We start from the raw sequence: 144,179 nt of genomic DNA on the forward strand, positions 1-144,179 counted from the left end.
GCTCAATTTGCGATTACAGTAGTCAAAATAACTCCGAAAGGAGTTGCGAACTGGAGCTGGAATAATGCAGGCTTCAGACCCGTCCTTATGATAACTCCAGCCCGATTTCCTTCGCTTCTCAACTTTCATTTGTTGATGTCTGCCGTCAGAAGGTCAGAATCTGAAGGATTTGGCAATGGATGGACCAATAAACATATATTGGGGAAGTGTGATGAGGGTGTTTGCGGAGTATATAAGGAGGCATCTGACATTAGAAAGGAGACGAATAAGGGGTTCCCACAATCCGATCGAATTAGATGAAGACCATTTTCGAATGTTTTTCAGAGTGTCGAAAAACATTTTTCAATATCTCTGCCGGTCTCTGGGACCCACACTAAGGAAACTCAGAATATCTGGACTTAGCGTGGAAAAACAGATAAATATTATTAAAGAATTTTCATTATATCATTATGGGCATGTGTAATGTTGAATCTTCTTATTCTGCGTCTTAGATATTCTGCGTTTCCTTAGTGTGGGTCCCAGAGACCGGCAGAGATATTGAAATATGTTAAACCAGTCTGCTCAGAAGCATTTACTATCGGATACTTAAGCTCCTATTGGTTGACTCATTTCTGGAGATTTGCTTTCCGAATTTTCCATAGCCACTGTAGCTCCGCATTCTTTCAGAGACTTCTCGTAACTCCTGCCGGTACGTAATAGGGTTGGAGCTACAAATCAAAACAAATCCGGGCGGAGTTACAGATAGCTCTAGCTCCGAGTCAAAGTTACGTAATAGGCCCCATTGGGGGTTTGGGTAATTTTTGGCTCATCTTTTTGGAATAAATATTTCCCTTAGTTATTTTTCCTTGAAGTAGTTCATTTTGGACTTCGCATTCAATTTGATTCGGTAATAATCTTTTCTTTACTGTAACTTTATTTCAAGAAAATTTGCTTTTTATTTCAAATTTGTCCATAACTATCTCATTTTTTGTTCAGTTTTAACACTTGTAACTCATCACGTTTCCATTATCGTGCTATATTCATGTCCTGTGGAGTGCATGAATTACAGGGACATGCTCTAGGAAACCCTTTGATAGTTAATAAATTAAGTCTACATTTTCTGTTTCCCACCTTATATTTCAAAGGAAAGCAATAAGCAATGTTTAGTAAACAAAATCTAGTAAGGTATAAAACACAGATGAACGTAAATGTTTCTGTAATGTTTTGCAGCTCAAAAACGGGCTCAAAATGACCCCTTCCACGAGGTCCTTCCTCGTTAAAATGCAAGTTGTACCTTAAGTTATTAAAATAATGTGGAAATATTTTGGAAGAAATTGCCCACATTGATGTAGTATAGTCACCTATTTCTGGGAAAATTCATTCATAAAAATAATGTAATGCAAAAATGGAAAAGGGTAAAAAATTACATCCTTGAATCCTTCAGTGCTAAACCCTAGCTACATAATTAGGTCTGGAGCCCCACCAAAGTTATAAGCTATATTTGTAGCAACATAGAAAAAAACATGAGTATGCCACACAGATTTATCGTAGGGTTTAGATCACCTCCCAGAGAGGCATTCATTCTCCCCTTCCTCTAAGGTAAACTGTTCCTCTGAGAGACAGTTGGGAAGAGCAAGGGATCAACCCAAAGTCCTCAGAAATACAAAACTTAGTGAGAAAAATATGACTTCTCCCAATGATATTGGAAATTAGGTAGTGTTTGAAACAGTTTTAATTAGTGTCATTTGTTTTTCTTTTCCCCCTCTGTTTTGGTGGCCTGGGCCCTCTTGAGCTATTCCCTGATATATACCCATGGTGCTGTCAAGTTTTCAATGCATTTATTGATGTGATATTACACATAAGTACTAACTTATTGTGAATGTAGCGTTGTGTGATAATTCAAATTTTTATGTTAATTTTGATGATTTATAAAGCGAACACAAAAAACATAATGATTAGCTTTAAAACACTAATTTCCAATATCATTGGGATAAGTCAGAAGGAGGCTTAACAGAGTTGAAAAGAGGGTAGTTGCTGAGGTTTAAAGATTTCTAGTAACTTTGCCGTCTGCAGAAAACAATGGAGGGGGGAAACTAATGCCCTAAACACTATATTCTCAGCAGGAAACCACATATAGAGTCATTACCCAAAACAATACACACACACTCCAGAAAAACTACAATGATTCTTAACAAATCGCTCATTTAATAACAATTCGTACAACATGAGCACCCACTGAGCCAATGTCTCACCACATCTCAACCAAAAAGCTCACAGCCATAGATAAGGCCAATACCTCAAAAGAAATTAGCAGTGAAAGAAGAACCCAATGCCTACCCTTAATTCTGTCATTCTGACACAGGGTTCCCACTCTAACTACATCACAAAATTCACGGTTTTTTCGGGGTTTTCACGGTCTAAATGTCATCAAATTCACGGTTTGCAGATCAGGCATTTTAGGCAGAAATATTGATCACGTAACAATCATCGGCCGCACACTAACTAAAAATGTAACAAACACAACTGATGCCTTGAATGCAAACGCAGCAATGAAAGTGCTATCTCTTATGATGTCACCTATCGTTAGCAAAATTCAGCTCCGGCTCAAGGGTGTGAGTGGGAAAATGGAGAGAGCAGGGTGGCAGGGAAGTGAATAAGCGCCTGATTTTTTTGCCAGGGTTAATGTCTTCCAATCGCACGCTTAAGGTCAATGTGCTGTCATCGCACACGGACCAATTAATAATTGCGCTTTGAATACACGGGTGTAGATAAATGTGTGGACTGTATCTGCACGTGACTCCGCTTTGAAACATGATCGAAAGATAGATTTTTCTTTTAATCCGCCAATCGTAGCTCTACAAATAGGTTTGAAAGATTTCTAAGGTTCCATGGCAAAATTCACGGCTATTTCCAGGTTTTTTCACGGTAGACGAAATTCACGGCTTATTCACGGTTCTAAGGTTTTCACGGTTGAGTGGGAACCCTGTAACAGTTTTTTCTAATCCCAGCATCAACAGTACTTGTATGACATAGGTTATTATTGCTGAAAAATAAAGGAAGACACACGTTCAACAACATTCCTATTTCTTGACATAAACCCAGGGCTATGACCTGTCAAACTGCCAAACGAGATCTCCACTCATGGCAACATACACCAAACAATGCATATCTTTCATTTCATAAGGGATCAACCTCAGTATGGCTGGCACTGGCAGAAAAAATTAGGTTAAGGGAATATAAAATTGGCAAAATTTGACAAAACACTTCAAAAAATGTCCACCACAAGCATTTCACAAAAAGTAGCCAAAATCCAAAATATTCAAATCAAAAGTGTTACCCTCAAGGATGTAATACATATACAAACAAAAACTTCTTAATATTTAATAAAAACCTGGAACATAAAAAGGTGATACTTTATTACCTATAAGCAGGCAATAAGTATATATATTCCCCTTAGAAATTTATACCTGACAAGAATCATTATTATCACTCAAATGCACACAAAATTAATGAGGTATTTTCATCGTTTCCTTGGTAACATTTTATACAATGATAGACACATTTATTGCTAATGGTAACATTCTTGGTGTTTTATAAAACAACACAGTCATTTCTCCTTAATGCATGATTCACATATGCACAAATACACCTCATTTACATAATAAAATAACATACAATACAGCACAGAAGGAACTTCCAAAATCAACCATCAAAATGGCAATTTTATTGCTTTTCATGATTCAGTAGCCATATACATATGCATATTTTGTGGAACAGGTTTTTTCCCTATTTTTAAAATAACACTCTGAAAAAATAGACTACTGGAAATGATAATGATAGCCATGCAAGTATCTCCATAAAATTCACCAAAAATAAGAGTAGCAATGATATTCAACATAAATAATATCCATGAAGACTTCACAATCCATTATTTCAATGAAGTTGAAGATCATAACTATGTACTAAAATTACTCAAGCACCACTGAATTCATTCTGAATGCCACAGCCTCTCATATCAATGGCCTTTGCATTAAAAAAAATTATGCCAACTGATACCCATAATCAGTTCAACTAATGTAAAACAATGGATCTAAAAATAAGTAATCAAAAGCAAGTTGTAAATAACAGCACAAGGCAATTAATATTATTATAAAAAATTGGCACATATATTTCAGACAACATAAAACTGTGTCCAACTTCAGGAATCACCATGTACTATTTACAAGCCATCGTGGCTTATGACTACCACCCACAGAACCTAAAACTAACCGTATACAGCTCTGAGAAATAAATATCACTTCTTGAAGTAGTGGATACAAAACTTCTGCCCTCCCATGCTCTCATTATAGGGGGGCTCTAGAGAAAGCCTGCCACATGTCCCACACATCCAAATCTTGCCCATGCATATTCAGGACAGACAGAGGACATCCAGAGATTCAGTTAACAGACATAACCTGATTCCAGCTCAGATAAGAAACAGAATAGGAAGGGTATCATTTCCTATTAATGCTCAAGTAACACTCTGAAATTGCCTTCGTTGGAAATTGAGGAGTAACTTAGTGTGGGTAAACTTTGAGGTTACCCAGTCCCTGGAAAGATTAACTTATAGACTATTCATTCTAACCGTAAAAGAGGCAAGTCAAAAATATATTGAGAGTCAAGGATATTAGAAGGGAATAAGTAGCCTGATGCAAAACCATAGGGAAAATACTTTCAGAATTTTCAGCAGGCAATCACATACATAGGGAATTCAAAGAAAATAAATTGAGAGGATATTTGTATATTATAAAAGGATTATGCGAACCATTTGAGGAACATTTTCAATAGTTTCCAAGCAATAAACAGAGAAATAAATGAGAAAGTACGGTAAAGCTTGTCTTGAGCTTCATGAATCTAAGGAAAAGCCTTAAGATTTTAAAATTTGTGTCTGAATTTTGGTAGTTACAAAGGTATGTTACCATTGAAGATTATCTGGTTTGTGGTTGATTTCACAAATTCATTATTTTTCATAGACCTTTATTCATGGAAATTGAAAGTGATAATATCTCTAGCAATCTATGAATGACCAAGTATGCAAGATGACTGGAAATTTACCTCTACCTGGGTCATCAGATTCAAGTTGTTTCTCTAATGGATACAGATTTTGGACCAGAAATTTGAGATAGTATCACAGATATCAATATTCCTGTTTTACACCAAAACACTTCATCAGAAAAAGCAGAGGACACTAAGAGTGACTCACCCGCAAAACAACAGACCAGACAAAACCCACAATAAAATGGACAGATATGAGTACCTAATGAAAAATATGAATTTTTGAAAGGAGACAGGTACATATATAAATCCCAGCATTATAATATCCTTTCCCCCACAGTAAACCGCATTTCAATATAATTTAAGCCCTTTCTGAGAGCAAGTACTTATTCCTTCAAGTTGCGGATGAATTCCATTCGCTTAGCTCAATATTTCATCATTATTTCAAGAAGTTACATGAAAACATATGAAACTGCTCCTATATCTGGGCAATCAAATATCCTTTAATACACTTCTCCAATATTCTTTGCAAGTAAGAAGGAATGAAAATTTCAGTATCATGGTGGACTTCCAGAATGGAATCATATTAAAGAGGAAGGAAATGAGCATTTATCTTTCACTACACCATTTATTAATAAATAGGGAACATTTCTTATGCATGCATAGAGCATTTGTGTGGATGTATGAGATAAGAGAAACTGTAGTCAGAACAATTGGAACAGAGGATTTGGTTAAAAGAAAGTTCAGCAAAAGGAAAGGCAGTCTATTGTCATGTAGAAGTCAACTACGAAATACCCTATATTAGATTACTCTCACATTTCTTTAAGAAACTGGAAATTTGACTTAAGGTAGTGATAAATGCTTCTAATTATATTCATAAAAAGTTTTGAATAAGTTAAGTAATTGAAGGGTGTATTAAAAAGGCATATGAAAACTAAATGGTAACTGACGCCAAAGTAAAATATAAATACAGATTGCAGTAAAACAAGAATACAACAGCAACTCACCATCAGATGATACAACACTACTTTATTAAGGGTAAAGTAGCCACAAACATGCAATTATTCAACCCTTTGACCCGGGCAATGTCTTATTCTCTTGCTATAATGGGACTCCCTATCAAAAAAAACATTATTTGCTCAAAGGGAATTGACTGAAGCTTTTTAAACACCATGTTGAGCACAACATGGAATTCTCATCCAGGAAGAAAAAAAGCTGGGAAGTAAAATTTCTACCGTGTTTCAAATGCTAAACTCTTTCCTGCAAAATACACATCATCTAACTGTGATTGAAAAAATATCTAAGCATAATTGAAATTTTTCGAGTATTGATTTTTAACATACTTATTCCTCCCTACAAAGATTTAATTAGCAGGTATCCAGTAACGCCAAAGCCTTAAAAGTTACCCCAGCAGATAAATATCAACCAGCAGCTACTTTTAATGCCATAAAGAGTAAATGTGAGCAATTTCTGGACATCTGCAGCATGTTTTTCAGGAGTCAACTGGATGTTCTTTGGCTGTCCTCATGCTGTGTGGGCAATGCTTTAGGCAACTTGACTAAAAGAATACACAATTTAATTGAAGCAGTTCCCGCATTATCTAATCCAAATGCATGCCATTGTTTCACTTGAGATACTATAACCTCTAATATTATATCTACCTCCATCCCACTACCAGTATTACTCTGCATTTTTCATCCATATCTTTCTTCCCAACAATGGAATATCTTCAATTCTAACACTGCAAGGCATATGTGGGTCCCCCTTGGTCCATTCATCATTATTATGCCCTAGAAAAAAATTATCATGAGAACAAAAAAATGGTAGCAATGAGAGGTAAAATACATAAGATTTTCAATCATCTTTCAGTATTTGGAGATGATTCTATTCTCTAGGGGTAGAGTAATACAAAAGAATTTAATGAGCAATAATATAATAGAATATGTATAACCCATTGCATAAATGCCATGCTTATGACAGAAATATTAGACTAACATGAATTCAATATTGGCCACAACTATCTCCCTTAAATTAAAGGCAATCCAAGGTTGCAAAGATGTCCCACCAACATGTACCCAGTTAACTATATAATAAAATTCGCCTATCAAGTCTATTCTTTTCAGCCTTTCATATGCATAAAATAAGATGAATAAGTACCAATTATCTTGTCGTTATCATCTAAAAACTTTATAAATTAATTTCTTTTTATTTATTTAAAAAAATTCATTTGCTATTTCCAATCTATTTTCTCTTTTTCCCACACCAATTTATTCCTTTAAGTGCCAGACACCAATCTTTCAGGCCAATGGGTATGTGTGAAGAATGTCACAGGCCATCCTATTGTCTGAGTGCTTTTCAAAAGCATTAGAAATAAAATATTATTCCCAAGTTATGCAGAAGAAATAATAAAATAGGTGAACATTTTTATTGATATCATGCGTATTAAAGATCGAAATAAAAAATATAGCTGAAACTCATGCATACTCAAATTTTTATAAAACTATGATTAAAATCATACAAAGTACTCAAAAAATCCCTGGCGTTCTTTCTGAATATCAATTTACAGAGGAAAACAACAAAAGGGTTCAACTTTAATTTTTCATATTTAAGGTTAAAATACAGCCCGAAAAACGACAAATTCCCGTTAATGTAAACAAAAAGGATCATGTAATCTCCTGATGATGCTACAAGGTAGTGGAATTCACAGTGAAACAAAAAAATTAGAAGGCTATAAAATATATTTTTAAATAAATGTTGTCTACACCTGAAGCCGTTTGAAATATACATGAGGAAAAGTTAGTCCATGTTCATTTGAATCCTGCCGAAGAACACATCCATCGTCATCATGATGAATGCACCATAATCCCAAATTTCATCCAGCAAACCCGGGACCCCGCGATACATACTTGTTTTAGGGGTCGCATACCTTCACGGCGTACCCAAGCTTACTCTTTCCAATGACAGTGGTCCCTAATCGAAAATCTCCGGACTTAATAGCTTCAGTCCAAAATAGCTTCTTCGAGATAGCTTCTTGAAACTTTTGAAAATACGCACAAATGATTGGTGATCAAGAAATGGTAAGTAACTTCTCATAGGTGTCACAGTATTCTCCGAGAATCTCCAACTTTCTCGAGAGTTGAAAGACTTCATAATTTGCAGTATGATTCCGACAATAATCCATAGAAAAAACAAAATTACTGCAGATACGAGAGTGCTGATGTACCTTCACAATCAAAAACTCTAAAAAAAATCTTTCAACTGCGATAGGAAAATGGATTTAATTCTCGGCGTCGCAATTTTTTTTTCAAATATTTTCACTCAATAAAATAGAAAGTCTAGTTAATACTAGAAAAAACTAGACAAACTAGTTAATACTGTAAGTATCCCACTTTCCTTTTTCCGAATAAGGATTATATTGCCTACTTTATGTAAATTTTGCACGAATAAAAGGTCCGACATTCTGTGAGTTCTTCCACAACCGAAGAAAGGAACCCTCGCCACCTCATACAATAAATATTTGGGCGTGAATTGTCAGAAATACCGGGAAATGCTCTTCCTTTCGTTATCTCTCTTTAAGGCTTATAAAACCTATTCTGTGCTAAAGCTTTTCGTTCACATATGACCGCAAGCGTAATCATTTATGACGTGAAAACTATGGTCCCTACCCCTTTTTTGACCCTTTACCTGTCATGAGGAAACTCTCGCCAGTTCGACTGAAGGATGGATCGGATGATTTACTTTTTTCCGGGAAATTTGTCTCATTGAAAAAAATTGTACAACTGACCCCATATAAGACCCAAACATTAAAGATCTCTAGATCCACTTAAATCTAGCAGTCACAACCATAAATTCCACGCTTAAATATTCTTGTCCATTTGCACGTAGTTGGTCACATATTATTAATTAAGCTGTTGCTTTCTGGGTAGGCAAAAATAACAACATTGACTATCATTTGGCCTCTGCTACCATTATTTTCTCTACTTCCTTTTCTACCATATTCACCGTAATGTCTGTCGTCTTCAACATTAGCAATGCCCAAACCATTGCACTCCCGTTAACTTAGTGAAAGTCTCTTCGATGGAATGAGTGACGATCTTAAATATCAGAGAAAGAAAAAGGAATATATTAATATCAGAGTAGTTATCCTGGAGATTACGTTTACTTGAAAGCAGGTGCGTAAACCCTCGCGCCGGGACTTTTTATCAGGAAGGTTGTTGAAAATTTAAAAATTCATCGACCCTTGAGATAAAAATTTCACCCTTTTTGTCGTATCTGCGGCCGCTGCGACACAATCTGACTATTCCGAGTGCGGGGTGGGGTACACAGGGCAACCTAGACGCAGCGCGGCGCCGAGGGCCGGGGGGACGGCCGCTGGCGATTCCTAACCCATTATAACCAAATGTTGCTTCTAAGCAACATCAAAAATGTATAAATTTTCAATTCTATTTAAGTTATATCTACACTACGTATTATTTTTTTGTATAAATTTGAATGGCGAAATATTTATCTGCCACGATAATAATGATTGAGTGAAAAATTTTCAAGTTTCCAAAATGAGAAATTTTGAAATTTGATTTCTCCCGGAAGCAGCTCTGGGTTAGAAAGGGTTAACCGCTAGTCGCAAACGGAACGAACTCCTTTCGTCGAGTATCTAGCGAATACGCGATCACTAAATACAATAAGTCCTCCACCAGGGTTCCCACTCTACCTAAATAATGAAATTCACGGTTTCTTCCAGGTTTTCACGGTTTTTATTCCAAGTTTTCACGTTTTTTTTCAGGTTTTCACGGTCTCAATGTCGTCAAATTCATGCTCCGTTTATAAGTCAACAATAGGACAATCACCGGCCTAAATTAACTAAAAATTAACGTACGCGACATACGCCGTGAATGTAAACGCAGCAATGAAAAGTGATATCTGTTATGACGTCAACGTTTGGAAAATTCAGGGCCAACTAAAGGCCCAACCCAACCGCGCTCTTACCCGGACGCCAAATACCATGGCCTCCTTTACTATGCGAATGCCCTTAGGACCTTCTTCCGTCTGAACACCGGAAGTCCTTTTTTAATTCCTCGCCGAGAGATTGTTTTTCGCGCACGTTGTTATTACCGCACAGTAACCAAATTTCCCTTACCCAATCTTTCTGAGAACGCGGAAAACATTTAATACAATTGTTAATGGAATGAAATAAATCTAAAAATCAATTTCATATAATTACAGCGGAACCTCGATCTATCGTTTTTCAGGGTTATGGGCGAAATAAACGATGAATGCGGGAAAACGATCGATGCGGGAATGTTTGGATAGGTTGCCTATGTCCCAGGAAACGCAGGATTTTGGCGCGTAATTATGACATTTGTCAAAGGATTCAAAGAAGATTTTAGCCAATTACAGGAATACTAGTACTTTATCGAGACACATAGGTCATGTAGTTGATTCGAATAATATCTCTTTCAAGTATCCTAAAGGAACACGCCACCTCACTAAAAATATAATTTTCGTAAATGGTTCATTCTGGATCCGTTAGAAATGCAAGTTATTTCATTCGTCCTTTTTCGAATACAAGTCCATCCCAAGCTATCACTGAAATTGAAAAGCTTAAACAAAATAACAGACTTCCGCCATTAAAATGGAAAATATCGGTCAATGTATCGTCATATGCTACGGACCAATTACTACACTTCGAATATTCGTGTGTAGAGAAATGCGTCGACTAAGAGTCTGCGCGTGCCTGACCATGAAACATGATTAAAATATCGAATTTGATCAGGCAATCGTGGTATTATTATCAATATTGAGATATTTTTAAGGTTTCATGGCGAAATTCTCGGCTTTTCCAGGTTTTTTCACGGTAGACGAAATTCACGGCTTATTCACGGTTTTAAGGTTTTCACGGTTGAGTGGGAACCCTGTCCACTTCAGGGATACGAACATTGAAATTGAAAAATAGATGCATACCCTAAATTTTGGGCCTTATAGGTTGGCCGAGGCAACGCGGTGTGGAACTCGCATTTTGGGCCCAGACTAAACGAATTATTAATGAAAACGTGGTGAAGTCGGGAACTGTTCAGCGTTCCGCGGGATTTTCCTTCCCGCGGACGGCGTCGCACGCGCCGCAAGATCAGTTCGTCACCATCGCAAACATCGCTGTAGTCTTGTGTGTAGCAAGATTTATGAAAATTTTCGCATATTGTGTATTTTAAAGATGCAATAAAACTTATTTAGTCCACAATATTTTTGGTAAGGCGATGAAAATAAAAAAAATAAGTTAAAGTAATGCGGGAAGCATAGTTGGCAGAGGGCATGACAAACTACTTTTTTTCATACGGGAATATCAAGGGAAAGATAGAATTTCTTCAAATGATAACAACGTTCAAGCTATCGATTAGCTGTGAAAAGGGTATATGATGATTAAAAATTGATATTCGGTCTTTAATTAACTTGAAATTTTTGTCATTACTGAATAATTACATAAAAAGTTCCATAAATAAATATTTTTATTGATAATTGCTCAAAAACAAAGGCTTTAACTCCTATTCTGAGTCAAAGGATGAAGACTCCTCACATTCCAAAATATTTTATTCTATCGCCAGAAGATTTTTCACGTCCTCTGCAAATTTTTTACTTAACGGTGAACCCCCGCAGAACAAGAAATAAAAAATATCTGATGTAAACAGACGCCTATGGAAAATATTATGGTTTGAGGCAATCCTAGACACTTTTCTGGTATGTTTTTCACGATATCTTCTTATATCCTTGTGGTGGGCTTCTAATGCATCTTCCCAAGAGAAATAATGGCATTTTTCACCATTCCATCTCCATGAGTTAAACATTTGTGAATAGTTGGTGGCATATAATGCCCTGGATAAAATTTATCGTACAATTTAGCTGTTTTAAGATAGTGAGCTGGGAAAACCGTTTCATTACTTGAAGTCCAGCCGATACAATTCACAAAATTCCAGAAAAGCGGGTAATTAGGACGTCCGAAATTCCTTGAAAAGGATTTATCATTGCACCCTATTAGGATTCTCGATTAATAATTATAACCACTCTAAGATATTTGGGAAATATTTTAATACAGCTGCAGGAAGTGCTAATGACTATTTTAAACCGCAGAATCTATTATTCACTCTGGACAACTCATCCCAATTTTGAAAACGTAGATAAAAAAACATTTTTTGAATCAAGCCGCAATCAAAGTTTATAATTTCTCTTCTCCTTCCAAAAAAATGTTTTTGGGTAAAACCTCTAACAGGAATGATTAATTCAGCTTCATGGGCCATTTGCCAAGACCATAATACGTAAATCTTGGCGAGTCATTTTCTTTTTGTCCATTACTTGGCAACTACACTGTGAATGTCCTTCCGCACAAACTTCGACAAGTAAAACGTACGGGAGACTGATATTGAGCACACGGTAGGAAATGAGCAAGCCAATAGCTTATACGGCATATTATGGGAAAACCCAATTTGTAGAATAGAAAAATTCCCACCTGTTCAAAGTAAAAGAATAAACCTGGGGACAAACAGGGGTAGCCGCAGAGAACAAAGAGCCTTGTGAGCGCGAGGACCGTTAGGTTTATTGCCGTCCGAACGTGGCTTCCGCGCAAAGACCTGAGGGTCAAATCCTCCGAAGAGGGTATATGCCATAAAGGCACCGAATATGATAAGTAGTGGAGTGCAATGCACTCAAAATTTAGGGAAAATCCAATCTCTCTATCGGACAGCAACGCATTTCACGCAAAGTTCCCGAGTGCCTACCCGGTGTATTGCGGGTCACTGGGCGCGAGAACCGCCCGACACCAATTTGCTTTAGCACGAAAAATCTGAAAGTTGCAATTTTGCGCAATATTTTATAGTTCCGTTACATGGAATAAATATCACTCTAACTGTTGAAGAAAATATCTCCGCAGAGATAACTGAATATAAGTAAGTTTATCTCTGATTTAATTAAAATTCAAGCGAAGAACAGTTAATTTTTAATTAATGTATAATGGTCATTAGAAAAGTGATATTTTCCAATAATCATAGCTTAATAATATCTAATAGATATATATTACTGTTATATATTCGCCAATAGAACAATATTTATGCTTTGTTCGCACACCAGGGCAACAAACATTGAGGTATTTTGCAAAAAAATGGATCATAAGTTGACACGAAATTGTAATGCAGTGTTGCATTATAAGGATAACCACAGTTTTCGTTGCCTTGCTTAGGTTTTTCAACCTACGAACAAGGTCTCGGAATGCATCTTGTTCGTATGTAGAGGACATTCTGTATTCCTAGGAAGTGATACTCAGAAATTTGGCACATATGTTCAAGTCTACATAATCTCCAGGATAACTACATTGACGTAGGTACATTCCTTTCTCTTTATCTGATATTTAACCTCGTCATCTATTCAGTCAAAGAAGCTTTCACTAAGCCAACCAGAGTGCAATGGTTTGGGCATTGTTAACGTTGAAGACGACAAATATTACGGTGAATATCACAGAAAAGGAAATAAATAAAATAATTTGGGGAGTAGCAAGATGATAGTCAATGCAGCTATTTTTGCACTCCCAGAAAGCAACAGATTAATTAATAGTCACTGACAAACTACGTACAAATGGTAGAGAATAGAATTTATGGTCATGGCTGCTAGAGGAAGGTGGACACCATAAACGGCACTATATACGGAGTGGCACATGAATCTTTCTTCACCGTTGAGTGACCCAGTAGAGCTCTGGATTCACGGCATCCTCATTAAATATGTTACGAGAAAATTTTCAATTTTAACATCTCTGTTGATAGATATTCCTTTAGGTCCTAGCAGGAAAGTCTTCAACAGTAGATGTACGAATACATTTTGCTAAAGTTTCATGCAATGACATTATACTGAGTTAATAAGTGACAATAACGATAACAAATTTGTTGTAATAATAATCCCCATTAATAATAATAACGCTGTAATAATAATCCCCTCTCTCATATAACTTTTTAACCATTAACCATTTCTCAAAACTGGCCTGAAACTCATCCACAGCACCCACAACTCTTCCATCAACTGTCCTGAACTAATTGGCAATATTAATATACATACATAAAATCACAAAACACTCGATGCCCGACTGACACACTGACAGCGTTTGGCATTTATTCAACGAAATAATCTCTGGATTATTGTCATCATAGAAAAATCTTCCAATTTTGTCGGCACATTAAATTATGGCTTCGCTATAGTAGTGGTCCCCGGACGACGCGTCGCACAGTGGCCCGGATCGCGGAAAAGTTGGGCAAAAATCAGATTTTTGTCGGATTACTTTGAAAATTGCACCTTCTATGTTTTTTGGCGTGCTTAATTCAGTACCTAATATGAGGATCCGATATTAGGATCACTCTCAAGAAAACATCCCCATTCGGGTAAAGTCGAAATATTTTTTCTAGCGTGCTGCTTGCGTTATTTTCTTACAAGGGGACCCTATATTACCATTAGAATACTAGGAAAGTACAAACCTTAGGTGTTTGGTAGGTTGCGAAAGGCAACATCACGGAAATCTACAATTATATCCAACCAAGTTTCATTCTTCTCTAAAAAAAGGTAATTTTATCACGAACAAGCTCGCCACCTTCTCTCATCATAATAAACAAATTTCATTTTCACAAAATTGACAAGTTTTGCTTCCTCATCTCCGATTAAAGAAAAATAACTCTCGAAATACGTTCAAATTCCTTTTTCGTGCGTCCACGTTTTTCCTTTGTATCTCCTGCATTTTTTCCTGCAGTTCTGTCCGCGCGAATGTCATCGACATTATTGATAGTTAACAATTAAAACGCTTGTTCACAAAACGCTACAAAACAGTCTACACGCTAGAAAGTTTATATTTTACGCTGAAGGGAAAACTTAAAACAATTTAGAGTGGCACCTCCTCTTAGACCTATTTTTGAAAACGGAAACTAGAAAAAGAAATAAATGAAGCCAGTTGAATAATACTTGTTTCTGCGGTCGTCAGGAATTAATGAATCACTGAATCACAAGATTCATAGTTATGAAAACAAAGAAATTCCTTGCGAGATCACTAAAAATCACGAAAACTATAGCCAATAGAGGATTTTTCAACTAGTGGTGGGCATCGATAGAAAATGAGCAACCGAGGAGTACCAAAAAGTTTCCACCGAAATTTGGAAGGGTTAAAAAACAGGAGTAATCGTTACCTATGGGAATCTGGGTCTTACCCAGGATAACTTGGAGGGGTATGGTTGGACCGCATAGTAAGAAATGTGATATGTTTGAATTTAGTGCGAAAATGCATTCTAGCGGCGGACCTGCAATCAAACCTATCGAACTGGACGTAGATGGAGGGTAAAAACCAAAGAGCAGGTTCAGTTTCACTTGCAGTCAAACCGCCTCAAGGATAGCAATAAAATTAAGTTGGGTGGTGCACCATTGTGATCGAGCAAAACGTCCTGAACCCTTTCCACTTCCCTTAGGTCCATCACGTGTTCGGGAAACGGGTCTCCTGGCACTTCGGATTGGAAGACTAGGAACCAGTGGTGGGTACACCTACCAGTGGTGGGTATTCCCAATAGCAGTGCAAGCAGCCTGTTGTCTTTACATCAAAAGATTACCAAAACGCGCTTCATGTCTTGCTGAGAAGTGATCGAAGAAAATCTTTTCCTTCTCCTCTCCCATTGCCATAACTGCGCTTATCATCGAACACTGAAACTATTTTATCATTCCATATAGTAAATTTGGACTGTGATAAAATAGAAAATAATTTTCAAAATGTTTAATTTCTTTTTTGTAACCCTTGTCAATGAAACGTAGGATTATACATTTTACCTGGTACCTACATTGCGCTAATGCGCGCGTGTTGACGCTCACGTGTACGGCGGATTGGCACAAAAATCGTTTTTATTCGGTTACTTGCAAAAACTTGCGTATGATTTTTTTCTAATGTCTTTATAATACTGTAATGTCTTGTAGCCAATTTAGGTTTCCGCGAAAATCGACGTCACTTCTTTTATAAATCAACATTTATGCGAAATTCTGCGAAAAAATTGACTCCTCTTCAGTTAATTCTACAGCAATCATCAACATCGCCAATAGGTTAAAATGTAGATTTTATGATATTAGTGTCTATATTGATATATATTGATATAGTATGAAGTTATTTTTCCAAAATAATTGCAGACGTAAAGCCAAAAATAAATCTAAAATGCGTAATTTTCGAACAAAAAACGGAAAAAGCACGTTTCCATTAGAAATAACGCAACATTGACGCAATATATCTAAGTTAACATTTTTTTACATAGGTATGAAGTGTGATGCCCCAGGCATATTACTGATTAGCCTACATAGTTAAAGCGGGTTTCAAAAAAGACGAAAAAAATTATTTTTGTCCACCTTTTTCCAGATCCGGACCACTGAGCGTCGTCCCCATGGCGGCAAGGGTTTTTTCGCTATCCTCTACCTTCCATCCCTATCCTTCGCTTTTCAAGTTTCAATTTCCTCACTCAAAAAAATCGATTTTGAGTTTTTGTCCAGCTTTTTTCGATTTCAGCCCACTGTGCGGCGCTTCCTTCCTTGGACTATGAAGAGGAAAAATGACAGAAGTTTCTTAATTCATCGGTCAATTATTTTCCATCGCTCACCATTCCGCATTTCAAAATGGCTTTTCGACGGTTTTATCTTCATTTTCGGAATGGTGGCTAACGCGACCGTCGGCATTTTTACCGTAAAACAAGCGCCCTCAGTTCCTTGGGCTTTTATGAGTTTATCATAGTGTATGAAGACTATTCATAAAGTCTTATATACAAAACGGAATTTACACGAACAAAAGGGTATTTCCTTTCATAATGAATTATGACAGTGGCTGCCTAGGCATCAAATTACATTCCAACTAAATTCCTTTCCTAAAACCTGATTAAAGTTTTTTTTCTTCATTTTTTGAGCCGGGTATGATCGCTTTACTCCAAATCGCGTGACCTACAAATGTGTCAGCAAGTGTAATTACCCTCTTGAGGAATTAAAATGTTTATAGACTCGCCAGTATTGAAGTCCCACGTGAACCCAATTGCACGCAGCCGATAATTCAATTGTCCACCTCCAGATTGACCAAGTGCCCCTTCATCTCTCCCCAAATAACCTCACTCCCGCACACCTTTACCAGCCCAGCTCTTTTTACATTGACGGCGATTACAAATTGCTACTTTCCTTTTTTGCTGTTATTATTGCTATTCATTATTAATGATTTATTTTTTGAGTGACATAAATCCCGCTCACAAAATACCTACGCCGAAATAAGCAGAGCGCACACAAACTGTCTGTAAGTGTTTGTTTTGAAAAAAGTGTACATCACTGAAAACTAGAGACGGAATTGGCGGAGTAAAAAACAACGAGCGACATGTATGCATAGCAGAGGCAGGCGCCCGGATGAAGGGTAAATTGATTAATGGTCACAATTCTCATTGTTTCGGAGCAACTAGATATCGCCTCAGGTGATGCTTCAAAACCGAGTATCTCTCTCCTTGATGAGAGGTAAAGTTTTCTCCCGTGCTACCAAGTCCATTTTCGACTGCCGCCACACCAGTTCATCGAATTCAAAATCTCGTAATATTTCGGAAAATTTAGTTTCTTTTCAGCACTTCCAAGATTTTTATTAGGTCATGATTTAGACGTGAACTATCACCGCAGACTTGTTCAGAGCGCGCAAAAATTACATGAGCACTTATCATGTCCCTGGTGCACACTGCACAGGTGACAATGTTACATTGTGTGTAATCTAATCCATAAACTTTAACTCGGGTCATCTCGAGTTTCGTTGAAAAAAAATTCCAAATTAACCCTGGATGGCAGATAACACGATATAAGACCAGTTCTTTTGGTGGCTATGGTAACCCTTACAACATTGCGACCCCTGCGGCAGTGGCGTATTTAAATCCCCATTTCGGGGGGGACCGTGCCCCCTACCTCATAGGGGACTTTCATTAGCGACTCGAAACGTAGCTTCGGCCAAAATGTAGGGCTTACCTCGACGACGAGAGGCGATCGCACCTTTCAGGACAATTCAGCCGGTCAATTATTTAAATGTCAAAGGCGCCAGTCAATTAAGGGCTGTATTATTTCAATCATCAATTTATTTGATGGCCGAGTCAATAAAACAATAGCTTTGACTCCATTTACATTCACATAATTGACCAACAGGAATATTTCTCAAATTCAGTGAAGGGATTTCGACCCTCAACTTTTGTGCGTACTCGATCTAATACCGCTTAGGAATAACGTAAGATGAAGAATCGATGATGGTAGGAGGACAAAGAATACAGTGGGGAAAACTGGTTAACTATTTTAAATAAGGGCACCCTATAATATTTCAGAATAGTAAAATGTAATGGAATTATAATACATATGACGGGGTATTACAGCATACCGCGGCTATAAGTAATTCATAAACTGCTTCAGACTAGCGAACGAGGTATTATCCTTATTTCGAGGGGGCCTGCGGCATGGACGAGCTGACAATTTCAGACTTACGTAACTTTTGTGCGATATGAAAAATTCTGTGGAGATATTTTAAGTTTCAATCGTCCATTTGGCTCGTTTTATGATATAAATTAATGGCAATACTATGAGGGCGTACCGGAATTTCCGAAAATTTTCTGTTAGAACCGGTATAATTTTTTCCCTCAGAAAATTCATTGCATAAATATAAATACCCCAAAACATTTTGAAGCTGCACCCGTGGCCAGTGCATTGGCTCATGAGGACCAACGGAGGTCCCCTACGAGGACCAACAAAATCGGATTACATATTTGACATGAGATCAAAATTCCAAAAATGTAAGAGAGAGTCGACAGTAGCCTTCAATTCCTGTCGAAAATCGTCGCATTATAAAGGGAAATTTTCTGAGATTAAAAATAAGGCCGACAACTTTTGGGTCAAACAGAGAAATTTTCCTCAAGTCAATCGGTGATTCAACAGTGGGATTGGTTTGAATAGGAGGAGGTAGATCTCACGCTAAAATGAATTTCAAATTCTCGCGGTAGAGAGAAGAGTGCCTTCCTTGACCATATGGCACAGCAAGGGTCAGTGGCAAAGCGTGACATTCAAGCTGCCATCGCTTGCGTGGCGGGTGGCGCGTTCCAGGATTCCCTTTTTTCATTAAATTTAACTTGCGTGGATGAAACAACTCTTAAAAATCGTGAGATACATAGGCGGATCTAGGGGGGGCACGGGGGCACGTGCCCCCCCCCCCCCCAGACCCATTAAAAATATGCAAGATTTTCAATACGGTCCCACTATCATTGCGTTCGTTTTGTATTACGAGGTATCTTTGTGCCCCCTCCAGAACAAAATCCTGGATACGGCCTTGCTTGTCCCCCCCAGAAAGAAATCCTGGATCCGCCCCTGGTGAGATATACGCCCAACGGCCTCGGGAAACACTCTCGAGGCTCTTTCTGCACGTCTGACAGCACATGCGTCGAAGATACTGATAAGGATTATCTTTAGAAGAATAGAACAAAGAGCAGATAAGTACTTGGATGAGGAGCAATTCGGATTAAGAAACAGCAAAGGCACAAGGGAAACGATGTTGGCCTTTAGGCTGCTCATAGAGAAGGGAATGGAAAAAAACAAGCCAACGTTCGTGGACTTAAAGAAGGCGTTTGTCCACGTGGATTGGAACACAATGCTGGGAATCCTGAAAGAAAAAGGAGCTCTTTACAATGACAGGAGAATCATCCACAGTTTATATAAAAACCAAGTAGCGGTGATAAAATCAGGGCCCACCTGTGAAGAAGCAAGAATTAGGAAAAAATATTCAACGTTTAAATCGAGAAAGCCACTAATGAAATCAAAGACAAGTTCTCGGAAATGAATATACATGGAGAAAAAGTTAGCATGCTAAGATTTGCCGGTGAAATAGTCGTCATATCAGAGACAGAGAAGGAATTGAAAAATATTCTAGTATGGGTATGGTAATGGGTATATATTTGCTGATAAATCTAGGGTAAAGGCCTTCGAAATATGATGCTGCAGAGAAATGAAAATAATCAAAGGGATCGACCGAGAAAGTAATGAAATCCTAATAAAAGTAGGAAAGGAGAGAAGCGCCATGAAAACCTTGAAGGCCTTGACTGAAGACGGAACAAACTTATAGGCCATATCTTGAGACATTATGGTCTGATGAATAAAATCGTCGAGGGATAAGTAGATGGCAAGAACGGAATAGGAAGACCACGAATGAAGTATACATAACAGGTACAGAAGGATGTTAAAGAGAAGAAATACGTAGGTGTGAAAAGATTAGCTAATAGGAGAATTGAGTGGAGAGCTGTGTCAAACCAGGATCTTAGGATTTTTAATTAGTGATGATGACTTGATTTAGAAGGAAGCAAAAATACTCGCTCTACACAAATATCCAACCAGACATCAGGAAACTGACATAATTTCTATATTATATTGTTCTTTTGTGCTTTAAATATTGCGGGATTCCCGACTTCGACTTACACGATTTTTAATTAATATTATTGCGAAGGATTATTGCTCAGTACCGAAATTCCAACCATAGTCTCGATGATTCACGGGATAGCAGAAACAATGTTTGAACACCGAAAAATACATTTGGAATTTTATTTATTTTTTTCATTTAAGAAGGGTAAATTGACACATATTATTCGGATTATAGAAGTATGATATAGTTAATTTTGATTATTAAAAGCCATGCTATATTATAATCCATGCAATATATTTATAGAAGCAACGGAATGAACATAATGGCATGATTATAAACAAGAGGTGCTTTCAGTGGCTTAACAAGAAATATGCTTTGGAGGGGGGATGGGGAAGGGCGATCTTTTAGGAAAATTTTGGAAAAATGACGTGCCTGCAAATACATTTTACATAATTTTAGCACTTAAAATTTGGCTTTCATTGAAAGGTTACGCTAAAATCTACTAAAAGGCAAAACTAGACAATAGTTTTGAATATATTTTTTATTTCTCTGAGGCTTTGGGGGGATCTATCTCCCTCATCCCACTAGTTAGCCTCCCCCATCTCCCCATCCTCATTGTTACGCCACTGGGTGCTTTAAAAGAATATTGGATACAGAGATGCAGCGGAATTAACACTCTAGGTAAACATATGCTGGCTTTGTTGATACCAGCTGACACGATGAACCACAAATGGTTCTCAGGTGAAATCGTGAGATAGAGGAAGGTATAACTCGCGCACAATCGTAGTCATGAATGCTATACCCAGGGGTGCCGACTTAGAAAAAATATTGGGGGGGCCAAAACCAGGACTCCTGGTAATTTTATAAGTATTGAGTTTTAAGTTTTTAAACATTTTAGAAGAGTCATATGATCAACATTAGAACCCTGAAACTTTAATATCGATATCTGGACACTGCGGGGAAAATCGGCAAGCCTGACACATTTATTTCTCACACCCATAACGAATTTTTGAGGGGGCTCGGGCCCCCTCAGGCCCCATGGAGTCTACGCCACTGGCTATATGTTACCAAAACATTCTACTGCTAATCATAAAGTTTCCAATGAAAACTCGAAAATGAGCTTCTCTCACCAGATTCGACACAGTGCCATTTGATCCACCCGAGAGGGGTGCAGATCTGAATTGCCCTCGTGCCTATCTCTATCCCTCAGCGCCGCGTGGAGCCGACGTCGTTCTCCGGCTAGCCGTCAGGCGTCGCCTCGCTACTGGGAGGCAAGTGTTGAACCGTAGCCTACGTTATATACAAGGCCGTCCAACGTCGGGAAAAGGCTGGGACAGCGCACGTAGTTGAGTCTTCGGCCGGTAGAGGCGCTCTTTTGAGAACATGAATTACATGAGATCTTACGGGAAATAGCAACGGAACTGATGAAATTACGTTATTTTTATCTTAAGAGAGGCTCTAAATTCTTTCTAATACTTGTAAATCTACATAATACCCAGCAAGCCACCTTTAGGGTGTTTGGCAGGGGAAAATAATGAAGAATGAGAAAAAGCGAGGATATTTATTTTAAGGAGGTCTCGAGAAAATTAGTCCTAAGGCGATTGATTTTGGACCCTATTGCAAAACATTTTTCGATGGAAATGATTACTCACTAACCAAAACTTACCAAATATACAAGAATTGCCATGAGAAAAAAATCTCCTGAACCGGGAATCGAACTGCGGTCATACCGCCATGCGCGTCTTTAGGGCAGGGTTGAGACTCTTAACCGGTCGTGAAGGGGCCATAACTAGGACTTTTTTCAGGGGGTGCAACGATCAGTTTGCCACTATCCCTCCCGTGATCCCCTTTTCTCTTCCACCCCTAAAATATAATACCTCTGTAATCCATTTTTTTATTGTGCGTTAGTTGAAATTACTCGCCGTATGTATGCTGTGAAGAACTTTTATTAATATTAGTTTAAAATGATTTTTAATTATTTTGGCTAACTAATTTAATTATGAAAGTTAAATAACTTTTCTAATAAATGTTTCAAAATTTTCTGCTCCCCTCTCTGAAATCTTCGCCAGAGGCACACGCCCCCCTGCAACGCCCTAGCTCCAGTCTTGGGTTGCGGCTTCATTGAAGTCCTTTTTTCCCGCGTTGACATCCTTGACGAACCACAAGGGTTTAAAATCTAGCAATGACGGATATAGATCTGCACCAACTAGGTGGGGGGCCTATCTTCGTGAATTACTACACAACCAGGGGAATTTCCCCCTAGCCGAAGGGGGGTTCGGGGATTTTGAAAGTTAGGATTTTCCAGACTCAAAAACGGCTGTTTTAGACTAATTCATTGATAAAAAAGACACTATATTATGCAGGCGTGGTAGATCGTTTTACAAATGCCAAAGCGTTAAAATAGGCCCTAAAAGGTTAAAAATAATTTGTATTTTGACTCGTTATAGTTGGTAAATTTGCCGGAAAATTTTGCTATCTGCTTTACGTCAAAGTAGTGACATATGAAAATTTCAATTTTTATCTATAGCGTATGTTACGACTCCTAAGCATCTCCCCTCCCCATGGATCCGCCACTCTCATCTTGTACCATGAGCCTCGGAACAATTGCCATGGGAATCAAAGAAAGTCTGCTCAGTGGGCTGGAAATCCAAGATCACAGCCTCGATTCCCGGTTCAGGGGAATATTTTCTCATGGGAAATTCATGGATATATCACCGCCGTTCACGCAGCAGGTTGATTGCGTGAATCGTTCAGGGGCAAGGGGGTCGAACCGATTCTCACCCAATCTCACGTGGAGGGGAGGGGGGTCCTGGCAAGTATCACGTCTTTTTTTCCGCAAGAAACAGCGTAAAATTGTAAGAAAACTGGGTGGAATTGAGCAAAACGTGTTCCTCTATTAAACTAGTTAAATTATATTTTTTGTGGGAATTTTCACCGATGGCCAACGTTCATTCAGAAGACAGTATTCCATTGCGCGCCTTGTGACCCCATTTCAGCCTCTATTCCTTAGCTACAATTCTAGTCACACCCTTGAGAACATGAGAAATCAGTTTCTTGACCGTAGACTGACATCTGACGGAGTAAACGTTTCCAGTGACTTCGTCAAGTTACTCTACCGACAGCAGGAAAACAGTGAAAACATGTCAAGAACTTGAATTTCAAAACTTTCTACCTCTCTGCGATAGAGTAAATGACTCTGAAGATTGCAAATCACTGTTGCTTATCAGGAAACTCAATGACATTTCTAAGGGCCATGAAACTCCTGCAACGCAACCGGAAGATCTTCTCGAGATATGAAGTAGACCTATTCCAGGTATGGTTACTGAAAAAGTGTTTGTCGACTGATTAATTATTTGATAGTTAATTAATCATTATTAACAGATTTCCCCAAGTGACCATCGCTTATATATTTGAAATATATATGAGAGAAGCTGCAGTAGCTTTCGTGGCGGGTTACCTTATCCGAATCGCAGAGGAGAGAACTGAATGTATAGGGCGTCTGGAACCTCTCGCCGCATGTCAAAAAAGTGCTCCCTCACTGTTATTAGTGAATCATTTGAATAGATCATAGATAGATTGTTATCCTAGCAAAAACTTTACATATTTCTCAGTGTAAGCAGTGCGCAAACTTGACAGCAAAATTTTATATTCGGGCAGTACTGTTTCTGCAACGCCAGCTACTTGAAGAGCAATTACTGACATTCATTTTACCAAGATTTCTGAAGGAATTTGCTTGTAAGCAATGCACAAACCCGGTATTGCTTCGTGTAATATTACAAAAAATTTTTAGGCCACTTCTGGACAACTATGCTAAAATGAAACGGACACTGTAACATGGAAGAAGTAACAGCACCTGCGTTTAGGAAAATATCACTTAGTCGGAAATTCCTATAATTTTGAAAACATTATTCCGTGAAAAACACCAAAAAATAAAGGCCAAAATTAAATAAATATGGTAAATGTTAGCATAATCACGAAAAGAGAACTAATTTTGACAAAAATCGCATCTGTTTCAAATGTTCGCCATTCATTCCCATACGAATTTTGTTCTCAAAACAGCGCCAGCGGCGACAACTGGAACTAACTCCAGACATGCTCATTCTGCCCGTTTACAGCCCACGTTGGACGGCCTTATGAATAACGTAGGCTACGGTTGAACACTATGCGCTTGATTACGCGGCACCATGTGTTCAAGCGTTCCCTGTTCTAACGAGAGCTGCCGAGCATGACCGAAAGAAGCCTAATGAGCAGGGATTCGCTAGACTCGGCGATGACTAGCATACCCAAACGACATATCTGCACTCAGTGGAGGGGACTGGCAAGGGTGGACGCGGGGATCTGAAAAATCGCCGAAAAATATTCTCCAAAATGAGCTGATCCTTGGCTAGTTCTTGATATTTTTACGTCGTTTATCGCGGCAAACGGTACAAAAGCCATTCTACCTCTACTTTAAATCGTTTTCTGACCTTGTATAAAGTCATCAGAATTCTAAATAATATTTTTCATTTTGGTTTAGTCATCAGAGAATCCAGAGATGACTGGACGCTTCGCCACTGGCGAGGGTTATTGTCGCAAGTGTCCAATAGCTTCATATAAGATATGAGCCTGGTACCATTCGCTCAGTAGCTAAATTCTCTACCTATAAGGCTAGCATGATACGTTCCTTGTGTCTTACAGTGGCGCAGCGAGGGGGGGGGGGGTTTGAGGGATAACCCCCCCACCAGAGCTCAGAGAAATTTTTAAGTTCAACCCATATTACTTAATTTGATTGATTTTAAAAATAGAATATTGTAAGGATTAATAAAATATCCCTCAGAAAGCCGTTAACCTCACCATTTTGAACAATTTATCTATAAAATTCCGCAATATATTAATCTCGTACCTACCGATTATCCTGGTGGATATACCATACCCCACACACCCCGTCGTTAGTTGCACCTAAACCCCCCCAGACTTAATTCCTAGCTGCGCCCCTGGTGTCTTATACCCATCGAATAACTTGGATTTTATTTCTTCATGGACAATCAAACTGATAAAATGATTCAAATACATGAAAAGGATAATTGGAGTTTGCAATAACTAAGTTTGAGAATCAATCTACTTTTCTTAGGTGAAACCAAATTTGAATAACTCCAGTGATTTAGATTTTAATAAATCTAAGGTATAAGTCTCAAATTACAGCACGAGCAGGGCTAAGCAGTTCACTCAGAGACAGGTTAGGTAGATACTTGATGGTTAGGGTAAATATGACTAGGTATTGACCCAGCTATAGACTCATGGTCTCAGTAAAAAAGAGGAGATTATTTATGATTTTTAGAGGTTTGGCAATAGGCAGTGAATTTCAAAGCTATGGAGATACATTGCAAGCATACATTGATCACAAAATGAATTTTAAAAGACCCTACATTGATGGCAAAACATTTTTCCGACAGTTTCAAATGAAATATTGCAATTTATAAATAATATCCATTCCTCCAAATATCCAATTATGCAACCAGCAAAAGGAATTTACTTCTCGAAGCATGGGGCATGGGTGTACCCAATGCAGCTGTGAAACTAAATTTAGTTCAAAACAAAAGTTATGAACGAATATTCCTTTAGAAGAAAAATGATATTAGTATAAAGGCCTGGTTACGCGATACATTAACACGTACGGGTTAATGTCTAAATGTATGAACGCGAGAATGAACGCCAAAATGCACCGTGTAACCACCCAACTTGTGCGAATGCATGAACGGAAAATAGAACCTGTTCTAATTTGGTTCATGCATTCGTACATGTTCCGTTCCGGTCCACCAAAATCATTCACGCAAACGTACATCAACTTTTACGTGTTTATGTACCGTGTAACCAGGCCTTAAGACATCGAACTAAAATAAAAATCATTACTTTTTTCAAGCAAATAAGTTATAAAAACTGATAAATTTCTGTCATAATTTTCTTAAAATTTTGGTTTTATTAGCCTTTTCTGAGCAAAAAAGTTACAACTTTAATGAACACCGCTAGTTTTGACCCCCCCCCCTAGTTTTGATTCTGGGTACACCCATGCTAAGGGTTAGTCTTAGACACGTTTTAATTATCGCGCTATTGACACAGTGTAATTAAATTTTGGGTATTAGCCCAGGTAAATTTATTAAGTACATCTACAAGCTCCATCTGTGCTGGTGGAGCAACACAAAAGCCATCAGTTTCCACCAACCTACTCCTATTGATTTTTTTAATAAAAAAATTAACCCTGAAGCAGTGGAGACAGCAAAACACTGAGGAGCCTTATGAAAGCATGGGATCATGTCAAATTGGTGGAGTCATACAGACAATAATTGAAACTTTTGAGCAATACAAAAATCATTAGAGTAATTTAAAAACTGAGAGGCCATTTAAAAACTGAAAGCCATATTTCCCTCCAATTAACTTCTGAACTCAAGGTTTTGCACAGGCTTCAGCAGTTATTAGTCCATATTATCATTTTTTCTCAACTCACAGTGTTTTTTGATGTCTCATTTCTCTGTACTTTACCTACACTCACTCAAATAATCCGGTGGAGACACAGAGAAAATAACCACATCCTAACTTCTTGATCATGTTCATTTCTGAGATATTTCATTGGCGACACACCCAGGGAGGAGGACTCACTAATGAACAACAGCTGTCTATCGTAACACTCCAGGCGGTAAATGTGAACTCAGTGAGGAGTAAATGGAAGGGTTGCAACCTTCTTGCATTCCTAAAATTATTTTCTTACTGCATCAATAATTTAGACACCTTTACCACTATCGATTAAAACTTAGTAAAGACGGGTTAGTTCGACTATTTTGTCAGTTCCACTTCCTGTTCTGTTCCCAGCATCAGTTTTCAATCCCAGTTCCCTGTTCTGGTTCTTACAACAATTTCAATGCTTAATTTTCAAAACCTATTAATGCTTTTCATTTGGGTATGATCACTGCCAAAAATAACACATCACGTCATCTCATGTGAGATTGGATCTATAACATCTTTCTATTCTATAACAAATTGTGCTGAAGAAAAGTTTTTCATTTGGGTTTCATGAGAATTATTTTTTCACAGATTCCTTTTGACTTCGGATTATGGTTCCAAGCACTGATGGACCAAGAATCAAACTGGCCCATTATTATTTGAAGGGCATGAATTTTCTTTCCATGTCTTTGTGTGTATGGAGAATGATTTACATTTGTCCCATTCACAACTCTAAAAATGTAGTATTTACAACTGAAATTTTGTCAATTCCATGACCAAATTTCTTCAAAATTAAGTCGTCAACCCTACACGAGAGAGAGGTTTGAGTCAACCCAAGACAGAGGATATTAAAAACGTTTTGAAGCAGTATGCATCGCACTCATCAGCTAATAAATACAATTAAGTTGTTCAGACAAAAATAGCCACCCAGCATTTTCATTTATGGAATCCCCACACATTCCAAAAAGAACTGCTGATGAGGATCTTGGGAGCTGATGGGATGCCATGGGAGATAAATATCAGAGAAGAACAGATTTTGGGAACATATGTAGACTAGTGGAGTATAATTAGGAGTAAAGAGGAGCAACTTGTTAGAAGTGACAGCATAGAGCAGGTAAAAGCAAAATTCGGGACATACCTAAAATGGAGGTGGATCCTGCAAACACACCTATACATAACACACAAAATTTGTGACGAGAAATTGCTTGTTAGGGTGGAAAAGCATGCAACAAAGGTACTGAAGAGATTATAGTTAGGTTGCAATAATTTTATGATGTACAGTGGAACCTCGTTAAAGCGAGTACGGGCTATAGCGACACCCCCGCTATTACGAGAGATAGCCGATGCACCGTCAATTGACCCTATAATAAGCGTGTTAAAAAATTCGTTTTTACGAGACCCTTTCGGTGTTGGCTCTCGCCATAGCGAGGGTTTCACCGCCGGAAGACTTTCATGAAGACTCCTTAACCTCTGTAATTGCTGGCGATCTGTTAGAAATGAAGTTAATGGAGTGCTCAGTCTCAAATTTATGTGGTAAACTGTCATTCGATAAATATAATGATGACGAAACAATGCTTTGCATGATTTTTATTCAGTGCGGCGCTTATAAATTGTTTGAATAGTTAGTCGTTATTTGAGTACGAAAATTTAGTGATGCAAAAAAACATCGCCTTTTGTCTGGATTTATGCTTACGTTTATCGGATAGATGTTTATCTGTCGCCGCACCACTCCTGTTCCTGTATATCTGTTCGCAACAAGTATATTGGCTATCATTTGCTACACCTCCGGTAAAGCGACAATTCGCTATAGCGAGTGTTTGTTAGTGCACCGTGGGGTGTCGTTATATCGAGGTTTCACTGTACTTGTGACCAAAAATATCAAGTAAATATAATTTTAAGATAATGTAAAGGCATACTTGAGACAATAATTTTGACTCACTCATTATTTCATCCAAAAGGTTCTTATGGCTGAAGATAGACTTCACCCCATACCACACACTTGGATAAGAACTGGACTCTAATGGAATGGCATTTCCCCATTGTTTCCTCTGCAACTATCGTCTGCTAAATGGCAGCCAAGACTGCCTTTGGAAAAGATTGTGTCCACGGGGATTTCAACAGAAAAATGCATATTTTTCCAATTTATTTTTCATTTTCAAAGGCAAAACTGATCCTCCATGTGCACTTATTTATGCTTTGCCTTGCTACGATTTTAATGGCAAAGGGAGAAGATAATGAAAGTTATTCTGCTAACTCTGTGAACCAGAAGTCATAAAAATGGTGCCAGCCTTGGCTGTTTTGGCAAGCACAGACTTTAATGCTTCTCATCATATTACTGTATTATACCGTACATGGACTAAATTGTTTTCCTGCTGTGGCATATTGTCGCACTAATTGTACTGCTGATCGCAATATATGCTCAGTAGTTGAGACATCTTGTTTGATATAGTCCACTAATTTCCACATGGGAGATTGACGGTTCAGTAGCTAAACTGGCTAAAGCACTCGGCCAGAAATCGAGGGATCCGGATTTGAATGTTGGTCAAGGTGAATGATTTTTCTTCTGTGGAATTTCACATATTTGTGCGTTACGGGTGACTCCGTAACGTTATCACTGTGGCTAATCCTGGTATACTAGAACAAAATATGTTACTTTTCACGCTAGAAAATCGTGGGTACTCAGTGTAAACCAAATTGGTCTATTCAATGTTTTAAATTTTCATTGAGAGAAATAAAAGTTATGATCAAATCACTTTTTTCCTCATTCTGCCAGTCCCTCTATGTTAAGAATAAGGTAATGCAAAAATTAACGCCCACTTTACCAGTTGGTGATGTAATTACAGTTCCCTCAGTTAACTTGTTTGAGGAGCACCGCACATTGAGGAAAGGAAGAGCTCACTCAATCCCTAAAGTAGTGTCGACCACAACAATTTATGTGAGGCTGTTGCATAAGGTTGAGGAGTAACTGACAATCAATGACCCAAATGACAGGAGTTTGTGACATCATCAAATTATATGCATAGGGGGTTAAGGCAGTCAACTTTTTTCCTCAAAATGGCTCTGAAAGTAGGCGGCAGATCAAAAACTTGAAAAATGCAGCTCTTTTACTTTTCAGACTGTATCATAATCAGGAATTAAAACAAAATGGTGAATAATCCCATCACTCATTGACATCTTGGTTATAAATTGGCTAACAGAAGTTTTCAACAAAAGATAACAGAGATGCACTCAGAGACTCAAAAAGCAAAGGAGAACCTTATTATGGAAGCCAGCCATGTCTTAAGGCCGTTTTACACGGTACACGGAATTGTGCAGTCTGACTTACGTGTGAAGGCGCAATCAAAATTGCGTCGTGTAAAGCGGTGAATTGCTAGAGCACATGCGAGAATGCGTGGATGCGAGACGGCAAGATAGCCCCGGTTCTAATTTCGTTCATGCATTCGCGCAATTCCACGCCATTTTAGACATTAATGCAGCTCTAACCTGCGCAATTCCGTGTACCGTGTAAAACGGCCTTTATTTATTGCATGCAGGGGTGAATGATTGTCGATGGCTGACTCCTACAGCATGTTCTGCTCCTGTGGTTTTCAAATCAATGTGTATCACAGAGCATTGTGGAAGAGGCACAACACATCAAATGTCATTGCAAAGCATAAAAAGCTATCGGGACTCTTATTGGATCAGGAATTGAAAAGCTGCCAACGCTTTCACAACCAACTCAGCCATCACCTTCAGGGCTGATAGTCTGATATCAGGCGTGAAGGCAACGGCAGATTTGATCATCAAAGATTAGGCAGCTTTCCAGTACTTGATCTGAGGGCAGTCCCTAGAGCTCCTTTGGAGTCTGGTAGCTTGAAATGTACCCAATCATATTACAGTGGCAGATACAGATGGGGGTGCGTGCCCCCCCTTGTGGGGCCGCCTGTATTGCCAAACATTGCAGAACCACAATTTTAACTTTTTTACATCATAAGATGGCATTTTGTTGTATTTTTACATAATCACTCTAATTAAAACCTTCTTAATCTTTGAACGTGACTTCATTATTTTTTATTATGATATAAGTAAACGTAACTCAAAGTATCTTTTGTGCCCCCCCTTGAGTTTTTTCTGTATCCGCTACTGTCATATTACCTTTCAGTAAGCTATGGTAGGGTTCCTTATAAATGCAGACATTTAATAAAAGCTCTGCCACACACTCATAACTAGCATTGATCAGAAGCTCATTGATTCACCTTCACTTTTCATCAACAAGAATAATTACAATCTCTAACCAGTCAGAATAGGCCAATGCAGGCATTGGGTGATCACATCTGGCATTCATGGTGAAATAAAAACACAGTACTATTCCACAACCTTATATTTTTGCAGTCAATTTATCTGATTGTATACAATCAGATAAATTGACTGCAAAAATATAAGGTTGTGGAATAGTACTGTGTTTTTATTTCACCATGAATATCTCATCGTTCCACCAAGTAACGCCTAAATCTGTTGATTTTATTCAATCTGGCATATCATAAATATATATACACTCCCTTACACCTTGCATGGAACAGAAAATATATATTAAAGGACTATAATTGGTGCAGCCCTGTCCTAAGGTTGCCTTTTCAGGTGACACTTCTGCCATAATTACAGATACTCATTAAAATTGCATAAACTTTTACGATACTAAAATTTATAACGAACAACAACCACAACATGAACGGCAATATTCAACAACCCCGGAATCCCTAGAAAACATTGTGAGCGCCTATCAACACCAAAAAAACCTTGCCGAAGATGACATACAAACCAAATAGAATCGATATTCGCGTCAAATATTATTCTCCGTGTCTCCACGAGTCGACCAAAAAAGAGCCATTCATATAGGTAAATGTGATAATTTTATATGTATTACTGAAGAAATGATTGGGAAGCAAGAAGACGCTGGAGTGGTTCAATGTTGAAATCCATCCTCCTCAATATTCATAGATACCACTGAATCGATGGTTTAAGAAGTGCTGTACATACCTGATGGACGGGCAAATTTCATGAATAAATTCTTTCTCCTTCAGTTTCACTTGGCATGACTGAAAATAGCACTCTTCATTAGAGCGCCAGTTGTCGATGTCAAAATTAGGAAAGAAGAAGTGTATTTCCCTAAGTGCAGATTGCTCTGAATCTGAAAAACGGCAAAACCAACAGGAACAAAAAATGCAGTATTCGGAAAAATGGTACAGCATGCATAAAAACCTGTATTGACAGGGACGCACCTGAACCATGGGCAGAATTTCTGGTGTCAGTAACTCCATATAACGCTCTGATGGAATTAGGATACTCAGCTTTAGCTTGATATACTCTTGCAGGCCCCAAGATACGTCTCCACAAAATTATTGAATTTACGCCCGCCAGAATGTGAACATGTACAGGGCCACTGTCATAGGTAAATAGATTAATAACACTCTATCACATACGGAGGCGTTTAAAGAAAATCTCCAAATCTAACCTTGCCAAAAACGACGACAACCGCTCATAAAAAAATTTTCCCTTATGCTCCTTATAGAACTCCTCCGCTTCTTTTATTGAAAGTTGCACTTCAGACGTCCTTACCACAAAGAATCCGCATCGTAAAATTCGATCCCTAATAGCCTAGAAAACCGTAAAATTATGAGGTACTCCGAAGTCAATAAAGAGAAAAGAAAAAGTTTAAAAAGTAATAACCTTCACAACATGTGGGACCTTAGTAGCATTCGGCTTAATTATGGCTAAAGTTAAATCTAAACACTTCATTTCAAGATAAGAAGAAACAGCCCAGTTTAAGCAACGGCCCGTGTCATACTGACGTATCCCGAAATAGCATGCACGCACCTAAATTAACCTAAAACCAGAGAAGAGGAAATACTTTCTTTAAAAAATACGAAACATGATTCAACATCCAATGTTGATTTAATTGATATTTTATCTTACTACTAATCCATTTTTTGGAAATATAACAACAATTATTAAGAATAAACACTGGAAAGTCAAAGGTAGATTCGGTTGAGCCAAAGGTGAAGGTTTAAAAGGTCAGTGTACACATTGAACCTCGAACTCTTAGATATATTTAAATTGATACTGATGATGTTAACATTGACTGCGACTTCTGTGACTTTGACGGTTCTCCTCCAATGATAGACAGCTGTATGGACGTTAGTCTATTTTTTTTAAGCGGAGAAGCAATGTTGTCAGATTGACTACGACTTTTCATTTGTGGCTGTTAGGTTATTCGGGTTTTTTTAAATACCAGCATGTACGACAAGTGATTGTGGAATCACTTGCTTATATGGCATATGCTGTATGTGGTTATATTTCTTTAAATAAATAAACGTTTTAAACAGTGTCTTTCGTTTATTTTTATTTCTTCGCCTGTAATTCATTTAGATGAAATAATCTTAACAAAGTAAATTAATTTGCATAAGGCACTCCATATACTCATTCTATTGGAAAGTTTAGGGCCAGCAGGGATGAGGATTGATTTCTCGAGTGTGTAATCTTTGATTGATTGCATTTAGGCCGTGTAATGCTCACATGCTATATTCAGATTTACTAATGGGTCTGAAGAGGAAGCATACTCCAAAGAATATGTCGGTGTATAACACATTACGTGAACCTAATGCACGACTGATCAGGCAATTTGATATGCACAATTCGTACGGATATTATAATTAGGATTTACGAGTACCTATCGTTCGTTGTTTAGTTAGAACATATGTCTCCGTTGAATGTGTGACAATTGAACGCAATTTAACTCAGTAAAAAAATCAGTTTTCGTAGGATGATTTGAATGAAATTTGTTTTGGTCTCCGTTTCAAGAACACGCTGTAATCTCAAATGTATAGCACTGGAATGGGCTATGGGTTTATGGCCCACCCGCGAAAGTTGACATACGTTGACCGATTGTCTTACAATCCACAAGAAGTTGCCCTTGGAAAATGAAATTTGACCAGAATAAAACATCGAATCAAGAAAATCGAACGCTATTTACAGCACAGAGTATGAATGATGAAGTTTGAGATAGTAGTAGCATGAATTAAGGTCGTCATTTCAGGGATAGCGGCAAATGCAGTTTAAGCCATACATGGGACACTCAATACTAAAAAACGGGACCAGCGTTTGTAGCGCCACTGTGGGCGGAAGGGAACTATCAGCAGTAGAGCGATTTAGCCCCGCCCCCTTTCGTAGTGCAAGATGCCTACTTTATAGGATACCTCAATTGCCGCGTATTTCGAAAGGGAAAATGAGAACACAAAATAACATGTACTTGTTTTATTGCTCAAAAATCACATATCATGTAGTTACAAGCAGGATATCAGAAATAAACCACAAAACATGAAAGCAAACATCCAAATCATGTCGTAACACATGCAAAGTTAAAATGCGGTACAATGAAATCGAGTTAAATTTTAAGAATAACAGTAGTTCATTATACATCCCATAAAGCACAATACTAAGTTTTATCTTAGCGCATCATGAATTTAAGCGCTAATATGAATAAGACTTCTACACCAAATACAAGTAACAGTTAGTAACATTCTTTAGGAAAGTTACATATTACAATACCACCCATAAAATATCACGTATTAAAGTCAGTTATAATTATGGAAGGCCATAAAAGCATATGGATGTTTAAATACAAGGAGGTTTCAGTGTTGGAAAGTCACATCATAACACTCATTACCATTCATAAAAAATACTTTTGAATTAGGCTTATCATGAAAGCCATCAAAGCGTGGATATTTAAATACAAGAAGATTTCAGTTTTGCAAAGTGGTATTTTGATAACACTTTAAACTTACAAGGTAAGTAGCATTCGAAGGAAGGCTTATAACAATAGCATCACAAAGTGGTTGTGAAAACACAACATGCAGGCTTCAGTGTTATCAGCACCAATACTAACTCCTAACATTATAAATCACCAAGTGAACCAGGGATGGCCAACCTATATGACAAATGTAACTGTTGTAAGCCATTTAATTACAAAAATTTAATTATAAATACTGGCAAAATCCGTCAGTACTCGTCAATTACCACGAGTAAATGGTGAATTATATTGGTTATCGATCATTTTCACCAGTAATAGGTGTATGTTAAAAGATAACTGATTATCTGTACAAGTTTTTTTAAAATTAGTTAATTCTTCTGTATTGATCAGTTTTTAGGTTCAATTTAGTACCACCACTAAAAATAGATTTATTAATGATATTAGATTGGCCACCCATGTTCAAAATTTATAATCCTAAGGAATGTGTCGATGCCTAAAGTTATTGATTCTCGATACCGATACCAAGTATAGGAATCAATGGTATTGAGAATCGACACATCCCTAATCGTAATCCTATGAAACATTTACTTGGGGTAGGACTTGTGAACTACATCTATGACCCACTTGTTTTACATTAGAAATTTAAATTAAATGAAACACAGATATACTCATGATACAAATGATAATAGAAAACCACTATTTTATGAAAAATGAAATATATTGAAAACAAATAACCTTTCAATGAAATTGAAATCAAAGTGGAAGCAGAAGCACGACTTGGAAGCACGTTCGAGCATCATATCGAAACCCATAGCTTCGAATGCTCCCACACTTATTTTCAAGTGGATCTGGATTTAAATTCCTTGGGGTAAGGTTCTTAAATCCAATGCTGTGTAAAGTTTGCCAAAGGGCCTTAATATTACTTCCTAGTCCTACCCCAATTAATTAAAGAGGGAGTCCTACTCTCCTTCTGCCCATGAATGAACACTATTGACTGCAGGAGTTTCTGAGCCTCACCCCAAAATTGCACATGCTGAGATGAAGGAGACACTGCACACCGTAATGGCTTCCCAGCAGGTGGCTTCAGGGAATCACCATTTATGCTATCAAAAAGCCTGTCGAAGAAGTATAGGAGCTCAGCTGTCTCCCCGGCTTCGACTCCCAGATCTCCATTTGCAGCTGGAAAAATAGCATGGAAATTGCCATAAAAATAAGGGACATTGTTGTCTATCAAATAGATATGAGGAGAAAAGGTCTTATTTAGAGGCAGAGTTCAATTGCTACTTCATCATTACAATCCTGAATGCATGTGTGTGATAAAAATTTAATTTTATGGATTTTAAGAACATTTTGTAATTTAGCAGGCTTCCCCACTTTTTAACACAAACTAAAAACAAAACAGACTCAATAATAAACATATGTATTCAAATATCTGAATAATACTCACGCAAGAGAGAAGGTATATATCCCACTGGAGGTGGAAGGGACTTCTTTCATTATAACCTCTCTAGCGGCATCCAATGGGGAATCTAAGAGAAAAGGCAAATGGAAATTTAGCAGGCCTCCCCACTTTTTAAAACAGACTAAAAACCAAACAGACTAAATAATTAACTGATGTATTCAAATCACTGAATAATACTCACGCCAATGCCCGAGTAATATTAATAAAGGTTTCTTCTTGTGAGAGCTGGGGAGTAGTTTCACTAAATCAAGCCCGATATTAAAAATTGCATTCTTCACTTGATCTTGACGACATTTTTGAAAACTGTCTGCCTTTTCGTCAATTCCATATACTCCCGGCAGCCATGTAACTGCTCCAAATCGGATGGCGAATGTGATAGTCTGAAACGGTATAATGAATAATAAAGATTTCAATGACAATATTTTAGGTTCACGCTTAGTGAAAAGTACGGCCGAATTTCAACGAACCTAACATTGAAACAATACACTGGATCACTTACCTTGTTCACAAATATCTGGCCTCCTGAGATGCTCTCCCTGCTTGAATCCGCCGGCGACCGTTAACAACCGTTAACGCCGGTTCCACCACCCTCCTTCTCGGCCTCCCAAATTTGAACTGCCTGTTTGTATTACTGCGCATGCGCGAAATTTCCTTCCAAATTCCAAGAGAGCTCATGTAGTACCCTTCCATACGTGCCTACTGCCCTGGCGCTAGCGTCGCGGGGGCAACTTCGGGAAGGGGAGTGCGCCCTGTATGGTTTAAGCCAACGAAGGATAACTCTCACATAAGTCAATTCACGCCCCTCCGAAAGACATGAACAGAAAACTCACGGATGAATGTAAAAAAAATCATAAAAGGCCTTCCCAATAGAACACATTCTCTTATAGTGTCAGAAATAATCACAGAATGACCGACAGACCTCGCGTTGTGAAGGTTGTGAATATCTGGCAACAGGGCGACAGATTTCTTCGGATTCATTTTCGTCTTCTCTCATTGGGCGATACAAAAAGCGCCTTCAAAGTTAGTAGCGTCACTGTCAACTTACGAAGAACGGAGTATCGTATGCATCAGTCGAGATGAGCATAGCGCATGCGTTTTTCGCTGAATCGTTCAATAAATTTTTTTCTCAGCTATCCAAAACATTGTGCGTTTCTCGGTGATGTGATGTTTTTATTTATATATGTAATATGGTACATTAAGACTCTTGTTGTGAATCAATGCAATGATAATTACTCTTTCTAGGGATCCAATTTTTAATGCCACGGTCGCCTACCTTCCATCAGCTGGAACATAAGGCAACATTCAAGTTGTCTAGCTTCCGTGTAGGATATTGGGAGATAATTTCTAAGAACGTTGCTATTGGTGTAAAAAAGTGCTACATTGTATACGGTCTCGTGTGGATGTGATTTACCGTAGTTACGTAGGTGTATCGTAGTGATGGGGCAAAAGTGTTCACTCCAAGGCTACTTGAAGGGCATTGATGTGATCTTAGTGAAGGAGATGTTTTAAGTCCTAAGGACATCATTTCTTGGTGTGAAACGTGGGAAGTTAGTTAGTTTGTAACAGTTTTTTCAAATTATACCTGATCTTGATTAGTTGTCTCCTCACTGGCGTTAGTAGGTACACAGTAGGATTGAACTTATTTATGTAATACATAATGAACGAGTTTTAACTTTTTCACATAAATGTGATCGCAGCAGTGTCCGCCACTTAGTTTCCGGTCATCAAGTGAAAGCCGTTTGAAGGTCGCGAGCACCACAAGGTGCACTTGTACACCTCATTTAAATCTGCTGGAAACTTGTGTTTTGGTTCTTAAGTTAACACTGGCCCCGATTGTAAGGAACTTAGGTGTAGGTGGTGGCATGAGGCCTGATCTGCAGTCTTTCATACGCCACACCTCCTCCGACCACTTCTCTGAAGGAAAACGAGTTAGAAGTGCTTGGCTGTAGCAGTTTATTTAGGGTTTATTCATTATTTCGATGTCAGTCCAGTATTGTCCTTAATTTCGATGTCAAGCAAAAGAAATAAGCCTTAGTTTACACTAGGGTGGTGTAAGGATCAAGCGTTTTTAAGTTTCGCCATTCTTTTAACCACTATATTTATCAAGCGACTTGTTGGTTGCATGGGTATTTCATGGTGTAACAGCATTTCACCCCAGTTTTCATGAGTTCATCGGAATCTTCTCTCCAGAGAACTATCTCAAAGTCTTCGGGTTTGATTATATTATAGGTCATCATCACTGTCGCTTAATACTGCTTTTAAAGTAGATTTATGTATTAAATGTCAACGCATGATTTTTCTCCAAGGAGGGAATCCGTTGCAGTAATTAAAGTGTTATAAGCCTTTGCCTTACATTTGTTTTATCCTTTTATTATAGACAGTTTTACTGTGGAAGGTTTTTTATTTTATAATTGTCAAACAAAGATTTGTGTTGGCTCATATGTAGGAAGCTACTCAGTCATTATCAGTGATAACAAGTAGGGAAAGATCTTATTTGAAATTAATTTATAGACTCAAGTAGCTAATTTGGTACTTAGTAGCAGAGGAAGCCATTATTTGTGTCACTTGAAACCCTACAGCGAGAGAGTAATATAGTTTGTCGAAGAAAAAATTGTGAGGACACAATTAGGATGGCTGGTGACGTTGGCGATGGGAGGAAAGGCTCCTCTTGTAGAAGTGAACAGCACGTGGGAACCATCCAGCAGCCATTGAAGGAGTCTGGTGAGTTGATTGAATGGATTGCTAACTGTATTGTTATTTGGTAGCCTTGAGTCCTCTTTTCGGTAATAATGTTTTTTCCTGAGTATAATTTAAATAGGTTGGTAGTTTTGTATGAAGTTGTTGAATGTGTGACAAGGTTTATGTAAGAGGGAGGCAGAACAACACAGACCAGAGTAAAGGAGCATGGAGCTGCTGTTTGAATGGGACACACTGCGTGAGGCCATAATATCAATGTGACCTGTTCAGAAGTCTTGCTGGAAAAAAGTATTTAAGAACAAGAACAATTAGGAAGTCGCTTATCATGAGAAAGCACTAAAACAATTTTAACAGAGACGAAGGACATGTTGTTAGTTCATCCAGGCTTCAAATCATTTCGAGAAGAAAAAGACACTCTCCCTTACTCACACCCTCAGCCCCTCTAACACCTCCGACCTTATGACGATGCAAAACGTTGACGTCCAAAAACCAACTTTTTATTACCCTGGGTAAGTCTCAAGTAGTGGAGACAAGGCTGTTGGTACATTTAATTAAACTGGGACGTGGGTTTACCCAAAAGAGTATCACTGGAAATTATAATTATTATTGAAGTATTCTACCGATGAAGTTAGGTTTCCATAGAGTTCTTAGAAAGCATTCTGGGAGCCTCCCTTTCCTTCGAGCACTTCCCTATGCAATTCACTAGAAGGCCTACTCCAATTTGTTCTATCTAAAAATCTTGCTCTATTATTTCCTCTCCCTTGTTTATCTAACACCCTCAATTTTAATCTTTTTTCGAATAATTTTGTATTGATTGTCTTTCACTCTTCGGAAATGTTATGCAACTATAAAAAAAATAAAATAGAGAGTAGGAAAACAAGGGAAATGAGAATATTTTGTTAGGGATTTTGAATTCAGGAATCTGATAACAATCCTGATACAATTAAGCCTTCATTATCCATCGTTTGGTCAACGATTTGTTGTATAATCTACCCACCATGTCCTTAGCAAGTCTCTCCAACTCTCTCTTTGTTGCATTTGTGCATTTGCACAATTTTGGGTGTTCACACGGTGTAATTTTGATGGTGAATGTGTTCACTCATCTACCTGCATTGTGTAAATACGCCTTTTTGAAAATGACTGTGAATGAATTATCTATCTCTCTCTTAATTGTCTGTTTATCCTCTCCGTGCAGGTGGATTATCGTAGCTCAGCTTTACTTATTTTGCTTCTCATGCAAGATGTACACCTCTGGTAAATTGGGCAAACAGTGGTAGTGCGTACTGCTGTCTCTTGAAAATTCATAGAATATAATTAGTTCATTTATTAGGTCAATGAGAACAAATGAACTAACTTATCAGATACGGCAGTATACTTTACCAATGTCTGTCCAAACGAATATGCCGACCCATAGCTATAACCTCATTTTTATTACAAAGGACAAAGAGACAACTAAAAGAGATAGATAAAATCCATTCGCAATCATTTTCTAAAGGCATGTTTACACTTTACAGTTTACCAATGCTGGTTGATCTGTAAGCACATTCACTACTTAAATTGCACCATGAGAACACCCAAAATTGTGGAAATGCAACAAAGGGAGTGCTGGAGAGACTTGCAACCACTGGATGTGATTCTCAAGGCTCCATACTCTCTGTTTTAATGGTAGGATTTGAAGAAATAAAAGCTTTGTTTTTTTCCACATGGTAATATTTTTTTCGATCATGGTTTCTTTACAGCATAGCATTTTCAAAGTGAAGAGTACTGGAAATTGAGCAGTAAAACTAGGGATGACATCACCTTTGTGGCCCATGTCTATGACACGTTTGGCAAATAAGGTAGTTTTCCTTCATCAAAGAAAGCAAAAGTTATTGATTGCGATTCGTTATCCACCATTAGTGTATTCATTATATACAAATTATTTGGTTTTAGAAATCCCAGTTTAGACAAATGCTAATGGTCAATTTGAACCTCATTTGAAAAAGGCCAGATTGGCGCCCATGCGATGCCACTCCACGTGAATTCACAGGGGCTTAGATGCTATACAAGTAGTCAGGAGTTTTACATCGTCTGAGATTACCAGTGCATGCATGAGGCGCAGAACTCTGGGAAACATCTCTTAATAATTACCTATTAAAGTTGCCTATGGTCGTTTCCTTAGTGTGTTAGGGTATTAATAATCCTTATTTAAGCCAAGCGCTACCTGCTAGCAGCCTGCATCGTAGCGGCGCTCATAGCCTCGCACCAAGGTGGCCTCACGCAGTGGCAGGCAGAACCAGAATGGCATCACACGGGCTTTTCCCAGCATTCATACTTAGCCATTTTCATGCGCTTGAAATTTTTCACTTTTTTAATTTAATGCAAAAAATAGATATTGCTAATAACTTCAGGCTTTACTTTGTGAAACCTCTCCATATTGGAAGTAAGGAAATAAAACTTTGTAAGGTTCACTGTTATTTAATTATGGGCACGACCCGGGTTTCGTAACTTGGTTACATCGTCAGGTGACTGATCTTGCTTGCATCATACATTTATACACAAAGTACACAAGTGACAGTGAGGACATCTATCGGAAAGAAAAAGGACTGGTTGAAAGAGCAGGGGTGAGGGTTAAACTCGGAATGGAATAGTGAGAGGGGGGGGGAAAGTAAGGGGGAAAGGGGCAGCCTTGATTTGGGACGAGGGTTTTTCCTGTGAGGATAGGTATCTGAGCAGCCAGGGGAGGGCGGGGTTAAAGTGGGTGAGGAGACGAGAGCTAAAGAAGGTGGCGGTGTTGGGGAAGAAAGAGAGGATTAGCGGGGTACATTGAGTTTTCTAAATCACTATAGTCTATGGAAGGTCGTTGAGTCTGGCTGTGGAAGGTGCTGGTATGGGTTAATGATTTCCCCGAAGGACATGGGTCACTGGGGGAATTTTGGTAAAAGCACTGCATAGCATTCGTTCTTGGAAATTTTAACGGCACACAGGTGGATGGGCACTTGAAAATTTAAAGGTTGTCACTGTAGGAGATCATTGATGGGGATGGAAAAGAGAGGGGAGTGGGAGGGGAGCACTTGTTCGTTGGCAAGGGGGGTGTTGTTCTTTAAATGTTGTATAATCTCCAACGTTTCCAGGGCATCGAGTCTCCTCCTGTTTCCTTCTGAGTGTAGGATGTCCAGCTTGAAATCACTTTTGTGTTTGCCATGTAATAGATGATTGGCGAAGTTGGATTGATCTTTCTTCTTTTTGAAGCAGTTGCGATGCTCACTCACTCTGATCTTAACACTTCTCTCCGTTCTGCCGATGTATTTCATACCACAATCGTCGCACTCTAGGCAGTAAATTCCACTTGTGTGCAACTTTATACAAGCTTGTGTGGTTGTGGGGCTCAGTGCTGTTGTCATTTGAGCATCAGCTCCACACTCTGGCCATGTCATGAGGCATGCATCAATTATATGGGGAACTTAATAGAGGGAAATATTGAAATTAGTATCCCACAAGCAAAACCAAGGGGTATTTGGGACAGGTTATGAAGGATTTAGGGAAGTACATAAAAAAACTGCCATGGGATAGAGAGATAAGGAAGGTCAAAGTAAACCAATCCTGGGGTTGTAATTGTATGTAATGTCGACCTCTTTTGGGATAATTTGGGCAAGTAGTTGCTTGTGTGTTGCAATTTAGACTTAGGTTGTAATTTTGCTGATTGGTAGCACCATTGCCTTAAGCTCACCCTGGATAATGTATATTTGCAAACTTCCAGTTGCCTGCATGTTTTACCCCTTCTCAGGGTATGACGTACGTGATTCATTTTCTGCAGAGAGGTGAGAAGTTTTACAGTTCAGGAAAGATTCATTGATTTTTCCGGTATATTGATTTTTTTTTTAAATCATTTTTTATTGGAAAAATCTCTTCGGAGTATTGCAATGGATTGAAAATTTTGCAGGGTCAACTACGAAACAGTTTGTGCCCCTGCTTGTTGCCCTGGTTGGTCTTCCAGCTCGAAATAAAACAGCTATTGCTCACAGCCTTGCCAGGTACCTGAGCTGGATAGGACATTCTGCTAGAGGTAATGTGTGCACAGTTTTTGTAACTTTCATGTCATAGTTCTTGAAAATGCTAACTACTTCTGGAATGTGTATGAAGCTAATTATGATGAGCAAATTGAATATTTAGTCACCCTTCATTGTTTAATTGAGAGTAAGTGGAAACTACGAATTCCCATGCACATATTGTAGTCTTATATGTATATATATTTATATATATATCCTGTGAAAGGGAATGATGTCATGATCAATCACCTAATGAGTTGCGCATAGTTAGTGCCAACCATAATACCAGTGCAGCTGTGAAAACTTGCTAGAGTGGGAATATGAAAAAGCACTTAGATATTCATGGAGAATATTTTTTTATTTTTTGCTGTAGTGGATTTGTGCTTAAGATAATTTTAGAATAGAAATGAAGTAGAATAATTGCTTACTAATCACTATTTTATCAATATGCCTGTACATCTAAAACTAATGATTTTTCATAAAATTATATATTTCTCATGGTTTGAGAACCTGCGCATAGAGCAGGAGTCGGCAACACTCACTCCACAGTTGGGCATATGGCCCACAGAGTACATATTTTCATGCAGCTTGCACAACTTATAGTTATCAACAATCTCATACTTAAAATTGTAAGGTTACATTTTGAGTGCATATTTCTGAATTCAAGTAAACTCACTTAAATTTAATTAAAATATCCAGGGAAATACTAGGATGTAAATATTTCTGACCCAGGCAAACGTGCTGATTTAAGCCATTTCCACCCACCGTAGCCATGTGGCTGCACATTACCATGCTGGGAAAATGAGGCTCTTAATGAAAAACTGTGCACTATTTTCTTTTCAAATCGTCACAAATATGGTGTGCCTAAGGTTTGGACAGCCTAATCCATCTTTTAGTGTATTTTTGAATCTGGTAGAAATAATACCACTAGATGAAAGATGCAGGTGCCAATCCATTATGGATACCAATTGTCTGTAAATAAGATGCTAGTATGATAGAAGTAAATATAGACGGTCATTGAAAAAGTGATTGTAACTTTCCCTCATCCAAAACTATACTTTAACATAGATTTAATCCTTTTTTATGCAGGCATAAAATTTATCACATAAGATTTTAACACGTTACTGCCCTTAGTATAGCCATTTGGTCACAGATCATTCTGGAAAATCATGATGTTTGATGAATGCTGTGAATCATCAAAGAAATTCCTTTTTTCATTGATTTGAAAGCAAACCTTGAAAGAGATTTGCATATTTATTATCAAATAGAGCAATGTAAATGGATTTTTCACTTAGTTACTGCGGAAAGTATTTCATTCTGTATAAATAGGATTTGAATTTAGTTATGCACTCTTCTTTTAGGAGAAATGTGAGTTCTCATCTCCATAACTCTATAATTCTTAGTTTAAGTCAGTCATCACCCATAAATGTTACCTAAGTCTCTAATTTTGGTCGTCATAGTTTTCAGTGTAAGTGAATATCGCCGGAAGTGGATGGAGCAATATGACAACCATGACTTTTTTTGTCCTGAAAATGAAGAAGCTATGGAATTACGTAAAAAATGTGCTCTAGAAGCGATGAGAGATGCTGCCAACTGGGTAACATCGCAGCATGGTGAAGTTGCGGTAAGAGCATCATATATGACAGCTACATTTTCAGGTTTCCTCTCACCCACTTGTGCTGTGGTTAGAAAGAGTTGTAAAATATCTTTTGCATTTGCTTTACAGATAATTGATGGGACAAATTCAACCAGATCACGGAGGCAAAGTATTAATCAGATGTTCCATGATCAAATGGGCTGGAAAGTTCTGTTCGTTGAATCAACGGTGGATGATGAAACCATTCTGGCCAGAAATATGGAGGTAATTCGACTATTTATTTTCTACATATATTAAATTATATGAGGTGAAAACTGTGAACAGGAATACTTATTTTCTACTCTTGTACTCTGTATACAATTTCCGTATTTTTTCATGGCAAGGGTAATGCAATAGTGGCTGAGGCAAGCGTGAATGAATTTGGTGGCCAAATTTTTACACTTTAAGGACTTATTAACTGAAATTAGAATGTATCAAGTTAAATATATGACCAATGAGTATGTAATCCTTGAAAAATGGGTATCTATGAGCCATCCTGTTCATAGTTTGCTTTTTCTTGATTTCTGGAAATCTCTTGTTACCTACCTCATTCTTATACAAATTCTTCCATTATATTACATATATGTATATCCCCAATGAAGGTGGAATGACCCCCATTTTCATGCACACAGACGTAAAAGATTTATATTGTGATATTAACCTCTCCTGAAACCTTGAATGTTGTGTTAACTATGTATCTTAAAGAGATGAGGGTGAAGCCTTCTTAAAATGTACTTGCTATATTTCAGTGCAGGACTTTTTATTAGTGTTCGTTCGTGTGCAATTTTTGGAAGTGAACAGTGAAAATATGTTCCTTTTTTGTATTGCCAGTCCAGTAAATAAGGACTAATAGTTGATTATTAAGTGCATTCTGCTGGGGTTGAAAGACTCATTGAAACATCCTTACTTTTGACGATGCTTTTTTATGCCTGTTTAATTAAATATAGGTATTTAATTCAAAATGTTTTAGAACTTAATTATTGGAATTTTATACGTACGAAGCCAGGGTATTTGGGACTTAAATGACGAATACTTAAGAATGTTATTTTGTTTGTATATTTTAATTTTCATACGATTTTTAGGTTTTGGGGTGTTGAAGTCCAACCTCAAAAAGTGGGTGTTTTCCAGTCAGTCTTGGATTCTCAATTTTATCTGATATTGATCCTTTTAAAGTTTGGGGCCTAAAACCATAACGAATCATAACCACAGGTATCTCACTGATTTTCAGAGATAACTTTCCATTTCACCACATGCATGCATGTTGTGGTAATGATGATTTCTATTTTCAATGTTTAAACTTGCAGAAATGATGTTTATCCACAATTATGAATAATATATGTGGTATTATAAGCTCTCGATTGTTCTTGTTAACGGAACAACAATATATTATGAAAGGCATGATAGCTTTAGCATAGCCACAATCCACACCAAGTTAAAGTTTAAGGACAATTAAATACATGGGCATGTAAATCACTGTCATCTGTATCAATTTAAGAGCATTAAGTGAAATTATGAGATTAATTATGAGCAACCTAGTAATGAAGAGAAATAAATTGCTAGTAATGCAGTGATAGAATTTAATTTGATTGATTGGAAGATAGTAAATCCAACATTTTTAGACCATACTCAATCATAACTCTTAACTTTTTTGAACTCTTGGATTTAAAGGGCCAAATTTTAATGATGCATAAATTGTTGGAAAATGGATTTTTGAATGACATTGAAATTCTGATCATCACAACTTCACTTTTCGAGTTATTCACAAGTTGTATATGATTAAGCAATGATTTTTTTCTAAACATTGAATGACCAATTGACAGTTGGTGTATTAAAATTACTTTACTGTCACCATGGTTGAACTCTACCTTCCACTGGTATTTACTGGCATAGGTATACATTCAGAAATGAATTCATGTCTAAAATTGTACTAATTTTTATTGTTGGAAGAAATCAGAGTGAATGCCATTGGCTGGCCATGTGCCTCACTGAGGGAGCTTAGAATGCAGGCATGCACAGGAAGGCTTCTGGCTGCAGAGCTTCATTCTTCTAAACCAAGGTTACAGCTGATGTAAGGCAGGCATACTCAACAGATCACCACCCCTGACTCATCAGGCCTATGTTCTTCATTGCCACGTTCAGTCCTCCCCACTCATTGAATATAAACTACTCTTCAATCTATGAAATGATGGGAATATCTCAGTTGAGAACTGCAGTGCAACCTCGATAAAACAAGACCAGATGCTCCAATAAACACTCGCTATGGCGAATTGTTGCTTTACCGGAAGTGGAGCCTGAGTGCTTCCAATGGTGTATGTTTATTGTTCCTGTATGTTAAGCGGCAGTTATGTGAAAAAACGTATTGCATTTGTTTCTGCAGACGAAAACGGTGGAAGGTTGTAGAACAATCCTGCCTCGGAAGACTTTTTCTATCATCAAATGTAATATCTTCATTATCCATATTAAGAATCTCGAGGAAATTTTGATAACTGTCGAAAGTTGAGGCATACGTCTGCAACACCACGCGATAGGATTAAAAAAATGCTGCAAAAATTTTTTTCTTTAGCTTCGATGCTCAAAATAGGGGTGCATCTCTTACACGTGTGCAGCTCTTACACACGCTTATACGGTATGCAACCAAGAAACATAAAGGCTTACGCATCTGATGGACCCTAAGGCCAACAAAGCTTACGAGTATGAATTTATTGATTTAACATTCTCAATAATGACTGCAAAACATGAAAAAGGTATGCAGAATTTATCTAATTAAAGAAACTAAAAGTGCAGCATCAGCTCTTCACATATGCTATCGGGAAGGCGCACTACCTACCTATAGAAGTATCATTGCAAGAAATACCTCGTACTGCCTGGACTTTGTTGGGGAGTAGGTTATAAAAAGAGTTCCGTATCATCTACATTATACATCAAGGGGAATACTTCTTAAGATACTTAGGATCGGAGTCGTTTCTTCCACGACTTTGAGTTTACACTGCAGGCATCACCAGCAATTATGAAGGGAGATAATGCTTTCGTGCTTTGAATTAGTATAACCAACCTTCCGAACTCTGGAAGTTCTCAATTCTCAATCTATCCCTGAAATACTCCGCTTTCGCCTTAGGCATAGCCCCTTTCTCAGAAGTTCCCCAAGGTTGAAGTGGGCTAAACCACCCAAACAAAGCTCCTAACTCTTCATGATCAGCATTCCATGGGCGCTTTAGTGTTTTTTTTTTTTTTAAATTGTGAAGAGCGAATAGGAAGATAAATTAATTACGCCACTCTCGTATTACTCTATCATTTTTATTTTCTTGCTTAGGAGTTATTTTGGCCATGGTGTCTACCTTCAAATGCTCTCTATTCATGCAACTCACGGACGTGCGGGTATACTGCCGACTGCTTTCTGCCGCCTGAGGAACAAAAGAAGATCTAGGATTCCCGAATGTTAATTCCACAATATTTTCATCTAAATGAACTACTTATTTATCGAACAACAGTTTACTACATGAATTTGAGACTAAGCACTCCATGTTAACTTTATTTCTAACAATCGCCAGAAGTTACAGAGATTAGGGGCTTTTGGTTAAGATCTTCCGGCGATGGAAACTCTCGCTATGGCAAATGCCAACACCAAAAGGACCTCGTAAAAACGAATTTTTTTATGTGCCAATTATAGGGTCAATTGATGGTGCCTCTGCTATCTCTCATAATGGAGGGGGTCTCGTAATAGTCCGTACTCGCTTTAACTAGGTTCCACTGTACTTTTGATACCAATGGAAGCTCCAGGTTGCATTGATAATATAATTCAGTAATTTCATTTTGCTAAAATTGCTTCAGCTGTCTGTGAAAATTTTACATTCACACCACCATCTGATCTCAGGATTGCATCATAAGTGCATCTACTATCAAATGCATAAAATAAGTAATAATGACACTTTCCTACTTTTTAGAATCCTCCCCAATCATGCCAAAAGCTCAACAAAAGACATTAAAACTGAAACACACGAGGACCATGATTGTGCACACCTTGTGCTTCATTTGTTATCAGGAAAATTTTATTTGTTCTCCATCATATTTCCAAGTATTTTAATGAAGGATACATACTTTTCTACCAAAAGATGCTGGTAGAGTCATCTTGAGTTTTCAAATGGGTGAGGAAAATAACTGCTGTCCTCGGGCATTTTCAGTTATTTTTTGTTTGTAACCTGTTGGTTGCTTACAAGTCTTGCATTAAGTGCTGGACTGATACAATTATTACAGGGAGGCATCAGAAATGGTTTCCTGGGATCAATCCATGCAAGCCAAGTGGTCAGGGCTCAGCTAATCTTTTTACTGAATAGAATTTCCAAGGAGGCTTCCTTAAATACTTTGTGAAGTATGTATGATGGACAAATTAGTAGTATAACTTTTAGCATCATGAACCTAATCTCCCATTTCATGTTATCCACTACCTCACCTGTTAGTACAACATTCTCTTGAAAATGTGTGGTGTCATTGATGGTCATGACTGTACTCTTAATGCAAGTCTGGTATTTCTCTCATAAAGGAAACAAGACTCAACAGTCCTGACTATAAAGAGATGAGTAGAGAAAAGGCCATTAATGATTTCCAGATGAGAATAAAGCATTATTACAACTTATTTGAGACAATAAATAACAAGAATGAAGGTGATTTGAGTTACATCAAAATTACTAATGCCGGTAAGAACCTTACTTGCATGTTATTAGTACATTTTCATTGATATTTACTTGTATCGTGGTAGTCAACTCTATAGGCTAGGTGATGGTTGATAAAGAATACAGCGTGTTGTAGAGGGTATTTCTTTGTGAAAACTGTATGAAATGGGAGGAGTAGGGCTAGTCTTGCTGATAGGCCACATAAACATGACCCTTGGTTCTCTCTTTGTACTAATAGCCAGTGAAAATATACAAGTCTTTGCATATCCCAGCCACTTCTGTTGTAACTAATGTTTTCTACAATTCCCAAGTAATTTGGTGTTATGCGTGTTTAATGGATTTGTATTTGCTAGAGCATAAATATAAAATTAATTATTCCAAAATAATTCATTGGCAATAATTGCATGAATGGTTGCTCATACTCTTTGGTATATACATATGAACCTAGCGCAAGCAGCAAATATTTCTAGGGATGGGACATTCAAATATTCAAATCTCCAAATACCTCAAATAATGAGCTTTTTACACTATTCTATATTCAAGGACACGAATATATTAACAATTGGAACATCGAATGCACAGCACATATCATCCATGATTCTCCTTATCTCCTTTTGGAGGAAAAGTGCCTGTACAGTATTCGATAGTTGAATGAGGTATTCGAAAAAATTTGGTGTGTGAATCTGATGTTCAAATTCCTGAAAAATGCTACTCAACCCATCTCTTAAGGTTACATGTAAATGGTAACTGTGAAGTGTTGATTCATCCAAACAAATAATTGTGAATACTCTTTGTAGGTACATAGTAACCATGTAGGCCTTTGCTTAAAGAGTCTCCAATTTCTCCTGTATATTCAATTGAGTTCCTTGTGTTTCAGTGGAGAAATATTAAACACCTTAAACATGAAAATAATGAATATTAAACTGTATCTTCCATTTTATACTGATATTCCTTAACCTACAGTTATTTTAGGGTCACGCTTTTTGTTTGGTAATCAGTTTCATTAATTATATTTTTTAGCTGTCTTCCTGGCTTCATTGTTATAGAATTGGGCTTTATTAAACGTTATTCATGTGTAATAATTTATAAGTGTTTCCATTTTCATTGCTCTACCTTGCTGGATTGATGAACATAATTTTCACTTTGATTTCTGTAATTTCAATTTATATTTTCAATATTTTAATAATTATTTTCTATTGCACAGGTGAGAGCATCCTTGCCCACAAACTGAAAGGGCATCTTCAGAGTAGAATCTTGTCATTCTTGTCAAGCTACCAGCCCACTCCTAAGACGATGTATTTTTCAAGGGTAAGTTTTGCTGGCATTAACATCAATTATTAGTGATTCATTTAAATATATCGAGTTTTACATTGTTTTCTATGATTGGCCTCAGCATGGAGAGAGTGAGTTCAATGTTTTGGGGCGCATTGGAGGGGATGCTGATTTGTCGCCCCGAGGCCGACAGTATGCCGCTTCATTGGCTCGCCACATCAATGCTTCTCCCCCTCCTGGTCTTCACATCTGGACGAGTGAGAAACGCCGAACTCATCAAACAGTTGCTGGAATTACTGCCTCTGTGGAGCATTGGGCTGCTCTGAATGAGCTGAATGCTGTAAGTGCATTGAATATGCTATGCAGTATTACATATTTGGCATTAATTAGATTTGGTTGAAATCATATAATTTGATGGCAGTAAGCCCTACCAGCCTTGAACTTTGCAAATCATTGGTGGGTCAGTTGTTTTAAGTGTTTTTCTCCATGAAAGGCATTCATTTTAACTGCTACATGAAACTTATTTAGATGACATATGTTTCTATTCCTCGAAACAAAAAACATTTGGATTTCTGTCATATTTTTTGCCATTTTTTTATTCCTTAGTTGGTATTTCTTGCAAAATACAGTATGTTACATACTTAATGTGTAGGAGTCGTTAATTGAAAATCACAGATCTCTACATCATGCATGAAGTTCAAAGTTAATGCATGCATGTAACAGTTAAGGCCCTTTTCTTTAATTTACCTCAATCCATAATGTGCTCCATCCTGTGATGATAGAAGCATTGGCATATGTTGCTAGAATTCAAATTCAAAGATAACTGATTTTGCCAATCTGTGTAATTTTCCATGTCATTGTTAAGAAAACTGCACTGCTAAGAGTTTTTGATAATTTAGATGGTTTTCATGTATTGACATGAGAAATTCTCCAGAGGTCCCTGAAAAATGTTTATGATCAATGTGGAATGTGAGTATTTTTGCTGTTTTCATACTGACCAGGAAATCTAAATGTCTTTTGCTCTGATCTTGTAGCTGAAGAGCCTTTTCTCGTAATGAAATCGGAATTACTAATCTTAACATTGCAGATTTGATGCCTACTTCTTGTATTTTCATTATGTAGGGAATAGATGTTAACCATCACTTCAATTAATAAAAGAAATTTTAGTAAGTACTTAATAGGCCCTATGTTGATTGTAAATACAATTATGACAGTTATATGGACTCTGGAAACATTTCATCTCTCTTAATAGCATTCCAATCATCTTCATATCTTTGTGAATAAAAGAAAGTTCATGAGGTGTTACTCTTCTCACTATTCATTCTCCTCCCTAAACTTCCTTTGCCTTGAATGAAATGAGTTTTTCAATAGCTAAGTGGGAAAGTTACAAATTTGGCAATCTCCTTTGAATTGAAAGAGATTAACCAAAGCCCCTTACTTGGCCATTATATGTATAGTATGGCCATGGGGAGCTGATTTATTCATGGCCATGGAAGGATTATTAATTGATATCCTTTTCCGTTCTTATTTTCCCATCCTCGTCTTGTATCTCATTTCTTTACATCAGTTGATTGGGTAATGCACTGATGTGTACAAGTTGAATCAAGGCAGATAACTCAGGTGGTTGATGTGTTATATTTGTGACAGGGGGTGTGTGAGGGAATGAGTTATGAAGAGATGCAAGAGCAATACCCACGTGAGTTTGCATGGAGGGATGAGGATAAACTCCACTACCGTTACCCATGGGGTGAATCTTATGCAGACATCATGGCTCGAGTGGAACCACTCTTGCTGGAGCTCGAGCAGAGTGGTGATGGTGTGTTGGTTGTGAGTCATCAAGCAGTTCTGCGGGTTGTTCTGGGATATTTTCTCAACAAATCTCCTGGTGAGCCACTTTTTTTTTTTACTTTGAAGTGAGTGCACATGTGAATTTTTATCAGGCTTACTTTATGAAAGGATATACAGTGGATAAAGTAAATTTGCAAAGGGTACATGTAGTGAGTTGGGATAAGCATTTTGGGCTTATAAAGAAAATCCAAAATGAGTTTGCACCATCAATTTTACACATTGAATGAGGTTTAGTGCTAGCTTTTTTGTGTTGGAAAATAATTTGTTGGGGAATTTATCATGCACTTGCATAATTGGTTGTTTGTGGAATGGGCATTTTTGTAATACAAAAAAATTGGTTTTTTGTGGAATGGGCATTTTTGTAATACAAAAATTGCATTTTTTCTAATTTACAGAAGAGGTACCATATTTGGATGTCCCACTACATACCATTGTTAAGCTGTCCAGCAAAGGTTACGACTATCAAGTGGAATTTACAAAGTTACCAGTTGAGTGTGTTGATACCTACAGAAAAAAACCAAAGGTAAATAGTGTTACAGACCAAAGTCTGTCAAGATAAAAAAAATTATACCATTCAATTCATGTATAAGGATTGCCTGTATGAGTGTTTGTAAATAAAAATGTAATTGAGTTAGTATATGATCATAGGAAAATGAGATTTTTGTTCAATTTCTAGTATCACTGCTTCATTACTGCCTAACGCATCTTTTCGTGCATTTTCAGAACTGCTCACCTGGGCGCACAGCAGATGATGCCCTGCTAACTGTCCCTGCTCACTATGATACTCATGACTACTGGCAAATAGAAGTCAGTAATGAAGAAATGATCAAATGAATGTTGATTAGCATGCAAAAATCCTCTAATTTAACATTTTTCTAAGCTAATTTCACATGTTTAATAATCTCTTCCATTTACTTTCACTCTGGAGATGGTTTTAGAATATCTTACTCTGTCGCATTAGGTCACTATGTATTTAATATGAATGAATATTTTGAAGAATAGGTGATCATTGACAAGTGTTAATGAGTAATCTCTGCTGTTAGATTTTTGAAATAGGTTGTTTTTAGTACCTTAGGTACCTCTTAAATAGGGTTGCCATGCATCCTCATTTATGTGGACATGTACTCAATTTTAGTTTTTAATTATGGACCAGAAATGGTTTTCAATTTATGGTCCAGAAATTGCTCTCAATTTATGTTCCAGATAGTGTTCTCAATTTTAGCTCTCAATTTATGGCCCAGAAATGATTTTAAAGCATTAAAGAAAATCATGAATGTGATGATCAAGTGTGCTATTTCAGTTTGTATAACACTAAGAAGTCTCTTTTTGAAGAAAGAGTAGTGGTGATGGAGGAGTGCTAATATCATGGCATTTTGAATAACTAAGTCCTTTTTACAATTTTAACCCAATTGTCTTAATTTTGAACTGAGCGGATTTGGCAACCCTACTCTTAGATATAAATTAATCAGGGGTGCTGCCATGAAAAAATTTATTTTGCTGTAACATGTATTATCCTTCTCCATTTGAGGAAAATGCAAGTCAGAACTTTTAATTGGGTACTTTCTACTGTGTAAGTTAGTGACAGTGCAGGGATTACACATGCATAGAATTTAAATGTTAATTAACCATTCAGGTCTCAGGCATATTTTACTGGTAGAGCTGTATGGCCTGTCAGTTGTAATTGAAAAGTCACACTTTTGAATGAGAACACCTCTCAGTATTTAGTAAAGGCTGACATTACAGTAGTCACTCTTTTACTGGATTAAGACTTAGTTTTGATCCATTTGCTTTTGTTTTGGAGTGCAGGTATTCAATAATGGGTTGAGCTTTCAAAAACATTTGCTCTCAAGTAACATTTATACTCTCATTAGCCACTTTTCAATGGCGTTTATTAATAATAATCGGTAGTCGTATGTAATATAGTGTGTGGCCAAGTGTTTGCATGTGCTTGTAACCCAAGGAATTGATTTGAAGAGTAAAGGATGTTAAAATCACAATGCACTGCCATGTCTCTACTGGATTTGCAATAGAAGAAGAGGGGTATGAATCGAGGGTAATCACTTCAATTTTATTGATTTTCTCTGGTAAAGAGTGATCTGCATGTAAAAGTATTGTGCTGTGTGCAAAATATTATTTTGGAACGATATATTTTTTGCAAAGTAATTTTTATGTGATACTGTTCTTATAATATGTAAATTTAAATGTTTTATGTAATAAAACTTCTGGTGAAATTGAGGAATGATTGTTCTGCAGTAATGATTCTTTATTATAGTGATAGTTGCATTAAGAGAATGTGCTGCACCCACAAATTTTACCACCATTTGCTTACCATTAACATTGTACAGTATATTGTCAGCTTCTTCCTCCTCAAGTGTTCTTTACTTCAAATGAAAGGTATGGATATTTTGTCAATATGCTGTTGGATTTTAGTCCCTGTTAAGTTCATGAAAAGATGGAGAACTAATTTTCTCACTATTTGACTGAGATGGTTTCAATGGGTGCTTTCCATTCATGCGACTCGCCCTTGGACTCGTGTCGACTCGCGGTAACTGTTTATAACTCTCCAATTCCGGCGTGTAATCATTTGTTGACTTGTGTCACAACAGTCGGCGACACACAGAATGGAACACGAAAACCGCGACGCAAGTTGACTAGTGTCGACGTGTGTCGATGAATGGAAAGCACCCAATGTAATTCACATATTTTCTCTCTGAATGAATAGGAGTGGAAAATTACTAAGTTGTCTCTCATGATATTAGGATGTCTTTTCACCATGTGGATTGTCTACCAATGAACTGATGCAGAAATTTAATCCAAATTCTATTTGTCCAAAAGCAAACTATAACTTGTATCCATACTCCTACAAATGTTCACTCTCTACCATCTGGTAACCATTTCGTGAATTATGAATGTCATTTTCTTCTTTTTAGACAAAGAAAAAAGTATGAAGAGAAGATACCATAACAGCATTTCCTATGACTTTTTGTTATCCGTCTTTCACTGATAATCCGTGTCTTAGTCTGCACTCCTTGGTACGGATAATGGAGAGTTGATAGTATATCCGCACCTCTGATTTTGTGCGATTAGTCTCTCATGTTTGTGCATATAGTGATAACTGTGAAGATGTTGAGATTTTTCTCCATTTTTTGATCATTAAAATGCAAATAATCCTTATTGATTGGTTTACCAACCTCCTAGTACTTAATACAATACGAAATCAAATACCTCAGATGAGGCTTTCAAATTATACACGTGTAGTTATATCAATTATGTATCATCTAATGGCATTGAGTATGCATTTTCTGTTTGTTAAGCTCAAATACTTGCCATTGCCATGAAATGAGTACCAATTTGATCAATGACAAGTACAAAATGGCCTGAGTGGGGGAGCTTCAAATTCAAAGCTCAACCATTAGGGTCCACCAGTTAGCTGTCATTGCAGCCTGGCTTGGTTGCCAAGGTATGGAAAAACCTTGGCACCAGGGGAATAGCACCACCCGTACACAGAGACTGCAGAAACTGGTTTTCCTGGCAATCAAGTGACAGCCATATGTGTGAGAGACTTCAACCAGCCTCGGGTGCTTTGCAGTTAATCATACCAACATGCATAGTACATATATTAGCTGACGACATAATGAACATGGTATGCTCTATTCCATTGTCTTCCTTGCAGGGTGATGAAATATCATCTGCATCACCCCCTTCAAGCACTGAGTTGCACCTTAACAGACATACCCTTACCTACATTGCTCTCCTCAAATCACCCCAGCCCCTCCGGCCTCTATACTAACACCTCAAATTTTACCATGGTAGTGGTACTATAGCAGCTGGCAGACTCCTGTTGGAAATCGTTTGGTATCTTCACTCAATTTCCTTTCAAAGTTTAGGCTATATGAAGCACAGTTCACCTCTTCCAAATGTATTAGATGGCTTAACTTCTCAATTTTTACTGAATATAAAATCGCATTCAATATTCACCTTCAGGAAAAAATCTAATAAGATTACCTCCTCCAAATTCTACCACCTTGACTTCATAGACGAGCATTCAACGGATATCCATCACGGAGCATGGGCCAAGAATTTTGTGACTGGCACCTTGTCTGTTTTGTGGAGGCTACACAAGCCGTAGACTATGAGGAACTATGCCATTCCCAGGGGATTGATGGGGAACTGCCCTCCCTTCTCAAGTCATAAACATTCCTCATTCTAAAGAAAGTGCCTATCCCTGGATACAGTGCCTAATTAATGGGTGGCACATCCACACCGAATTTGCCACTATGCCCTATGCCAACCTTCCCTCACCAAACTTGTTCCACTCCATCGACAACTTGCCGACCCTGAAGTGAGAGCCACCATCATATTAGTGGCATCCTATTTTGTGTAGCCATAAATAAGTAAAGATTGCTCGCAGTGGGCTCATTCCATCATCCTATGCCAGCAATACAAAATTTCATTGATCATCCCCTCACCAATCACCCTGCTGAAAAGAAGACTCAACTACTTATGTCCACAAATAAAATCAATCTTGTTATTGCCTTCCCCGTCTACCTGGCTACCACTAAGGCTGCACCCGAGTGGATTTCTTTACTCCCTCATCCCACCCTCAGGCCTCTATACTGACACCTACAAAATTCGTCAACTGCCAGCAATACATTACAAACCCCTGAGATAGCATGCATTTTTCCCCAGATGTTAGCCCACTAGCACAAAAGGAAGGAATTTATAAAGCATATACAAAAGTTTTAATGAGAAAAAATATCTTTGAATGCATACCTACTATCTTTTAAGACATTCTAGACTATAAAATTTTTATTAATATGTTTTTCCAAGACTATTAATAAGAATATATATGATTCATAAGAAATTCAATACCAACACCTATGCTATCTTCCACTGTTAAAGTGGTTTCTTAACCCTCTTAGTGCTATCCTTCTTCCTGGGGTACTAGCGAGAAATTTGGAGGGTATTTTCATAAAATGTGGCAACAAGGAAAAAAACAACTCAAAGCTATTTTATTGCATATCCACAAGCATTTTTTAAATTATAAAGGTTAAACTGGTTAATATTGACAAAATATTTTTACGTTTACTGAATTAAAATATATCAATGTAATAAGTTATAGCAAATTAAACAATGGACTATGTAAGAGCCAATACATCAGCCCGCCACACTTTTCGCCCAAGCGGCAAAAGCTGAAATATCAGCCCACTGCACTAAAAGGGTTAATGATGCAAATTTGATTAGGACTAAGACCCCAAGGAACACATCCCTTGCATGAAACAAGGCATGAGAGTATTTTTTTTGGCCAGGGACTTCATATTATTTATTTATTTAATTTTCTGTTTAAAATAAAGATAATTCCATTTTCTTTCTATTTTTCCATACTTCTTTCGTGCTACCAGCAAAGACTGTCATATCTTGCAAAAAATCCTCAGAGGAAAAATCATTTGCCTTGACCGGGATTCGAACCCGGATCCCTCGATTTCCGACCACCTAGTCCGGTATAGTCCACAAATTTCCACAGCGAACGATTTTTCCTCTGTGGATTTTTCGCACTATTTGTGCATTGCGGGTGACTCCGTAAAAAGTTATCACCGTGGCTAGTCCCGCTATACTTTAATACTGTCATATCTAACCAAATCTACCTACTCCCTTTTCTAATCAATCAAAAATAATAGCCAGCAACACAGGTGTTTGAATTTAAGGATTACCAACTATGCATATATGTTTCGTTAACTATTGTTGGGAAGATGTTTCAGGCAATAGACTTGAGTCACAAATCAAAATAAATGAACCAAGGAATGAAAATACAAATCTCATCAGTCACCAAATAAATATTATCTCCCCAGTATGCTTTTCATTTGCAGCAATAATTAGTGATCAATATGTCTCATTGCCTTCAATCTAGGAGGTACATAGTTGTATACCAGCGGATATGCTTTGAGGAGGGTAAAACAAAGAAAGAGCGATTGTTGCAGACCACTGACTATGCAAGCCTTCTTTCGTGTTTATGTTTACATCTCATCTCATGTTTACATCTCTTCATCAAAAGTAGGTATGCATAGTTGGCCATGGGCACACACTTGTGCTTTCGATGTCTCACTGTGGCTGATTTGAACCAAGAGCAAACTGAAAGTAAGTAAAGGAGGTATAAAAAATGATGGGAGGCAGTAAGAGTTATGAGAATTGGATCCCAGCTAAGTCCTTGACCTTGGATTCAAACGTGGCAGGAAAACCAGTGCCGCGGAAAGTTAGATCAGCCATAATTTGACCAAAAATATACACGTTACTCAATTTCTCTCCCAAAATTATGGTGCCATTTCATCCATTCCTGTATTCATTTTCGCAACTCTGGTGATAAAAGAATCTTTGTAGCAAGCATAAATTAAATTCCACTTCCATCTCACCAAAATTTTCAAAGTTAGAAGCATCTCTTGATATATTAGAATCAACAGAATGTAAAATTGGAATATAAAAATATATAAAAGTCATAACTAAATAAAATAACGGTGCAATAACATTTTATATCACTCAACAGCTGATGCAGAAACAAGATCATAAAAAGGTCGGATATTGTCAGAGAAAAAAAACTATTTTAGCTATTTAAAAAAATTCTTCTTTTAATGATAAGATTAGCATCTTATGCACTCATAAATAGTATCAAGTCCTTATACACATCACAAATTAGTGATTTAAAAGCCATGATGGTTCTTTCATTTTTACCTCAAAGAAGCACATTAGTTCCAAATAACAATCAATCTTCATTTACTGATGGGTCGCTTTGATTTCTTCATTTTAGGGGCATTTTCCAAACCTCTTATGTATCTCTTGTGAATCTGGTACTCCCCTGAAAACAAATATTGCTAATGAAAACTCAACATGAGACACATCACAATACTATACTTTCAATTACAGAGAGCAGGGCCAGTATGGTGTAACACTAAAACCAATCATTCACACAGACACTAAATCACAATAACTGATTAAAGTACCCCCAAATTTGGGGGGGACTATATCCCAATGCATTTTTTTAAATTTGGAAGCCTCAAAATTAGGGGGGGTTATACTTGGAGAAATATAGTAATTGAAATGATTCCACAGATGGGAGGGAAAGATAAGTTACAATGAGAAAAAAAATCTTTCTCATTCAGTCATTCTCTCATTATTTAAAATAAAGAAGCAAAAGTTGATGCCCACTTTTCATGCATTGGTGACATCATTTGAGTAAAAATTCTTGTTTGAAGGGGAACCATTCACAGAGGGAAGGAATCACTCACAAGAATGTGAACAACAACACATCCTACAAGACTGCTACAAGAAACTTGTGAGTATCAGAGGAGTGGTGACCCACATGGCAGGAATGTGCAACCTCAACTTACAGCAACTTACTCATAAAAGGGTCTAGACTGTTGATTTTTCTCTGTGCAAAGCTCGAGAAATAGATAACAGATTGAAAAATGCAAAAATATGGATTTCTAGCATATTCAAACCTTATCACAGTCAGCAATAAAAAATTAGTATTTGAGGTATTAAATCATTAATTTCCTAGAGTACGACACCACATGAGTTAAAATTATGTAAAATTTGACATAATTTGTTCATACTATTCCTTCAATAAAAAAGCCTATTTACAACAAATGCCCATGCGGGAGATGGCTAACATATCAGAGTTTTCATTTGAGGGTTAAAAGATCAATTAAAATTGACAATACTATCTAGAAGAAGGACAAATAGGAACTGTAGCAAGTACATAAATGGCCTTTGTATATATAATCATTCGCCTTGACCGGGATTCGAACCCGGATCCCCCAATTTCCGGTCGAGTGCTTTAGCCATTTAAGCTACCGAGGCGTCAGTCTTCCCAGTGGATTTTTTCGGACACTACCGGACAAGATGTTGCTGGACTGCTGAGCATATGATGCCACAAGCAGTCCAAATCGTGTGCACAGCACCACAGCCGGAGAGCAGGCCCAGACATAGAACACAAAGAGGTGTTCCCTCTAGACTAGTTTAAAGTATACCGGGACTAGCCGCGGTGATAACGTTTACAGGAGTCACCCGCAATGCACAATCGTGCGAATGACGCTTCGATAGCTTAACTGGCTAAAGCACTCGACCGGAAATCGGGGGATCCGGGTTCGAATCCCGGTCAAGGCGAATGATTTTTTCTCTGTGGATGTTTCGCATGATTGTGCAATGCGGGTGACTCCCGCAAAAGTTATCACCGCGGCTAGTCCCGGTATACTTTAAACTACCTGAAATAAAATTTAATTGAATATCTGATCAAATTCATAATTTCGAATGCCATATTTATGAACCATCGCCTACTTTCTCGAGCTATTGTATTGCATATTGAGGATAATTCAAAATCTGAAATTATGGCTCCCAGTGGAGTTGCCAGGAATTTCGTTTGGAGAGGGGTTCAAAACCAGGTAAGAAAATTTTTGAAAAATAGGATACTAAGAAGAAGGTTTCAAACTAATTTTAACACTTTTCATAATGGAAAAAACTTCATTTGCCATAGAAATCTTTTGAAAATTAATGATTTTTCAGTATTTTATTTTCCTTTAAGAAGGAAAGTAATTGTGTTCTTATATTTTGGGGGGGGGGCTGGACCACCTAAATCTCCCTCCTAGCTACACCACTCATGGCTCCTTATTTTTATATTAGCACAACAAAGAGAACTTCTAACATACCAAGTGTGAAACTATGGTTATTAAATTTCAATTTAATTTTTTTTAAAGTGTGCAGCAGCCCATTTTGCCAAACCCTACTTTCAGTGCATGTCTTTTCGTGAAAAATATCAATGAAATATACTTGTTTATCATTCATATTCACCTGTTAATAGCTTCTCTAAAAAGATGACTTGGTTTCCTTGTACCATCACTTGCGATGACTTGGACCCTGGTACTTGTGTGATTGTGGCACTAGCAGCAACACCATGCTGGCACTTCTTTGCGAATTCAGTGCAGTCAATTCCATAGGCCTCAAGATTCCCAATTAAAGTGACCTGTATGGATAGAATAGCTGAGCATTAATGAGCATGTGCATCTCCCAACTGAAGCAGCCTAGGTGAAGAACATGTGGCAATACACCTAAAATGGTTCTCTTTTCCATTCATATCAGAAAATTAAAGTTTAGGAATGAACTACCAGCTGGTACCACATGGTACTTCTAGGTATTAAAATTTTAAAAAACTTGGCAAATAAGATATTTTACCTTCTTATTTCCAGTCCTCGTAGCCACTGTTATTTCAATGGGCTTCAATTTCCCTTTGCTAACCGAGCCTGACTGACCAATACTATATGAGTTCCCCATTTGCTCTATACATGTTGTCATCAATTCCTTCCATGTAATCTGATCATTTTCTTTCAGACGAAGACAACTACTCAACAAGTGGTCCAGTTTCACAAACCTGCAAAGAGTTTATAATATTTGTAATAAAATAACACTGTGTAGACCAATGCTTTCTTAATTACAGTCAAGTCTCTCCACCCTATAAAATAACACCTAAAACTTGGAAAAGTTCCAGTATCACTTGCTTCCAGCAAAATTTATTTACATCCATCCACTTTAAGCTTAATTCAATTTTGATATCCAGAAAACTGAAGAAAAATAGTCGTCTTCAACAGCTCCTTACATTTCCTGAGGGATGTGTATTGCATGCATGAAGTTAAAGGTTGGTATAATGTGGTGGATTTTTAGTTTCACTACATTCGCTGACATAATTCTTTGCAAAAAATAATTTTTGATTTAGAGCCGAGGGAGTTTTAATTAAATTTTTTTTAATGTTGGCCACTCCCTCCCTCAAGATGTAGTATGACCTCCCAGAGCTTATGGTTGCTGGAGAATCAAGCACACAAAATAAGTGTCCTAGTGGCACGCAGAAAACATCTTTCTCTGGCCAAGAGAATGAAGGTGAGGGTCATTTAGATGTCATGAATTTAACTAAATATCACCTCCTTCATGGTTGAGAGCTTCCACTAGCCCAATGTACCACTGCTTGCTGTAAATAAAAGCTCAATATGAACCAACAGCCAAATTATCTGGGAAATCCACTTTTTCAGAACAAAAATCAAACATAATGCTTGCTTATGTGCTTCCTACTCTACTAGCTAGTAGCATACACTATAACGAGATAATTGATGCTCCATAATAGTTTAATCACATAAGTAAACGCTTATCTCTCCCCCACATCATAAAATTTCTATGTGCCTTGAAAAAGATGCCATTTTTTTCCGGTGACCAAGAACGAGTACTTTTTTTACTAAAAGGAATGCCGGACTCGTGTATGATTTTTTTCCTCAGGATCTTTGCTCATACATTAATGATTACTTAAAACTGAACCATGTGTCTGTATTCACATGGCCTTTCCCAGTGAATGCTGACGATGAAAAATGGTACAAGCGAGATTTTTTGTCAACTTCATTTTTCTGCAGGTGAATTACCACATGCAGCTAGTATTTAATGATAATATTGGGATCATTATGGAGTACTTAGCTCTAGAAAAAAAATCAAGACTTTTCATCACATAGGAATGGAGTTATGGATGAAAATAAAAATAACCAGGTGTTCTATGTTGCGGCACTTTAGGGGTCCAGCCCAAATTTCAATTGCTCATATTTCACAAACAACCGACAGTTGGAGGCTAAAAAACAGTTGTACACAATCTCTAATCATACCAGAATATATGACCATGGCATGTTTCATAAAAATCCGAGACAGTGGGTGTCAGGGCCTGGTTGATTTGAAATTGAATGACCCTATTCTCATTTGTCATTCCTTTGCTCCCACAAATGACAAACAGCTGTTGTCTAAACTGCTAGCAAAAATTGACCATCAAGTTGGACCAAGCAGAATTTAACTTTCTATGTATGTAAAGAGCAATTTACGTGAGAATGATTGCTCCTTCATATTTTAGAAGGGTATTTCGTATTCCTGCCTAGTTTGCAATTTTCGTGACATTAAAGGACAACTGAGCAACAGGATGTATTGGATTCATTTGATCTAACAATTTTACTTTTTCTTTCTTCAATTTTGCCCATAAATGCATAACTTAGCATAGGACCTCATAATTAGTAAGAGTGGTTCTCTTCATAAAGTTTAAATTTTATTAAGAAAGGTGACCCTGGAAATCGGTCACCCACCATACACATGACTAAGCTTGATTGTTACACTTCACCACTGAGCAAAACTATTAATAACAACACTTTATTTGTCCATTTTCTAACCATATCTTGAGGGTGCAAGACTGGAAGATGAAAATTATATGGAATGACTGGTGTTGGAATGAGGACGAACATGGTGGAAGGAGATAGCATTCATAAAATTTTCATACCTTAAGTAGCACTCTGACTACATCAACACCTCTCTTTAGTAGGTCATATACGGCACAATTTTCAGGTGTTCCATAGGTCGACATTATGAAGCACAACTGTTTGAATATCATACTGGGGAAAGGGATGCCCCATTATCTATGGTGGTCAATAGGGTGCCTCGTTTTGCCACTTTTTTTTAGGAGCGAATCGTAATACCCGGCAAAAGTTGCGTACCCGAGTGGGTATTACCGATATGATTTTTTTTCACAATAGGGAAGTACACTAGTGTTTCAAATGCACCAAACACATTTAAAAAAATAGAGTTCAGAATAACATAATGTCGTAAAACCACAGTTTAAATCCTAATAGTGAATACTTGATTCGAGATAACCGTCCGAAATATGGAAAAATTCAAAGGCCGCTAAAACGGGTGTCCATGATGAATATTGGCCATGACGTCACAAGGCAGTAGCAGAAGGCAGCTTCTACGCCGTGCCGTTTAGTTCTACCAATATTATTGCATAGAAAAATTACTGAATTTGAGGGTATCCGTTTTTTGCTGTCATAAAATATCTTCAGAATATATATGTGGCTGCTTCTCTTTTGAGTTCATGACTTCATCATTGCGTAATATATTAATATTCATTTACGTGTCAACTTCAAGTTTGGAAAGAGTAGTGCGAATAGCACATTGAATCTTTAATAAATAGATGATGGATTTTATTCTTCGCTGGGTATATTTTGGCACAATGCCGTTTATCATTCCAAAACTTTTTTTTGTAAGAACTGAGTCAAACTAATAAACCTATTTCAAACGTTTGCTGCAAGACTTATTCGTTGCGTCTGTATTCACGCCGGCCGGAACGTTCGCCCTTCGCAACTAGAATCATGGGATGTTAGCCATATTTCCGTGCTGGCTGGTTGTTGCAATGGTTCGCTGTTCAGGATGGGTTCAAGAAAAGTTAATCTTGGTTGGGAGAAGGAAAATTCCAACGATTTATAAATGGTATACCAGACTTTGATGTATTTATGGTCACTGAACTTTTGAAAAAGGAGGACAGGTTCAATGCTCCATAGAAATGCGAGGCGTTAAGGCTAACAAGGGGAAACCACGGACCTTGCTCCGTCTTTTTCAATTAGGGCCTTAGTTAGGCTGTAATCAATTTATTTTCATGCGGTACTTTTCACAAGTCATATATCAATCCAAAATATCACCGTATCTAAAAGAGTTTGATGGGGTAGCGTGTACGTCTCCCACCCTGAGGACCAGGGTTAAAGTCTTCGGTATGGCAGTACATTTTGTTGTCTTCATTGTGATCATACGGCGTCAAGTTTATCATTAATTTTTATTGCAGCAATAATAGACATGAGACAATTTTTTTTATCATCATAATGGCGTTTAGGTATTTTAGCAGTGTCATTACAAACGCAGAGATACGACGACTACAAGAGTTGGTGTGCGCTAAAATGTTAATTTTTTATTTGCTTATACTGACCAACTTCCACATTAAAAATGAAAAACACTCTTACAAGAGCACATATCACTAAAGGCTCGCGGCAAGCAACAATATGCGTACAGACATAATTAATAAGAACACAAGACGAATATGAAATGTCATATATCTCGAACACTTGTAATTCACATTACTCCAAAGGGAGTTTACTTACTCAGTACCTACCTCAGTACCTAGTACTCAGTACCTACCAGTTTATCTCAGTAGCAGTGCTAAAAGAACCATTCCGAAATATAATTTCAATTAACAAATAGGATGAAATAAAAGTTGATAACCCTGGACCGGGCGCGCTGGCGTATAAAATACGTCAATCTTTGAAAACCAAGGATCTCAACATCGTACGTACATTCTGGGCTAAAATGGTCTCGTGTATTCCTACAATGTACTTTGACTGCCTATATTGCGAGTTTTCAACGTTCGAGGTATTGTAGCTAATTTTTTAGATCAGCAAGATGAACCCGTCCCCAGTGGAGTATAAATTACGCCGCGCGACCTGCCGTGTACTTTTATATCTGTATCACCTATAAATGTACTAATTTCAACAAATAAAGATCAAATTTAACAAAAATAGTTTTTTATCATATATGCACATATCATGGGCAAAGTACGCATTTTGCCCGGTCGTGTAAAATAACAGTCGCGCCATAATTCTTTAACCAAACTACTTTCAGTTTATACATTACATAGGTCTACGCGGAAGATGCTATATTTTGACTCAACACACTTTCTGATATGACTGAGGTACCTATTAAGTAAATTATTATAATATAAATATCAAATTGATCTTACAATACCTTCAAATGATCTTCAAAACAGAATATCATCGATAGGTAAGAGTCAGGAGAAGCCTTGAACCATTTATTCCGTATGGCTTGTGCTTAAGGCACGGGAATGAATATCTTCTCCAGGCTTTTGTTTCGACGTCGAGATGAAATTTGGAACAAAAAATTATTTATAATTCTTTTTTGAATTCATGTTTTCCGTACTAGCCGACAGTTTTAGGAAGCAAACTCCACCGATTCCCGGAAACTCTCGCCGCGCTAAAGAAGGCGACGGAATACAGCGATCTCCACTGGTGACTACTGCCTTGTGACGTCACATTTCAATCAAGATGGAGGCACTGTGTTTCAGCGCAACATGAAATTTTCCGACTTTCAAAACGTTTTAAAGTGCATACCCCAGATGCAGGAAATAAAAGTGACTATACCAATGTTTCTTTTTTAGGCTAAACTTTCAAATTCAGCAATAAAAAAAAATTAGTGCACTTCCCTATTGGTTAATATCTTCTGTTTGCCATTTTGTCCTGAAATTTCGAAATTTTTCACGAAAAACGTTAAAAATTTAAATAATTTAAATTTGGTTTACGCAAGCACTCATTTTTTCCATTGGTGTATAACATTGGTCTTTCATTGATATTTTAGACCAAATACGTCAGCTCTATTCCTTTTAGTTATCGAGAAAATAACCTTCTATCGTGTCCCGGAAAGCTGTTTTTATGGGTAGGCAACCCGCAATACACATTCTCATTCTACGCTATGCATGCGATAAATGACGCGAAATAGAGATGTTTTTCAGCCAAAAACGTGTAAATCATGTCTGAAGTTGTCAAGGGTAGTCAGTCGGATAAGTGTATGCTCTTTTATGCCATCGCCGACTACATATATTGACCATATTTTCGAGTAAGGAGATATCACTGAAGATGGAAATTATAATTCGGGATTCACTATGACGGTTTTATGTCCCTCAATGGGTCAAATTCACCTCCCCTGCGGTCAGAAAAGGGATTTATTTTAGTATGATCAAGCAAATGTAGAGCTCCTCGCTCACCTATCCAGAGGATTTAGCCATGTGACCCAAAGCCCATCACGTGGAAGTGTCTGCACCTTGGGCTCCTCCGCTTCCTCTACCCAAGCATCCAACCAACGTTATGCAGGCCAGTTTATTTGTTCTGAATCCTCACCGTCCGGAAATATTGCGAAAAATTGAGATTTCGATAGAAATTTTGGCAGAACTTGCCGTTCAGAAATTCTCATTCTACGCTATGCATGCGATAAATGACGCGAAATAGAGATGTTTTTCAGTCAAAAACGTGTAAATCATGTCTGAAGTTGTCAAGGGTAGTCAGTCAGATGAGTGTATGCTCTTTTATGCCATCGCCGACTATATTGACCATATTTTTGTGTAAGAAGATATATATCACTGAAGTTTCACTTCACCCATTTGTTTACAGCTGGAAGTGAACCATAATGAGGTATTTTTGGAGGGTGAATATTCTTTAAGCATGAGCCACTGGTTTGATGTGAGATGCAACAATACTCCCATATGGCCAAGGGTTGAAAAAAAAGATTAGACTCAAAGGAGAGAATTCTTAATTAGGTCAGCAGTCAGCATTTGGTGCCAGCATTATTCAAAATATCATTCATGAATGAAAAATTCAAGGAAATTAATATTTATCCATAATTTTAAAATAAATAACACCAACAGAATAACAGCCTATTTTGGTGGCAAAAGTGCTAATGAGAACGCATGAAGCGGGATGGGAATGAAACTTCATCACCAATGTGTACGCAACTCGTTGTATGTCAATTGATATCTTCAATAATATTTGCATTGATTTGAGATGAAAAGTTCATATTCATAGTCCCACTGCTCTTTTCTGAGACTTTTTTTTGTAATAACTGTATATTAACACAGAATTGACTCGCGATGGTCTTAAGAAGACCCAAATCCCACGAAGACTAACTAATTTAGTTCATTGAGAAATTTTATTGATTATAAAAAATTACACAAATAAAAAGTGGCTGCTTGTAGTTTTAACCATGAGCCACTTCTTGGCCAAATCAATCTGTCTTCAAACTTCTTTATATCATCAATCATCCTCCATCAATAAACAGATGCACCATAGCTCCAGCTATGGATGCCAAGCTATATCAAAATACAAAAAGCTGATTATCCAAAAAACAAACATAAAAAATTTGAGAGGCAGTGAATAAAATCAACAAGGACACAATGTTAGAAAACAAACAGTCAAGAATCATGCATACAAATTCTGCCCCAAATAACTTTAAATGAAGAAATAGCTAAAGATGTGGCAATAAATGAACCAGAATGAAGACTGTTATTTTTATGATTGCAAAAATCAATATCAAGTTAAATACCATTAACGATATTTACATATCTTTATCAGCTAAAACTATATCGGTACCTCTTGTCATCTGAGCTTTGAAGACTTTTCTTCGTCACATAATCCGTCAGGTGCTGTCTTATTGATGTTGCCATCAAACTCTCTCCTTTCCTGTAGAAAATAAGTAACAAGCAAAATTTAATGCTAGCCCTCAGTGGCTCACTTAAATTTTATGCAACTTACTTTACCTAACTTTCTACGCAACTTACTTGTATCCAAATACTCTGAACAGAGGCAACGTAGTCGCATTGATGACAAACATTTCATTGACTTCCGGAGCCTTTGAGACAGGGTGTTCAAATGACCCTTCCTCATCATCTGAATCTTCCACAAATTGCTTCAACAACGGATTATCATAATTCACGCTCACAATACTTTCCACTCCTTTCGTAAGTTCTCTAACTTCAATTACCTTTTTCCCTTCCATTTCCTTCAGAAATTTCGAGAGCTTTTTGTAGCTTGATCTCTTAACGTCCAACGTATCACTTTTGGGACAAGCTGGAATCATGTGTAATTTGAAGAAATTGCTGGTTAAAAGTGGCAAAGACAATTTCCTGGCGGTCGTTTTTAGGGCTTTTAAAAAGCAATATTCCATCAATTTGTCCATTAACTCTTGGCTAGATAAACCAGTGCCTTCAGTCTCGAACGGAGTTGCAATAATAGGTTCACTACTAATTTCGAGGTCATTCCTGATTATCTCAGCATCAGAACTATCAACACCCTGTGTACAATCACAGTCCACAATTTTCTCTGTATCCACCAATTCCTTTTCCACACCACAATCTGCAGCTGCCACAACCCTTTCATTCACAGGAATAGGCTCATCGCATTCTTCAGCATGGTCAATTATTTCAGCTACTTTTTCTAGAATATTACCCTCCACATAAAGTTCATCAATCTTTGGCATATCACTTTGGCTTATAGTATTGGAATCCACGAACAGATCACCTTTTTCTAAATAATCCGACGATTCGTCCACAATTAACTTATTCTCACAATTTAAATCTTCCAAGCTCACTAGCTTCGGTGGTCCAAGGTTAGGTGGGCCCAATTTAATATTAGAGCAAAGTAAATCTCCATTATAGTGGACAATGTGAACACCTTTGCCACGTTTGGCAGACATATACATGTCAAAACTAGACAATGCCGCAGTGCCCACAGCTACTGGTGCCATGTTGTCAGTCAGATTGATAGACACTAGATCCCCTTTCTTGAGGTTTCCGAAGGATTTAATAGTGAATGGCTCTTCCAACACCACACCAGGAAGCATTAAGTCTGCGCCACCGACAATTTTAGAAAAAACCACAGGATGAGTAGTAAAGCTATAAATTAAACTTGGAAATTTCCATAACATAAAAACTGTTGGATACATAACCTTTTCAACCACAAACACAACTGGGATTTTTTCCGCACAGTAAATCATCACAGACTCTCCACTGTGTGTTACTACCTTCATTGTTGTGATACTCTCCTTATTGGGTAACAGGTTGAGCAAATCGTCGTCAGTAAGCTGAGGGAAATTATTCCCTATCTCTGAGCGAATCTTCTTCCTGAATAAGTAACATGGTAAGATTTAGCAAAACATTTTCCAAATTATAAGACTTGAACATCTGATCTGACATACAACGAAGTCAATTCTTACCTCTCCGATCCTTTGACTTGGGTGTTGCTCTTCACTTTATACGGTTTCCGGAACATTTTTGGCAGTATCTGACTGTATCAAAATGAAAATGATGGAGGAAGGAAACTAAATCGAACGATGGGTATTTACGCTCTTGATCAAACGACGAATGGTTCACGCAATAACGACGCGATGTAAAACGGCAAAGATTTCCAACTGACACCAATGAAAACTGTATCACATACTTAAAATAATTTCCCCCGCATAATCTAGCGGGTGAAAGAAAATTAAAGGTGCTAATATCTTTAGCACTATCGAAGCTCTTAGGCCATCGCCTACAAACTTCACTCGTACGGAGACTACAGCACAGTCGTGACACACAATGTTAAAAAGTGTAGACAGCGTAGCGTAGCGGACGACGCGGCTGGGGCCATCACAGCGCATTCTGCGGGCGTTTTCCGTAAACTAGCACCCTCCCCTACCGTACCCCCTCCCCTTACTCTCCCCTCCAGTCCCCATTCCACTTTTATTCTTGCTTTGCGTGTTGCATGCGGTAGGGATACTATGCGGGATATCATTTAAATAAAATCACAACATGTGCAAAGCAAATACCCATTTATTTCATAAAAGTTCACATAAAAAGTCACTCACCTGCCAAATACAATGAATTGAATTAGTAAATAAATAAACACTATACACAGGATGGCGAAAGCCTGACAAGAATCTCTCTATGCCTCACTTGTGTACGCATAAGTCCTCGTACCCACACACACAGCGAACTATAATTCCTCAGTGTCATCACAAATTACGGGATAAGAACACCACAAAGAAAATTCCTTTACCAGTGGCCACCTCACTGCACTGAATATGAGATTGTTGAAAAACAAAAATTCGTAAGCAAAATCAAGATCACTATAGAAGCGTTAATGGGCGGAATATACGTGACTTTTTCGAAAATATAACGTTGTCAACCACTTCACACACCACACGCAGGCTTGAAAACTTGATGTAGAGAGAATTAAATTAAAATAGAATCAACAACTATGCACAAACAACGCCTAAAACCGTACATCGCGAGAACACAAGATCTAACCGGTCCACAGTAAGTAGATGTTTTCCTAACGATCAAAACTTTCGAAATGAGGAGACGAAATTTCATTGGCCGATTCATGATTGGTCAATGGGTGAGACAGAGGAAGCACACATATTTCATATTTCCTATTTATTATTAAAGGTACCAACTGAGTGACATTACACAAGTTATGAAATAATTTTTTACGCATTAATATTTATTAATCAAAACTATCTTACGAAACGATAGCGTTAGTTCAGGAAAACTTCCGTCGGACTGTTGTGTCGCACGCTGTCAACAGTTCGCCCGCCTTGTGCCAAGGCCCTGGACTACAGAGTCAATTGTTATCACAAAAGAACAAAAGAAGAACGAATAAAGTGAGTCGTTCTTTGGATTTCGGGACGAATGAATCATGCTAATGAATGCCTTCGCCCATTCATATTTTTCATCTAGAACCAAAACAAATATTGCCGATGTTGGTATTTCGGTGTTCAATCAAGGAGGCTTGCGAACGAAATTACTTTACATAAGGCGCAACAACTCAAACTTATGTATATTTTCTTCATTTTACATTAAGAATTGTGGAGAGCCCTGCGTAATGAAACCACGATTGCTGGCTGGTATTATACCATGAATTGCATGGTGCAATACCAGCCGTACATTACATACATAAATAAATATATTGTGTATGTTCATTTATTAAACCATTGGCCAAAGGGGTTGCGTTGTTTCGTGGACGGTTCTTTGTGCAATTTTGCCCTGCTTATATGTTTCCTCTTGATAGTTCCATTGTGTAGGCATTTATAAATGTATGCATAGAATGAAATCTTATTTGAAAGACTGGTACACGATAGGTCATCACAACATGCCATTTCCAAAGCGATTTGACGAGATAGATGCTCTTCAGGGATGATGTTATTATAATTAAAATAGTTGGATTGATAGCTTTCTCATACAATAGAATTTGCTGCGAACAAATACAGTCAGTACCTATGTTTAAAATTCATCCATACTATGTTAATGTGAAATTTACACATCCTGAAGAAAGCCTTATACACGGGGAAATACATTCCTCCATTAATCATATTTGTGCTGATACTGACTTACGAAATGCCATATGACCATCGCAACAATATCGCTCAAGCATTTATAAGACCTTGTGTGTTCTTCAAGAACCAAGTGTCATCATTTGGTATGAAGCTTGTTGCGCTTTATTTAACTGATCAGGAATACTGCATAAATTTCCATAATTGATAGAATTGTTTCCTCAGTTTCATGGATAAGAGCTCGTAAAAAGTTACTACTTCACGTGGAAAGCGCAACGCGCAGCATCGTTAAGGCCTTGGGAAGGGGTGTGGGGAGCCGCATGTTTTCTCAGGATAATTTTAGGAAGAGATGGGAGTTCGTTCCGAATTGCATTCATTCTTTTCCCCCAGAAAGTCCAAATATCTTGAGGATCATTACTTTATAAGCTAAATTTTTTTATTAAAGCTCACTAAAGCCGTTTTTAGCATTACGGCTCCATTTGTTGTTGGGAGTGAACAAGAGTATGCTACACAAATGAAAAGAATTCTACAAATATCTTCATCAATATTTTAAATCCCAGATGACGTATTTGATCTGAATCGAAAACCTCGTTGCTAACGCAATATTTTTAAAACAAAGACATTATTATTTTCCTACGCACATATGCGTCAGATAACCTTGACCATCTTGGATAACATATTATCCTAAACATATTTGCTGCGTAGCACCCGAGCTGGGACAGTGAAGGTATTCTCGCAACAAATAAATTGGCAATTGGAGCTCACTTAGCCATTTTCTGACTTGGGAATATATATTTCGAATTTTAGTATCTCAATATCAAGGTCAGCACTGACCTCCGTCGAAATTGGATTTTTTAGTAGCTCATTTGATTTTTGGTATGCGGAGTGGCTCGAGTGATTTTAAGTGAGTGTGGTGTGTGGGAAACTTGTCGGGCTGTGCGAGTCGGTCGTTTTAGGGACTAATAAGTGGATCTATTATTAAATATAGGTTTTAACTAGCTTTAAAATGTCTGCATCCCCTGTTGCGCGACAAGCCTCAAGAAGTCAGGCTATTCCGCAAAGAAAAGTTGTTATTAACGACGCATCTCAGCTCCCAGTTGATTATTCAACAACACCAGGCGGAACTTTGTACTCTACAACACCAGGAGGTACATAAATTATATTTTGAAGTTCTCGTGGTATGACTTAAACGATGGCAGCACTCCTCACCCACTGAATGTTAACTGTTTACACCAACAGCATGGCTTGTTGGACATGTGTTTTCTGCTGTTGGATGGATTTCCTCAAGCGCACTTAGCTCGAAAACACCTGGAAATGCCCTTTTCATATTTTAGTATAATTTCTTAACTTCTAAGTAAAAATTTCCATTCCTATTGCCTTTATTTTTTCGTAGGCACGAGGATAGTGTACGAGCGGGCTTTCCTGATGCATCTCCGAAATTCGCCCCTCGCTCGAACTCCCCCAAAAAATTTGCCAAATATACCTGGAATACTGTTAAACAGTAGCCTCGCCAAAGAAAATGTTACCGAGAGCCCCAGTCCCGTGAAAGAAAAAGGTAACATACTTCTTATCGGGATGCTAATTGCGTGTTTTATTTATTTTTTTGTCTTACATCAACCTTTTTTACAGAGCACAAAGATGAGACCCAAGAACAATTCGAGTTGGATATGTAAACTGGACTGTCTTCCTCATGAAATCCTGGAGACAGTTGATCAAATGATGATCGGAATTAAAGGTATATTTGGGATGTTTACCAAATGTTATTGATCAAAAGAATAATTGTTTGTTTGTACTGCTGTATTATATGAAATCATTTTTTGATTTCTATAGCCACGCATCCTCCCTTCGAGCACAACTCATCTTTCAGGGCATTCACTTGTTTACATTGGTCTATTGGTTCTTGTTGTACTTGCCACACTCAAAACTTGCATTTCACATAATGGTTGTGCAATGTTTACCTTGTTAAAAAGCCAACGGAAGGCCTTAAGTTTTTTGATAAGAAACGTTATTGATGTCGGATTCCCTAGTTAGTGTTACTCCTCAGCGTTTAGGTCACGTTGTGGTGATTTCCTTCACATTTAGTCTTATCAAGCGGCCGCATGCGCCTGCATTTACGTACTAATGGATATGTGAATGGTATTTTCTTATTTTCTGCCGATGTTCCTACTTGTGCGTCGTAGTTAACCATTTGGTGACACTCATTGCGTTCATAGGGACAATTTTTTACGAGCATAACGTGTTAATGATTACGTGTTGAAAGGTGGCTCATGTTTATAAGAACCATGATGTATTTTGTCCTTTCATCAGAAGCATTAATGGTGACTCCTTACAGCTATTTGTATTAGCCATCTCATTTTTATTGATACTGAATATTTGTATGATTCCTCAAACTCATGTGAATGTCAAATGTAATATTGTATCAATTTCAACACGTTTGAAATTAAGTACCTTATAGACCTTTGTATGATGTCCTTTGCATAAACATATGATAATGTATTTTAATATAGAGCATTATCAGAGAATTTTGTCGCATTGAAGTTCCCTATAATAGGGTTTACATTTTAATTTTGTTAACGGTGAATTTACAAAATGTGCCATTGAAGGTTTTCATTTTTTATGCTGCCATGGTGAGTTATGTGCCAAGAGAAAATAAAAGCTATTTTGCGTTTTAATGATTTCTTATTGATTTAATTATTTCCGATTTTTCTTTTTGATTCAAATTGTTTGCATGCCCTTAATAATTTGAGTTATAGCCTATCCCTTCAGATTTGCCCATTATGGTCAGATCGCTGTTATAAACATGTTACTTCATTGGTGTTCGGTGATTTGGAAAACTTATTTATGTGGGATAGTTTGGAGGTGGATATTTTGGTTTGGTGCTCTTTATTCTCAAGATGTCATTGATTGGTTTGTAATTCTGAGAACTGTCTGCTCTGTATGTTCTGTCTTCATTCATGTAGAGATTCATCTGAGGGATTAAGGGAGGGCAGGGAAATAAATGAGCAATTTTTTAATGATCCGAAGTGTACTTATAGACTATCCAGAAACATAGTTCATCTAATTGGAGTAAAATGTGAGCAATAACATTTTGAATTCTTTTTTAATCAAGAATACCATGGAAAAGTGTCATACCAGTTGTATAATCAGGCCAAGGTAATATTTAGCTTGCTCAGTTCCATATATTCATTGTGAAACAAGTTCTATGTCACTTGTTTACCAAGTATTCAGACAAAGCTTCACATGACATGAAGAATGTTTATGTAATTATGAATTAATATGCACATGGGTACAATATTTTACACTAATTTAAGCAATGACCCCTTGTAACATCTTGTTATGGTAATTGAAAGAACTTTCATGAGGCAAATTTATATTGTGTAGGGACTACAAATAGAGGAAAATTGCTTAAAATTAAATGGTGAACTTTCATGTTACATATTCAAGGATCACAAGATTAGACTTTGCACTCTTATTTCATAATTGTGGTAATGTATCTAGCATTATGACATTGTGTTTCCTCTATACTCAGAATATCATGTGAGATTGTTGAAAATAAAAAATAATTTAGAATTGGGGCTTCGAGATTGGGGAAAGGGGGTCTTTGGCCAGGAGTGTGGGTACTGTTAGGACAAGGAATATTCATGGAGGTAAGTGGGAAAATCAGGAATTACATTCAAGGACTAGGAAAGAGAAGGACTTCAATTATTTAGTTAACAAAGTCACCTCCATATCGTAGACTTGCTTACGAAGTCCATATCTACAAATTCCTATTCATTGTTCAGGAAACAGAAAAGTTACAAAAAATTAACAATTCACTTTCTCTTGAATGTTTTCCACACTCAATGGCTGCATTGAAGAGATTTTTTCTTCCTTGACCAAAAATTATCTTTTCCCTTGGGACTGGTGCATATTTTGTACTGCGTTAAAAAAGGTTCTGGTGGGAAGAAAAAATAAGGGAACATTAGGCTAATGAGTTAATATTTTTCTAAAGTTTTAAATGATAATTTTATAGTCAGCCACTATTACAATGCAAACCCCAATAAGCAAACTGAGGGAATTCTTCTGCCTGGGACTTGTAAGCCAGGAAAGATGAAGACAGTATAATGTGCTCAAACGATTAGTACCGAGGTTGGCAAGTCACTCAAAAGGATTTTCTCTCAGACGAATGGGAGCAGCACTTACTTTGAAGACAATTTTTCTCCGGCAGTACATGAGCCTTTTCCTAAAATACCCCTTGCTATATGGCTTTTATTCTAAAACATATCAACTATCTTTCCTTTGATCTAAAAAAAGTGACAAAATTTAGTTAGGATGGCTTTTAGCGTGGAAGGAAATCGTTTATAACAGATAAAAATATATTGTTTTTTATGGAAACGTCACTTAGAAAGCATTACTTAATGGTTTTAATACTCTTAATTTGGTAAGTAAAGGAGAGGTGACATGTTGAAGTTGTCCTGGTTTCACATTTATTCCTGGAGCATTTGTATAGAAATGTGTCAAGATAGTATCATATGATCTCATCCAAAAGCATTGTTGACATTTTAATACCTTTAATAAAATGTATCAGTGTTGTTTTTGGTATTTAGCAATGTAATAAGTATATTCCAAATCAGTATATTAACCTCTGATATATTATTTGTAAAACTATTCGTGAATGTGTTTGTATATTTAGAATGAGTAATTTTTGTTTCTGGTGTTGCATTCATTCCGAGTGCTAGATGAATTTTGTGAAGCGGGGACAATTGGTGTGTCTGCAAATGATCAAAATTGGGTTCAAGCATTGGGGATACAGACCTCTTCAACATGTGAGTGAAAGGTTTTCAGGACATTAGAACTGCTGCATAATGAAACTCAAGAGATTGTAGTAATACGTGGCTTGGGTTGTGAATAGGTTGTCAGGCCAAGGTTGTGTTCTCACCGAGGTGGTCAATGTTTGCATGAGATGGCTCTTCCAGGGAATTGACTGGAACGAGTTGGAAATGGAGCTGTTCATAAATGAGGTTTGTTATCACACATCAGGTGTATTTAAACATTGTCATAGAATGTTATGATTGTGCGATACAAAAGGAACACTTTCTTTTGTGAGTACTATGAGGAGTTAATTTTTTTGGTATCCTTGTGATATGATGTGATATACTTCTTGCATTTGTTACTCTTGCAGTACCATGAAAAGGAAGATCAGCATGAAATACTTAAGTACTGGACTTCCTTTTAATGCTAAAAATATTTAATTCAGAAGCATGCTTCTCATGGAGAACTTACTATAATTAAGTTGATGTAAAATTTGTTAACGCTGAAGTGACGAACTCTAACCAAGGATCATTTATGATGACTGTCTGCTCCATTGATAGCCATTCTCAGAGGGAAAAAATCAGTATGCAATGATCTTGATATTAATTGAATTATGTGCTCAACACAATTATCTGGTGATAAGGATGACTTAGAATCTCCAGATGAACTGTGTATTTGTGCTTACTAGGAAGGGTCAGAATTTGAGACCAGAACTGGGGGTATATCCTTGTTTAAATATAAAATGTCCATACTATTTAACCTTTTTAACCGCTACGGTGAGTGGGGACCTTGTATGAGAATAGTTCTTGTTCTTGAATTATTTACCTTCCCTATCTTCTGGCAACCATTTAGCATTGTTAAACGTAATTGGCATACCCCTACTTCATAACCTGATGCAATCTTGGATCTTCAATTTACCTCATCTCAAAAAAGTTCAGTTTGAGTCAGCATTTTAGAAACTAGCTTCAACTCGACTCACTCTGGCTAGATTGTGGTAGAGTTGACAAATTTACCTAAACTATTTTCATTCATAGCCTCTAGGTCATTAAAAACTAGCATTACTGACATCTTGCAATTTGGTGACTCAATTTGAGTGGTGGGGACCCAAGTAAGTTCTTTTAATAACAACATGGCAACTGAGTCAAGTTCGAGTCAGGATCAAGATTTGATTAATGGTGAGTACAGCCCACAGTGTTGTCAGTTGAATGAAACTTTCAATTCAAGAATATCCTCAATTATTGGGTTAATTTTTATTACCTAGGGGTGCCAGAAAGACTAGAGTGCCTTTGTGAAAACTCCCCTTGTATTGTTGACTAATAATTAATGCAAACAGACACACTTTATGTTACTTTGAGTGGAGTTCCTTGTTTATCTTTTTTTATCCTTAACATATTTTCCGGCTACCCCCCCTACTTCATTACTTTACTTTGTCACTAGGTTGAGCAACTACAAACTTTTTCAGCTATCTATGGCATTAAACTGGCTATGATGAGTGATTCCCAATTTATCAGATAAGGCTGGATAAATATCGGAATCGTACCATTTCATTAGTCAAAATGGTCATTTATGAAGCAAGTTAGGTACAGGAAAATAACTACAGTCAACTCACAATTATCCAGTTCCCAATTATCTGGGCTAATTTTCTCATTCATCTAAATGTATATTAAACGTTAATATCCTAAATATATTTGTATTACAGAGTAAAAAGTCCATATTCTGGTTGAATTAAATATGTTTTAGATATTCCATGCTTTTTGATTATCCAGACCTCAGCTTACATTCATAAGGACAGATAATAGAGAGGTGACAGCATGTTAGAAAATAGGGTGGACAGCTAGAATTCCTCGACCTTTGAGAAACAATTTGTTGTAATTATGTAGAAATTAATAAAGAAACAGTAATTTTCTGCAACTCCAAGCATTTATTAGCTACGTATTCTTTTCTTCTACTATATCCTAATTGTTTCGCGTAGCCATTTCATTGAAGAAGTGGTGGAGCAACTGCGGCAGCATCAAGGGCATACCCAGGATCAAAACTAGGGGGGGGGGGGCAAGCCATGGTTGTAGTTGTTGGTAAGATTTAAGCATGGAAAAGGTGAATGAAACCAACATTATAAGGAAACTGTAACAGCTCTTCATTAACTTTTAAAATTATTTGCTTGTAAACTATTATTTTCCTAAAAAGTCATTTGCGATTTTTGCTTCTAGGGGGGGGGGGGGGCAGCTACCCCTCCTTCCCCTAGCTGGGTACGCCCATGGGCAGCATCCCGTTGCTGGCTCTTCATCACCTAATAGCTCCATGTGACCATGCTCTCAAGTTTAATGACAGTAATGAAAACTGTTCTCTCATCATTACAGTTTACATTCTCTCTTAAAATTACAGTCTATGCCTGTTAAAGCGCATGAGTAATTAGGGGTATATTGTGTATTTACACATTTCAAGTTTTGTTTGGCTCCAGGGCCTGAAGAATTTTCTTATAAAAAACACCAGGCATCGGAAACCATAATTAATAACAACAAAATTACCTTTTACAGTGGAGAGTTTGGTTAAAAATATATTCTAAATGTTACTTTGAATTTTGATCAGTAATGCAGTCTTTGCAGAGGATATTACTTTTGCATGAAATCGTGAATTGAAAAAGTTTTTGTTTTAAAATGCAAGTAGATGATGAGGAAATATCACCATTTGACTTCAAAAATCATTGAACACATACTTGCACAAGTTCATGTGCAGTCCCAGTCAATAAAAATGCAACATTCCCAAGCAAGCTTCACAGCAACTCCTAGGTAAACATTCAAAAGCCAGCCTCCCTTGGTGGTTTGACAACCATGAGCTGAGGATGAGAGATACCGCATGTGAAATGGGAGAAATGACTGTTTAACCTCCAAGTAAGAATCCTGTTTCCAAGGTTGAATGGAAATGCCCTCATCCTTCCTCAGCACCCTTCCAGCCCATGGTACATAATACTGTGCTTTTGACGAACAGTCACACATGAAAAATTCCTTTTGGCGGCTGAGGATTAAACATGCCACGGTCAGGTGAATTATAAATTTTTAGATTCTCAAGTTTCATATTAAGATGCTATTTCCCAATTTTCCCCAATGCATCAACCACCTTTTACTATTTAATAATTTGACAAAACATGACTTTCAGAATAAATTTCATTGATTTTACTAGCATCCATACATTAAATCACACCCAAGATGAATATACGTTACATTTACATATATTTCAGTCTTTTTTTTAAACCAGCAGCCCTTCCTATCCTACTGCAAACAGTTTTCAGGGCAGTCAACGTTTTATTTTTAAATCTAAATGTTTATTCATGTCATTGTCTGATCAATATGGGAAGAAAGACAGGCTCTTGAAGTTGTGTGCAAGAGTTACTCGGAAGCGGCAACTGTGGATGTCACAATTATTTTGGCAACACATTCATTTGCGTTAGCAGTTTCAATTGAATCAAGCATGAACGACTGCATGACCCAAATTTAGAGGAAGCTTGGTTTAATGAGTGCTCATGATCCCTGGTAAATCATTCTCTATATTGGGTGCTCATACCCGATGGTGAAGTGTGAAGCTCCTAAATTTCCATATTCACCTTCACGCTTTTCTTTTGCGTAGGTGCCATTTCATAGAAGTTTGAGATCTGCATTTGCCTTAATTCGTGTATCGGTATAATTTTGCAAATGAAATATCACAAAACAATTATTGGCCCTCATTTCCATAAACCACTTGCATGGCAGGATGTAAAACGATGAATAGTGACAAAATCAGATGTCCAGGATTGGTTGGATGTGTTAAATCATTGCACAATGGCAGGAACCATATTCTAGACACTGAGCCAAACATTCACATCGCATAAGAGGCAGTCATAGTGAGAAGTGATGCCTTGAGCATATGGTGCAATAGGGTAGTTTCCTTCATCAAAGAAACCGAAAGGCATTGATTGCTATTTGTTACCCAAAATTACTGTATTCATAATATACTAATTATTTCGTTTTAGAAATACCGGTTTAGACGAATGGCAATGGTCCATTTTTATCCTCATTTGAAAAGGGCCAGATTGGCGCCCATGCGATGCCACTCCACGTGACGTCACAGGGACCTAGTTTCTATAGGAGAAAATAGGAGTTAGTATACATCGTCTGAGATTACCAATGCATGCATGAGGCGCATAGCTCAGGGAAACATGTCTTAATAATCACCTATTAAAACTGGCTAAGGTCGGAAAGTTTTCTTCGTTTGATAAGGTATTAATAAACCTTTTTTAAGCCAAGCGCTACCAGCCAGCAAGGCACTCAGCTACCCTCTAGCATCCTGCGTCCTATCAGCGCTCAGAGCCTCGATCAAGGTCACCTCACAAGGCGGGAGGGGGAACCAGAAATGCGTCACACGGAGAGATTTCCTTACCCATCGCGTTTTCGCGCTCTTGAAAATTTTCACTTTTCATTTAATCGCGAAAAATAGATATCGTCATTTAAAAATCTAAAAGCATGAAATACGTACTCCAGGAGTAATAATCTTCCGATATAGGCAATAAAAAAATAATAGGAAACCACCCTATTGCACCATCTGTAACACTGAGGCATGGGCTTCACACAAGATTTTTACTTATGTATTGAAGGCCTTGGTCATACTCGCATATCCCCAACAATTGATTCATTATGGCATTTCGCTCCTATTTTTGTATAATATTTCCACAAAGGTTTTCAATAGGATTTAAAAACCCGGAAATCTTACGGACTTGAATATCCTGATGTCGACAGAAAAATTCCAGTGCAACAAGAGAGGTCGCTTACGGACAAAGCGATAAGAGTGTCTCTTGGAAAAAAGTTATAATTAGGGGTGTTAACACATTCTACGCGGGCCCGATTTTCATGGAACTCGTCAGAATCGGCCAATAAAATAAGAAAGAAAAATAGAGGTTTTCGCACCATAACTTCCGTTCAAATACTGCTATTTACAAACGGCGCACACGGGTCGAAAGAGGGAAGCTTGCTGAAGGCCATGCACACAATCGGAAGACTCGGAAGTGGATATTAGTCACATACGGAGGCAGAGAAAGGGCTCCCAGCCCGACTGGCAGAACACGTCAATTGCCGTGCTCTGCGCTGAATGTGATAACTGAAATTTATGTGCACAATGATGTGGTCTCTCAAATTCATAACTTCTCAATGCTATTCCTTGCAATTGCAAATACTATACTTCAAACTATTGGAAAAAAGTGGATTGCATTGCACTCATCACCTTGCCATGGACGTTCTTGAAAACCAATTAAAAGCGACTTATGTGGCAACAGAAATCAACCTTCCATGGGATGAAATTGGGCCTCATCTATGCAGTCCCCTTGGTTGCAAGACTGAAGATATTCAAAGGGTTATGAGAATTAAAAATTCTGCCACCCAAAAAATGAAAAAATGCCACCCAGGCATGAAATTTTAAATTACTATCTACTGCGTCCTTCGATTCCAAATAATATGGACACTATGGATGAACAATAAAATTTATTTTAGAGGTACATTTATTGATTTTAAGTATCTCACATGAAAACAACAGAATCACAAGGAGAGGGGATGAAATGAATTGGCATGTGCGTGCATTCCACTGAAGTACTTAGAATACCAGTCAAAACAAAACAATTACATAATATTCACACAGCAATGAAAGTTGTTTGCTAAGTAGAATAAATTATATTAAAAATGCAGGTATTATCACTAAATAAATTAAATTCCCTTTCTCAATTGCTTGGGTCCACATTAAGTTTCAACGTCCCTGCTAAAATATTAAAAGGAAAATTTCACGCCCCCCCCCCTCTGAACTTAAAATCAGCAAGGCTTCCGTCAAATTATTTTTAGTGCAGACTTCATGTCAAAAGTCTGCATCATATTAATGCTGTGTATCCGAGCATAATACATAAGCTAATCAGCTAAAACTTTTGACCAAAGAGTTCTTTAGTTTCAAACTTTTGGCGAACATAAGAAAGACAACAAAAGGGGCACAAACAGAAAAACAATGAAATCACAGAAACTGATTTTAAACATAATAATATAAACTATGCAATCTGTAGCACCTGACATGGTGTGATGGCAACTCAAATATAAGCCAAATCAGGTAAACAATTCTTATTGTATGAATCTAAACATAAGCAGTCTCATCGGTTTTTTCAGCAACATAATGACTGCATGAGTGCTCACACAGTCATTATTTAAAGTAGAATTTTTTGTCATTGACATACATGGACCACTGGCAGAAAGTCTTCAAAATATGACATGGGTCACAGAAGAGGAGGAACATGTTGATGTTACAGCTTCTTCTAAATTACTGTCCAGCTTTTTGTAGCTAGATGTATTGGGCCGTCGACGGGAACCCTGCATTCTTCTTCCTTCCAAGGCAAGGGCAATTATCTAATAAAAGAGAAAAAAATCAAATAAGCAATTCGCCCATGATGAACCAAACTAGTCCCTCCATAGACAATCTATTATTATTTCATTGATTTGAACCGATTCCAAAGCACGCATTTAGGTAAGTCAAGCTTCCTTAAAAGACAAATCCAGCCAATTTCTTGCTTTTTGCAAATATTGAGATGAACACTATTGAAAAGGGTTTTTCAATTAAATTTGAGTCTAAATAACACAAAACTAAAGAATATTATGCGTAGCTAACTTCATTGAGTCCCTCCCTGTTGTTTAGTTATTCGTATCCAAAATAAAGTGCACATAATTTCTATGATAACAGAAAGACTGTTTGCATTTATTTACTCTCGACTCCCAATCCTTCTCTAAAAACAATCTCTGACACTCCTTCCAACTTATATACAAAATATTTAGCTCCACACCGGCACTAAAATAATGCATACATGTATGTATTAACAGAAATATTAAGATTTAAAATATATGAATTGCTTTATAAAATAATAACTAAAAAATTTTATACTTTAAAATAGTTCTGAGTAACGAACCTTTTGCTTATTGTGAAATAAAAGGTATCCAACAATGCAGATGACCACCATTGTGAGGAAGTATGCAAAGAAGTGTGAGTCTTGGGCATCAACAAATGCATCTTGAAATCCTCTTTCCATCGTAGGCTCATTAGCAACTGAAAAATTTCAATTATTACTCCATAGAATATTGTAATGCTCAATTTCTACAGTAACAAATGCCAAAGCACAATGATTTAAGCTAAGGTTTGCAGGTTAAGCTTAAATGGAACAGATTACACACTAACCCCAGAAAAAAATACAGTATCCATAAAAGAAAGAGTAACAAAGTACATAATTGACCTTACACAACCAATTGAAATACTGTGTTACAAAGAGATACTCATTTAGGACGGCGTAAACATACTAGAGTGTGACAAAATCTCTGGTTCCCTTTGGCTGTATTCAACCACATGCAAGGCCATAGCAATAATTATGCTATTGTGTTATGAAAAATTAATTGAAAATTTCTGGTTAAAATTTTCTTGATAATGATTTGTTATTGAAGATATCTTCTAAAACTATGCAAGAATTTTTTCTGCTACTTGACATCGTATTCTACAATGCCAAAGCAGATGTCTTAGTAAACTTGAATCATTCCTCGTCAGCAAATAATTATGTTTTATGAATGATTTTATTTCTGTTGGCTAGCAAGTAACATAGAAATCGTTAAAAACAAAAATGATACATAATAATAATGGTACATAATGGCAAAGAGCATATGTTAAGTAGCAAAAAATATATATAATATAAAAATATATGAGTACATATATAAATTCACAACCACACAAGTTATATATAAAAGCACAACAGGACTCAATAAAAAAACAAATACAATAAGTTCAAGTATGACAGCAGTCACACTTTGATACCATGAATTCAGAGACACAATAATACACTTTTATAAGAAGTATTTGTAAAGATAGTGGAAAACATCGAATAATGGTGGAAAACATCGAATGATGGTGAAACACATGCATGGATAATCTGCGCACAGATAATCGGGAGGATAATCCAAGAGACACGTTTTCCTTGATACCATGGACAATACTACCTGACCTGTAACAACCCTGCAATAATCTCCTTTACCCACCCCTCTCCTGCCACCCTCCCCATCCCTGGCCCATTTATTGGCACTGTGACCTACCTCGATCAGCCAAGTCCATTCAGGCGAGAACCAAAAGTCGTGTGAAAATTTCACAAGAAAAAAAATCATTCCCCTTGACTGGGATTCGAATGCGGATCCTCTGGTTCCCAGTCGAGAACTTTAGCCAGCGAAGCTGCCACAGTGTCATTCCTCTCTGTGGAAATTTGCGGACAATACCGGACAAGATGATCTAGACCGCTGACATTTTATGCGACTAGCAGCCCAAGTTGTGCACACCGCACCACAGCCAGGAAGTACAGAGGGGAATGATGCCTAGGTAACACAACTGGCTAAAGCACTTGACCGGAATTCAAGGGACTTCGGTTCAAATCCTGGTCACAGCAAATGATTTCTTCCCTAAGGAATTTTTGCACAATTTGTATTGTGGGTGACTCCTTAAAGTTATCACCATGGCTAGTCCTGGTTAACCCTCTCGCTACTAATGACGAAAATATGCAGCAGAATGTTTCTTGACCCGGGAGACGAAAGCAGCAAATTTTCATCAGAGATTGTACTACGCAGGCAAAGAAATGCCGAAAATATAAGTTTCCTTGCTCTCCCGCTTTTACGGCAGTCATGGGTTTGGGATGTCTTAGTACCCCTCTTTGTGGTAAGGGACCACGGTTATACAATTGCTCATTCAGTTAGTTTGCGAAATAAATATTTGTTCCTTTCTAAAACAATATGAACTAATAATTGAATTCTTTGCCTTTTGAGCAGCGTTTACAATTTTAAAACAAAATTCTACCATAAATATTAAATTATATCTCGATTTCAGCATAAGCATCTACATGGAAATAGCTGATGCATAAAATCCATTAATATTCATCGTAGACATTTGTTCAAAATTTGACAACTCTCAAAATAAACCAAGAAATTGAATTCGAAGTCTGCAAATTACGAGTGCTGTCATTGCCGTTGAGGGTAAAAGAAACCAGGGATGCATACTCACATAATCTGTGAGAATGGATGGAAGCATGAAATGGGTGAGTCAAGCATTCCCTACTATGCATGAATACAAAGAGAAGGAAGGGCACGAGTGGCTCATATGACCACTTACAAAACCTGACCCCTAAAAATTACTGTGGGTAAGGTGAGGATAAAAAGAATGGATGAAAAGAGGCCTGGAGAAATCAAAGGATGATACACAGTGGGATAGTACAGGTGCCCCCAAGTGACAGTATGCAAGGGGTTGAGGGGTGGAAGGAGAATGCAGGAAATAAAGGCACACAAAACGAGGCTGGAGAAGGCACTTTGGGGCTGGAATTGGTTGGATGGCAGGAAGTTTGTACCCTGCAGCATTTTGAGAATTGGCCCTAAAACCAGCATTTCCCCACCTATCATTGCTGTGGCATCACCCCAGAAATACTATCTCCAAAATCCATACATTTAACACACATTCTGGTACATGAAACAGCAAAGCAAGATCCAGAGCTCGAGGAGAAGTGAATACCACATATCACTGTCCTGAAAAATCAGTAATATCCCATTTATACCCTATCCCATGACTCAAGCTAGCGATGTGCCAAACTTAAATTGACTGAATGGGAGCTGAATTGAATGCTCAGAAATGAAGTGGCAATTTAAGATCTAATCCTTTATTATAACCAAGGGTCTGCACTGGCTAACAGCTGGATCAAGGTGATGGACAAAGGTTTTTGGGCTGGTAAGGAATAAGGCTGAATAAGCAGTTTTTAATTATCAACGTGCATACGACTAGCATAGAGTGGAATGCCCAAAACCAGAATCACATAAATTAAAACCACATCAGCCAAGGATAATGCTATGGTAAGGTGTTCCCATGATTAACTAACACAAAGTAAAGGCTCAAACAATGGTCACATGGACTGCATACCAAATAACCTGGCATAACTTAAAACTAATAGGACATGGGTCTGAAAAGAAAATATTTTACACATCATCCCCTGAAACTCACATAGAAAATGATGGATGATTATAATGTGTTTGATGGTAGAGATGGATAAATAGATAAGACTCATTGAGTAAATTGAGTAAAGAAATTTATGGAGAACTATCCACTTAAGGAATAGACTAATACTGAAATTCCTGAATATCCTCATACCAAATATTTATACATACAACCTAAATTGATATTTTCTCAAGAATCCACAGACATCCATAAGCTGTACAAGTGACTTAACACCATGACTGCAGTCTTGCCACACATTCACTCATCTTTGATTCCCATCTGTACCCCCCTCCTTGTCAGAGAAAACTGTCCATTTACAGACACATGATCTTTTCAGATAGCTAAAACATCAGCATTTAGAGTCACCCATAGGAGACTGTTCACAGCAAGTTGTGCCACTGAGAATTAAGGAGAGGAAACAAAATTTTGGGGGATTTGAAAAATACAAGGATAAATGAAGGAGCTCTCACAGGAAATTGGTTTCCAATGAAATCACATTCTAACCCAAAATCTACGGAATTCAAACGTCTACTCTACACGCAACGTATGTATTAAGTTTCAAATTAATGATAAAATACATGAATGTCATTCGGATAAACTTCCATAGTACCAAAAAGGTCTCACCTTCATCAGGGATATTATCTTGGCTCCCATCTTTTGAAGCCATATTACGAAGCAAGTCATCCTGTGCCAGTCGAACACCGTCATCTCCAGGTGCAACAGGAAAATTGAAATATATAAAAGAGTTAAAAATAATAATTTATCCTCCACTTCTCAGAGGATGGCCATTAAATGAACGAAGTATTGGATTAGAACAACTGCTGATTCAAATTAGTCCACTCCAGATGGAAAAACCTCATTATTGTTTTTCCCAGGTTCTGCTTGGATTTCAAGAGATCCAAGATCACTCAAATGCAATAGACAATTCATTTGTCTGTTGAGAAAGTTATGCTAAAGGATAATGAAATACCATTTTTACATTGCATTCCTTAACTCCTTCATATATAAAAGAAGGATTAAACATTTTAAAAATTAATTTCATTTAAGCCATCAAAAGTGATTTCCTGAAATTACAAAAAACTTACTATTTCCCCTGGGTTGAACATCTTCACCAGGAAGACCTACAACGGCAAAACAAATACAAAAATTAGACAGTGGTATTTTAAATGTAAGTCAAATGCAGGTTAATATGTAATTCTGGGAGTAAATACAGCAGCATCCCTTTCTGATGATCATCATTGATGCAGGTTTCTCTCTAATTCAGGCTCCGACATTCATCGTTGCTAAGAGACTTCCTCAAAATAACACTACACTGAGGACATCAGGCTAACTGCCGTAGCTTACCTGCTATGATGGTATCCCTTAATAATTTGATGGGCCTTGATAGGGATTTGATTTTCATTTACAGATTTCCTGATCCCCTTACATTACCAAGACCCAGACACTGATGGTATCTTTTGAATCAAAAATATTAACAATGAAACCACCATTAAGCAGGTACAAACTTCAGGAATAGAAGCTTAGCTAGCTGAGAGCTTTTAAACTTTGATTTCATTAGTGAATAGAATGGCTAAAGGTAAGAATGAAAATATACTGGTTGCGGGCCCAGGCTATTGCTAGAGAAAAACAAGCTCTCTAAAAAGCTGAATGATCAGGATATAAGGTAATACCACTCACTTGACACTATTTACAGCATAGCTATCTTTGATAGAAAAGAGCGAATCCAAATGAAATTTCTAAGTATTGTAAGTAAGGGTTGGGGGCTGGTCTCAGTAAAGAATTGGCCACGGACAGAAAAAGATGACACACATGGATGGACACATACCCACTGGCAGTATAAGGGAAAATTGAAATGCTATCACAATAAACCTTCATTATTCCAAAAGGTCTTACCATCATCAGGGATATTATCTCGGCTCCCTTCTTTAGGAGGAAGATTATCTAGTAAGTCATCTTGTGCCATTTGGCCATCATCACCTCCAGGTGCTTCATGAAATTCCACCTTCGATGGATGATGATGGTCCTCCTCATGGTCATCACCTTTCTCCAAGTTATTCAAGCCTGAACCATCCAGAGTAATAGGGCTGGGTGAGGCCACCACTGTGGCTGCCTGTGTTGGGCTAGCCATCTGCGGATGCTTCTCGAGTGGTGATCCAACAGCACTCGATTCCGATAGTTTTGAGATCTCTTCATTGTTTGTGGGCCTCAAGTTTTCATTTGATTTATTTAAGATAGGTTTACTTTCAGTGACAGTGTTGTTTGACCCCTTGACTGTGACTTCCTCCTTTCCATTTGGTAGATTGGCTGGCTGGTCTTTCAAATGACTGATTACACGTTCTTCACTGGGCTGTGGTTCAGCCAAAACTGATAAAACAGAGATAACATCAATATCAATAACAAGTTTATCAGAATAGTTGATACATAATACCATAAAGTAATGTAATTAAGTACTACAGGATTCTACAGTAGTGCACACGTGACCTCTATCACACAACCACATTACAATTTTTTCTAGATCTGCCAGCATACCCATTCCAGTACATACACGAACTGCTGAGTAAACAAATTGAATTCACATACCAGTTAACCTTAATCCATTATATTGGAGGCAGAATTAACAGTCTTTGCAAGAAGTCTTCACAACAAATTTGCACATGTGTTGATGAAAAGATTCTACAAAATGCGATTTTAGAAATTACAATTGTGCAGAACATCCAAAAATCGTCCTAATTAAGAATCAATGGTGTAAATTTGCACTTTACCCAAATGATGACATTCAATGAAGCACAAAACCATCCAGCAAATGCTTTGCTCAACAAGGCTCAGTCTGAAAACGGAAAAGCCTGACCACTGCCACTCAAGATCGGATCAAAATCCTCAACACGGTAAGAGATTCCCACCTTTAACCTTAGAGAAAAGCTCACAGTTAAGTTGGTAAATTTGGTTGCACCAAGAGATAAAGGGAATGACCAAATGCCTATATATTTATATTTAAATATATATGACAAGGTTGTTGTTGTGGACCTTCCATGTTCCAATCCCTGTTGTTTGCTGATAATTGTAACTTTAATAGCAAAAGACTCTCTTGGGAACCAAAAACTACTGAGATAAATGAGGGCTAGAAACAATGCATATGATGACCTTGACCTTTTCTGACCATGGTGTGATAGATTCAATAGGGGAGCCCTGGATGTTAGTTATACGCATAATTCATCTATGTCGATGTAGCATAAAATTGTGAATTGCTATTAATAATTATTGAATCTGAGGTTATTTTACCCTTTAGATTATGCACTAACTTTAATGAAAGATGAAAATGCTTTTGTTCCAAATTTACTTTAAAGAGACAAGGTGTAAGGAAAATGGGTCCGTTTAGGATGATATTATGACCTATGATGAGTGCTTTCTAACTAATACCTGTACAACTTGGGATTATCAGCTCTATGCCTTGAACTTCCAAAATAATCTTCTGCCTCTTACACCACTAATTATATCATGTATATATCACTCATAATCTATTTCAAGCATACCATCTTTAGTCTGGCAAATGTCAAACTGAATATGTATGTCTTCTATAACAACAGATTTTCTTGTGATTAACTTGTTTTTAGATGCTCACAAAAGACTTAAACAAGATTATGACACACAAGAAAATTCTATGTTTCAAGGGCGACTGTCAATGTAAAATATGAAGTCCACAGCCACTTCATCACTTATGGTGCATTTTATTACTACCAAACCATGATCACATTTCCATCCATCTACGTGAAAGGCTATTGTTGACCAAGAAGGTCTAGGTAAATAAACGAACCAAGTAGGGGGCATGTGAGAGACAAACATATTAATTGTGCGACCATTACAAATTGACGAAGTAAATTACAATATAGTGGAACTAGTTGCGACACCATCCAGCCTTAAATGAAAACATAGTAGGGATAGAGTGAATTCACTCAGCGTATAACTGAATTCAACGGCTGTGGTTCAATTCAACTTGGATGTGGTATCTACAAGTTCCAATTTGCCGTTCAGCAAAAACGACACAAGTAATATATCAATCAAAACATCTCGTAGTATTTCTCATTATTGGCCCCAAAGAGGATTATTACACTCAATTGATGATAAACATTAGCCAAGGTAATTAGGTTTTTCTAGATTAGAGATTCCTTACCATGTGCTTCAGTTTTTCCCTCGGCCAGTTTCTGGGCATCCGCAATCAGAAGGTTACTCGCCCAAGCAATAGCCCCGCAAACAGGGTTAAGTGTTCCATGCATTATACAATTGGACTCACATAGAGGTCTTTGTTTCAATGCATCAACGGCAATGTTTGCCCACTGTTCTGTTGATTTTGCTCGGCTATTAGAAAACTGTAATTTTTCACAAAAAGTGGTCACGTTATAGTTCACAGAAATTTTGTTTATATCTTCTTCCGACATGGGAAATGGCCCTTTAGAAACATTGATGCTGCAGAGCTGTAATGATAAGTCAAACAACTCCATGCAAAGATATTTTCCGAATGCAAAATTCAAATCGTTAGAAGACGGCCTTCCACGAGTTAAAGAAGGCCTCACGACAAGACACGGAGCAAATATTCCGCCTTGACTGCTATTCTTCAGGGCTTCAGGCGGAGGAAAAGAACAATTTTTTAATTTGTCCATCATTTCGTCAATAATAGTGGGCTGAGAAAGCATTAGCACCATCGATGAAAATGTCAGACATATCACAGCTGAATACTTTAAAACATATGAAAACATATTTCAAATTTACTTTCTAAACTTTACAGTAAACTTAAAGTCGAAGTACAATACTGGCAGGAACGTAGATCTTGGATGATCTTGGACATCAACAACCACAATCAAATGCGCGTAGCGATAGGTCGGTCGTGCATCGCACGATCCATTGGTGGTGAACCGTACATTTTGAATACAATGTGAACGAATCATCAGCTTTAATAAGAGGGGCCGCACGGAAGTAGGAATTATGAGTGTATCATTCATTTCGTCAAATTTTTCCTCCCTGTTGCCTAAAAGATGTCTAAGATCGATTAAGTTGCCAGTTCACAGGATAATGAAATCTTAAGATTTCTAGCTCATTGGGTGCTTTCCATTCATGCGACTCATGAGTCGACTTGTGTCGGCTCGCGGCATTTGTTTATAACTCTCCTATTCCTGTGCGTTACCGTTTGTTGACTTGTGTCACAACAGTCGGCGACACACACCGAATGGAACACGAAAACCGCGACGCAAGTCGACTTGTGTCGACGTGTGTCAATGAATGGAAAGCACCCATTGTTGGCAAGGTTGACTCAAAGAACGGCTCATCGCCGCACTCCCTCTGAGTGCTGCCATCTCACAATGGAAGGAAGTAAGCTACAACAAATTGAAGGTTATTTTAATTTGATTTATTTACCAATATTGCGGTGATTGGGGTGATCATGATCTTTATGAGGTGATATTCCTTTTCACGAGCATCTTAACTCCAGCTTTAAGGTTTATTTCCATCATCATCTCTTAAGGGTTGTGTTTAACTTATTTGGCATATATTTTTCATCAGTATTTTATTAGATTTTATAGCAGTACGAGGTAGCATTTTGGAGTTTTAATATACTTGCTCACTTATAATGCTCTAATAATAAGGTCATTTGTTCTGGTGCTCATTCAAAGGTTCCAGCAGAACAAGCTGCTGAATTTAATGGCTTTGGTGGTTTGATTTTGGCGGTTTAGGCGCTAGTCATTGCGCATGCGTAATTCAAGTTTTTACAAATTGGCGGTGGCACGAATGCAACCATACCACCATACGACCATACAGTCGGTTATGCTGTGAAAGGATGGATGTCCATTTCTTCGCAACCAACTTATTTCTTCTCTTTTTATATCATATACTAATTTATCTCATCGGCGAGGGACTGATACTCGAAACATAAGAATGTCTTTGGACCATCTGTGAAGGAAGTGTTCTCACACGTAATGCACTACATAGTCGGCTGAAATGAAAGCTAGACACACAACCACCCAATATTTATTTTATTAATATACTTGTAGTAGTAGTAATATAAAATGTGTACATACATAAATATATAATATTTTAATATACTCTAATTTACTTTGTGCTTTAGAGTAGGTAATGATAGAATTACTGTTATTACGGAGGATTCCGTGGTGATTGAATTGATGATTGGTTTCCAGGTCAATTCCGCATCGACTCATTTTCGTCCACTGATAGAATTACTGCTGAATTCACTCATGAAATGAGCTCCCTCTCAACAACAATACATTTTTGGGAATGTATGTACATACATCTGTTAGAAACAACTGTAGTATATATAGTATAACTATATGTACACAAGTGCTCCAGAATGAAGATCCATGCATGGTGTTCTGTTAGACAAAAACCATGGTTATATACCTATAACCGCATGAGAGTTTTCTACGCTTGTTTTTTTCCCAAAATTCACTTTGTGCCTTAAACTCAAAGGGTCACGGTAGGAGAAGGGGTGAACATCCCTTATAGGTTCAGCTGTCACCATTAACTTTGAAACATTTGATTCAGAGTTTCACCTTTGTTTTACATTGAAAATGGCAATATAGCACAAATCAGATGGGCACCACATTGAGTGGCACACCAGGCCTAGGAGGATTTTGGGCCACTGCAAATATTCTGTTCTTTACTTTCCAATCCTCAATTATTGGCAGGGGCGCCGACTTATAAAAAATATTGGGGGGGCCCATATCGGAGGTCTTTCCCCGGGAAGAGGTTAAATTCAAAGTTTGTCGCAGCACCCAAACACTACCATGATTCACACTACTAATTCAGTTAACCTGCTTAACCTTATAATTATTTGTTTCAACACACATTGTTGAATTTATTTAAAAGGTAACTATCGTCAAGCATGGGAAATAAAAATTACCAATATATTTTTGTGATTTCACAAAGCATAACATAACTTAATTATTTTCTTGAATTATTGAGGGGGCTCCGCCCCCCCAAACGAATCTTTGAGGGGGCTCGGGCCCCCTGAGGCCCCATGGAGTCGGCGCCACTGATTATTGGGTACCTTTCCTTTAAAAAGAAATTCAGGATCCTTGTGCCTCACCAGACAATATTCATTGCCACCCTCTTCTCTGTATTCCTAGGATCTACTTCAACCACACTCTCCCTAACTGTCCATCTTTCCATCCAGTTTACCTCCACTATTCTTCATACTTGCATCCTGGACTTCTAATCTCTCATCAGTGAAGTAAGGGTACATAAACCCCTCACTACCATGCCAGGTAATTGTTGCCCTCGAATTTAAGCAAATAACTTCTCGTAGGTATTTTTTCTTCTAAGAAATACATTTCAGCGTGGCTGTTTCCTTATGGGAATTTGGTATTTAAAAAATATTTCAATACAGAATATGATTATCATGTTGGATTCTATGCTGCAAAGAACAACACAAATTGACAAGTAAAGTATCGTGGCAGATAGCATGAGGCTGGAGAGAGATGGGAGATATTCTGGTACTAAGTGGGTGGTTAAGAGGAAGAAAGGTTTAGGTGTTGGGGCAACTCTGCATTAAAACCATCACCAGAATGAAATGATTCCCTTGATGCATCAGAACATTTGCATTGAGAAAAAGCGAAGATGAAATTTTATCAAACAATCTTAATAAGGTTAGGTTAAAAAATAGTAGAACTCAAAAAAACTACCTATATCACCATAAAAGGCTTACTTCAGCACCCCAGTGAGTAATTCTCTTCGTTGTGTGAAAGCTTGGTTAACCAAGTCTACATTTAGCTTGGTGCCTTCCTGAATCTTAGTGAAGTGCCTGAAAGATTTTGGCCTCGCTGTGTTGGATAACATCAAATGGTGAGAAAAATCTTTTCTATATGTCCTTTGACAATCCCCAATAGGTTTTTAAAAAAACCAATGGCAGGCTCATGATCAAGCTGTGAATATTGAAATCCATTCAGATCAACATGTTTTCTGGTGGTTTCAAGGTGTTCACTCAACTTGGCAAGTAGCCGACTTCGAATTGAATTCCTAATTTTTTTCCTAGCATTGTCAAATTTTAAAGGAAGTCCTAAGGTCATTATTAACCCTTTCGCGCCGGACCTTGGTTCAGGGAAATTCTTCCTCAATACGAGTCTCTCGAAAGTTTTCTTTACTCCCTTGTACGAAGCGTTTTTGCGTCAACTGAAGGCAGTGGTTCCCTCCCTAACCATTTTTGGACCCAACTCAGAGGGTGCCGATCCCTTTCCTCGGCCTCTGTCTCAGACCCTAGAAGGATTAAAAGCCCCTTCCTAGCACGAGTTCACGGTCAACTGGCTAAAATGTTAATGCAAAATATATGAAAATATTTGTTGCTCGCACCGATTTTTTACATTCAAAATGAATTTTGTGTTTTTTTCTGAGCGTGCAGAAATTTTAAACGAAGTTCTAACGTTGATTTTTACGGATTTAATGTATTTACTAGTTGTTCTATAACTCCAGAGATTAACGTTAGAATTTTGTTTGAAATTTCCATGTGGTCAGCAAAAAAAGATGAAATCATTTCTAGCATTGAATTTCAAAAGTAAGCAACAAATATTTTTTTGGAAAACACACTGCAAATAACAGTAGTTGACCGCGTGGAGAGGATAAGAAAGGGTCGACCTGAGCGTCCGAAGATGAGACTGGGCTTGCGCTAAGGCGGATCGTGAGGGGCAACCGCATCCGTGGGTCTATCGTGTCCGCGACGGTCACTTTTTTCGACTCGTGCCGCACAGGCGCGGCATTCGTTGGTTAGGGTAAGAACATTCAGGACGCACTGGTGTGGCATTCGTTGTTTAAGGAAGAAAATCCTCGCCGCACAGGTGAGGCATTCGGTGCGAAAAGATTAATGCATTTAATGCAGCAACGAGTTCCATGTTGATGTTTATACATAACTCGAGATATAAGTTAATATTTATCATAGAATTTTGTTTAAAAATTGTAAACGCTGCTCAAAAGACAAATAATTCAATTCTTAGTTTATTTTTATGAGAAGTGAACAAATATTTATTTCGAAAACTGACTGGATAAACAATTGTACGACCGCTGTCCCTTACCGCTAAAAGGGGTTATAAAAGACGAGGGGTCCGGGTACCTGCTCTCGGATTCTGAGGGTAAATCCTAAACCCCGCAGGATTGGGTCGCGAGACAAAGACGACGTAAACCCGTGCCCGTCCTAAAAGGGGGAGAGCTAGAAAACGTATGTATACGGCTTTCGTTGTCCTGACCAGGAAAATCTCACACGTAAATATACGCCCGTCGTCTCCCGGGTCAGGAAACGTCCACACGTATATATACGTGTATAGTAGGGAAAAGGTTAAGAATGAAGTTTTTTCAATAGAGAAAAGTATTAAAATTAGTTAAAAACCCTCTACTCAGTACCCTGTTTTTCAAAACTTTTCCCCCCTGGCTTTGGACCCCCCTTCCACCCTCCAAACAAAATTCTTGGCTACCCCACTGGTCTAAGAGGATTATAGGTGTAGAAAACTCATTTTCATCCGGATTAAAATGCTAATACATACTATTAGAATGAAGCTTCAGAGACCTAGGTTTCTGGTTTAATATCTGCATTTTTCTTGGGTTCTCTTCTGCATTAGTTGGCATGGCAAGATATCCAGCAAAACTGTGGTCCACAAACCAACTGACGCGGATGAAATCCCTAGAAAAATGCTGAGATTAATTTGTACTATTTCTGGAGATAGATTATTAATATTGAAATCCATGCAGATCAACATGTTTTCTGATGGTTTCAAGGTGTTCATTCAACTTGGCAAGTAGCCAGATATTTGCTTCAAGGGGAGCTTGAGTGGTATGGGAATTGCCTATACTGATATTGTTTTGTCAATATGCACACTGTATATCCATGCATTTCATTAAATCAGCTGTATTTCACTTGCATAATGCTGAAATTAAATTCATTGTTGGTTAGAGGCAAACATTAACTTTACCTAAAAATGGAGTGTTAGAGTATAGGTCCTCTGGGCTAGTGGTCTACTCAGCCGATATATCACTGAAAAAAAATTCAGGGGGCAGCTGAAGCCCTCAAAGCCCTGTTGCTTGTCTTTGGTGTTGGACTTGTAAGTAGTATGGCTCTGTGGCGCTGTGGATTCAACGGATCTAGTCTCTCAGCTGCATGACCACATGAGTCAGCTGCATCCGACCCCTGCGTCACGCCACATCTCCTCACAGCGCGTCTTTAACCACAAGGACTTGGCCACGTCTTCCCAGGTCTTTGTTCGCCAAGATGCTGTGAGGCCAGCCCTACACCGTACACAGGACCATACCCTGTCCTCAGCCGCAATGAGAAGACTTATACCCTAAACATCAATGGCAAACCTTCCACTGTTTCCATTGACCGTCTCAAGCCAGCTCATCTTCTTGAGGAGGACTCTCCGCCTACTCCATCAGCACCATCACCAGATATTACCTCTCGCTCCCGCCGCACCATCCATCCTCCGGACTGTTTTGTGGCCAACGCTCTCTCTCTCTATCTTCCAAGGGGGGGAGTAATGTGGTGTATTAAATATTGTGAGATTTTACTTGCATTTCAGAAAAGAATTCAAAGAAAATCTATGAGGTAGCAGAAAAAGATAAATGATTCATTGGATGATTCAGAAAAGGGAAGTGAAAAATACACTGTTAACATGACAGAATGAAGACGGCTAGATATCCAAACAAATAAAAAATAGAAAGATATAAATAAAAAATTTAATAAGAACAGTGATGAAGTCAGAGTTATAAAATATTCAGCTTGAATCTTTCAACAATCCATAGCATGCTTCACTGGTGAGTGTCTTTAACAGTATCCCTGGCAGCTAATAATTCTTCATAATCCTCAGCAGGGATATCACTATCTCCCCATCCCCACAGTGCATGGCTATAAGAGCCATCACCTGTCCTCTTAGCTCGCCTCTGAACCATATCTGATGAAACAGTTTTCAAATCATAGGCCCAACCTATCCATGCAAAAAAATCTATGAAGGCAGTGGTGATATTTAGTGAGTAATTGCCAAGCTCAGCTGTCCGGTAGTCCCAAGGGAATACGTGGTGGTAATTGTGCCACCCTTCTCCAAGGGCAGCGATGGACACAGCAATGTTTTCCACAGGACTGATGCTTCTGTTAAATAAAATCATTTAGCATTAGATATTTCTGAAGGATGCTTTACACGGGGCACGTAATTACGGAGGTTAGAACTGCATTAATTTGTTATTACGGCATGAAATTACACAAATGCACAAACAAAATTAGGACAGAAGCTATTTTGCCATAACGTCCATGCATCCTATATGTGTTCTGGCAATGTACCGCTTTACACAATGCAATTTTGATTGCATCAGATTGTGCAACAATGTGCCCCATGTAAAACTTCCTTTAAAGCAATATACATTAGTCATAAATCATTTCAAAAGTGAATCAGATTACCTGAAAAACTGCTCCATTCTTATTTAAATGTCAAAATGAGTACAAATTTATCTTTGATATTCAAGTCTATTTATTACATTTCACGTAACCACTCATTATAAGAGATGTTTCAGCAATACTTTCCATTCATTTATGCTCAGACAATTTAAAGTCTACAGCGTTGAGAAAAAAAATCAATTTTCATGAAATTTCTGTAGCTATAGATAGAGAAAAATTGATATTTGAGACTTGAAAACTTTCTGCACAGTTCTATCCCACTCTCATATTAGAATGTTAAAGCTTGTCCATTCCCTCTTCTTATATTTTAAATACATAAAGAGAAGTAGGGATATATTACCAGGATTAATAATAATCATACATCACAAATATCCTCAGACTTTTTTGGATCATTGGGTAAAATATTTCACAACCATTACCAAGAAAATCTGATAAATGCAAACAGAATAAACATAAGAAATAAATATAATAAATGATATATCATAAAAATTGAACACAATGGTAAAATAGAGAAAAGTTTTCAAATCTTCCTTGAACTTCATTTTCTGGATCACTTGTGCTTGCACACCCCCATAAAGGAAGTTCCTTTTAAATCTCTGATATTCCCCCAATTATAAAAGTAGTTTTCATAAAATTTATGACAATGAACATTATTGAAAGGGACGGAGAGAAATTTAATGGCCAAAATAGTAGTACAATATTTCATATGCATTTTTTTGTTTCATACAACCATACACACAAAAAAGAAAATCATTCTATTGAGTGTAAACACATGATTTCTTTGTTATGCGCTATCTTTAGAAAAATATTATCCTTGATGGAAAATTTAGGCTTAGGACTTCAGTAAATATAAGGTTAAAAATTATATTTCAACATATAGTTTGAGGTTTCAGGCGAGATGGAGTGGAAGCGTGACATAATGAAAATGAAAAAGCAGGAGCAATTTCCACAATTTTACATTTATTAATACTACCGGTTTCGCTTTTCAGCATCATCAGGTACAGTATCATCGTACCTGATGATGCTGAAAAGCGAAACCGGTAGTATTAATAAATGTAAAATTGTGGAAATTGCTCCTGCTTTTTCATTTTCATTATATTTCAACAGATTATTTTAAAATTTCAAAGTGTCATTAAATAATTAAATTGTGTATAATTGAGAAAGAATTGAGAATATTTAGAAATTCCTGTTGGATGCAAAAATTTACATTTTATAGTAAGTTTGCCAATATGTTTATATTTGAATATCCTTGTGATTTTATCAATATTTATTTTGCTTTCTCGAGAGGGTAGTTCTTCATATAATGAGTGTATGACAACCATTTTAGCCAATGCTACAGAAATTCCCTATTTTCCTACTTCAGGACTTCCTGTTTGATGTGAAGGCCTATATAGCTTTGCATCAGTCTAAGAGTCACCCACAAAACATTGGATGTGTTTTAGGCTAAGGTTTTCATACACCCAATCTGATGATACTTCGTGGCACTTATATGCCATTTCTGCATGCGTAATCATGTCAATTATTCTTGGAAATTCTATTAAGTTGTGTAACACATCAGGGCACATATGAATTTGACGCCCTTTCTATTACGCATCTGCGACGCCACATCCTGTAAATTATGTGTCCCGCAAAACTCCGTCTTCCCCTTCGGCCATGAAGTCTGCAACACCTCTAAGGATATTGCCCCCTACAACTTAATTTTTTTGATTTTATCCCGGGTTTATTTCTCTACGATTGTTTCTGGAACCTCCAGGGAATTTTCTTCGTCTACCCACGAGAAACGTGCCATAATTTTGCAGCCCTACAGATCTTTCATATTTTCTTTCCCCTTTTCATATGCTCCATCGTTTCTGCCACGAATTTATTATTCTTCCCAATGTTGCTGCGATTGCTTACCGTCTTTATCATCTCAATAGGGTGGTTTCCTATTATTTTTTTATTGCCAAAACCGAAAGATTATTACTCCTAGAGTACGTATTTCACGCTTTCAGATTTTTAAATGACGATATCTATTTTTCGCGATTAAATAAAAAGTGAACATTTTCAAGCGCGCGAAAACGCGACGACTAAGTATGAATGCTGGGAAAACCCCGTGTGACGTCGTTCTGGTTCCCGCTGCCGCAAGTGAGGTGACCTTGGGGCGAGGCTTTGAGCGCTGATACGACGCAGGATGCTAGCAGGTAGCAGAGTACCCTGCTAGCTGGTAGCGCTTGGCTTAAATAAGGATTATTAATACATTTTCAAACGAAGAAAACTTTCCGAACTTAGGTATTTTTAATGTGTGATTATTAAGAAATGTTTCCGTAAGCTCTGTGCCTCATGCATGCATTGGTAATCTCGGACGATGTAAAACTCCTGCCTACTCGTATAGAAACTAGGTCCCTGTGACGTCACGCGGGGTGGCATCGCATGGGCGCCAATCTGTCCTTTTTCAAATGAGGATAAAATTGACCATTGCCATTCGTCTAAACCGGTATTTCTAAAACCAAATAATTTGTATATTATGAATACACTAATGGTGGGTAACGAATCGCAATCAATGCCTTTCGTTTCCTTTGATGATGGAAACTACCCTATTACGTTTTCACGTAGGAATAAAGCACACCTTACTCCTCCATATTTTTTGTTGTTTTGTTAAAAGTGCAGTTAGATTTTTATTTTATCTGCTTCTTTATTTCATTTTTCATTGCTAAGAGTGCAATTTTAATTGAAAATAATGCTGTATGCGTAAAAAATTTTTAAATAAATAACTAAAAAAAACTGCTTCTCACATCCATACCATCTACCGGGTATCTTTCATCACATTGTTTTGTTTAGCATATTACCAGACCTCCTCCTAATGTGCTTTGAATAAACACTACTTTCTCCTGAAAAAATATAATTATGTATACACGTATTCTACCGGTTAAGGTTTACATGGGGCATTTCGCCAATCACTCCGGCCTGTCTCCCCTCCCAAGGCAGTCTCCTTTTTTCAAGACACAGCAATGCTTACCCCCTTTCCTTTATTGATAAATCACATTTTCTTCCTCCCACTCCCCAGCTACCTCAACATTCTTCCCTAACGCGGTTTTTAACGCCCCCTCCCCGCTCAGAGCTCACTCTATCCAAACCCTCTTTCTCCTCCGTATTTCGTTCACAAGTTTCCTCTCCACGCCCACCGCATCCAGCACTTCGTCGTTCCTCTTCCACTACATTCTCCTCTTTACCCTCATCTCGAATGCCACAGTCTTCTCTCGTCCTCCTTTCACAACATCCACGTATCCGCACCGTAAAGCGCTACTCTTCATTAACCGTTTCTTTAAGCTCTTACATAATGTTCCTCTTCTCACGTATTTAATATTCACGACCGCCTGCTTTGCCAATGCAATTCTCTTCCCGATGTCCCTACTTCTACGTCTGTCGTGATGTATGGCTCGTCAATTCTTTCCTTACTGCTCATATATTTCGGCATTTTCCTTATTATTATTCCGGATTTGAAGCTCTCTGAGCACAGCAATGGCTCTTGCAACCTATCCAACCTATTCCTCCCTGCCCTTAGCTGTCTCAAAACAGAAGCTAACTTTATTTCAGTATTCAGTATTGATACACGAACTCATTTTCTAAGGAGTCCAAACCGTTATTCTGAATCAATTCTAATTCTCGGAATGCTTGCAAATTAAAATACTAACATGTAATAACTACGTTAAATTCTGAGCCACCGAGAAGTATACACAAAGTGAGCTCACGGTCCACGTTGAAATAATTGGTTTTGGTAAGTAATTGCGTGAATAATTTAATCATGAGCCTTTCTTCAGATTACAATTTCGTAATTTCCGAACTTATTTCCCTCATTACGACTTCCCAATTCTCAGATTAGTTTCCACATCTCGTTCGCGCCAGCCTAGAATTGCCGTCGACCTCGAAAAACTAAAGTTTTAAAAATCTCCCTTTAAAAGACCCAATGAAGTTTGAGAGGCGCAGAGGAGTAGATGCCACAGTGGGTAGAGAGGTTAGGAGTTACTTGCTGGATCAGCCCGGTGTGTGGGCAACGCTTCATATCTAATATTTTAGGTACCTGAACGCATACACACATATTTAATCCAAACATAAGTGCCCCCCCCCAAAAAATTCCGATTCTTTTTAAACTTGTAATAAAAGTTACAGGTAGTAATCAAGTTTTACCAAATCATCATCATCATCATTAGTCAACAATCCTAAGATTGGTTTGACGCAGCTCTCCATTCCTCTAACTCTATCCGCTAACCTTTTAATAGCGACGTATCTCTTCTCTTTTACATCCTTTATAACCTGTTTTACCAAATATAAAAAACGATATATTTGAACTTTCAATTTATAAACGGTACTCGCAAATGAAGACAAATCGTATCAAATTTACTTAGCCAAAAACTGACTTGATTCGGACTTGCACTAGGACGGGAATTTAGGAATTAGGATAGTTTCCTGTCAACCACATCTTGATAGATTTCATGCGTTGTTTGAGTTCACCCTTTTTCGGTGCTGGCTCAGCGCCGAATAGGGTGGTTTCCTATTATTTTTTTATTGTCTAAATCGAAAGATTATTACTCCTGGAGTACGTATTTCACGCTTTTAGATTTTTAAATGACGATATCTATTTTTCGCGATTAAATGAAAAGTGAAAAATTCCAAGCGCGCGAAAACGCGACGGCTAAGTATGAATGCTGGGAAAACCCCGTGTGACGTCATTCTGGTTCCAGGTGCCGCCGTGTGAGGCCAGCTTGGTGCGAGACTATGATGCAGGCTGCTAGCAGGTAGCAGAGTACACTGCTCGGCTTAAATAAGGATTATTTATACCCTATCAAACGAAGAAAACTTTCCGACCTTAGGCAGTTTTAATAGGTGATTATTAAGACATGTTTCCCTGAGCTCTGTGCCTCATGCATGCATTGGTAATCTCAGACGATGTAAAACTCCTACCTACTCGTATAGAAACTAGGTCCCTGTGACGTCACGTGGAGTGGCATCGCATGGGCACCAATCTGGCCTTTTTCAAATGCAGTTATAATTGAACATTGCCATTTGTCCAAACTGGGATTTCCAAAACCAAATAATTTGTATATTATGAATACACTAACGGTGGGTAACGAATCGCAATCAATGCCTTACGTTTCCTTTGATGAAGGAAACTACCCTATTACAGCACCCAATTTTTCCGGAGAGGTGCCGGAGCGCCATGATAGCGCGTTCCGGTCCAAATTAAGCCTCCTATTCAAATCCCGGAAGTGGATGATAATTTTCAGAAAAGACTATCCTCAAAGGGTGCTGCGTGGATGGAACTTCGAGGGCAGCACTCGGTCCGTCGGATGGGACGTTGAGCTGTAGTCTGTATAATATTAGGCTGTGGCTCAGGTATAAACATTTTAGGTCTGAGAAAATACTCAGATTGACTTTTTATATTTGAGATTCTGGTAAATGTTGGCAACGGTCGGCGCTACGTGCCCTAAAAATTTTTATACAATGGCGGAAATTTTAAACGAGTAATAGGTAAGGAAAAAGACCGTTGAGCGTGAGCTATCGTGTCTTTAAATCAAAGCCAGCAAAACTATTTTTTCAGCAGGTGCATGCTGAAAAGATAAATGGTTCCATTTTCGCGAGGCTAAAAGAGTCAGAAATAAATTAATATTCGCTCAGAGAAACTGAGGCAGCAGAAGATGAGAGAATTAACGCGAAAGAGTTCTCGTTTATATTCTCGTTAATAAGAATAAACACAATATGCATGTGCACATAAATATTCCTCTACGGAAGCTTTTTTAACCTGACTTACTCATTCAGCAGGAAGGTTTGGTTGGTTGGTGAGGGAAAAGCTCACCCCAGACTAAGCCATAGGCGCGTGAATGTCACACGTTTCAGGATATGGGGGCAGCGGGACTTTCCTCGCAGTACGAGGATCTCTGTCACGAGATTCCAAGGGTTTTCAACCCCGGACCCTTAGATCATAATTCCAGCGCTCCACCCAGTAGACCACCACGCTCCCATACACTATTTACTCTATTATTATGATTACTATTATTATTAATGCAGATTGGCATGGAGTCTTTCATACTGACCTGTCATACGGCTTATTTCCCCACATGTGAGCAGCGCTGTTGACGAAGAAGGCGATGTTAAGAGTGACGCAAAATCGGAAGAAAAAGTTCACCATGAGGGACTCAACCAGCTTCTCGTTCCAGAGGGCGCATGGGACCCACACTGGCAGGCCAATGGCAAGCAGGGCAAAGAGCGGTATGTACAACCTGGAGAATAATCAATTTTCATTCTGAAGATAATTTGTCATTTATCACTGAATAAACACTTAAAAACCATTCACTTGCCGCGAGGAAAAATTATACCATCAAAATCATATGCTACAGGTTTGCTCTTGTCTTAAGTCCTAGTTACACGATACATGAACATATACGAGGTCCATGAGCCATGTAACCACACACATTATAAGAACGCATGAACAGAAATGACAACCTATTCTAATTTGGTTCATGCATTCTTACATTTTCGGTTCCGGTCCAACACAAAGGTCAATACATTCACACATAGGTACACTCAAGGGCGTACCCAGGATCAAAACTAGAGAGGGGCAAGCCGTGGTCGTTCAAGTTGTAACACAGAAAATTTTTAGGAAATCAAAATCTCGAGATAATTTGAACAGCGCTTTATTAGTTTTTAAAATTATTTGCTCATTTTTTTAATCTTAATTAAATTTTTTATACCAATATCACTTTTCTTGGATTTGAGAAAATTAGTTCAGAACTTTGAACTAAATTTACATTTGCTTCTAGGGGGGGGCTGCTGCTCCCCGCTGGGTACACCCATACGTACACTCGTACACGTTAATTTATTGCGTGATCAAGCCTTAAGGTTCACGTGAGTTATAGGCTCATTGCATCCCTTACCAGTCAACTCTACAGACCCTGATGAGCGGCCTGCTCCGCTAATCTCCTCTTTATCGCCTGTGTTAGCGCGAGACTAAATACCAACTTTTCTCACTTTTTCATGCCCATGGGATTGGGCCATTGGTTATTTATATATGGTTAAAAAAAGAAAGGCTATATGCAGCGTAACGGGCCCAGAGGCAGATTTCAGGGGCGGAAATTTTTGAAAAGCTTATTTTTTTAATATTTAATTTTTCCAATTAAATTATTTAACACTAATTATTACTTTATAAATTATTGCACAATAATATTTATAAAACTTCTTAATAGTAAATATATGGTGTGCAATTTCAACTACCGCATCTCAAAAAAAAGTTAGGGGTGTATAATATTTTAGTGGTGGGGGAAAAGGGAATTATTATATTGGATTATTATATAAAATAAATAATTATCTAATGAATCTTTGCTCCACCGACTAAAATCCTAGTTCCGACCATGCAGCGTAATTCACCCATTATTTAAGTGTGTTTAGCACGCCTATATAAGTTGAATATCATATTAACTCCATCATTACACCATCACTCCCTCTCGACTGGCCCAGTTTTGTCTTTTCTCGCGAGGAATTAGTCGTTGAATGCTTAAGGTATCATCTTGACAAACGTGAAATGTCACATACATGAGTTCATTTACAAAGCATGGGTAAAATATTCATGCCTCGTAGGTCGGCTGGAGCACTAGGAAGTATCAAAGCAGGAAGCCATGGAAGGGATCGGTGGTTGGGTATGGGAAGGCAAGATAAGGCGCTAGGTCTCACGGCTGCTTTCAGTGAGATAAGAATTTGTACTTACCTGAGCATTCAACACATATCAAGTTAGCCACTTATCGTTCAGAACAAGCCATTAGGTGTTAAATTCGCTTAGTATAGTATTATTACGCAATTATAAAATAATCATTATTGTATTATAGTCGACCAATATACGAATAAAACATGAAAATACAAACAATAGATTATCATCAGTCGTTGCAAATCAATAGCTATAAATAAACATCAATAGTAGTATTGTACCAGATTCGGGCGTTCGTATGGCAATAAAAATAGTTGTTGCTCATGGACCTCTCCGCGTAGCGTTTCATCGCTTTGTGGCATTATATGGCAAGAAGATACAGAAACCGAATACGGCAAGGAAATCGTACTTATTACAACCTATCAAACGCGTATATTATATTCAGATATTTTGTCGCCCTAAATGCTCATAAGAGTAGTGTTTGAAGTTCCCCCTACTCCGATGTACTACGTTAACGTTCATATTTCATTTGCGCATGAAATGGATATTCACCATTGACTTATCTCCTCGAGGAGATTGACGTCTAAGCGTATCAAGTATAGGTTTAAATAAAACAAACATAAGAATGGAATACTCTTGAGCAACATTCCTCGAGAAGGAAATTGAGCAATACCTTAAATGGTCCTGTTTATCATACTACAAGAGAGGAAAATAGCGAACAATGAAATGATTATTATTGGCTTTACAGGCAAGATCATGTTCAATAGGCTCGTTTAATTACCGAGAGCCAAATTAATCAATGTAAGTATCCAACTCTCGTTTGAAATTTGCATGTGAAACAAGAATATTTCCATTTGAAATAAAATAATTTCGAGGCGAGGGATTAGTGAATGTGACGAAAACTTCGGACAAAAAAATTAGGATATTATTATTGGGTACTGAAATCCTAACAAGTTAATGTTTCCTTCCACGGATTCCTCTAATTGGGATATTATTCGTAAGTGATAATTGAGGCGGTTGTGACAGAAACTGCTGGCCCCTACTATGCACCTGGACATAGAAATGCGTTGTAAATCAATCTTAGGTATGTGGTGATAGCCTGGTATCGAAGGTTGGCAACTTCCTTCAGAAGCATTGGAAAACACATATTGAACCTATCTGAAGAAGTCGGCGAAACCTGTCTGCTTCCTGGTAATAGTGATAATTTGAGATAAAATAATATGGCTCAGCTTTATTTTGGTCTTTTCCTTCAAATCATAATTTAAATATCCTGCCAAGGGCGCAGCTGGGGGGGGGGTTTAGGCGCAACTAATACTGGGGAGTTAGGGGGTATGGAATACCCGCCAGGGGAAGCTGGAGGTGCGGGGCCCTCCCCCAGAATTTTTTTAAGATAAATGGTTCAAAATGGGGAGTTTTACGGCCTTATGAGGGAAATTTCATTAATCTTAACACTATTCTATAAGTAATATTAATCTAATTAAGTAAAATGGATTAAACTTAAAAATTTCTCTGAGCTCTGGGGGGGGGGTTTATCCCCCAAAACCCCCCCCCCCTCGCTGCGCCACTGTATCCTGCCACATATTTACTAATTAGTACTACGTCTGTATATCTTACAACTTCAATTACAGGTATTGAAATGAACTATTTAAATTGATATGAACATTTAAATAGAAAAATATACTCCACATTTCCTCAGAACTATAATATTAGTTATGCCAATGGACTCCAAACGGGATTTTCATGAGAGGTTCTACCATTTTTTCTTTTTATTGGAAGAATACCTTCCCAAATTTTTATATAAAATGCATAATACTAATAGATAGGATTAAAAAATACATATAAATTTAAATTATGAGGATCATAAAAATGTATACGTTATTATTGATTGGCAAGAAATTGCTTAAAAAATCAATAATTTATTTCAGTTACGTTTTCGGAATTTTGAAAGAATTCCGTATAAAATCAAGCAATCATACATCTTTTGACGCACCTTCCGGCAAAATTCAACGATGAAAATGTCGTGCAAGCGAATACCATTTTCTCAAAATCACCCGACATTCATCTTTTCTCGATTTTCAAGCAACGCTTCAAATGATATATTTTATTTTGAGGGGCAGGCACTTTTACCTATTTAAAAATAATCTGAGAGATCAAGGTTCAACCTCAGTCCGAAGAGGCGAATTGGGACATTTTAGATATTATTCCTTAATTTGAAAAAGTTAGGAAAATTTTTGAAAAAAAGATTTCTTTACGATCCTCGCAAGGGTTTTATTTATTCTACCACCAATGGATACCATCATTAAATAACCTTTCAATAAAGTTATTTAAAACTGGTATTTTATCCTCGGTCTCTCATTGACACTAACCAAGTCGGATCTATTGAACCCCTGGCACATAAGCTACCGTAAATCATCTGCTGATACCAGCCTACTTGTGAATGCTTTTGCGTGGATAGGTTTTTCACAACATACACTATAATACGCCGTATATTTTTAAGTCCGGAAAAAATGTTTGGTGCCTAATTTCACTTAAAAATATCCCAATCACCTATCAAATATCACGTTGAATGACTTGAAAACTAATAGTTTTTATTTGTATTATGATATTATCAATACTACTTCATTCATTCACACGGCGCCTTAAGCGCAAACAAACATATAAATTCAGAGGTAAGGAAAGAAAGGGATAGGAACATATAATGGAAAAAGGACGAGGACAACGGTGCTGTGGAAAAAAGCCAGAAATCAGAGGGTAAAAATGCGGCATGACTGGGACTCGAACCCAGAACCTCCTGGTTGCCGGCCAGGTGCTCTACCAGTTGCGCTACCAGGACGCATTATATCAAATATCACGATATTATCAATAGGTATACTTAGGCAAGGTATACTTAAGCAAGGCTTCTTGAAGAGAATATTTCACCACTGACCATATCCCGGGTGAGCCAAAAAATCCTCCAATTGTGAGATGACTCGCAGGATAGATCCCCTCTACCGCGGATGAGTTAAATTCACACGCCGATGGCTTATTTTGGGTCGAACTCTAACCTCTCCATCGACACTAACCTTCGGGTATAAGCAATGCGTGAGTGAAGCCTAAGTTCAATTAGTTCAACAATGTAAAGATAGTCTCCGCTCAAACATAACGATATACCTTTTTTTAATTCTTTTGCCCCATCATCATCATCACTGGTCAACAAACCTAAGATTGTTGATGGCTTGAGGCGTTACTTTATGGAATTTATTAATTTTGAATGAAAATTAAACTATGAGAGGCCGGAGGATGACGCACTGCGTTGAAACCATGGTAGTGATCAAATAATTTATTTTATGTGGAAAAACATAGTTTAATTTTCATTCAACCTAAGATCGGTTTGACGAAGTTCTCCGCTTAATTCTCCCATCTGCTAATCTTTTCACACGTACGTATTTCTTCTCTTTCACATCCTTCTTTACCTGTTCCATGTATTTCAGTCGAATTATTTCTATCCCGTTCTTGCCATCTACATGTCCCTCGACGATTGTATTCATCAGGCCATCATGCCTCAAGACAGGGGCGCAGCTAGGCATTAAGACAGGGGCGCAGCTAGGCATTAAGGCTGAGATGGGTTTTAGGCGCAACTAATCCTGGGGTGTTTGGAGGTATGGCATACCCGCCAGGGTAATCTGGAGGTGCGGGGGCCCTCCCAGAAAAAAATTAGGATAAATAGTGAGTTTTACGGCTTTCTGAGGGATATATTATAAAACTTTACACTATTCTATAAGTAATATTAATGCAATTAAGTAAAATAGATTTAACTTTAAAAAATTTCTGAGCTCTGGGGGGGGGGTTTATCCCCCAAAACCCCCCTCGCTGCGCCACTGCCTCAAGATATGGCCTCTAAGGTTCTTCCGTCTTCTTGCAGTGGTTTTCAAGGGGCATCTCTTCTCTCGCACTCTTCCGAGGACTTCCTTATTGCTTACTCGGTCAATCCATTTGATCCTCATCATTCTTCTGTCGCACCACATTTCGAAGGCCACTAACCTTGATTTCTCTACGGCTGTCATTGCCCATGCCTCGCTCTTTTTCCATGCCCCATGGATCAGAACAAACGGCCGCATACGTTCAACTTGAGAGATAGCGAGAGGGATTCTTCGAACGTATCCCGATATTTATTTTTCCTTTCGATCAGGAAGAGACACTAACTCCTGCTCTTTACCACATTGATGTTCCCTACTGAACTCCGTCATCCGGCAATTTTTATTACATAACTCCGCATGGATCCTCAAAACTTTAGAAAAATTCCAAGCGAGGCCTTAAGGAAAAGAAATTATGTCATTATTTTATCTTCCCTCCTCATTTTGCGAGAGTTCTCATATCTTAAAGCCTAATTTCCGTTTTCCTTTCAGCCAGATTTCTCGTTTCCCCAGTGATAGGTCCGTAGTAAGGTTAACTCCCATGAGCTAAACATACCGGCGATGTATGCATTCTTCTAGGGCAGAGGTGGGCAAATTATAGGCCGCCACATATGATATGGTATGGTGTTTGGAGAAGGTAACCGAGAGCTGAGGTCATTAGCGCCATGAGGAAAGGGATGGTGGAGACAAACCCGGCGTCGGCATTAGCCTACTTTAAGAAAAGGCGCCAATGGGACCACGGCCTAAAGTCCCATCCGACGGACTGCTATGAAGTACAATGCTCCCCACGAAGCACTCCATCAGTGTAGAACAGTCGCTGAAATATTTCCGCCATCGCTTGGATTTGAACTGGGGCCCACAGGGTGTGAAGCCAGCACGCTTGCCGCCACACCAACCTAATCCTCACTATCTTTAAGCGAAAGCGGTGTAACGGGAGATAACTGCGTGATGTGCGATTATCATAACAGAGAAAGACTTGTATGCCTACACTTTATTCTACCGACCTAAGGCTTTGTCAAATCAATTAGCGATGGAAATTCTTCAAATAAAGGTTGCCTTACATAGGACACTTCATCCATAGGTTTACATTTCCGTCAGACGTACCTTCTTCTATGCATGATCGATGAATAAGAATTTTCATATCGATCTTAATTTTGCCAGTACACGTGCACAATGCATTGCCCAAGATATTACAGAAAATTTCCTCACCGGCAATATGAGTAATATCTGTGAACGAAGTAAAACTAATCCCTTTGCAATTTGATTAATAACTGCGTACAATTTTTCCCGCGGTTAAGAATAATTGCAAAGGGATAATATAAAGATTACTAGAGAATTTGCAATTGAAAGACCAAAAATTTGAATTCGTCAGTCAAAGAAGCGTTAGCAAATAATAGTAAGAGCTCACTAAGAAGTGGAGCACATATTTTCTCAAGAAATAAGGAGAAATACCTACATCTAATTACTCTTCAATTTTCAGAGGGTATTAACGGAGTTATCTGAAAATACTTCCGATGCGGTAAGAGAGCATTTCCATAAAATGTTGATACCCCGTTGCAAGGACAAGATTTTTTTATTGACTATCATTTTTGGCAATCATTGGTCGAAAAATAAATTGAAATCCCTCATGGATTCCTATTTCCGTATTCAGAGAACGAGTTCCAGAAATCGCTCCGTACTTCCATATGATACATGCGGAATCGGTCTCCAAAAACTCCGTTCCCGACAGCGGAAATGTTCCAATCTTTTCCCAATGCTCAAAAGTTATTTCTGCCATTTTACCGGACACATGCAAGCCGGAAAATGATTGCATATGGTACGCATGAACAACGTTCCGCATCAGTGGGCCACCTCCTCCAGGCATTTATCTTAAAAAACTTAAATTATTTTAAAACTGAGTTTTCTCATCAATATATCCCTAACATTTGACACAATTGTTTAAATAATAAACGTAGAGTACGTTAACTACCACTGAGACAGGCTCACCTATTTAAATTCGTGGACAAAGAAACACATTCGAGATGGGTGCAATAGGAATGGCTAATATCTGATGACGAATAGTTTAAAAATGCGAAGAAAGGAAGAATACATATTTCAGGAAATGAGCATCCTATTGGTAGCCTTCCATAATATGGGATACGATTATGAGAGATCTGATTCTTAATAGGTGGCTACTCTGTGGATTGTTAGATTGAAACGAGTAGAGTGACCAGCTGTTTTTAATAGCTTTATGATGACGTAGGATATAAATGGTAGAATGAAAGAATTGAAATTGACTATGATAATAGAGTGGGAGAGGTGACGCAGGAAAGATGAAGGCTATGAAAGATATGACGGACGAAAGATGGATAGTTTAAAAATGAAAGGAAGGGAACCACAACACGCACGTTGTCTAAAGAATCATCGACGGAAAATCGTAGGAATTTCCTTCCTCATGGGAAATTTTTTCCTTTCTGTTGAAAACATTTAATCATGGTTCCGCTAGTAGTGGGCCCTGATCGCTTCCATAGCGGCGAGGGTATTCCCTTTCCCTCCTTTCCATCCCTATTCCTACCCCGAGGCGTCGCGACGCCTCGGGATAGGAGCTCCAATCGCGGCGGCGCCTTTTTCCTTTTTCCTTCCCCTCCCCGGGAGCGCGGGCGTATCAGTTGTAGTACTGGGTCCCGGCCCCGGAGTTTGTAACCCTGAAAGAACTCCCCATGGGTTCTCATTGGTGTCTCAAGAATCACTTACACGAATACTAGGAGTCTTTGCACTTCTCTGAAGATTTTTATCTCGTGCGAAACTTATATAAATAATGATGAAGGGTGAGAGAATTTCCAGAATGCTATTAATTGAAAACAATGCTATGGTACGCAAATGAAATATCGCAAATGCAGCATTTACTCTCTCCCTAAGGGTAGCAAGGACTAAAAAAACTTTGCCACAATTAAATAGCAGAGGGTATTTAAAGGGCTTCATTCACTCACTACGTGATTCCAGAGAGATCCCTCTTTGCGTGATTCAACCAAATGGTTGTTTTGGATAGGAGAGATAGCGCTCACCCCGGACTGACGATGAGCCAGAGGCGTGTGAAATTTATATATGTTCGATTCATTTTGTTCAAGAGCGTCCGAAGGCCTCGCCCGGGATTTGAATCCGTAAATATTCGATCAGTGGCCAAGCGTTTTATCAACAAAACCACCACCCTCCCTAAATTAAATAGGACATGATGCAATTTTTATTACATCCATTATTATAAATGGACGGCATGAAACAAGTGCATTAAAACGCGGTCACACGTCGCACGTTACATCGAGGGGGAATTCGCATAAAAAATTACTTGGCTCAGCCGGGATTCGAACCCGAATGGGCATATAAGGCCGGGTGTTTTTTTGCGAAACTAAAGTCCCATACATATTGTAATTTGGCCTGTATTCTAAAGGGAGGAGGAGGACATTAATGCGAGACATCGAAGGTACTCTTTATTCTTGATATGTTATTCACTTTCTTCTCAGAATTGCCGATTCATGAAAGGCTAAAAGGCGAAACGGAAAACAATATACAGGTGATGACCAAAGTGTATGCTCGGAGTACGATGAGTCACAGGGACGATAATTTGGAGATACTGAAAAGAACTCCAAGTATTGGCATCGTGGACCTCCAGGACACGTTGGTAAGATTATCTGGACGAAGGTAATGAAGAAGTAACAGCTAAGTGTAAATTAGACGTATGCGCAGTTAATTGGACACTACGTATCTGAAATTAGCAAGTATCCTTAGGAATGGGAGGAATTTCACCCATTGAGGTATGAAATAACAGTCAGTGGGAATGTCAAAGAAGTTGTTACATCCAATGCAAGCATATCCAGGAACTGAATAATTCAGTCAAAGGGCTGCATACTAAGGCGATCGAGGAAATTCAATTAGTGATCTGTTGTAAGTGGAGCTAATCCGTGGGTGAGGTAATGGAATTTCATCGAAGTGGGAAGGTGATCACTTTTCATTGGTCGCAAATGGTGCAGTTACCTCAAGTCAGTGATTCAACCGGATCGTTGGTTTGCATAGGCGACGGTAGAGCTCATCCCAGACTAAGCTACATGCGCGTGAATATCTCACATTCAAGGTAGAGGGGACATTTCCTTTCCCTGTGCCACGTTGCACTTCGTGGATTTTAGTCCGGGGTTGGTCGAAGGCCTCACTTGGATTCAACCCCGGGCCCTTCAATTAGTCGAAAAAAGCGCTCTACCCACTAGGCTACTTCCCTCCCTCTTTAGTGGAAGTTCAAGTACCAAGGAAATACAAATGAGAGAGTGGATGAAATTCGAACCTGCGATGAGTTTTTTAGGTAAATATTGACGAGGGGAAACATTAATGCAGGAAAATAAATAATAAGGAAGTCCCACACTAAAAGAAAGCACTCAGCATTTGATGATGTTTCCACCCGCTTCTTAGACTTATCGTTTTACTTTCTAATTGTCGACTAGTACTATCGAGCATCATTTTTTTCTAATTTTAAATCAATTTTAAGTACAAAATATTATGGGGTGACCTAATTTAAAATTAACCTTACTTAACCGTGCTTTACATTGACCTTGCCCCCCAAAGATATAACCTTCATACGCTACTGAGGAAGGCCTTTATAAATGAAATACTTGAAGCACTTTTCTACAATTTCATTTAATACACTATGAGTTTCGACTCGTAGTGACTATGAGGTACAAGACCTGATGTCTTGTTTAGCACCTGATGATGAATCTGTGAGTCCAAACGTTTAGTATAAGAGGACGCATAAATACGTTTTGATTAACCCGGTGACTCATAGATTTTTAGAACTTCGTCCCCTAATACTCGCTCAAAACTTACCTTGCCTCTCGCCTTGAAATTTTCAGTGTCTATAAAGTAGGCCCTTGTCAACAACTTCCTATAACTCAAATCTCAATAATTTACCTCAGTGTTTTTCTTAGACGTAAACCTTTTTAATTTGAAATACAGGCAAATTTTCACTAAGGTCTAGCCCATGTGCCTTAAAAAGCGATAATTTACTTTTTGGTGAGTGATTCGTCACGATGAAAGACAAAATACGAGCAGTCGAAAGGAAGTGATGCGCTCTTTCATTAAAATTAAGGAAAAGTGCCTCTAGAAGTTATTTCTCTCCCAAAGGACTGGGTCTAGTGTTCACCAGGGTTGAACTATCCTCTAATTTCCTCAATTTTCTTTTGTGTTAATTACGGCTAAATTTTATAGGTGGCGAGGAGAGATTTCCTTGGAATAATTATTAATAGCATCTGAAATCTGAAATTGTGAAAAAAGCCACCCCTAGCGTAGGATAAGTGCTATGGTTGAATTTCTGGCATTCTGGATGAAAGGCCTGCTTTCGAAACGCAGAGGGTGAGGACAATTTCATGAGGTTATCCTCTAGACGAGGGATTAAAGAATGAGCAAAAGCGGAGTTTTTTATGCGAATTTACGAAAACGCATCAGTTTAAAAACATCATATTTACCATTATTTAGCATTATAATTGTCGTTCTAACTTAACAGTGAGAATAATGAGCCACAGGAGAGCCGGCTTTTTTAGTGGCTTTTCTATTCTCTTCCCCGCAAAGTTAAGCCCTTTCTTTAGCTCCATTATTCCTCTATGAAGTACGAGTAGTGAAGTTCTCACTTTAATATCCCAGAAATGAAATTAACATTGAACAACCGTGAAATTTTCGTCCCAAATGGGCCATTGTATAGGGCAGAGATAGGCTTCTAGCAGACCAAAGTAGCATTCTGCAAATTCAGCCGAGAAATAATTTGAGAGTGGACGAAATATAATACCTGTACGATGTGTTACTATTTTGGTAAATATTTGTAGTGGAAGCACTCATTAAATTGTCTCAGTGGCCTGACAATAGGGAAAACCCTGTAGCAGGCATTGACAACATCATTTCAATGATATTTGAAGAGACTTTTGTCCCACCGTAGGTGAGAACTGAATGTTTCTCGGGCGCTCGTTCGGGTTAAAAATAATGTATGTTTTAACCAAATTCACTTCCTTATATCGATGGTCCAATGATTGAAGGTCGACGAGCACCTACGTATCGATGCATATAGACTGCTGATCATTGATAACCAATAAATATCGTTCGAAGCCCATCATCAACGTCATATCTCATCAATTTTTAATAGCCACTGCATAATAATGGCCATAATTGCTATTGAAAAAGGCAAGGTGTGCTAATAAGCTTCAAGAAGTGAATGGAAACGGCTACAAAGAAATTGCTGGAGGCAAATAAAAAATTTGATTGCATATTACCAAGATAATAACCATATGGTGATAAAGTAATCGGTACCTCCACGAAGGCCGAAATTGTGGCAATAAAATGCACACGTAAGCTTATGCATATGAGGCTTGAATCTATAGATGTTGTCTGGGTGGTTTGTTGGTCCACGCATCGGGCCAAAGATCTGTAGTCCCCCAACAGAGGCAATTTTCCCCTGATCAAAGTGACCCACATCTAGGCGTAAGGGCTGAGTAGACAAAATTTTACTCATGCGGGCCATAAATTACCACTGTGTTCATACGGGAGATCACCCTCGAATTAAAGCCTTTGAGTCTTCCTCTGGATATTTCGAAAACAATATTTTTCCTCACAAACCAAAAGGAGCATTTTCAGTCTTCATACTTATGTTATAAACCTAATCATTTACTTGCATATATATAATAGTACAAGAGTCATAATTAGAGACTAAAACAAATGTGGAAAATAATAAATCACAAACATGTCTAACTTTTCATTGAAAAACAAAGAATTGCTTTCAATGGTACCAATCAAAGCAATATTTTGATCAAACTTTCGGAATTTTCAAAAGCATCAGTAAAAAAGAAATTCAACAAAGATCTTTTCACTCTGATTCTTTCCTGAAAATTTTTCGCGAAAACTGCCATTTAAAAAAATACCTGTCATTTAGCAGTTAAATTGGCAAAAAGCTTCAAATGATGTCTATTTGGCACACATTTATACTAAATGAGCTAAATATTAAAGGCCAAGGTCAACTCCAGTTCGAAGTGGTATGGAATGCCCCAGGTGTATAATTTTACCGCAAAACAAAAATGGCTGTGGTAGGTAAAACTAATTTTGAAAAAATATATAAAATATAAATCATTAAAATAAGTTAAGTAAAAGAAGTAAAAGAAATGTGATGGGACGCGCACAGAAAAATGGTCATAGGGAGAAAAAGTAAACAGTTATTCCACGATGGCAAAAATTGCGGCTATGAAATAGGTAGATTTTTTTATGTTAGATATTTTATAATATTATTTTAGGATGGTTAAAAGGGTTGGTTAACGCACAGCGAGCATTAATTTTCCTTGACTCGATCAATAACGCTTGTTGTTGCAATCATCCGTGTAATATGGGTATAAAATAGGACAATGTTAACTTTAGGTTTTCTCTTATTAATATTAGAACCTGAAATGAGTCATTTTTTAAACTAACTGGAATTTTTCTACACAAAATTCAAAATTATAACCGGTTTCCATACAGTTCGTATCATCGTATCGAGATGACGATGCACAAGATATAAAGAAACCGAGTGTGTTATTAAATTTTTCGTGAAAATTTCCAGTCAATGTTATAAATTTGGTGCACTATTACCGCATGCAGCTTTAATTGACTCTCTATATTTTATGTATGACTTCAGTTTTTCCCGGCGAAAGGTGTCAGTAAATTCTCCTCGAGATTTCATCCGGGTAACCTCCTCAATCTCCATCGCTGCCGACGCGTCGCGACGTTTCGATGAAATCCTTTTCCATCGTCATCTACATAATACCCTGTGAGCCACCTCTAGGGTGTTTCGTAGGGGGTGACCAATCACCAACATGAAGCGTGCCAGAGGACCGCAACATGTACACCGCACCAGGGGCGCAGCTGGGAATTAAGGCTGGGGAGGGTTTAGGTGTAACTAATACCGGGATGTGTGGGGGGTATGGTATACCCACCAGGATAAGCGGTAGGTGCGAGATTATTAATTGCGGAATTTTAAGATAAATGGTTGAAAATGGTGAGTTTTACGGCTTTCTGATGGATATTTTATTAATCCTTACACTATTCTATTAGTAATATCAATCCAATTAAGTAAACTGGATTAAACTTAAAAATTTCTGATCTCTGGGGGGGTTTATCCCCCAAACCCCCCCTCACTGCGCCACTGCACCGCACGGTCATAGAAATATTTAGATGACGATGTAAAAAGGCTTTCATCGAAAGGACGGCGGCGATGGAGATTGAGGAGGGTACCCCGATGAAATCGCGAGAAGAATTTACTGCCACACGCTATATTTGTAATAAGATGGTTACCTCTTCTGCCAGACGAGAATAGGGTCGTCATCCAGGTCCTTCATGTCTATGGATGAGCGCTTCTCAACGACATCTGGATGAGGGGAGAGCACCAGCCAGCCAACGTGGGCAAACATGAAGCCTCTCTTGGCATTGTGGGGATCGGCATCCGTCTCACTGTACTTGTGGTGCACACGATGGTCTAAAGCCCATGCGTGAACGTGCCTCTGCAATAAAGGAAGGTTATGCGGACTCAGAAAATGTCAACAAGTATGAATTCAAAATTCAATTCTAATTTAACAGGTAGACGCTGATTGACAATACATGTTTACACCGTAAATGTAATTTTTTTGGCAATGAAAATTGAAAATTCTCCTCATGATAACGTAACACAATGAAATAGGATAGATGAAATGTTACTTGAAACATTTCACATACCCGAAATAGCAAAACCACCTCCAAAAATCACATTAGATGACATTCGATACGCTCCTGATTTAAGATGAACACTCTCAAAGTGTGTGATTGCATGCCTCAGCAATTAAAATGTTCGGTCCAAATTTTAACCCATTGCAACTTTCCACACAAACTAATTTTATTGACTTCCCAAGGTTTCCGCACCCTAGCCCAATATTATTGTTGTTATCTTCTTATTTTTTATACGGATATGACCAATTTCAACAAATTTAAGCCAAATGCGCTTACACATAAACAATATTACTGCGATTTGAGGGGAATTATATGCCCTGGCCCTCCTTGGATCCGGCCCTGGGGAGCTCCCCTCTGCGAGGGTAGGGATAGGGTTGCGAATTTAGCCCATTAAGATAATGGGCTAGGAGAGCATCCAACTACCAGGGGCATTGCCTAGAATGAAATGCCATCACTTTTACAAGCGTTTAGTGTTTTAGTATCTGGCATATTAACGCGCGAATATATGCGCCTGATGTAACGTTTCGCTCTACGCACACTTTCCATGAACTAGTCAAAAATATTGTGTTGTGAAAGGTTATTATAGTAGCTTTGTTAAGGCCGTTTAACACGGAGCACGAAATTACGCAGGTTAGAACTGCATTAGGTTCTCTTTATAGCGTGGAATTGCGCGAATGCACGAACGAAATTAGAACAGGGGCTATTATGCCATCCACGCATTTTTGTATGTGTTCTAGCATTTCATTTCTTTGCACGGCACAATTTTGGCTGCGCCTTGGTACACACCTAAGACTGCGCCCCGTGTAAAACGGCCTTTGTGACTAATACGATAGCAATTGATCTTTAATCCTATTCATTCCGAAAGAAATAGTCCCCTATGAGCAATAACTTTAATGTCATTTACCCACAGGGGTACCGACTTACAAAATATATTGGGGGGGCCCAAACCGGGGATCTTGCCCCGGGAAATTTTATAAGTATGAGTTCTAAGTTTTTTAAGCATTTTAGAAGAGCCATATGACCAACATTATAACCCTGATAACTCGAATCTCGATATCTGGCCAATCCAGGGAAAATCGACAAGCCTGACACATTTTTACATCACACCTATAACGAATTTTTGAGGGGGCTCGGGTCCCCTCAGGCCCCATGGAGTCGGTGCCACTGTTTACCTAGCAAAGAGCAATTTCGTAAATCTAGCAGAACTTTTTCACAGACTGGAATATCCACGATCTGACGCTGTGATTCAGCTCACAAATTCGGCATCAGATTTAAGATGAGTAAATTCTTTATTAATGGATTCCTTCCACACCTGATTCAATGGATGTTGAGGTGATTTCCGCGGCTAATCAAAGTGAAAGACGAATAGAAAATTTTATGCATAGGATTCAATAGCATAACGAAACAGGTTAACGTCCTCGACTAAATAGGATTACTTCTTCCCTGGAGACGACACCGAAAACTAGTCCAGGCCACAGCGCCGACACCGAGCCTGCTGAAAAGAAGATCGCAAATTTACCAGAATATACTCTCTACTGAGATGCATTCTCGATATTTTAGAACTCAGTTTTGAATAGTCAGCGACCTATGCACGTTGCAATGGACCATCGGTGTGGACGCTGGCGTATACCACAAAATATACGCGCGGACGTCGCTTTACCGTAATTTTTTTACTGTCGGAGCACATGTGTATTCTTCACATTCTGCGGGAGTGTACAGAAAACCACTTGGGCTGCTATCATATCATAAACCGCGACCAGCGCGATAGGCCGACCACCACCTATCACAGTGGTGGTGCCTGAACGCGAGTAAGGAAACCAGCGACTATCTCTTGCTGAATACAGCCTCATTCATTGCTTGGAATCACGTTCCGGGAAAGTCAAACAACTCGCCACACCAGGTTTGCGATAAAGCAATCCATAAATCCGGAAAAGGCAGGGATAGTTATAAAGATTATTCTGGGAAAATAATAATAGAGAAAATAGGAAAACGTGAATATAGGAGATAGCCTGGAAATGGTATACTTTAATATATAATAACCTTCACCGATGAAAAGGCAAGTTTAAAGAAAGCCATTGGAGAAAGGAGAGGCGTAGTGAGATTATATCTTAGGTGGTCCAAGTTCAATGCACGGTTAGGTAAAGTAATTGTAAATAAGTACGCTCCGTGATATTTTATACTTCAAATTGTGAAACTTTAAACAAATTAATGATTTGCGCTAGCAATAGTAGATGGATAGGGAGCAGTATAATAAGGGCAATCCATTATATTTTATATTTCACCTTGTGAAAAAAAATTAAGGAAACGCTATATAATTAAGGACGAAATAAAAATTAAGGACGTACGCTGGTACCAGTAGATGCTTAGAAAGCAGTAAGCGGCGCGCGGGCGGTATACAGCTTAAACGTTAGAAATTTTCCTCGGTTTGGGGGGGACGGCCTTTTGAGCCCAACCCTTTATATACGCCCAAGAGAGAGAAAGTATTGTGACGCAATGGAGAAAAAAAGAAAGAACCAAGCGAGAGCTCTTCACTTCAAGGTCATAGCGTAAACGAGAAAGCAAAGGCAAACGGTAGTGGAACTCGGAATGGAGCATCGTGAGCCGAAGCCCAGAATGGAGTTCCTGGACGAAGACCAGTCTGACTCTATGAAGGAAAGACATCCGGGCATGACGCTGAGCCTAATAGATCCCTCACACAGTGGAATATGCAGTAAAATCAGGATGAGTTTCCTTTTCTACCTAACTTTGGAGGGAAAGATCAATGTTCGATTATTTAAATAATTTAAAATGCTCCGTTATATTTTATATTTCAAATTGCGAAATTTAAAACAAATCACAGTATTACGCTCTCTCATACAGGAGCAAGTATCAAAGCTCTCATGCAGTGATCTTAAGTACAAGAGGTCTCATACAGTGCAATATTCAGAAAAACAGAATAAGTTTCTTTTTTACTTCGGAGGGAAAGGTCGATGTACGATTAGGTTTAATAGTTTTAAATAAGGACGCTACATGATATTTTATATATCACCTTGCTAGAAGAATGTGCCTAATGCTAAGACGGCAATTACATACATCACAAAGGCATACAATAGTGGTAGCAGTACTATTATGGGTGCGTTGACGGCTTTATCATTTGCACCGCTCATGTCTTACAGCAGGATAGAGTAATCGATAGTGCACGAATTGATATATTTTTTATTTAGTAAACGCGGAGTGGGTACGTTTCGCAGTAGTGTTATCGATATAATCGGCGTCATTGTCCAGGACTCTTTCCATTCCTCCTCCTTTTAATGAAAGTTTCCGAATACTTTGCGCAATGAAGAAGAATGTACCCAATGCTAGGACGCGACAGTGGGCTGAAATCGAAAAAATCCAAAAATCAAAATAACGACTTTTTCATTTCGAACCGGGAGTACTATATTATCATTTTAGAAGGTCCAGGGCATGTAAAACTGAAGTTGATTTTCTGTCAAACATTTTTGTTTAATTTTTATAGCTCGCCAAAAATCAATAAAAATCTATGAAATCGTGAGTGCGCGATTTATGCGTAAAAGTTCAACGTTTGTTCCCCATGCAATGAAAAACAGTTAATAATTCGGAATTTTTGAGGACATTTATTGATAGTACCACTCTTTTAGTTAATTAAGAGCGAACTTTTGTTTTAGTCAATTGTTATTTATTAACTTTATGGTTTGTTAAAAATATCACTGTTTTTCGTTAATTTTTTACCTAATGCTAGGATAAAAGTAGTTAACCGCCGCTTGCCGCTCTTAAGATATTTACACCAGGAGTTAGACTGAAGTCTATAATATTAGTCGGAAAAGAAAAATCTTGCTCCAACTTGCTCCCCTCCGATTTTTTCGTGGTAAAGCAAAATGATGTCGGGCGGTTGTCGCGCCCCATGACCCGCAATACGCGGCGTAGGCTCTCGGCAACTTAGGATGACATGCGTCGTAGTCCGTTTGAGAGACTGGATTTTCACTTAATTGTGAGTGCATTGTACTAAAATACTTGTTATTTGCTGTTATTTATGGTTTGTACCCTCTTCTGACGATTATACCCCTGGGTCTTTCCACGGGATCCGCGTGCGGATGGTAAAAAATCTAATGGTTCGCGCGCTCTCCAAGCCCTTTGTCCTCGGCGGCTACCCCTAGGCACCCAGATTTTTTTCTTTTTCTATGAACACGTGCAAGTGCTTCCATTCTACAAATTAGGTTTTCCCAAAATATGCAGTCTATGCGATTAGCACGCTCATCTCTAGCCGAGTGCTCAGCATCAATCTCACTTCAGTATTTCTTGCTGAAGTGTGTGCCAAAGGACGTTTACAGTTTAGTTCCCCAGTTATGGATACAGAATTAGTGACTCGCTGAGATTTGCATAGTGTGATATTGGTAAATAGAAGGGGGACCATCAAGCAGAAGAAATCGTTAGTACTGGAGTTTTTACAATAAAAACTTTTTTTGGGAGGAGATGAGAAATTAAAAACTTTGCTTTCGGCCCTCATTCAAAAAGTGCTTTTTCGTCAATACTTTCGAAAGTAAGATGCGTGCACCAGAGTGAATAGTAGATTTCTGAAGTTGAATCATATTTGGTTAAAACAGCCAATAATACTTACTGGCGCTGTGTTAAAATATCTCCCATGTTCGTCTCCTTCAGGTGAATGCTAATGTTTACGGATAAATGATAATATGTACTACACGCATATACAACTGCGCGTGTATTTCATACCTTGTTGCCTTAGTCAGTGAATTGTAATTATTTCGTAATTTATCATTGTTTTAGGTTAAACTGAAAGCACTCCTCGTGGAAGACCGTAACAGCATTTCGACAGTGCGAGTGAAAGGTCTAAACGTAGAAAAGTGATAAAACTGCGAATTTTTACTTTACTGGAGGAATCAAGTGTAGCAACTTCCATGGAATTCGCGAAAAACACACCAGAAAAGTTTCTATAATTGCCACAAACTATGACCTTTTCCATAAACTTCTACTTACGTCAGATCCTTTCATTTCTTGTTCTGCGTGGATTTCCCGTTAAGTAAAAAAAATACCAGAGGAGATGAAAAATCTTCTGGTGAATAGCGAAAATATTTTAGAATATGAGGAGTCTTTATCCTCTGGCTCAGAATAGAATTTAATGTGGCACACCTTTGTTTTGAGAAATTTGCAATACAAATATTTGTCAATGGTTTTCATTTTTATTATTACTCTTCAATGACCAAAATTTCAGGTTTAAAAGACTCAATAGCAATTTTCAATCATCACATGCCTTATGAAAAGCTACTAGATAGCCTAAACATAGTTTAATATGGAAGAATTTCTGTTTTTCCCTTGATATTCACATATCAAAATTTCGACTTGCCCCTGGTAACTATGGTTCCCGCTTAACTTTCCCTTATTTTTAAATTTTACTGCCCTCCTAAACAATGTTCTGGACTAAATCATCCTAAATAAGTTTCATTGTGTTTATAAAATAACAGATTCGCAAAAAGTTTCACTCATTTAGCAATACTTAAGACTACAGCGATTTTTGGCCAGCTTTTTTCGATTTCTACCCACTGTGGGACGGTAGTTAAATACATCAAAAAGGGGGGCGAGCTTCTCTTCCACGACTAAGAATGCATGCGTGGGAGTAGTTCGTCCAATTCTCAGCCGAGTCAGGGTGACCTCTTCCTCATCTGAATGCACCATGCGGCTCTTTTCAACATGATACCTCTAAGATGGAGTCGAGTGGGAAAAACTAACGGAAATTCACGTGAACATTAGCATTAGCATAGGTGTCATGGTTATTATATCCAGAATATGTTAGAATATTACCAATTTCTTGTTCCAATGGTGTTAAAAAATGAATCAACTCCAGATGAACATCAGATCAAAGTCTAAGAATGAAAATTCAACGAAAAAATATCTTGTTTTAAAATTATTGTTAAATTTTAATGAAAAAGAGGCATTTGTTAACAATTTTAATATTGATATTTCGTCTTCGATTTTATGAGATTTCTTTCGAATCAGAGGCCGAATTGGTTTGAAAGGAATCGGAACTAGGAAGGATAACCTAACAAAATACGGAAACGTAGTTTTAATCTTTCATGAAACACCGTCCGCTGTTGTTTCTGGGTATAGTAACTTTGGAAGAGCAGCTAAGTGAAAGTACAAGAAAAAGTAACAGTTTTAGTTATCCGAGTACCTACCTTTCTATAGTAATGAAAGAAAGACGGCTCCAATGAATGAAAATTTTACACTTTGTTGAATATTGCCGTGGGTTGAATAAATCGGGGTGAATGTTGGTCGGGCGAGACAAGGGTGTCCGTGGCCTCCAAGGTTTCCAGTTTGTTTGCTGAAGAAATGGCTAGAGATATGAGGAGAGACGAGCGACGTAGGCTGCTGATATATCAAAGAGAATAGCCTCAGTGACGAAAAAGTAATATCTCATAAATCAACGAAAATTTTGCATGAAGGGATGTATGAAAGAGATGAGCAATGCGATACAGTACATAATGCAATACAGTACATAATGAAGGTCAAGTGCAACAACATTATTATCTTCATCTAACTGATACCTAACGAGCTACATCTAAGGTGTATGACAATTGGTATGTTTCCCCAACATGCACTCAGCTACATGAATGGGCTACCACAGTGACACGTACGATTATATGGCGGGGGTTACCAAGTATGCCCCAATACGCTACTTCGACAGCATTAAGACTCGTATCTACTTGCGTCGCAAACTTAGGGCATGCATGAAATTCTGTGTACCTAACGCTCATTCAGTATTACTGACCATATTATTCGGTAATATTAAAATAATCAATTAAGTACGTAAAGTAATGGTGGACCATACTTCATATCGCGGTAAATTCTGTTGTGGCCTTCTATCGTTCTCAAAAAGAATTAATTTTCGAGAAAGTCCCACGAACTTTCTCAAGTCCCATTTTAAAAGTTTACCTCGCATGTTTAAACGAAGTTGTTACCATGGAAATTAATGGTTTTGAACTTCCTAAGAATAAAAAAATTTTTTATAAAAATATGGGGTTGAAAGTTATTGAAGGCAATATTCTAGAGGAAAATGCTCGCACGCAGTAGCGACTAGATTAGGAGGGGAATTGCCCAGGCAAAATACCCTTTTTTAACGAAGAGAAAAGATCGATGAAGAGCTCCTTGCGCAAGAGGAAAAATAAAATATCTGGAGAGTGTACTAAATTCTATATCGCATACTGACGAAGGGTGGAGTGGGCTGAAAGGGCACGAGATGAGGCTGCATGGGTTTGACGTGCATGTATTGTTGTCCATAAAATGTGTAGGAGGATGAAGAGGGAAGGGAGGGATGGAATGAGAGAACTTTTGGAAGAGATGAGAATAGGGCAGTGGTGGATGAAATCCCTTTCCACCAAATACCAGGGAAAATTGCACAATGGGACTAATGGGAATTTGGTGAGACTACATCCCAGAGAGGTGGGTTGAAGGGGGTGAACCTTGGAGTTCGACCCTTACGAGCATAGGCGGATTTAGGCGGGGGGCACGTGCCCCCCAGACGCTTAAAAATAGACGAGATTTTTCCATATAAATATTAATTAATTTTATATTTTAATATAAAATTAATTAATAATTACATATTTTTCACTTTCATTTTAAAATTAAGAGTATATTTCATAGAGTAATTTTGCATGTAGTTTTTAATCCTAAATATGAGAAGACCGTTTGCATGTAAGATCCCGGTGCCCTCCCCCCCTTGAAAAAAATCCTAGATCCACCCTTGCTTACGAGCATTACAATAGCGGAGACCTTGATATCCTACCCACATCAATGAGTCGAAAATGCAGCAAATTCCGGGTTTTGGAAGTCATCGGGACCTACACAGTTTGCTCCGAATAAGTAACTACTCAAATCATCCGAATAATTCCGTAAATATGCTGTCATAAGTAGACTGTGAAACGTGAAAAAAGATAGCATTTGAGAATAAAATGCGAAATTGTTATTATTTACATTTTAAACATGAAAATATTAAATTATTATTCTTATTCCTAGGCTTATGGGTATCTAATTTTCATTAACTTAAAAAAAACCTTTAAGGCGAACGTTTCCGAACATTATTTTGCCATTATCGACGGTTTTATGCAAAGATTTATTTTTAATACATTTTTTTAATTAAAAAGTTTTGGGAGATCGTAACTCCAAGAATTATTCTACGAATACAATAAGAGGCCAATAAAAGAACTCACCTTATTGAAAATATGCTCAAATGATAAATATTTATCCTGATATAATGTAAATTGATTTTAAAAAAATAGAATCAAAGTTTACAGGAGCGGTAAGAGGCTAAAAGAGTATAGGTTCCCAGGTTTAGTTGAGTGGCGAGGAAAATGTAAAAAAATCGGTATTCAGAGTTTAAAATGTTTTTAGAGTTTTAAAAACGTCTATGTTCACGTATTGTGCAGATACCACTGGTACATTGCTCGCTTAAACGAATTTTTATCCCAAACAGCCGGAGAAAATGTAGGTGATTCTTTAATTGGCTTCTGCGCTTGGAGATTCGTCTCAAATACGCGGCTACCACTAATATGCGATGGGCGATTCATTAGAACTGCACACACAACCGCATTACGTGGTTGGAAGAGAAATACCAACCTGTCCAGTAATAGTGAAGAGGAAGACCAACAGCAGGCGTAGAGGCCATTTTGCCTTGTATGCACGATGAGACCAAAGTCTATGAGCGCCCGCTGTTATTCCAAATCCAGATGCGTACAAAACGAAGAATGCTGTGGAGAAAATCAAAAACAAAGGGTGAGTTAATTGTTGGTTGAGTAGCTACACCGAATTTCCAATGAAATCGATTTTACCCACCGCATTGAGATGTTATGACGCAAAATGCAGTAAGGATTGCAATGAAATCAAAATGTGGAATAGAGACGCAAATATTTTCAAGCCAGAAATGGGCATAATGCAAAATATGTGCATTGGAAATACGTATTTTCGATACTTTAACGACTTAAATTTTGATGAATTACTATTTCTGAAACTATGAAACACTTTGTAGCTAAAATACATTTAAAAAGTATTTTATAATTAAAAAAATACATATAAAATTATAATAAAAAGTTAAGATCAGTTTGAGTAACACTAAAAAAAGTGAGAGGAGTAAGATGGAGTCAATGAATACAGCTTTATGTCTTGAGGGTGAATACATAATTTAGGTTTAGAGGGTGAAATAGGAGAGAAAATAATGTTCAAACCATTGAGATAAATTTGAACTTTATTTTTGAAGAAATATAGATTAATCCTAAAATTAAAATAAATTTTGGTTAACTGCATCACAGGCTTTGCCTCCTGTGTACCAAGTGAACGAATGATTTGCTCCCCATATTTTTTTTACATCATCCGAAAGAAGTAAATTGTCAGATAATTGTCCTCGAAACTTTGATATTAATCAAGGTAATTGCCTACTGTTCGACAAAATTGATATTAACTCCTGTTTTTTTTAACCTTATATGATTTGACGATTTTCCCAGAACTGATGAAAGGCTGATTTTGAGAAATTATAGATTATGAGCCATTAAAAATGTCTTAATTATCTCATTCACAAGACGTCTAGCCTCCCGTATCATATGTGGGATAAAAATATTTGAGCCCCCCAATTCAAAGGCGTAGGGTAATAATTAATTTTAATTTATAAAAGTACGCATTTAAACTTCATCATGCAAGGATGGACTGCATTATGTATTTTAAGAAAGCATTTCGAAATGTGCCATTGGGTTGTGTATTAAAATTACAATTTCATTGCAGGATTTTAGTGGCGGATCGAGATTGCATACTATACAATTGTTGCTGGGAGGTTACTCCCTAGGACGCCCATCTAGCCCCCCCTTGTCATTATCTTGGATCCGGCGCTGATTAATTTGTATTTTTATCTAAAATAATATTAAAATGTAATTTGTCCACCTCCGTTTCAAGCACCATGCGATTCGAGTTCATGCGTAAATAGTAATGAAGTGGGCTGATGTCTAGGGTCTAACTCAATGCATTCAATTATGTAGAAATGTGTGGATCATGTGCGTATCCAGCGGGGGGCAACTGCCCCCCAGAAGCGAAAATATATTTAGTTCAAAACAAAAGTTATGAACAAATTTTCCTTTTGAAGAGAAATAATATGAGTATAAGACATGAAACTAAAATAAAAATATTTTTTTAAAGCAAATAATTATAAAAACTAATAAATTGCTGTCCTAATTTCCTTAAACTTTTGGCTTCATTAACCTTTTCTGAGCAAAAAAAAGTTACAACTCTAACGACCACAGCACGTTTGCCCCCTCCCCCAGTTTTGGTTTATACCCATGGTGTGGATAGCTAAAATTGAGTGCTGCGGCAGTGTCCATAGGGGCACCAGGTTTGGAGGGTGGGTTGCAAATGTAAAAGCATTATAGTACGCCACTGAAATACCAATAAAATGGGAGAATGGCAGCACCCGCTGAAAATAATTACTTCGAGAAAAACGCGTGACGTTTCAGTCACGTTTATCTTTAATCGTCAGGTTCAGAGGATGAACCGTGGAGACAGCGGCCATAGGCACCTCTGATGTATAGGTACCAAGTGGATGCCCACGAATTAATTGAAGTATAATGTGCAAGGGCTCTCTTCCAACTCGCTTCGCATGAAATTAAATTTCACTGATATCATCACAAGGTGCTGGGGCATGAGGCTGGGATCGAAGTTTGAAAATTAGTGATGGAAATTATATTTTAACCCTTCATTCCTTATATCCTTGGGGGTGATGGTGGAAAATCTATTTTAAAACTAATTGTAAGACAATGTAACTGCTCCAAATCGTTGACACATATCCGACAACGGCATTGTCACGTGTGTACTAAGATAAAGGTACTTCCTCGCTGCACAGCTGGGCTAATAACCGAAAGTTGGAAAAACAAGAGAAGGGGAGTTGCTCAAAGCTGATAAAAAAAACTTGATTCCTTATTTTTAAAGCATTAAATGGACCGACGGCTTTGTCACGCGTGCACTGAGATCAAGGCGTTTTCTTGCTGCACAGCTGGGCTAATAACCAAAAGTTGGAAAACAGAGCAGTGGGAGAAGGCCAAAAGGATAAACAAAACACTTCATTCCGTCTCTTACTGTTGATTTATAAAATCGGTCCACAGTTTGGTCACGCGTATTCTCAGATTAAGGTGTTTTTTCTTTGCACAGCTGGGCTAATAACGAAAAGTCGGAGGAAAGGGGAGGGGGAGCTGGTCCGAAAAGTGAGGAAGGTTAGGGAATTGGAGAAGAGCACATTAACACAGGTCAAAGTTTGATACATTCAAAATATTTATACATTCCAAACCAACTGTGAATAACAATTTCACTATTTTCGCTAGTTTAAAAGTTTGAATTTAAAATTTCTCCTAACTTACTCCCAACTAAAGACGTCTTTTCCAAGTGGATGGCGCTTCAATTGTTGGAAGAAGGTGCCATTTCTTAAATACCTATTGTGAGTACTCATGCAACTATGCAGGATTAGAATTATATCGAAATTAAAATAGAATAAAGACGTATTAATCTAACGAGAGACGTGATTCTTCGAATGCTTATCGCTGCTGATATCAACCATTACAGTCAGAGGGGAAATGAAATCTTACACATTGCCCTAATCGCTATCTCCTTCTTTCGTTCTAATCCTCGTTACATGTCTACATTAGAGGTATGGAATACAATTAATAATAATAGCGGACTTAAAAAGAGAGGTTGTTACAAGTTGGGTCAGCATCACTGGTCAAAAAATCTAAGATTGGTTCAACGCAGCTCTCAGCTAATCTATTTACACCTACGCGCTCCTTCTCTTTCACGACAAGTTGGAAAAATAGGTTTTATCTTCGTTTCCAATAAGGCATGAAAATTGTACTAAGGTGTAATACATCGAGGTCCACTTTCATAAAAAGTAAATAAAATGCCAAGAAGCGTCAAAAACTTTCAGAAGCGAACAGAGGGCGTTACACAGCTTTTACACTAGGAAGGCTGGGAGCCGCTAGATACTCGGACGTGACGTGCTACGCTTAAGATTGCATGGGTTATTGTGAACAGATATCTTACAGACGGACGAGCATCATCTTAGAACCTCACTAGATTACAAGGTGCGTCAGAGACGATAAAATAAGGGAGGAATTTTGATGAAATGATAAGCAGAGGAATACATTTTGCCCCTGAACAATTAAGGACTAAAATAAATGCTTCGTCAATCTCAGGCTGTCAGATATTTCATAAGCAGTAACTAATTTTATTTTGCACTCTCGGGCTGCTTTATAGCTGGCGCTCAAATAATTTCCGTCACACGCCTATCGGCAGCTTGCGGGGTAGTATGTTGGTGACTTATATCAGGAGTATGTTTATTTATGGGCTATGATGACTGGAGGTAAGGCAAAGGCTGGAAGCATTCGAAATGTAGCGCATCAGAAGGATGATTAAGATCAAGCTGATCGACCGACGAGGACAACGTACGATGATGGGAAAAAGTCTCCCCGAAAACACGGAGAAGATTGGGAAACTTAATCGGCCACATCAACATTGATCATGGTCCGATTACGACGATCGTCGAAGGACAAGTAAACGGCATAGGAATGTCTCTTGAGAGATATGTACACCGGGTTATAAAGATATAAAAATGGGGAAATAAATAAATATGAGAAGATTAACTGACAAAAGAATTTAGTGGGTAGTTGCGTCACGCAAACCTTCACGACTGTCGTCCGCTGGAGATGTGATCATCACATTCTCATTCAAAATACGACAGGGAAATTCTGCTCTGTGTATCGTGGAGTCTTTGTAAATCCAGCGACACTTAACTGAACGCGATAAATCTTTTAAATTGGCACCAATTCGTTCCACGTGCGCTTACGGCATACTCTAATCGAAGCCTCAAGAATACTCTGCGCTATCTTTGAAAAACCTATTATTTCCTTCTTTTATATTTACCAAGTATTATTCCTAGGAAACCGATCATCAATTGATTTAAGATAGATTTTTCTATCGTTCTTCCCTATTTGTAGGGAAAGGACTCTTTTTGTCCATTGCTTTCAAAAGACTCCATATTTAAATAAATAAAAGATCGTAGCACTTTTCCACAAGAATCTACGATCTTTCATTTATTTAAACATGCCTAACTTCCACCAATTGAAGCCTGAATCTGTTGAACCTACTCCATATTTGATGATTTTATCTCATTCGTTATGAATTTTTTCGTAGCTGTTGTCCTTTTTACATAAATTCATTACAACAAAAACGTTACCATTCAATCGCACAATACGTCACAATAAAAGTTCTAAGGGACGTCCTGTCCAAGAACTTCAATTAATACAAATAAAAATTAATCATTGGGAATGAATTAGAAGGCTAATGAAGATTTAAAGGGTCAACGCCGCCTATACTGTGCACTAACGTATATCATATACTTGCTCCATATTGCTAACCAAGAGCGTTTTTGTTTCGCAGTCCTAATTACTTTTCCCGTAAAATATCGCAGCATATGTCATCACATTTACTGGTAGAAAATACTACACAGAAAAGGTGAACATTCGATTTCGCGATTTCTGACTTAACTTAATATTGACAGATAATTGGGAATCACACAATTACATGGCTAGAAGGAAGTTGTTTATATTTTTTGCAAGTCGTACTTGTAGCATTAAATTATATTTTCTCGTCAATTAATACGCAAATATGTCAATTCAATGAGAGGTGCATCTGATTAAAAAATACTAAAAACTGCTCCTTAAAAAAACTTTCAAAATTATTTCAAAGCATGGAACCGTTACGGCACATTCAGAAAATGAATATACATTCACGTATTTTTCTAACGGAACGGCAACACTCACGGGAATCGCTGAGTCTAAACATGTGCTCAGGTCCCGATGATATTCCTCCCTTCGAGTATAGAAAATCTGTGGCTGGATGCGTCATTAACTTAACCCGAAAAAAACTTCCAATTTTCCATAATGAAGAAGAGAAAAGTGTTTCACTGAGTATGTACGTGAAATTATAATAAGGATAGATATGAATACTAGGGACAGATTGAACACTTTGGAAAATTTGCATTAACTGACAAAAACTGAAGACAAGAGTTTATGCAAAGGGGTAAAATATCAATATGCTCGCAAAAGAAATCAAGAGAATATTGAAAGGCAAAGGTCTTCCTTGCATTTCGTGCAATATTAAGAAGATTGGAAACAATGGTAAGAATTAACACGAGCAGTTTCGATCGCTGTGAGAAAATAGGCGTGAAAGAATTTCTCGAGGGAAGATGATTGTGACAAAGGCACTGGAAGTGAAAAAAGTAATCTTAAATCTTCAGCAAACTAAGTCGATTAGGAGCTGCTTCACATAAAAATGGTAGACATCACCAATATTGTTTACAAGGAAAAAAATTCGAACAATAATTATAAAAAATGAAAATACCAATGAAAAAATTATAGAACAAACAAATACTAATTTAAAAAATAATAATAAATAAGTACATTAAAAAATAATATTCATTAGGAAAAAATATATATTTCACATTCTGAGGACTTTTCGTTGATCAACAACTGTTTTAGTATGTAAGTTTCTGCTAACACAAACACCACACTACCCCAAACAACACAAACAACTGCGCAAAATAAATTGTAATGTAATCTGGCTGGTTGTGTTAAACATGGTTTACCGGTACGGCGTTTACGCGCCTTCGGCGCGACATTTAATGTGATTCCGATATTTATGCTAGCCATGAGGCAACTGATAAAAATTGAACGTCACTGCATAGTCGGCGCGACAGGAAAATCTCAATCCAGTAAAATTTTGATTCAATTGTTGAAATCACTGGCGTTAATGCAGTGGTACGGTCTTTCCAAAAATGTTTAAACTTCCATTTGCTGTACGGTTTAGGCCAGCGAATAGCTATAGGTACGCGCTAAATCAATGTCGGAAATAAAAATAACCTTCCCGCTTCGAGCTTGAGTTTTTAGTGAGGAAATGCACAGATTACAGAACAGCGTGCAACCTAAGGCCGTTATCCTTAGATAAACAAGTCTCCCATCGCGACCTTATGATTCCCCGAACCGGCGCGTTACCTAACCGTTTCTTCACTCAACTACGACCACACACGACCGTAAAGAATCACAATCTACACTCGATCGCGAAGAAACTAGATATCTTTTCTCAGTAAGGGCGCGATTTTAAGCGATCTGCAATGCGATTTTAAGTTAAACTACAGATCTAATGACAGTTAAAACACGAACCTCCATTTCCTTACGGAGCAGAGTTGTATCTTCGTTGCAGTTACCGTTGCCCATGTCTTCAACACGAACCAACACGTCAGAAATCGGTGAATTCTGGACGGAAGCTATACCTACCTACAAAGATGGTGAGCGATACGGCAACATCGGCCAAAAGCAAAAATTATTCTCGTCATTGACAGGTCTCTCACGTGACTCTCACGGATTAAATTCATTAAAACTCCATAAATATTTCAGGCATTTAAAAAATAACATTCCTAATCTATTTATCAGCCTTCTCTAAGTGTTTCAACCCGAAGGTTGGTTTGGATGGATAAGGTTATAGGAAACCTGGACAAAGTCACCCAGATGTGAAATTCACACATTTATTCTAGCGTCTCAAACAGTTATTTCAAGCAAGTCTGTCTAACGCATCAGTGCATCTAAATTATCTGGAGCGCTTCAAACGCAATTATACGGCTGCAGGGAAGTAGCTGAGGCCGCCTCCTTGAGGGTTGAGGGCATTTCTACTCTATAGGGCACGTCCGTCGAAAGCTCTCCTATTGCTATGACGAGAAGGATCGCATCCCAAAGGAAAACAAGGCACCCGCCTACCAGCGGCGAAGCCAGAAATTTCGTTCGGGGGGTCCACAACCGGGATCCGCGGGAAAATGTTTGAAAAAACAGGTTAAAAACAATAAATAGAGGGTTTTAAACTAATTTTAACACTTTTCACTATCGAAAAAAAACTTTCAAAAATTTCTTTGAAAAAAATTTTTCAAAGAAATCATTTGTAAATTCACAATTTCTCAATATTTTGTTTTCTTTTTTGCCGAAGCAAACCAATTGTGTTCGTATATTTCGGGGGGGGGGGGACTCCGGACCCCCCAGGCCTTGCTACATTACTGCCTCCCACGTACCTCAACCCATCCCCTTTAGGATTTAGCCTTACCCAATTCCCTTTAGCCTCAGTCCCCTTCGACGGGTAGCCTAATTCTCTGGTCGCGAGTCACGGCGAGCCCAAATCCATAGAAACGAGCACAGCCACGCGCCCACGCCGCTCTGCGCATCACAAGCGGGCCTTTTGGTCGATGACGGCGTGAGTTGCCCACGCCGGGAGAATCTCTCTTCCGGGGTCGACGGTGACGCATCCAGCCGCCACGCCCCCCTCGCCGCCGCGGGTCGAGCAACGGCTGAGCCCGAGGCATTCCCAAGACGCACCGACAATTATCACGACCCAACAACCGGCCGAGGCGACACAAAGGAACACTCCAAACTGCCGCATCCCCTTACGAGTGATACACAGTTCCCCAAACGGCCACATTCATTCACTGGTTACCGGCGTAAGCGGGCTCTTTCTCCCAGAACCAAACTTTAATTTTTCCCTTCACGATCGATGTCAATTTCCAATAAAACTTTGTCGAAATGAAGCGCTAGATTCAGTCATGGTGGCGGAGAGTTGCAATGCATTGTTCAAGAAGAACAAGAAAAAATTTCCAATACTTTAAAATAAATTCCACTTATCAGACGTGAAAGGTCGACTCCAAAGGTCAACACGTCGCTCGGGTTTTGCTTAACAGTAGTAAATTTATATTATAAAAGAAACTAATGCAATTTTTCACAGAGTAAGTCAATTCACACGGAGAAGCATTTAATATTTTTAGTGAAAAAGTTAATTTGTTTCTTAATACCAGGTAAAAACTTTCTTGGTATCTCGCTTGAGATGAATTGATTGTCTTGTTCATTTAAAGCTAGTTGAAAATCCCCTTAGTTCTTCCAAAACAAGTTGAAAATCCCCTCAGTCCTTCAGAATGTCAACAGAACCCTTCTTCCTGCGGACTTTCACTTTTCTTCGATCAATGGCCGCATTAGGCACCTCACTCCAGGGAAATCCACGCGGCCGCGGTGCGGTCAACAGCGACCCACGGTCAACGAGGCTCGAGGACGGACTTACCCCAGATGGTGGTGTAGACGCGGGCCGAGGCGAAGATGAGGTAGAAGCCGTAGAGGCAGCCGCCGTGGATGAGCACCTGTGCACACAGGTCGGGCCACTTGAAGGAGGCTCGGAAGGGCCGGGACCCGTCCACTCTCGTGTCGGTTGGCGCGCGGCTCATGTCGGTGGGCAGTGTGGAGCAGGCGGCTCCAACAGCCAGCGATCGACTGTTGGCAGGAAGGAGGAAGGAAGGGCCTATTCCCCTCCTCCGCCACGGAGGCTCTTCCTCAAAATCCCTCCAAGGTAGGGGAGGCGGCGCTTATCTCTGCGCCTTCATGTTTGCCCGTCATCGAGGCGGGTGGAAGTTTCGAGGGCATTATTTGCGCGCTCTCCGCTCCAGAACAAACGGGCGGATGTGGCGCAATGTTTAGGTGGCGGCAATAACACCTCTTCTCACGATTCTGACGTGTCTTGGGCCCGCGCGCTGTTTTCTGCGACCAGCGGATTGGGTTAAAGCGTCGCTCGGGTTTGGCTCCGCGTTCATTTCGTGAAGCCACGGACCAGGGCCGGAACTAGGGATTTGGTTTGGTCAATTTAATTCCATGCATTACCGTGGCCCTTGCTGGCTCTTGAGGCATTGAAATGTGTGTTTGTCGCCACCCCTTCTCCCTGCCCCTCCCCCAAAGCTTAGATATAATACATCCGTAAGTAATTTTTTTGAGATCCGGTAGTTGAAATTATGCACCGTATGTTTGCTATTAAGAAGTTTTATTAATATCATTAAGAATTAAATTGGGAAAGTTAAATAACTTATTTTAGTAAACTTTTCAAATTTTGCCGCCCCCTGAAATCTGTCGCCCCCTCATGCCCCCTCTGCCTTGCCCTAGTTCCGGGCCTGCCGGACGACAGTTATGTGGGCGTCGATGTCGGACTCTTCTAGTCTGCGGAGTTCCTCTGTCCATCTCACCTTCTCTTTTATCATCCACGCTCATATCTGGAACAGCTTCAGCCTATTCTCACCCTTTTGCCTCAGTGCCCACGTTTCCGACCACTATGGTGCACCGCTCCGCATCAGATTTTTTGCTAGACTTTGCTAATAACAAAAACGTTTCTCGGGCTTCGATACGAGTGATACGTTCTAATAACGCAGGCATCTCGGCAAACAAATTGTCTATCATCTTCTGGCCATGTTCAATTTAATTCCATACATTACCGCGGCCCTTGCTGGCTCTTGAGGCATTAAAAGCATATCAGTGTAATTTTTAGTGAATAACCAAATTACAAACAAAGGTTAATAGGAGAAAGTAAGGCGAAAAAACAAAATGAAGATAAAAGAAATTTTTGAACATGCAAACATTTCAAACGGCAAAGAAAAAACGTTCTCACCATGCACAGCACGCCTGTACACACCAGCAGTAACTGGTTCGGAAAATGTTGGGCAAAATCACAAAAAAATGAATTCCAAGAGAATCGCCGTCCGATGTCACCATACCTGACTCATTTTCGCTTTGCTAATCACTTAAAATTGAAATTTTTTTCAAATCATCAGGTAGGCTGACCTCGTTTTTTTTGGAACTTTGAAATACCGAGATGTATGGATCACACGTGAAAATGAGTCTGCGAGAGATATCTTCATTATTTGATACTGTTGAGGATTTTCTTGCATTATGTCTTGCATCTCCTCATGACATTGTCCCTGGCCTCCAATGCTTCCTCTGACAGTGCTCCAACTGGAAGAAGAGATTCTTTGTTAATTGCTGTTCCGTGTATTAGTAGATTATATACCGTGGGTGGCATGTAATACCAACCATAAATCTCGACGCAGAGCTATTTCCATTCAACAATGGCTTCATTATCAATCTCGTAACCGCTGGATAGTGATTTTAAAACGATCTGCAAGTGAATAGATTGAATAACGATCTGTAAGTCTTTCATCGATATCTGAAATGCAAATTGTAAATCATAAGAATAGCTACATTTCATGTATCAAGAGCATCCGTTCGTAGATTTTTTAAACCATTGCAACAGCTTCTATGTTTAGTGAAATGCCAATGGAGAGAAAGTTTTCATATTTATAATGATAATAATATATATTTATTCCACATTATGGTACATGAAATGTTAATAGGTTACTCAAGCATGAGTTTTTATAAAGGTGGAATATTTACTTATAATAATTTAATACTTATCAGTAATTTCAGCTGCTGATTTGCTTTCTGCATTTACAACGCCGATCCGTGCTCCCATCTTTCGAAGTTCCTAAGTCTTTCTTTGGTGCGTCGGTTGCGAGTCTCACCCTTGATCTAAACTTACTCTGTATCTACATATTTGTCTTCGGCACCTCCGTTCCCTCATCATTAGTTCATGTCTGAAATGAAATCCCAGATTAAAAATTCATCTCGTTATTGAAAATTTGATCATTGAGATTAATTTATGATTATTATCACTCGATTTCTACTTCATTTTGCTAACGATAACTGATATGCAATAGACAATCGAAACTCCTTATGTTGAAATATAGAATTCTATATAACTCCTTATGTAGAAACAGTAGCATGGAGGAGGCGAACGAATTCGTATATTCATCCGCTGGCCTCTTTTTTATGTGCTCTAAATTAATCATATCAGATAGTGTAGCGCCACAGACGTAGCTCGTCATGGCAGTGGCTTCTGTGAAAGCATTACACTCCTGTAAGGTAGTACATAAATCAATTATAACAGGCGCAGTAATTCAGGAATAGGACGGCAAAAACGATGAGGGCCGAGGGTTTGACCACAAAATTTTCCCTGCTATGAAGTATCTGCTTATTTACTTCCCAGGATGTATCGAGTTAATGGAGACTTTCATGCAAATTTCAAGCCTACATGAGTCATTATCTAACAATCGTAGGGGTACCATAAAACTTGCAACACACGTATCCGTCACATTTTCTTGTTTCCATATTTTTAATACTGGGAGTTCCCTGAACTCCCGTCGAAGCCGTATTTTCAATATGGATTTTTCTAGATGTTAAAGTAGAATGGCGGAAAAAATAACGCAAAGCTCATTGGCGTCTGAATTCGACCAGCTCAGGAATTACTTGAATATCTCTGTCTCCAACAATTTGGTCCTCTAAATTTTTTCATACTTTTTTCCTCTTCAATTTTTAAACTATGTACTGGAGAAATTCTATCACATGGGTCGCAGTATGACAACGCTTTAAAAAAAATAACTATTTCTTCCTCATATTTCCCTTAGTATGATTCACCCACGTCTCACTTAGAATGCAGTTTACTCTCGTCGGGAAATCTGTGAACGCAGCCGGCATTTTGGGCAATTTGAAAATGCTGGAGAGCATAATCAGTGGAGTAATGGGTAAATTTTATGCCACGGACCAGAGATTATAAGGATCAAATCTTGGTGACGGATGATTTAGTGCTGCACGCACAATGTGGACATTTTTCTGTTATAGTTCGCAGAACATAGTATGGGGTTTAGGGGATGTCGCCTGACCATTGAATTCTTAGGCGCTTATTTACTTGCTGGAATTGAACTCTTACCTTGCATAACGATTGGAGCATCGTCATTGGAGCTTCACGTCAGTGCCCCGACACCTTAACTGTATTTGCAATTCACCTCGACTTCTGCTCGGGAAAACTCCTAAGAGAAGAACCTCTCAGATTGTAAGCAGAGTGAGAGAAAAATTGTAAGCCTTGAAGCCTCAGAGAATTCTGATTTCAATTCAGTATTCCAATGCCGTGCACAAAGTTCCATTTCCAGAAAGAGTTTCTTGAGAATTACATTGGAATCGTTTATAATAGTACCATTGCAGGGAAATGCGAAGCTAAAATGATTAAGATTAAAGAAAATATTAATGGCCGGATGCAATTGCCTAATCTTGATTCAATAATTTTTCTCATATTTTTTCCAAAGCGATTCGTCGATTTTTTCATCAAACGATTGTTCTTGTAATATTTATACTCAAATGAAGGAGTAAATAGATCTTTGTGAACTTCGTCATTAAAGAAAACTTCTTTTTCAATCAAAGATGCTCCCTAAAATCCCATGTTTGAAGATAAAAAGTAATTAAAACTTGAGATACCTAATAATATATGAATCTGTACATAGCTTAAAATGTCTTTTATATTCTATCGCCTGCCAAACAATGAGAATCAGAATCAGAGAAAAAAGAATTAACTATGAAGTATTACCTGGCTGGTTAGATACTTTTGTAGATTACAGAAATTTAAATAGGTGGAAAGTAACTTGATGGAACTTGAATCCATGACTGAGTAAAAAGAAGAGGATCTATTTTATTTCTAGAATTTCTTTTTCACGCTTATTGAAGTATGGTTAATTTTCACCTGATTAGGCTATGATTGATCTCGTGGTCTGATTCATTTCCATGTTAATGATAGCCATTAACTATGTTTCTTGAATCAATTCAAGCGGAACATTCTCTACATCAAATACCATCTTTGATGTTAACTTTCTTTGATAAACTCGGCAAAATTCCCTCTTTTCCTTAAGGCACATACCCTATACCCGTATACTGTCACATACCTGTCTTCAAAGGATTTATTATCCACAATTCAACTCATTTATTTATATTTCCTGCCTACGTATTCCCTTTAGCTGTCCATCTTCAATTCTCTTCTCAATTAAGCGTTGATACGAAATTAAATACATCAAAAGAGAGCGAAAGAAAAATATTCATGTGTCTGCACACTCCATTAAATTAGTGTCGGGAAGTTCATCCTAGTCTCAACACTAACGCAGATGATTACTAGGATACTTTTATTAAAGTTGAGTGTTTTCTTGGCTAACACTATACTTTTTTAGACCTCAGATGAACATTTTTTTATTATTTTAGTGTGTACTTCCAGAGTATCAGAACTCTGTAACTTTTTCCTATTTCATTCCGCCATCAAATATGTTCGTTATCATTCCGCTTATCTTTCTTCCCACCCTCACTATTTTTGTTTTATTGGTTTTCATTTTAAGCGTTGGTCCTCATAAAACATCATTTAATTTTCAAGGATACGCAGTTTGACAACGCGTAAAAGACTCAACTACGAAACTCTTCTTCTTCCCAATGCATTGCCCTCCTGTTCTTCGACCACGTCTCACCTATAATGGAGTTTACTCTCCCAATGAATTAGAGGATTCCTAGAACGGAATTAACTAATTGATGATTTGCTTTGGGAACCATATGAAATAAACAATTGAGTCTAGATTTCTGCTCTTGGCTTTCGCAGCGATGAATTTCAGTTTCTCATAGTTTCCGGGTTAGCTGCGTCGAAGTTGATCTCTGATGTCGTTCAAAATGACGTTTCTGATGAATTCGCGAAAGCAATAAGGGACAGACTGGAAATGAAAAACATTGCACGATCCTTGTATCGTTTGCAGGATCAAAAAAGCGTACAAATCACATCGTAGGATAACACAAAATCTCTTTCTTCAAACTTGGTCCTTGGCAGAGGGTCAGACGTGATCCTACGCGGAATAAAACTAAATGAAGCAGTAAACTCGCGAATAATTATCGCCACAAATCATTTTAAATTTATTGATATCTTCAACACTAAAATGGAACAGTAATGGCAAAGACAAGAACAGGCGAACCGATAACGTTTACACGGCTTGATCACTTACCTCTTAACTCGACGAAGGTTACAGCCAAACTGAGAAGAATCTATGCGACACGTGATCGACTAACGTATGTGACGTCACGAAGAAATAAGTCCCATATATTTTCGTAAAAATAAAATCAATGGATTTTTAGTATGAAATTAATAAATAGAAACCTATAAAATTAATTTTAAAATGTTATACTTAATATAAGTGTTATTTTCCTGTCATCTCGTCTACTTACCCCGTCTTTAGTAATACGTTTGGCAATTCTGGTGCCCAGGCCCATTTGACTTTCCGACGGCTTCAATGCTCCATTCTATCCTCCCTACCTCCTAACTTTCGCGCTACCCCGGTATTTCCCCCACCCTAAGGTGAACCCTTCTTAAAGGTCATGTTAACCGTCAGCTGACTGTGAGTCGCCCCTGCATCTCCTGCGGCGATTATCGTAATGCTTTCATTTCACATTCTACCCCTTTATCGGTGGAGGGAGTAACGACGGAGAAAGCTTTAGACAGGGTACGTAATTGTACAACCCGATGCATATTATTACAAAATGCATCGTGTTAATCCGCAAATTGTATGAGCGCATGCGAATGTGCATGAAGTCAAGGTGGAAGATTACCTTCTGTTCTAATCCTCTTTCCATAAGAATGTAAATAAATCCTTAGATCCGAGGGCTGTTAATTTTGTTGTTCTTCTTCTATAGCTCACATGGTAACACACCAAGAAACACAATATTACACTATCACCACAAGATGCTTCCTCACGTACACCATCGAATGCACTCAAACCAATGCCATGCGCTGACTCACAATCAGTGATTTCCAAATTGAGATTTTTTTCTTATTCCATTTTCAGCAATGAACTTCTTCACAGTGGGCAACGAGCAATATACGCGTTTTAGATGAACAAATCACTCCTTCGTGCTATTGGAAATCAGGACTAATCATTTCACAAGACGTAAGATGCACACTACTCTGAAGTAAAATTCAACTCTCATCAGATGGTTACTCCGCAACTGAGCTATATTCTGACTGTCTTCGCGCCGATCTGAAATTTTCTCCACTCTCGATTCTGAATTACGTCACGTCAAAGTCCAAAGACAGAATCACTTCCTCCAGTTAGTACATGACCTCATGCGCGTACCCAGCGAGGGGCAGGGGGGCAGCTGCCCCCCCTAGAAGCAAAAATCCAAAAGTCTTTAAGCAAAATCAGTACTGAATTGAAACGAAAGCATTCAACAAATTTTCTTTAAACCCACGAAAAATGATATGTATTAGTATAAGATATGTATCTAAAATAAAACTATTTTTTCAAGGAAATAATCTCGTAAACTAATGTCACAACTTGGTTTGCCACCCCCAGACCATGTGAGCTATTATGATTACTTTGATTTTGCGATGTGACTTTGGGTAGGTATACTACAATACTGTATTTTAGGTTCATGTGCACTAACCAGCTCTATAACCTAATTCCATGAGTCCTCAAAAATATCAAACCTTGCGTATCATCCGATAAGCGTCATTGAGTGAAAAGTATGAACGATGACACGATGAATGTGATTCGTGTATCCTCCAAATTCAAGGGGAGAAGAAAGAAGACTACAGGACGAGAGGGCAACACGAAGAAGAAAGCGAGTGCCTTATCTTAGCTTTGGGGGCGTGATCATTGCGTTGAGTAAGGCTGGGTTCTTCAGGTTGCTTAATTATAGTTTTTTGTGTCGAACCAAGGTTTGGCATGCTCTGTAAACCATTGCAGTGCAAGGGATTTTACAGTGCCCCTTGGATGGGAAAGTGGTAATTCCATCCTTGTGTCATAGTGGCCTCCCGTTCATTGTAGTGGGGCGAATACGATTCCTTGGGGGAAGGGTCATTTATTTTCCTCGTATGTACTCTCTCCCCAGGCTCAAAACATCGGAAAAAAGAAGACTGTGCGTGAAGAGGACCCCTGCTTCAGTGGCGCAACGAGGGGGGGGTTTTGGGGGCTAACCCCCCCCCCCCCCAGAGCTCAGATAAATATTTAAGTTTTACCCATTTTACTTAATTGATATTACTAATAGAATAGTGTAAGGAAAAATAAAATATCCCTCAGAAAGTCGTAAAACTCACCATTTTGAACCGTTTATATTAAAATTCCGCAATTTATCACTTTCGCACCTACCGCTTATCCTGGTGGGTATTCCATACCTCCACACACACCGGTATTAGTTGTACCTAAACCCCCTGCCTTAATTCCTGGCTGCGCCCCAGACCAGCTTCACCACTAGGTTAGCTTTGGGTCCTTAGGGCCGCGATCATTGCGTCGAGTAAGGCTAGGTTGCGTTAGTTATAGTTTTTTTGTCGAACCGAGGTATGCTCTGTATACCATTGCAGTGCACGGGATTTCATTGTACCCCTTGAATGGAAGACTGGTTGGTTATTTCCTCCTGGTTCCATAATGACTTCCCGTGTATTGCAGTGGAGTGTATGCTATTCCTTAGTGGAAGGGTCATTTTTTACCTTGCATGTACTAACCCGCTCTCTCACTCATGGCTAAAGACATCCCCATTGCCGTAGAAATGAAGACGTCTCAACAGATATAACATCAGACAACTGAAGACGGAATGTATCAACCCAGAAATTCTTTCCACGGAAAACGATAAGAAGGAAGTTTTAAACAGTTAAATAGGACTTTTTTATTTTTTTATCGATCTCAATATGTAAACACATCATCAGGGGTATGCGGCTGCCTTTGTTAGACGAGTAAAAGTAAATGACTCCCATGCGCT

The 144,179-nt window shown here is 38.1% G+C and overlaps 6 protein-coding genes and 1 long non-coding RNA gene across 13 annotated transcripts; 2 read left to right on the forward strand and 5 right to left on the reverse strand.

The window, feature by feature from the left end:
• Nucleotides 1-2,812: 2,812 nt before the first annotated feature.
• Nucleotides 2,813-33,072, reverse strand: LOC124170602 (nucleoside diphosphate kinase 6). 2 transcript variants are annotated; one of them, XM_046549428.1, is made up of 6 exons: nt 32,876-33,072; nt 32,630-32,786; nt 32,415-32,557; nt 32,182-32,342; nt 31,940-32,090; nt 2,813-6,803 (listed from the first exon to the last, which is right to left on the reverse strand). In XM_046549428.1, exons 2-6 carry the CDS (start codon nt 32,696-32,698, stop codon nt 6,797-6,799), a joined length of 531 nt encoding a protein of 176 aa, XP_046405384.1. In that variant the 5' UTR covers nt 32,699-32,786; nt 32,876-33,072; the 3' UTR covers nt 2,813-6,796. The 2 variants fall into 2 exon arrangements, with proteins under 2 accessions (XP_046405384.1, XP_046405383.1); XM_046549427.1 differs by having other exon boundaries at nt 32,630-33,072.
• Nucleotides 33,073-34,198: 1,126 nt separating this feature from the next.
• LOC124171920 lies at nt 34,199-36,922 on the reverse strand. Its single transcript, XR_006868011.1, has 4 exons — nt 36,671-36,922; nt 36,353-36,551; nt 36,157-36,238; nt 34,199-35,888 (listed from the first exon to the last, which is right to left on the reverse strand). It is a non-coding gene; the product is annotated as an uncharacterized LOC124171920 (long non-coding RNA).
• Nucleotides 36,923-37,205: 283 nt separating this feature from the next.
• LOC124171919 (6-phosphofructo-2-kinase/fructose-2,6-bisphosphatase-like) lies at nt 37,206-55,493 on the forward strand. Of its 4 annotated transcripts, XM_046551335.1 has the most exons (12): nt 37,207-37,315; nt 37,414-38,892; nt 42,791-42,913; nt 44,357-44,520; nt 44,623-44,757; nt 49,070-49,223; nt 50,404-50,507; nt 50,593-50,811; nt 52,119-52,356; nt 52,715-52,842; nt 53,043-53,126; nt 55,250-55,493. In XM_046551335.1, exons 2-12 carry the CDS (start codon nt 38,802-38,804, stop codon nt 55,265-55,267), a joined length of 1,458 nt encoding a protein of 485 aa, XP_046407291.1. In that variant the 5' UTR covers nt 37,207-37,315; nt 37,414-38,801; the 3' UTR covers nt 55,268-55,493. The 4 variants fall into 4 exon arrangements, with proteins under 4 accessions (XP_046407292.1, XP_046407293.1, XP_046407291.1 ...); XM_046551336.1 differs by lacking the exon at nt 53,043-53,126 and having other exon boundaries at nt 37,206-37,315; XM_046551334.1 differs by lacking the exon at nt 55,250-55,493 and having other exon boundaries at nt 53,043-54,554.
• Nucleotides 55,494-58,919: 3,426 nt separating this feature from the next.
• Nucleotides 58,920-70,313, reverse strand: LOC124170893 (eukaryotic translation initiation factor 2D). Of its 2 annotated transcripts, none has more exons than XM_046549922.1 (6): nt 69,978-70,313; nt 68,545-69,885; nt 68,357-68,446; nt 61,539-61,734; nt 61,158-61,329; nt 58,920-59,166 (listed from the first exon to the last, which is right to left on the reverse strand). In XM_046549922.1, the coding sequence occupies exons 1-6, from the start codon at nt 70,031-70,033 to the stop codon at nt 59,081-59,083; spliced, it is 1,941 nt and encodes a 646-aa protein (XP_046405878.1). In that variant the 5' UTR covers nt 70,034-70,313; the 3' UTR covers nt 58,920-59,080. The 2 variants fall into 2 exon arrangements, with proteins under 2 accessions (XP_046405878.1, XP_046405879.1); XM_046549923.1 differs by lacking the exon at nt 69,978-70,313 and having other exon boundaries at nt 68,545-69,610; nt 69,711-69,802.
• A 2,457-nt stretch (nt 70,314-72,770) lies between these two features.
• Nucleotides 72,771-74,746, forward strand: LOC124170776 (eukaryotic translation initiation factor 4E-binding protein 2). The gene is made up of 3 exons (XM_046549732.1): nt 72,771-73,222; nt 73,468-73,629; nt 73,704-74,746. The coding sequence occupies exons 1-3, from the start codon at nt 73,081-73,083 to the stop codon at nt 73,745-73,747; spliced, it is 348 nt and encodes a 115-aa protein (XP_046405688.1). The 5' UTR covers nt 72,771-73,080; the 3' UTR covers nt 73,748-74,746.
• A 7,606-nt stretch (nt 74,747-82,352) lies between these two features.
• Nucleotides 82,353-91,798, reverse strand: LOC124170759 (trans-Golgi network integral membrane protein TGN38-like). Of its 2 annotated transcripts, XM_046549697.1 has the most exons (6): nt 91,087-91,797; nt 88,812-89,282; nt 88,004-88,039; nt 87,543-87,626; nt 83,824-83,960; nt 82,353-83,269 (listed from the first exon to the last, which is right to left on the reverse strand). In XM_046549697.1, exons 1-6 carry the CDS (start codon nt 91,667-91,669, stop codon nt 83,123-83,125), a joined length of 1,458 nt encoding a protein of 485 aa, XP_046405653.1. In that variant the 5' UTR covers nt 91,670-91,797; the 3' UTR covers nt 82,353-83,122. The 2 variants fall into 2 exon arrangements, with proteins under 2 accessions (XP_046405653.1, XP_046405654.1); XM_046549698.1 differs by lacking the exons at nt 87,543-87,626; nt 88,004-88,039 and having other exon boundaries at nt 91,087-91,798.
• A 5,822-nt stretch (nt 91,799-97,620) lies between these two features.
• On the reverse strand, nt 97,621-136,104 carry LOC124171570 (acyl-CoA Delta-9 desaturase-like). The gene is made up of 5 exons (XM_046550748.1): nt 135,823-136,104; nt 127,267-127,397; nt 118,234-118,439; nt 104,415-104,600; nt 97,621-98,043 (listed from the first exon to the last, which is right to left on the reverse strand). Exons 1-5 carry the CDS (start codon nt 135,980-135,982, stop codon nt 97,707-97,709), a joined length of 1,020 nt encoding a protein of 339 aa, XP_046406704.1. The 5' UTR covers nt 135,983-136,104; the 3' UTR covers nt 97,621-97,706.
• Nucleotides 136,105-144,179: the final 8,075 nt, after the last annotated feature.

Source organism: Ischnura elegans, chromosome X (assembly GCF_921293095.1).
Source record: "Ischnura elegans chromosome X, ioIscEleg1.1, whole genome shotgun sequence".
In the NCBI taxonomy this organism is placed as follows: domain Eukaryota; kingdom Metazoa; phylum Arthropoda; class Insecta; order Odonata; family Coenagrionidae; genus Ischnura; species Ischnura elegans.

Coding starts and splice junctions, on each gene's coding strand:
- LOC124170893 (XM_046549922.1), bottom strand. CDS start 70,033: ATGTTCCGGAAACCGTATAAAGTGAAGAGCAACACCCAAGTCAAAGGA. Junction 61,330..61,538: donor CGAGGACTGGAAATAAGAAG/GTAAAATATCTT, acceptor CTATCCATACAG/GTCACTTTAATTGGGAATCT. Junction 59,167..61,157: donor TTTAGAGAAGCTATTAACAG/GTGAATATGAAT, acceptor ATTTGTTTTCAG/GGGAGTACCAGATTCACAAG.
- LOC124170759 (XM_046549697.1), bottom strand. CDS start 91,669: ATGTTTTCATATGTTTTAAAGTATTCAGCTGTGATATGTCTGACATTT. Junction 88,040..88,811: donor AGATAATATCCCTGATGATG/GTAAGACCTTTT, acceptor TTGCCGTTGTAG/GTCTTCCTGGTGAAGATGTT. Junction 83,270..83,823: donor TATTTCACAATAAGCAAAAG/GTTCGTTACTCA, acceptor CTCTTTTATTAG/ATAATTGCCCTTGCCTTGGA.
- LOC124170602 (XM_046549428.1), bottom strand. CDS start 32,698: ATGAAGTGTTTAGATTTAACTTTAGCCATAATTAAGCCGAATGCTACT. Junction 32,558..32,629: donor AGGTCCCACATGTTGTGAAG/GTTATTACTTTT, acceptor ACGGTTTTCTAG/GCTATTAGGGATCGAATTTT. Junction 32,091..32,181: donor AAATTCTGCCCATGGTTCAG/GTGCGTCCCTGT, acceptor GCCGTTTTTCAG/ATTCAGAGCAATCTGCACTT.
- LOC124170776 (XM_046549732.1), top strand. CDS start 73,081: ATGTCTGCATCCCCTGTTGCGCGACAAGCCTCAAGAAGTCAGGCTATT. Junction 73,223..73,467: donor GTACTCTACAACACCAGGAG/GTACATAAATTA, acceptor ATTTTTTCGTAG/GCACGAGGATAGTGTACGAG. Junction 73,630..73,703: donor CAGTCCCGTGAAAGAAAAAG/GTAACATACTTC, acceptor CCTTTTTTACAG/AGCACAAAGATGAGACCCAA.
- LOC124171570 (XM_046550748.1), bottom strand. CDS start 135,982: ATGAGCCGCGCGCCAACCGACACGAGAGTGGACGGGTCCCGGCCCTTC. Junction 118,440..127,266: donor TCTTCACTATTACTGGACAG/GTTGGTATTTCT, acceptor CCTTTATTGCAG/AGGCACGTTCACGCATGGGC. Junction 98,044..104,414: donor GGAAATAAGCCGTATGACAG/GTCAGTATGAAA, acceptor TTTATTTAACAG/AAGCATCAGTCCTGTGGAAA.
- LOC124171919 (XM_046551334.1), top strand. CDS start 38,802: ATGGCTGGTGACGTTGGCGATGGGAGGAAAGGCTCCTCTTGTAGAAGT. Junction 42,914..44,356: donor GATAGGACATTCTGCTAGAG/GTAATGTGTGCA, acceptor TGGTCGTCATAG/TTTTCAGTGTAAGTGAATAT. Junction 52,843..53,042: donor CCTACAGAAAAAAACCAAAG/GTAAATAGTGTT, acceptor GTGCATTTTCAG/AACTGCTCACCTGGGCGCAC.